The 110,100-nt window shown below is 37.1% G+C and overlaps 1 protein-coding gene, 1 non-coding gene and 1 pseudogene across 6 annotated transcripts; 2 read left to right on the top strand and 1 right to left on the bottom strand.

Moving 5' to 3' along the window:
- TRNAC-GCA lies at positions 15,247-15,318 on the bottom strand. Its single transcript has one exon. It is a non-coding gene; the product is annotated as a tRNA-Cys (tRNA).
- LOC106501724 lies at positions 21,284-54,740 on the top strand (annotated as a pseudogene). The gene is made up of 3 exons (XR_001918481.1): positions 21,284-21,412; positions 43,065-43,149; positions 53,371-54,740. The product of XR_001918481.1 is annotated as an immunoglobulin-binding protein 1 pseudogene (transcript).
- PTBP3 (polypyrimidine tract binding protein 3) lies at positions 21,304-109,642 on the top strand. 4 transcript variants are annotated; one of them, XM_018052599.1, is made up of 15 exons: positions 21,319-21,412; positions 24,291-24,324; positions 43,065-43,149; positions 63,743-63,912; positions 66,268-66,414; positions 74,576-74,740; positions 84,078-84,188; positions 85,651-85,825; positions 94,372-94,449; positions 96,590-96,735; positions 96,978-97,011; positions 99,844-99,936; positions 100,665-100,881; positions 104,276-104,353; positions 104,494-109,638. In XM_018052599.1, the coding sequence occupies exons 1-15, from the start codon at positions 21,405-21,407 to the stop codon at positions 104,624-104,626; spliced, it is 1,674 nt and encodes a 557-aa protein (XP_017908088.1). In that variant the 5' UTR covers positions 21,319-21,404; the 3' UTR covers positions 104,627-109,638. The 4 variants fall into 4 exon arrangements, with proteins under 4 accessions (XP_017908089.1, XP_017908088.1, XP_017908091.1 ...); XM_018052600.1 differs by lacking the exon at positions 24,291-24,324 and having other exon boundaries at positions 21,304-21,412; XM_018052601.1 differs by lacking the exons at positions 21,319-21,412; positions 24,291-24,324; positions 43,065-43,149 and adding an exon at positions 59,601-59,653 and having other exon boundaries at positions 104,494-109,642.

Raw genomic sequence — 110,100 nt, 5'->3', positions numbered from 1 at the left:
AGGACTGATTTCCTTTAGGATTGACTGGTTTGATCTCCTTGCAGTCCAAGAGTAGAACAGGGTAGAAAAAGGGTGAAGAGGTAGAACAGGATAATGTTGTTATGTGAAGACTAGCTGAAGAAACTAACCTGGAGATAGGATATGTACTCACCAACTCGATGCACATGAGTTTGGGTGAACTCCAGGAGTTGGTGATGGACAGGGAGGCCTGGGGTGCTGTGATTCATGGGGTCACAAAGAGTCGGACACGACTGAGTGACTGAACTGAACTGAACTCTCCCTTTTATCAGAAGCCTTAAATATCTCTATTTACTCATTTATATCACTTTCGAGTGCCATAGGCATTTGAATTTTCCATCTATGATATGGTCCTTAGAGACTCCAGAGAATTTACTTACTCAAGAAGTATTAGCAACTGTGGGTGCTAGTCAATGGAGATATAGGTGGATCAAACAAAGGCAAGGTCTCTCCCTATGTAAGAGGAATGAGGAGTAACCAATGCTTTCTTTAGGCTGACCAACTGTTTGCAAACCCATGGACTACAGCTCATCAGGCTCCTGTGTCCATAGGTTTTCCATGTGAGAATACTGGAGTGTGTTGCCATTTCCTTCTCCAGGCAATCTTCCCGACCCAGGGATCAAACCCCTGTCACCTGCAGTGGCAGGCAGATTCTTTAACACTGAGCCACCAGGGAAGCCTGTGTTGAAATATCAGGTGTTCTGAAAAGAGTGATGATAGAAACTGTTAGAAAAAATACTCTCCATTCACTCAAGAACATGAAGACAACCTACAGGGTGAGAGAAAATATTTGCAAATCATACATCTGATAAGGTATCCAGAATCTATAAAGAGCTCTTACAACTCCAGCAATGAAAAGATGAGCAACCTCCAATTTAAACATGAGCAAAGGACCTCAATAGACATTTCTCCAAAGAAGACATGTGAACAACCAGCAAGCACATGAAAGGAGACCCACCAGCATTAGTTATTAGGGAAACTCAAATCAAAACCACAGTGAGATTTCACTATACACCCACTAGGATATCTGTAATAGAAAAGATGGAGCAACTTTCCTGGCAGTTCTGTGGTTAACATTCCTCACTTTCACTGAAGGAGGCATGGGTTCCAACCCTGGTGAGGGCACTAAGATCCTGCATGCCACCTGGTGCAGCCAAAAAAAAAAAGTTGGAAAATACTGTGTTGGCCAAGATGTAAAGTAGTTGACACCCTCAAACATTGCTGGTGGGAATGTAAAATAGCACAGCCACTTTGGAAAATAGTTTTGCAGTTCCTCCAAAAGTTAAAGCATAGTTACCAGCTACTGGATGTCTACACACAGAAGGGCAATTCCATTTTTGGGTATATACCCAAGAGAAAGGAAACGTGTTGAGACTAACCACTAGATGGCACTGGTATTTTAAAATTCTCAATTATATAATACTGCAAAACGTTAATTTGTTAACAATGTTGTGATATATGTTATAATCTGATTTGGATTAAGGCAAAAATAACAAATTTCTTTATAGGTTCCTTATAAAGGGGAAATAAGAGGACGCATAAATTTTAAGTTCCTTAAAATGCTTTGTATCAGTAAAACAGGATGTGATGGTCTAATCTGTATTACTATTTTTTCAGTTATCACAGAATAAGCAACTGTGTCTTTGGTTGTTTGACTTCTAAAGTCCGTCAAGTTTAATTCTTCAGTGTTAGTGGTTTTCAAATACATAGGAGATTGAAAATGAACTTAAATTGAAATATCAAAGGATATGATGTTAAAAGGGGCATTCCAGGTGACACAGTGATAAACAAACCTCATGCCAATGCAGGAGATTCAAGAGACTCAGGTTGGACCCCTGGTTGGGGAAGATCCCCTGGAGTAGGAAATGGCAACCCACTCCAGTATTCTTGCCTGGAAAATGCCATGGACAGAGAAGCCTGGTGGGCTACAGTCCTTTGTGTCCCAAAGAATCAGACATGACTGAGCACACACACATGATGTTAAAAACAAGTTTAATCTTAAATTATCAAATAAGGACTCTTCTAATCCTGACCTTGTATAATAATATATATTTTTAAAGTGTGTAATGCACTCGTTTGTTGACCACAACCCACATAAATAAATTTTTCATCCAGACCTAGTAAACTTTTCTATTTAAATCCATTGTATACTACCCTGTTTTTTTTTTTAAGTTGATTGTAACCTACAACATTATTTCAATGACTCATTCATGGATCATAACCTACCATCTGGAAAACACTGCTTTAGTGTGCTGTAATTTGCCATTGTAATTTTTCAACTTGCCTTTTAAGATATTTTAGGTTCCTTCAGTCAAATGTAAAATTATTAATTAATGGTTAGAAGCCAACAATGGAGAAGGCAATGGCAACCCACTCTAGTACTCTTGCCTGGAAAATCCCATGGACGGAGGAGCCTGGTGGGCTGCAGTCCATGGGGTCCCTAGGAGTCGGACACCACTGAGCAACTTCACTTTCACTTTTCACTTTCATGCACTGGAGAAGGAAATGGCAACCCACTCCAGTGTTCTTGCCTGGAGAATCCTAGGGCCAGGGGAGCCTGGTGGGCTACCGTCTATGGGGTCGCACAGAGTCGGACATGACTGAAGAGACTTAGCAGCAGCAGCAGAAGCCAACAATCCCATGTGACTAACAGCAGGTGCTTTCAAGGGCATTTGAAGAATCAGGGATCACTTGAAACTTTCATTTCTTTCACCCACAAGATAGCACACCCTACTTTAGAAGGTGAAATGGAGAAATCCTTGGGGGGTTTTGAGTATATAACAGTTGTTTCTGACAATGGACCAAATCTTCCCAGTAGGACCCCTCGCTATACCTTTTGTTGCTCAATGACTTATTGCCACTCATTTAAGCAGCAACAATAGGATAGTAACCTCTTTGCTGTATAATAATGTCTATATTTTTCTCGTAGTATATTATTCCAACAATCTAACAAAAGTGAAACTTTCTCTGTAACATCACCCTTGAGAGATAATCATTGTTAATAGTTTGGCATGTATCCTTTGAAATTTTAATATAGATTTTGATTGCATTTAAAGCAAAAGGGTGGATCACAACAAACTGTGGAAAATTCTTAACGAAATGGGAATACCAGAACACCTTTCCTGCCTCCTGAGAAACCTGTATGCAAGTCAAGTAGCAACAGTTAGAACCAGACATAGAACAGAGTGGTTCAAAACTGGGAAAGGAGTACATCGAGGCTGTATATTGTCACCCTGCTTATTTAACTGATATGCAGAGTACATTGTGTTACATTCCGGGCTGGATGAAGCACAAGCTAGAAGACTGCCAGGAGAAGTATCAATAACTTCAGATATGGAGATGACACCACCCTTATGGCAGATATAGAAGAGGAACCAAAGAGCCTCTTGATGTGTAGGTGAAAAGAGGAGAGTGAAAAGACTGGCTTAAAAGTCAACATTTAAAAAACTAAGATCATGGCATCTGGTCCTATCACTTTGTGGAAGGTATATGGGGAAACAATGGAAGCAGTGACAGACTTTTCTTTCTTGGGCTCCAAAATCACTGCAGATGATGACTGCAGCCATGAAATTAAAAGATCCCTGCTCTTTGAAAGGAAGCTATGACAAACCTAGACAGCATATTAAAAAGCAGAGACATCACTTGGCCAACAAAGGTCCATATAGTCAAAGCTATGGTTTTTGCAGTAGTCATGTACGGATGTGAGAGTTGCACCATAAAGAAGGCTGAGCACTGAAAATTGATGTTTTCAAACTGTGGTGCTGGAGAAGACACTTAAGAGTCCGTTGGACTGCAAGGAAATCAACCCTGAATACTCATTGGAAGGACTGATGCTGAAGCTGAAGCTCCAGTACTTTGGCCACCTGATGCAAAGAGCTGCGTCATTGGAAAAGACCCTGGTGCTGGGAGATGGAGGGCAGGAGGAAAGGAGAGTGACAGAGGATGAGATGGTTGGATGGCATCACCAACTCAACGGATATGAGTTTGAGTAAGCTCTGGGAATTGGTAATGGACAGGGAAGCCTGGCGTGCTACAGTCCATGCGGTCGCAAAGAGTCGGACACAACTGAGTGACTGAACAATAAAAAGCAAAGGGGAGATTGTTAGTGTTACTCACTTAGTCGTGTCCAACTCTTTTTCGGCCCCATGGACTGTAGGCCACCAGGCTCCTCTGTCCATGGAATTCTCCAGGCAAGAATACTAGAGTGGGTAGCCATTCCCTTCTCCAGGGGATTTTCCCAACCCAGGGATCGAACTCAAGTCTCCAGCATTGCAGGTGAATTCTCTACCATCTGAGCCACCAAGGAATACCAAAAGGGAGATTATATATACTCTCGTTTTGGAACCTGTTTTTGTTTTACTTAGTGTATCAAAAATATCTCTTCAAATTTACACCTAAAAGTTCACCTTAAATTTTAAAAATTAGATGTGTTATCCACCCAGGTCCTTGAACTTTTTAATCAACAGAAATTTATAAGAGGCTGGAGGAGAAATTCAGGCAAGGCTTTCCCGGGACTTGTACTGCAGCACTAGGGAGAGAAAACAAGTTACAGGTGCCCTTGCTTGCTCTCCTTTAATGGAGTGAGGGTAGGGGCAGCTCCATGGGTCTGGCAGAAGGGGTCGCTTAGGTGGTCTGCCATCCTGTGATGGTGCTGTGTGCAGAGATCACGCTCAGTACCCTGCTTTTGCTCCAGGCACCTCAGAAGTGGCTGTTGGTTTGTGGCCTTTTTGTATCATTGTTCATCATCACCCTGACTGCCATGCATTCAGCTGTTTTTAGTCTCGTAGTTTCTTGTATTCTGTTGCTCCATGAGCTCCTTTTGTCCAGACGCAGGCACTCCAGTAAAGGGTCCCTGATCCCAGGTCCCAGACTATCTTAGGTTCATGGTTTTCTTTCAATGAATGTACTCCAAATTAACTTTACCACTTGTGATGGTATTTCAATAGTTTTTATTTTTTATAAACAGTATTACAATAAAAGCCATTTATTCAATGTCTTGTTTAGCAGTGGATATGTTTTCTAGTTCTGGCAAATGTGAGGTCTGCTGGAGAAGGTTTTCTGACTTTTAAGAGAGAGACCACCGAATATATCACCTTTCTTCTTCTAATTTAATTTCTGGACATGATGCTTGGAACAGCTGCACTGGTCTTGAAACCACGAGAGGAACTAGCCTTCCCCTTTCCATAGCTCCTTCAAAGGTGAACTTTCTCCTATAATATACCGGAAAGGGAGATAGGGGGCAGTTGTCTGAGAACCCACCTAGGTCTTCACCTAGCTTTCTGACACTCCCTCTGCTCAAAGACACAGTGTGGGTTTTCCTCACTTTGCAGCTAGCCAGCTCTTACAATTCTTGGAGACAGTTCCCTCAGTAGACAACTGCTTCCTTGCCTGAGTACAAGCAGTGGAGTGGGTGTGTGGATCAGGCCATAGTCCGTTTTTCACTCTGTTGGTTTGTTTACTACTCAATTCCCACACAGCTCTTTACCAATTTTTGTGTGTTGTGTGTGCTAAGTCACTTCAGTTGGGTCCAACTCTTTGCAGCTCCATGGACTGTAGCCCGCCAGGCTCCTCTGTCCATGGAATTCTCCAGGCAAGAATACTGGAGTGGGTAGACATTCTCTCCTCCAGGGGATCATCCCAACCCAGGGATCGAATCTTGGTCTCCTGCATTGCAGGCAGATTCTTTACCATCTGAGCCACCAGGGAAACCCATCTCCCTCTCTCTCTCTGTATGAAACTGCTGTGTCAGACTTATTTGCCTACCCATTACACATTCTCCACTTCTTATCAATGGTATATCTCTATTATTAAGAGGTGGCAGTATGCCCAGTATAAACATTGCATCTCTCAAGCCTCCCTTGACTAGGGGTGGCCATGTGACTAAATTAAGGGTAATGAGGTAAGCGGAAGATATTGAGAAGGACTTCTGGGAAAACTTCTTTAAAGGGCTTCCAGACATCTTGTGATATTAAGAATGAAGCTGTGTGTTTGCATAACAGAACATAAGGGAGACAGGATCTTTGATAAACATGGAATGCCATTACAGCCCTGAAACCATTACTTCTTTTACACAATAAATAAATTTTTATCTAGGGCACTATTATTTTTTGTTTTCTGTTTAATGTATCTAGACCTAACTCTTAAATGATACTTTGTCTCAAGGCAAAACAACTGAAGGGAGTTCCCTCTGGAACCAACAAGATCCCTAGCCTTGTTCCTTGGTTTCATATCTGCATTTTTCCCTGAGAGCATTAGTTTTGTTCAAATTTCCTTCTTTAAAATTGTCTTTAATATTTCCATCACTTTTCAGGAACTCCCAAGCCCTGCTCACAGGAGTTGGTCTCACGCTAAGATCCATCCTCACTTCCCTAGCTAAATACTTTCCCAAGAGTGAATTATTCATTTTATTTATTTTTGTTAATATTTATCTCTTTATTTGGCTGCACTAGGCCTTAGTTGCAGCACTACTGATCTTTGGTCTTTGTTGTGGCATGCAGATATAGTTCTCTGACCAGGGATCCAACCTGGTCCCCTGCACTAGGGGTGTGGCGTCTTAGCCACTGGACAACCAGGAAAGTCCCCTATTCATTGTATTTAGAATATGACTTTAGCAAGAGATCCATGATGGTTGTAGGTATTCCAAGTCCACTTCCCTTGGAGACAGCCTCACCTAATTCTTTCTGGTATCCAGTAAGCGACTACTATGTCAAACACACCCACCTCTCCCAAACTCAGGCATTCCTTCTGAGATACAGTAGTCTACTGTGAGTACATGTAATCTTTCCAAGCTGAGAAAAAGAAACATTTGATTCTTCTGTAATCAACATAGCTTCAACCCTGCTCACTATAAAGATAGCATTTTATCATTTTATACTGAGGAACAATGTCAGTTATTTTTTTATCTTCTAACTTTCAAACTGTGCCTACCATTGGGAAAGTACAGACATTTTAAGTTAGCTTAAGGATCAGGCCCATAATTGAGCCATCTATCTCTTGCTGGCCATTACTTTGCTACACAAAGACCAGACTTTGGAATTCCCCCATGTCTTTCTGCTATGCCAAATTAAATTCTCAGAGGTGCCATCCTCCCACTACACTCTACTAAATTAAATTTTTGATTAAGCTCTCCTACTCCCACTGCTGCAGGAGAAGAGAGGCTATATGAAGACATTATCCTCTAATACAACCAGTCCTCCACCTCCAAGAGCGGGGTGTGGAGGTGGGAAGACTTGCTTTTCCAGTTACATAAATAACATTCTCATAGCAAAGTCCTCCAGACTGTTCTTTCATTTTTCTGCTACTGACCTTTTGCTTGTTTGCCTGCTCAAGGCTGAATGTTTGCCTGATGCCCTGCAGGATCACATGAAGTAAACATCTTCTAGAACTACACTGGGGAGGGACAGCAATAGTTCTTTCCAGTTGTCTGGCATTGCAAGACTCATTCCACCAACCTCGTAAACTATGACCAGATTTTTGCACAAGACTATTTCAGCCAAGGGCAAATAAGGACAAAGAAAAAATATATATATTCTCTAACCAATCAATAGCCAGATATGGCTCCTTGTTAAACAGTTGTATCAAAAATTTTAGGGGAAAGTTTGACTTGACCAGAGTGAAGGCTTATTCTAGTGAAAAATAAAAGTATTTCCTATTAAAGATATGGTCTCAATTGCTAAGAAGGGACTATTTTGTCTCATATAAGAACACTTACAATATTATAGACATCTTTGTTTTTGTAATTTTCACTGTGCTGGGTCTTTACTGCAACGTGTGGGCTCTTCACTAAGGCTCATGGGCTTGCTCTAGTTGCAGCACGCAGGGGCTTCTTGTAAAACACAGCCTCTCCAGTTGTGGTGCATGGGCTGAGTTGCCCTGTGACATGTGGGATCTTAGTTCCTGATCAGCTGGTAAGGGATCAAAACTGCATCTCCTGCATTGGAAGGTGGATTCTTAAACATTGGACCACCAGGGAAGTCCAATAGGCATCTATAATATGTACTGACCTCATACATCTGTAGACAAATGGAATACCAAGGCAGTAAAGGCAAATCAACTCATTATAGTAAGCCAACTTCAGTTCAGATGGGAAGAATTACAGGCAACAGGTTAACTGGAAAAGACGGGTGAAAAAAAGGAGTTGTCCCTTTCCTTCTGCTACTCTACTCACAGATATTCCTCTATGTTCCGTCTTTGAAATGGCTAGGGTGAATCTCACATTCATTAACTGGTTAGGCATAGATAAGTTAAGGGAGAATCATGATAAGGACTGGTGAAAGACAGTATAGAAAGCTGCCACAGAAGAGTGGGAATATTGTCATGAAAGTCATTAGTTATCACATTAATTTGCAGGGAAAATGGAAGTCCAGGAAAATGAAAGGAAAATGAACCTGAACCAGAGAAAATTTCTAGTATAATAAACTAGGAAACTGACATAACCCTACCACAAACTATGAAGAATACCTTCCAATTTGTATCCAAATTAAGGAAGGAAGTGATACTTAACAAGCGTTTCTTCTAAGAAGCAACTCAGAGCCATTTTTAAGAAAATAACGGATAGACCTAAAGGTCCAGCAGCTACCTGAAATTTGAAGAAATAAGGACTAGCACTTCAACAGTAAGTGTACTGAGAACTTCCAGATGTACAAGCTGGATTTAGAAAAGGCAGAGGAACCAGAGATCAAATTGCCAACATCCACTGGATCATAGAAAAAGTAAGAAAATTCCAGAAAAACATCTACTTCTGCTTCATTGACTATGCCAAAGCCTTTGACTGTGTGGATCACAACAAACTGGAAAATTCTTAAAGAGGTGGGAATACCAGAACACTTTACCTACCTCCTGAGAAATCTATATGCAGGTCAAGAAGTCACAGCTAGAAATGGACATGGGACAACAGACTGGTTCCAAATAGAGAAAGGAGTACATCAAGCCTGTATATTGTCACCCTGCTTATTCAACTGATATGAAGAGTACATCATGTGAAATGCCAGGCCAGATGAAACACAAGCTGGAATCAACATTGCCAGAAGAAATATCAATAAACTCATATGCAAATAACCCCACCCTTATGCACAAAGAGAAGAGGAACTAAAGAGCCTCTTGATGTGGGTGAAAGAGGAGAGTGAAAAAGCTGGCTTAAAACTCAACATTCAAAAAACTAAGATCATGGCATCTGGTCCCATCATTTCATGGCAAATAGATGGGGAAACAATGGAAACAGTGACAGACTCTTTTTTTCTTGGGCTCCAAAATCACTGCAGATGGTGACTGAAGCTATGAAATTAAAAGATGCTCGCTCCTTGAGAAAAAAGCTATGACAAATTTAGACTCTATTGAAAAGCAGACACATTACTTTGCTGGCAAAGGTCCATACACTCAAAGCTATCATTTTTCCAGTTCTAAAAAATAAAGCTTATTTTAAAAATTTTAAATCTTATAATGCTACATAAATTAAAAAAAAAAAACTATTTTAAATGACTGAATGAATTTAGAAGAAACTAAGGGAAATGTCTAAGGCAATGATTCTTAATGGAATTTACACCCCAGAGAATATTTGTGAATGAATGTCTAGAAACATTCTGTTGTCACATGTATGTGAGGGATGGTACTGGTATCTAGTGAATGGAGTCCATGGATGCCACTAAGTGTTCTACAATACACAGTACATCCCATCTCCCTGAGAATTATCCCATCCAAAATGTGCTGAGCCTGAGAAACGCTACCCTAGTGGATGAGGTTTGGGACCTATATCCGTGCTGACAGAAATAGGCTGGATTTTGTGCATGTATAATATTTGATACATCCAAAATATGTATGATATATATGTAAATTATGAGATAATAATAAACATCTGTGAAACCATCACCCAGCTAAAGAACTAGAAATCGTGAGTCATGTGCTTCTCTGATTTCCACCTCTCTGCTTCCTCTCTAAAAGTCACCTCTGAGTTGCGTGTTTACTTCTTCTTTGTCATCTTTTATAAAATTGTGTGTATGTTTGTGTGTGTGTTCATAATACATTGGTCAGCTTTGCATGGTGGTGGTTCCTTTTTAACTTTATAGAAATAGTGTCTTAGTATATAGTTTTTTTCTGATTTTATTTTTCATTCAGTATTTTGGTTTGACTTATCCATATCATTACTTTTTGTGTTTTATTCATTTTCATGGTTGTATAGTATTCCATTGTGTGACTATGCCACAATTTATTTGCCCATCTCTCTTCATGGACATTTGGGTTATTTGCATGTTTATTATATAGACTAATAATAGTATAGAATAGCAGTGGTGCTATGAAGAGTCCTTCATATGTCTTCCCTGGCTCAGAGGATAAAGCGTCTGCCTGCAAAGCAGGAGACCCGGGTTCGATCCCTGGGTTGGGAAGATCCTCTGGAGAAGGAAATGGCAACCCACTCCAGTATTCTTGCCTGGAGAATCCCATGGACAGAGGAGCCTGGCGGGCTACAGTCCACAAGGTCGCAAAGAGTCGGACACGACTGAGCGACTTCACACTATGTACTTAGAGAAGTACTCAAGTATGGATGAAATTATAACATAAATTGAAATTATGTTAAGAATTCATCTTCTATTCTGAAATCATAAAGACAGTCTCCTAAATGTTATTCTAAAAGCTTAAAAACTTTGCCTTTCCTTTCTGAGTCACCTGGAACAACCTTGAGGTGGTTATCTATATTTGGAATGAGGTAGAATCCCAGGGATGGGGGAGCCTGGTGGGCTGCGTCTATGGGGTCACACAGAGTCGGACACAACTAAAGCGACGCAGCAGCAGCAGCAGCAGCAGCAGCCATCAACTTCTACTTTTTCCCCCTAATTGATCTAAATGTCTTCTGTGTCCTACATCAAGTTTTCATTTATATCCACATCTGTTCCATTAAATAATTTATCTATCTCTGTGGCAATGCTACATGTTCTTGACTATTTGACTTTATAAATTTTAATACTTGGAGAGGCAAGTCCTATTACGTTGTTATTCATCAAGATTGTCTTAAGTTATTCTAGAAATTACTTCATCAAACTCCTGGGAAAATCACTTGGGACTGCCTTGAATCCATAGATCATTTTGAAAAAGTACATCTTTACAATTTAGTGTCTTCTAGTCCATACATGGTATATCGCTTCTTTAGGCTGTCTTTTCTAATACAGTTTCTTTCCATAAGATATAACAAATACTTGGTTACATGTATTTCTAAGTATCTTTAATTTTACTTTCATACAAGATTTGATGGCATTCTGTGTGTCTGTATATGTAATAAAATGTACAAAATAAAAATTTTATACTTTTAACAGATTTTAGGTGTACAGGTCTGTGGCAATGGTATTACCATTTTTCAGTGATATTTTCTCACTGTTGTTGCTGGTATATAAAATGCAGTTGATTTTCATGCACTCAGATTATACCTAGATTTCCTACTAAACTCATTAATTTTAATAACTTTTACATACTTCTGGATTTTTCTATATAATCCTAACTGCAAATAATAGCAATTTGCTTTCTCCTTTCCAATATTCATAGCTTTCATTTCTGTTTCTTGTCTTACTGTACAGGAACTATGGTACAATACTGAATAGAAACTTAAGCAAAAGGACCAAAACATAAACAAAAGAAGATTAAGACCTTTTATTTTGTTAAAATTAAGAGTTTTTGTTCATCAGATGATAACACAAAGAAAATGAAAAGAGAAGCCACATTCTGGGAAGAAGGTATCTACTATGGCTATTTATTACCAAGGACACCTGAAAATCAATAAGTAAACAACAGTCAAATAGGAATTTAAAAAAGATAAAATACATCAACAGACATACTGAAGAAGATTCATGACTGGCCAGTAAAATATGAGATAATATTCAATTGTATTAATAATCAAAAAGTGAAAATTTAGGGCACATATGACATTTTTAAGCTCAATGGCAAAATTTTAAAATTGTATTAGTTACAATACCAATTGACCAATTGAGGGTATGAGCAATGGGAGCTCTCAAACACTTGATAATGGTGGTAGTGAAAACTGATAAAATCACTTTGGAAACACAGTAAAGATGAAGATTACCAAATTTCATCACTTCTGAATGTATAACCTAGATTGTCAAGCCTAGAGAAATCTCTGAGTGCCTCAGGAGACAGGTACACAAATATTCACAGAAAAATTATTTATAATAACACAACAAGAAGCTGAAACTAGAAACCACTCATATCAATCAAGAGAAGAATGGATACATTGCTGCATATTCTCATTGAGAAATACTGCACAGCACTGAAAATTAAGGAAACACATGGAATTAACCACAGAATCAGAATATTAAGTGAAAAAATCAAGTGGCAAAAAGATATTAAAACTATTACACTGTTCATATAAAGTTCCTATGGTTTAGGAATTTGCACACCTTTTAAAACTATAAAGCAAGCAAGAATGAGTAATCATAAAACTCAGGATTACCATTCTTTGCACTGGGATGGGAGAGATTAGAAATGGGGTTAGAAAAGTACATAAAAGAATCTTTGAGATTTTCCATGGTGGTCCAGCGGCTAAGACTCCACACTGCCAATGCAGGGGTCACAAGTTGGATCTATGATCAGGAAACTAAGACTTCCCATGCCATGTGGCAATGCCAGAAAAAAAAGAGACCTTCAAATTTTGCCTTTGTTATAAATTTCTCAAATTCTCCTTGGTGGTCATTTTATGATTATGCTTAATAATTTATGTAAGTGGAAATGCCAACCCACTCCAGTATTCTTGCCTGGAAAATTCCATGGACAGAGGAGTCTGGTGGGCTACAGTCTGTTTTGCTCATGGCAAAGAGTCAGCCATGACTGAGCAACTAGCACATATAAGTTTATTAAATTTCTATTTTGAAATAAATGTAGATATTCAGAAAAACTGTAAAATTTCTACAGAGCATTCCTGAATATGCTGTCCAGCTTCCCCTAATATTATTCTCTTGCATAACCACTGTACAATAATCAGAACTAATAAATAATCATACAACATTATTAGCTGAACTACAGACGCGGGTAGGCAGAATTTTAACAGTTTTCCCCACCTTCCATCCAACAATATTCCCATTCCCTGGTTATTTAAACACTAATTGTAAGTACTGCTGTGAAGGGATTTTCAGGGCTAATTAAAGTTCCACATTAGCTGACTTTAAGAAACAGGGATTACTGGACTCAAATAAGAGCCCTTAAAAGCAGAAGCTTTCTCTGGCTAATGGAAGAAGGCAGAAGAAGAAGTCCTACAGATCGAGGGTATTAGAAGGACTAGCCTCACCAATGTTGCTGCCTTAAAAAGGAACGAAGGTAACCAGAAGGAACTGAGGATGATCCCTGGCTGACAGCAAGGAAACAGGAGCCTAGGATCTACCGTCAGGAGGAACTGGATTCTTGCAATAACAGGAAAGAGTTTGGAAGCCGACTCTCCCCAAATGCTCCAGATAAAAGCCTAGACTGGACAATTCCTTAACTTTTGTATTGTGAGATTGAGGAGAGACCCAGTCAAGCCCATGAGGGTTTCTGACCTATAGAACTTCCAGATAAAAATTTGTATTGTTTTAAGCTTCTACACTTGTACATGATTTGTTACTGTGGAGAAGGAAATGGCAACCCACTCCAGTATTCTTGCCTGGAAAATCCCATGTACAGAGGAGCCTGGCAGGCTACAGTTCATGGGATTAGGAAGAGTCAGACTGGATTGAGAGACTGAGCAACAATTTGTTACACAGCAACAGAAAACAAATAGCCTTTGTATTGTATCTATTTATCTACTAATGTCCTTTTTCTGTTGTAAAACCTCACACTGCATTTAGTTGTCCTGTCTCATTAGTTGCCCCCAATCTGAAATATTTTGTCAGTCTTTGCTTGTCCTTCATGGTGTTGACAGTCTTAAAGAGTTTGTCAATTCTTCAAGAAAAAATACTTTTTTAAATTGTAATTTGAGTTTCTCTGATGTCTTCTTGTGGTTAGATTGAGTTATGCATTTTGGACTGGGATATGATAGCAGCAATGTAACCTTGCCAGTGCAGTCCATCAGTTTATCAGGAGTTCACGTCAACATGTCACATTACTGCTAATTTTGACTGCTTAGCTGAGATGGTGTCTGCTGGATTTCATTGTAAAGTTATTATTTTTCTCCATAATTAATAAATATCTTAGGGGAGATACTTTGAAATTATGCCACTATTTTAAGGTTTGCTCACTAATTTTAGCATTAATTGGTGGATCTTGTCTGCAGCAATTATTCTAATACTGGTTTTCTATTTCCTGTATTCCTTCTATGCTTATTAATTAGAATTATTCTGTAAGAGCTATCCTTTTCCCCTTATTTGCTTATTCAAGTATTTATTTATATAAATATTGACTCATTATTTTACTTTAAAGGCTATATAATACTATTGTTATTTATTTTGTTGCTCAAACTATTCCCCCTTTGGTCCCTGGGAGATCTTTCAGCTAGACTCCTATGCCCTTTTGACAAGTCCCTATCATTTTAAAAGTACTTTACTTTTTAGCAAACTCAAGTTGCTCTAAACTCATGTATTATTTTTATTTCTGCAGCCCTGGAATCAATGACTTCTCTGTGGAGTCCTGGTTCCTTTTACTGGGGACTGATATTTAGTAACTAAAATGTTGGTAAAGTTAATGGGGTATCATTGTTTGGCTTTCTTAGCAGACAAAACTTGGAAATACAAGTATACATAGCAACCATACATACCAACCAACGCCTATACACATATCTATATCTAATTCTGCTATACTGTACCTCTCTCTTTATAAATATATATATACATTGTCAATCAATTATACGTCAATAAAATACCTGTACATGTATATGTAAGATAATACCATGAGATGAAAAAAAGAAAAAATCTGACAGTTAATGAAAGAATGAGGAGAAAAATAAAATATAATTTTAAAACATAAAAATAGGAATCAAACCACTACTATAGAAATCTGAATTATGGTTGGAAAAAATAGGCTTGAAAAGTTGTACAGAAAGTTAAGGAAAAACAAAAACATGACACTAAAGAATAAATATTGAAATGATCAGAGATCCAATAAATAACTAGTTAGCAATGCTAAGGAAGAAAACAGACAAAGTGAAAATGAAAAGTTGCTCAGTAATTATCTGACTCTTTGCAACCCCATGGACTATACAGTCGATAGAATTCTCTAGGCCAAAATACTGGAGTGGGTAGCCTTCCCCTTCTCCAGTGGATCTTCCCAACCCAGGAATCGAACCAGGGTCTCCTGCATTGCAGGCAGATTCTTTACCAACTCAGCTATTAGGGAAACCTAATAAATATTGAAATGATCAGAGAGCCAATAAATAAATAGTTAGCAATGCTAAGGAAGAAACCAGACAAAGCTTAACATAAATTTAAAACAAAATTTCAAAATCAAGGTCTCTGCAAGGAACAACATATTTCATGTATTTATTTAATAAGATAGTCACTGGCTACTATGTGGGAGGCATTGTTCCAGTTGTTAAGAATACATCAGCAGACACACACACAAGTATCACTGCCTTAATGATTTTACATTTTTGTGGAGGGAGACAAACAATAAATATAACAAGTAGGTTACATATGTTAGAATTAGGAGAAAAATAAAGCAGGGAGGAGAATAAATAACAGGGGTGAGCATGATATCCAGTTTCAAATAAGAGTGGCCAAGAAAGGTATTACTGGGAAAATTACATGCGAGGAAGGCTAATGAAGGAGCAAACCATGCCGGGGAGAGCGTTCCAGGAAGAGGGAACAACAAGTATAAACAAGGACTCTGAGATGGGAACCTGCCTGGTCCCAACTAGGAACAACCAATCTGATGTTCAAGAAAGAGTTCTAGGCTAGAGAAATAAAGTTGGCACTCTTCAGGCTCATTTTTAAGATGATATTTAAAACCCTAAGACTGTATCAAGAGAGTGAGTATAGGAAAAGAAGGTCAAAGACTGGGTCTTGAAATATTTGAAAGCTGTTAAGTCAGAACCAGGAAAGAAGATGGGAGTGACCAGAGACGAAAAACATAACAAAAATGCAGTTTCCTGAGAGCCAAGCGAAGAAAGTGTACCAAGGAAGAAAGTGAAAGTGAAAGTCACTCAGTTGTGTCCCCCTCTTCACAACCCCATGGACTGTATAGTCCACTGAATTCTCCAGGCTGAAGTGGATCCCCTTCTCCAGGGGATCTTCCCAACCCAGGGATCGAACCCAGGTTTTCCACATTGCAGGCGGATTCTTTACCAACCGAGCCACCAGGGAAACCCATCAAGGAAGAGGAAACAGTCAACTACTGCTGATGGTTTCATTTAGATGGGGTCTGAGAACTGCCCATTAGATTGATTCTAGAAAAATCAAAGACTCAAAATAAAGACATAGCCTAAATAATCATCTAAATTTCAAAGATGAAGAAAAGCTCTTCTAAGGATCAGTCTTTTCCATCATAGTTATACGATGCTGAAGGTAAGTAGGACTATAGTTATAGAGTTCCTGACTGACTCAATAGTTCTTCATATACTGAAGTTTTACCTTAGGTAAGTGACAGAATATATAGAGACTCAGGAAACAACCCAAGGTTCCTTCTAAAAAAAAAATCTTGAAAATTTATTCTACTAACTGAAAGATGATTAAAAAGCACAACACTGTCAATTATTTCTAAATAAGTGTGATTATTATTATTTTAAATTTATTTGGCTGCACTGCATCTTCGCTGCAGCATACCAACCCTTAGCTGTCCTCACGTGGGATCTAGTCTCCTCACCAGGGACTGAATGCAGACCCCCCCGGTTGGGAACCCAGAGTCTCAGGGTAGAGAGTAGACTGTACCAGTTTTAAGGACAAAGGCTCAGTGCTTAAGGGCAATGATTCTTTAAAGAGGGTAGTGATTATCACTCAAATTGTTCTCTGGCCTTGTCTCAGATTTATGCCTAAATCTCAAAGGACTTTCTCAGAATAAAAATGGCAAGGTCTGTTTTATTAGAAACTCTGAGTGACACTGGGACCTCGGTGATATAGTATGACAAAAGGAAAATTATTCTTGAAAATCCACAGCAACTTCGACATGGGCTGGCAACTGCCACTACCGGTCAGGGACTGAAGACAGCACCTTCAGCGCAAATGCTCAAGTCCTCTGGACTGGTCTTACTAAGCTTCACATGGAAATGACTACATCAGGGCCAAGGATGGGCTCAGGAACATGGACATAACTCATGATGGCAGAGAGGTCAGTGAGTATGTGGGAAACACTTTCAAGTCTCTTCCTCACACTGTTGGGAAGGACTTTGAAGGAAGGCTCATTGTTCAACAGATTGGGCAGAGTGTCAGATTCAGTGTGTGTCAGCTACTATAACCTAGTCTGACTACCAAGTTAACAGCACCTGAAAAATATGAATTATACACCTATACAGTTTCCTTCAGCCTCTGAAGTTTGTTATTGGCATTAACTATTAAACAAATAACACGTACTTAAGGGAACACTTGGCAATTTTTTTTTGTTTTATTTTTGAAATAATTACAGATTCACAGTAAGTTCTAAAAGAAGTACCAAGAGGTCCCAGAAACTCTTCACCCAGTTTCTACCAGTAACGTCTTAATAATTGTAACAAAATAAATTGACATTGGTACAATTCATAAATCTCACTCAGATTTTACTAGTTTTACATGCACTGTGCATGTCTAAAGTTTGATGCAATTTTATCAGATTCTGTAGATTTGTACAGTCAACCTCACAATCAAGACTTGCACCATCACCACAAACATCCCCCCTGCTATACTCCCTTATAGTCACACCTGTCTCCTTCTCTTTATGTATCTTCCATCACCACCACCCTGCCATCCCCCTTCCTAACCCTTGGCAACCACTAATCTGTTGTCTATCTCTGTAACTTTGTCATTTTGAGACTGTTACATAAATGGAATCATACAGTTTGTAGCCTTTTAAGTTTAGCTTTATTTCACTCAGAATAATTTCATGTTTGTATTTTAGAGTATATATGCTAGCAATTATGATTCTGTATTTGTCAGGGGATAAAATGATATTAAAATGTCTCCCTCCTAGATTCATCAAATGGCTGGTCTTATCTCTGACTTAAATTGGGATCTTTTTATTTTTCTATCTTAGGTATTATTTTTCTATCTTAAGTAATCTTACCTATAAACATGAATAGGGTAACATGTATGTGCTAAGTTGCTTCAGTCATGTCAGACTCTGTGACCCCATGGACCAAAGCCTGCCAGGCTGCTTTGTCCATGGGATACTCCAGGCAAGAGTACTGGAGAGGACTGCCATGCCCTTCTCCAGGGCATCTTCCCCACCTAGGCATCGAATCCACGCCTCTTATATACGTCTCCTGCACTGAGAGGCCCTTTCTTTACCACTAGCATCATGAGCAGGGTAATAATGTTGGTTAAATGTTAACTACCACTGCATATTGCAATGTTTTAAGGCAAATGTTCAAAGGTTACATTTCGCCCAAACATCATAATGGAGGGGGTAGGGAGTGTCTCATTAGATGAAGGTGTTTCAGGGCAATTTCTTACAATAAAAATTAGAATAAAAACAAAAGAAGGTAAAGTGTTAGAAAATTTAAACTAAATTATTTTAACTGTCTTACTTTTCAAAAGTAAAGAGCAATTAGCAAATAAAGACTGTGTTATCATCAGGAATCCAGTATACAGAACATATAGCTCTTTATGTCAAGGCAGGTCACGTGGGTGATTATCTGATCGTTCCAGAAACTCAGAAACTTACGCTGATATTATAGGCCACAGCTTTCTAATGCCATATGTATTATAGGAATAGCTAGTATTCTAAAAGTGGTCATAGAAGAACTAAATTCTATTCTATATATTGTTTCTGAATCAGAGAAACTCACAAACCTATGGCGTTCAATCCATGAAAAATCTTTTAAACTTATGGCCAAGAGGCAGGGGAGGGGGCAGGGTTTCACCTTGTGTTCTATCCTGAGTTGTCTTCTTACTATCTAGGCTTCTGTTGCACAACTGGATGTGACTGGTTTAGGAAACGCCATACAGTTCTGTTCATTTCAGTCAGGTACACTTTACACTGGAGACCTTTCAGAGTTATTTTTGGTACTATGGACAGTGAGTGTGAGACAGACTTCACATTTATTTTTTAATACTGAAATCTGTCAGCTATCATAAGGCATTGGCTAAGAGAAATACAACTTTTAAAAGTATAAATTGGTTCAGCTTTTGGGAATCATTTTGTCAATATTCATGAAATCTGAGAATGCTTATGCCTGTTGTCCTCCAATTCTGCTTCTAGGAATCTATTCCTTGATATAATCACTAACAAGCAAAGATGCTCATACATATATGATGTTCTTTGCAGTACTGTTAATTATTTTGAATAATTAGAAACAATGTAAATTTCCACTATTTTGGAAAAGGTTAAATAAAATTATGGCACATGAAATAATAGGCAGTATTAAAAAGAATTAAGTAGATTTTTAAGTGAAAAAAGGAAAAACTGGTGAGGGTGTTGGAAGTATGCGTGCACAACTGTTAAGTGGCTATCATGGGCAGGGGGGTAGCTTGTGAAGAGAAATAATACCTTTTTATATTTAAAATTGTTTTGAATTTTCCAAAATGAGCATGTATGTATATTACTACTTGCATAGCTTAAAAAAAATTGAGGCAATTTTATCAACAGAATATATTCCCCAAACAACAGGAAGACCTCATCAGCTACTTATCTTGCTGGTATTTTTAATACCCATCTGGCAATGTAGGGTGCAATGTTTACAACTGCAACTTCATATTTAGATTTAACATAAGACTCAAAGTATATTTGACCTTTTGAAAACTGCAATTTAGGTTAGATAACAGTATTTTTAAAATGATCTTTCTTAATAAGATACCTGAGGTATTCAAAAATTGTGTTTTGTCAACAAACAAATAATAAACTAAGGGAGGAATGCAGCAACCATCAAGACTGGAACCTGATTTTCTTCGTCAGCCCTGCAGTGCTTGGCAAATAGTAAGCAACAAATATTGACTGAAAAGATGGGTGAATCAACAGTTTAAGTCTTTTCAGTAGCACCCACTTTTTAAAAAGCAGGATAGTAGCAAGGATAGATGATGGAGCTTGTAGTTACTGGCTTTTCGAATGAGGCTGAGAAGGAGCTGTCCCCTCTTTCTACCCGGGAAGTTAAGAATTTGGTGGAGGACAGTGTTCAGTGGCTCACGTCTTGGCGATCTGTGAATCGAAAAATCATTCAATTTCAGAACCAAACAGAATATGAGGGGAAAAAAACCGAGTTGCCACTACTTATATTCTTATAATTTTGCTCAGACGAAAAGGAAAGGGTTTCTGTGGGTGTCAAACTGTCGGCAAATCACTCGTCTAAATTTTCATCTGAAAAACGAGAATAAGCACTCTTTCATAGGTTTCTGTTTTTTTTTTTTAATAGGGAAAATGTGGAAACTTTTATAAAATGCTACCAATATAGTGGCCATTCCATACAGTGCAATGAATGTTTCCTGTAAATTCAATGCCAGACTGAGTGGAAGAGCACTCAGAGAATAAAGCTGTATATTCTCAAGTTCGGGGTAATCTCATTCACCTCTTTCATCTTCATCCCAACCTCACCTACCGAGCCGGTGCGGGTCACCGGGCGTGCGACCGGCGCTTCCCTGGGCTGCCAGGCCGGGGGAAGCCCACAGCCGGCGCCTGGCCTCGGTGCTCGGGGCCGAGCCGACAGTCTCGCCCACCCGGGGCAATTTCGCGGCGGTTCTGGGGCCCTCGCGGGACACTCCTACCTACTGTCCGGAGTCGGGTCCCCAACGTTTTTCCCGCTGGTACAGGGAGGTGTCCAAGCTAGGGAGCCCCGGGGCGGAGGAGCCGGAAGGCAGGCGAAGCCCGCGGGGGCGCGGGGCGGGGTGGGGGGTGGGGGTGGGGGGCGGGGTGGGGGGTGGGGGTGGGGGGCGGGGGTGGGGGGCGGCGAAGCGGGAAGCACAAGGCGCGCGCTCCCGCGAGCAAGGAGGCAGGCGGGGGCGGGGGGCGCGCGCCGGGGCGGGGCACCCGGAGGCGGGGTCTCTAGGGCGGCAGCAGGAAGAGGGCGCCCTGGAGCCGAGCCGGAGAGCGGCTGAGGGCGGGGCCCAGGGAGGGCGTCGACGCTGAGGGGCGGGGTGAGGCGAGGCGGGGACGCGCTCGGGGGGTGGGGAAGGCGGGGGCGCGGCGGTGGCGGGAGCGTCCCTTGTCTCCGCCCCTGTTTCCCACTCTCTCTCCACCTCCGACCGGCCGGAGCTCAGGAGAGGCGCCGTTTGCCGGTTCCCGGAGCCGCCCTGTTGCCGCCGCCTCCTTCCTCCGCTCGCGGTGAGCCCGTCAGTCCCCGCACTGTGCTCGCCTCCGTCTGGGCCATGGATGGGTAAGTGCTCGGCGGCGCGGCGGTCACCGGGCTGCGCTCGTCCTCTTTTCCGCAGCTCTCGGCCGGACGCGCCGGAGCTGGGAAGCCGGGCGCGGCGCCGGCGACCAGAGGAGCGGCCCCGGCAGAGCCCGACGGCGGGGCTTCCGGGTGCCTCCTTTGGGGAGCCACGCATAGCGGAGAGGCGGTCCGCCGCAGCCTCTCTTTCCCCCTCGGGGCGCCCCCCTACCCGGTCCTGCCGCCTCTGTACACCCTCGCCCCGGGAAGCGGCGGAAAGCCCGGGGCAGACCCGGGTTCCGAGGTCCGCCCTCCGCCCGAGAGTCGAGGGAGCCCGGCCCGGCCTCCCGACACTTCCTCTCAGAAAATGGTGCGCGGCGCTGGGGGAGGCGGAGGCGGCGCTCGGGGCGGGCGTCCTCCCGCTCGGGGAGTTGGTGTTTACCGGTGAGGTGGGGCGAGCGCTCGAGCTTCCCCTGGCGGGGAGACGAGTGGCCGCGGAGTGGCGGACGGCGAGGGCACGCGCCGGTAAACGTCTGGGCGGCGACCCGGTCCCGGAGCCGGGGCCCCACGCGGTCTCCGGGCTTGTGCTGGGAGCTTGTTACGATTACGGTACTCCGGGCGTCTGGACTCGGTGAACAGGGATGCGTCCCCTTACCAACCCCACCTCCGCCCCCAAGGAACTTCGTGAATTCCCTGCGCTGTATGCAGAAAAAAAAAGTGCGGTTTTCTAGGCGGTTTGAAACGCTCTAAAAGTGAATGAAATCTGTGGCCAAAGTAAAGATGTAGGATCATCGGTGTAAATATTTCTCTGGGGACTCCTTGGGTGGGACCAAACCAATATTTGAATGATTAAGAAAATGACTAGATTAGATCTTAGTGAATTAGTTGAAGATCCTAGTATATGTCTGTCGAGGTTAAAAAAAAAAAATCTCCTGCTCTCTTAGAGCCTGCAGATCCACTTACTTATTTTCATTATGCACTTGAGATTTTGGTTGGCCTGTTACTTGATTTTGATGGCAAAATTTCTGTAAACCTCTTGGTTGTAGAATATATGGAACTTGCTTGTACAGTAAAATCACGTATATGTTGCCATATAGTTGATTGTTGTGCTGTGTAAAGATCTTCCTGTGTACAAGGATCTTCGAACAATTTTTGCCTTCATTAGATTTCATGTATCCTAGTTTTATAAATCTATAAATATATTTGAATGCAGATTGCACAGTATTACAGACGTTAGACAAAGTGCAATTTTAGATTTCGCTTATTGTGATGTCCTTTAAAGTATTTTTAAGATTTAATTGAAGCTGTTTTTATTGTTTAACTGAAGCTTTTCTGAGAGCATTGTTAAAAACTCGTTTTACATCACCTTTTTTCAACTGCACTTTCTATGGGTGCAAAATGTTGCTATCTTCATTATTTCTGTGAGTATGCCAGTATTTCATTTGAGGAAGGCTGTGAAAGTGGTATTTTCATTATGTGTAGTGAATTGTCTTGACTAGTGGTTTAACGTGAGACGTGGAAGCAGGCTAGCTTTTGGTATTGGAAACTTTACAGTGTTATAAAGAGGACTCTTGGATTATGCATCTTCGCTGTTAAACTCTTGAGCAATTGTGAAGTGCACACTTACTCTTTTGGGTAGTGTTTAAGAAATTAACTTTTTCTTCCTCCTAAATGTGGTTTGAAAACTAAAAATGAGTTTATTGGTTTAAGTATATGAGGCAATAAGAAATACTGAGAGGTAAGTTCATTTGGGAGTTCAAGTAGGAGCATGCTCACAATCTAATTTTTTATCCACAGATGTCAGAGATATCACATTTAAATTTAAAACAAAACAAATTCGAGTTTCCAAAGTGTATAAGAAAAAATTTTAATCTATATCATTATTGTTTAGAACAAATTTGCATCATTAGACAAATATAAATTTGTTTACTTCTATTAAATAATGATACAGGTTATTAACAATATATAGAATTTTATTAGAGCTTTCTTTTAGAAGATATTGAGACAGACTTAATTGAAAACAGTTTCTTTTGGGTTAGAAGAGATGGATTTTTGTTTGGCAGAACTATATAGGGTTTTTTACATCTTGATGTTAAAGGATATGGTTTTTAACTCAGTGAATTTATACCTTCAGGAGGCTGATTAAATTTCTACATTTTTCCATAGCCTGAAAAAAGGTCCTTTTTCATTATTTTGGACAGTTAAGAAACCAGCAAACCTCCAGTCAACATAGCTTCCTAGTTCCGCCCCAGATGCCAGCTGCCCTTGTGTGTGTGTGTGTGTGTATGTTCATTTCTTTTTGAGGTAATTTGATCACAGATATGATGCGGTAGGACTTTTTCAAAAGCAAATCTTTGACAGTTTTGATGTCTGAAGTTTGACGTTTGTAATTATTTTAGTTCTAAGGCTGTGTTAGCTATATTTTGGTGAGCCATTTGGGTGGTGGATGCAAATTTTCAAGATATTTTCTATTTCTATAAAATCCACTCACTGGTTTTGTTTCAGGTAAAACTTTAAGTATGGTTACTCATGCCAGTGATTTAAAAGAATGAACTTTGGTGATTATAAGGCTTGGCTGGATTTGTTAAATAGAGGTAAATGGATAAACCCATTTTCATTTATTGAAACAATTGTTTTTCTAAATACTGAAAAAGAATTTGATTTATTATTTGTTTCTTACATTGGCTGTTAAAGCTTTGCTTTTACACTCTGTTGGCTAGACTGTCCCATCGCTTTTCTTTGTATTAACATTTCACAACTTGTCACATTCTTATTTTTATTATTTATTATAATGCTTTTTCTTTTTTCTTTATCTTATCTCTGTCTTTTAAAAACTTGTTTCTAACTTTGTTTTCCATTTTCTCTTTTTACTTTTTCCATACAGTGTTGTTACAGATCTTATAGCAGTCGGTTTAAAGGTAGGAATCTTTTAATATCCTTCCATAAGCATTTAAAAATCTTAGTTTTGGCATTTTTTTTCCAATGGTGAAATCATCTCACCTGTTCATAAAATTACCTGTTTTTCCGTATGGTAATAATCTTTTGTCTTTATTTAGCTCCACCATTAGTATACCTGTAGGTTTTATGTATGTATAAAGAGTGGTGACAATATTATCTTGTTTCTGTAAAATGTGAACAAAAAGTTTCACTTGAACTGTCAGTGTATTTGTTTGTTTTTGTCTTGTTTTAACAGTTACATGTAACCTTGGCTCTGATTTATTTTCCTGTCATGTCCTTCCATTTATCTTCTCTTGGATACATTTCTGAGTAATAAAATAAAAATAGCAGCTAAAGTTTCTTCAGTTCCTATTATATGCAAGCTGCTTTACATATATCTCACTAATCATTAAAATGTTCATTCAAATTAGGTATTAATATTCCAATTTTAGAGATGAAAAATAGGTTCAGAAAGTTTATGTTTAAGGCATGGTGCCTCAGAGTTCAAACCCATGTCTTTGTGGTTCCAAAACCAGACTTTTTTTTTTTATTTTTACCTCACTGCCAGTAATGAGGAGGGTACTTGTCTACAAGATGAACAGCAGGAAAGCTGCATAATTAATATTTTACAATAATGAGTCTTCTAAGTTACAAGTCATTTCAGTTTTATCAAAGTCGTTTCATTTATTGGATTCTGAAATAAAAATCAAGTTCGTTAATATGAGACTTTTAAAATATAGATGGAAGTTTAAGATTTCTTTTAGCAATTTGACATTTGATATACCTGAATTGAAAATCTAGTTCTAAAGGCCACTAACAGTTCAGATGACTGTAAAAAATAGAAATAGTTCCTGTGTGCATTGCATGTATTTTATGTAAAGCTGTTCTTCTGCTTTCTGTCCATCATCTCTTGCTAACAATTTCAATACTTCTGCATTTGTATTAGATCTGATGGTGGTGCTCATATTCTTAAAAGATCTGAAGATACAAGCATACATATGGTGAACAGCGTTTTAGATTAACAATAGGTTGCTCAAGATTAGCTTAATTGGGAACTACTGCTTATACTGTCTTTTGAAGTTGAATGGTGTTAGCTTGCTTTAACAAACTTTGAATATATTTTATGAGTTGAAAATAAATGGAGAAGCCACTTTTGGTGGGATATACATTTATTTATTTATTTTTTTGGTAGATCCTTAGGTCAATTTCTCATTTGAAAGTGAATACTCATAGACTAGAAACTGCAGGCTTATATTTTGAATCCCTTTTGGTGTTTCAGTAGGGGCCTATGAAGGAAGGGATATTTAAAGTGAGCATTGCTTTGGTCTTACCAGAAATGTAATTTGTGATTCTGGAGTTCATCTGGGAAAAATGAATACATGAGACATTTAAAAAATTTACCCCTTGGGAATTGAGGAGTTACGCTTGAAGGACTGTCATGCCTGTTTTGTTGTGGGGAAAATATATATCTTGATGATAAATAAAAGAAAAATTTAAATGTAGGGCGCAAGGGACTAGATTTGAATACACAATTTGGATTTCTGGCTACCTGTGTTGCAGCAAGCATTTTGGAAAGAAAGATCAAATCCTAGTCTGAAGAAAAGATGAGCTGATTAGTTGATTCACTAGGCAGTACTGGAAATGTCTGTAAAATTATTCATTATATGAAGAACATTCTCATAAGGTTGTTCTGCTTCTTTCTTGGATCCCATCCAAGAAAGTTTAGTTACCAAGTAATAGGCCAATAAGGCTCATATTTCCTCTAAATTTTATAAACCGAAATTAGTGAATTTAAAATAATTCCTTCAAGAATGTCTGTTACTTTTTTTTTAATTTGCTCTCTGAATATGACGATATAGGAAGAGTTTTAGCCAGTGAAAGAGTGGATTTCAGGTGATGCTCCATCAGTTGCTTTCCTTGATGCAGGAAAGTAATACGGATCTTATTTTAGGGACTTGAAAATACCCTTAAATGTGAAATCCATTATCTTAGAGAAAGAAAGCTAAATTGTTTTTAGAGATTAAATGACTCACTGGAATGTGTCATGAGGGCAGGAATTTTTGATATTTCCTTCACTACTGTGTTTCCAGTGTCTGGCACGTACTAAGCTCTCAGAAATGCTTGATGAATGAGTGGATGCCAGATTCTCACACAGCCAGTTAGGTGGCAAACTTATACTGGAACCCAAGCCTCCTAGTTTTGCTGGTGTTTTCTTCTAATGGGTATATACCATGGTGAGAGAGGATTAAGTTCATTTTTTAGATTGGGATTTTCTTGAAGATGGATAAACATTTTCAGGCAGCTTACATGTGCCATGTTTGAGATTTATTTATACTAGTTGTGTACCCTGGATGTCCTTTGCAAGATAGCAATTTTTGAAGTGAAGCGAAGTGAAGTCGCTCAGTCGTGTCTGACTCTTTGCAGCCCCAAGGACTGTAACATACCAGGTTCCTCCATCCATGGAATTTTCGAGGCAAGAATACTGGAGTAGGTTGCCATTTCCTTCTCCAGGAGATCTTTCCGAACCAGGGATTGAACCTGGGTCTTCCACATTGTAGGCAGACGCTACCATCTGAGCCACCAGGGAAGCTCAGTTTTTGAGCCTTGTCTAAATTAGGCAAGGAAATTAGCTTTTGGTACTTCTCAGAAAATGCTTGTTTTATTTCCATTCATTATTTAGTATTCTGAAATGCTTTTAAAAACATCAAGAAGGGATTGCTGTTCTTAATTTTCAATTCTTTTAAATAAAGAACGAACCAGGTGGTTATGAGTGATACTGAATGTGTTTCAAAAACTTTATTATACCAGAAAAAGCATCACAATTGTGGGTAGCTATGTGTGTACCTAAGTGTATTTTAAATTTCCAGTTCATACTTTAATTATTACTAGCCAGTTTATCTTAAGTATTTCTCTATTCCTAGATAATTTTTCAGGATATTATTATAGCTGTTAAATGATTTTCTAAAATAATGATCTTGCATATCAACCATATTAGGGATTTCTATTTTAATATAATTACACGAGTGTAGAAAAACAAGTTTAGGAAGGATTATAATCAGCTTCTAATAATTATCATTGCCTGTCACCATATAGGAAAGAACAATGCATCGTATTTAATTTTTTTTTAAACCTGACTCTGAATTAGAAATTAAGCTAAATTAATTTTGAAAATTGATTTTCTGTTTGCTCCACCAGAAGTTAGCAGACTACATACAGCCTGTGGACCAAATCCAGCTTGCCACCTGTTTTTGTAAATAGTTTTAGTGGACCACAGCCATGCTCATTAGTTTGCATATTGTCTGGATACTTTGATACAATGACAGAGGGGTTATATCAGCCACCATATGACAGCAAATTCTAAAAGATTTACTTTTTGACCCTTTGGAGAAAAAAATTCATCTGCTACTTGCTGTGCTTGAACTACAGAAAATACTGAAGGCCTTTGCCAGGAATTGTTTTTTTCTTTTAAACTGAGCTGTAATTTACATAGAGTTAAATGCATGGATCTTAAGGGTACCGTGCAGTAAATTTGACAAACTTATCCCCCTGTTTCCTGTCACCCTTTTCCAGACCCAGTCAACTGGGTCAACTCTTTTGATTTCTATCACCACAGATTAATTTTGCATGTTTTGAACTTCATATAAATGGAATAAAATATTCATGCTGCGTGTATACAGTATCAGTTTCCCTGATGGCCCAGTGGTAAACAGTCCACCAGCTTATGCAGGAGACTCAGGTTCGATCCCTGGGTCGGGAAGATCCCCTGAAGAAGGAAATGGCAACCCGCTCCAGTGTTCTTGCCTAGAAAATGTCATGGACGAAGGAGCCTGGAGGGCTATAGTCCAAGGGGTCGAAGAAGAGTTGGACATGACTTAGTGCTAAAATAACGATATACAGCATAAGCTCTTTGATGTCTGGCTTTTACTCGGCAAAATGGGTTTTTAGATTATTGATATCTATGTTGTATGTATCCGTATGTTTTTCTTCCTTCTTAATGAGAGTGTTGCATTGTGTGAATATGTCATGATATTTAAAAATCCATCCTCATGTTGACAGGCATTTAGATTCTTTTCAAATTGGAGCTATTATCAATAAAGCTACTATAAACATTTGTGTCTGTCTTTGCGTAAATGTTTGTTTCATTGTACACCATGCCTCAGAGTAAAATTGGGTGTGTGTGTATTTAACTTCGTTATTTTGCAAAATGTTGCACCACTTTACACTCTGACCAGTTTTGTATTGGAGTTCAGGTTGCTTCACATCCTTGCCAACACTTTACTGTTAGCCATGCTAGTAAGTATAACTAGAACGGCTAGTAGTATCTTATTATAGTTTTAATTTCCATTGACCTGATGACTGGTAGTAGTGTGTACCCTTCCATGTGCTTGTTAGCCATTCACTTAACTTCTTTTATGAATGTTAACTTTTTTGCCCATTCCTTTAAAGTGGATTTCTTATAGACCACATACAGTTAGGTCTCTTTTGTTTTTTTTAAACCCACTCTGAACAGTGTCTTTTCATTGGTATATGTAGACCATTACCTTTCACACTTCAAGAGATGCTTAAGTGGGTTGAATTAGTAAGTATCTTGTTAATAAACTGTTTTGTATTCACTGACTTGTTCTTTGTTTTTATTTTTCCCCTTCTCATTTTTTTTTGCCTTGTCTGGTTTTAGTTGCGCATTTTATGTGATTCCTTTATCTCCTGTTAATCTCTCATAGTTTAAACCATTCTTAGTGGTTGCAGTCTGCATTTGCAACTTTAAGTCCACCTCCAAATAATACTGTACTGCTGCATGTGTAGTGCAGGTTAGCTTAAACAGCGAAAGTGAAGTCGCTCAGTCGTGTCCGAATCTTCACGACCCCGTGGACTGCAGCCTACCAGGCTCCTCCATCCATGGGGTTTTCCAGGTAAGAGTACCAGAGTGGGTTGCGATTTCCTTCTCCAGGAGATCTTCCCCACCCAGGGATCGAACCCGGGTCTCCCACATTGTAGACAGATGCTTTACCGTCTGAACCACCAGGGAAGCTTAAACAGAGCATTCCCAATTTGTCCTTCCTGTCCCTTAGGACATTGTTATCTTTCCTTTTCTAAAACAATTAGTTATTTATTCGGATCTGCATTGCTGAGTGGGGATTTCTGTAGTTGTGGTGAGTGGGGGGCTGCTCTCCAGTTGTGCTGCATGGACCTCTTGTTGCTGCAGCTTCTCTTGTTGGAAAGCAGGTTCCAGGCGTACACGCTTCAGTAGTTGTGTCTCCCGGGCTCTAGAGCAGAGGCTCAGTAGTTGTGGAGTGTGCTCTTAGTGGTCCCATGGCCTATGGGATCTTCCCGGACCAAGGGTGGAACCCATGCCTCCTGCATTGGCAAGGGGATTCTTCACCACTGGGCCATCAAAGAAGCCCTCATCTTCCATTTTACTTAATTATATGCTGTAATCACCCGGTATCTTGTTACTATTTTTACTTTAAGTAAAATCTTTCAGATAAATTAAGAATAAGAAGTATAAAATACCTTCACTAATTCCTTCTTCAGTAGTCTTCCTTTCCTTATGTAGGTCTGAGTTCTGATCTGTTTAATTTTTTTTCTTCCCAAAGACCTTTTAATATTTTTTTGCAGAGCGGGTCTACTAACAGTACATTTCCTTGGTTTTTGTGTGAGGAAGTCTTTTTCGTCTTTACTCTTCGTATAGAAATTCTAGATGGGTGTTTTTTTCTTTTTTTCCCTCCATTAACACTGCAAATATTCCACTCTTCTTTCTTCCATGGTTCTGGTGAGAAAATAACCTCTGTAATTCTTACCCTTCTCTGTTACGTAAGATGTTTTCTTCTTCTCCCCCCTCCCCCCCCCCCCCGCCCCCCGCAATATTTTCTCTTTGTTTCTGGTTTTCTGCAGTTTGAATGATACACTGAAGTGCATATTTTTTGGCATTATCCTGTTGGTGTTCTCTGAGATCCTGGTTTTGTGGTTTGGTATCTATCATTGATTATAGAAAGCTCTTAGTCATTCATTACTTTCAGATTTTCTTTTTTTCTTCACTCTCCTTTTCTTTCTGCATCACCACCCATTCTTTTTTTCTCTTTGCATTTCAGTTGGGAGGTTTCTGTTGGAATTAACCTTCAAGCTCATAATTCTTTCCTCAGCCATGTCAGTCTGTTGATGAGAATTATATAGGATAGGTATTATTTCTTTCTTAAATGTATGATAGAATTAATCAGTGTAGCTATTTGTGGATGTATTTTCTTTGTGGGAAGGTTTTTAATTATGAATTCAGTTTTAAAAATAGATATTGAGCTATTAGGTGTTTTTCTTTCTTGTGGATGTCCCACAAAATTTGGTATACTCGGTTTTAATTTTTACTTAGTATAAAGTACTTTCTACTCTTCCTGTGATTCTCTTTTTACCTATGATTATAAGTGCATGATTTAACTTCTGAATATTTGGGGGTTTAATTTCTAAATACTTGGTTTCCAGCCCAAATCTTGGAATTTCTAGTTTTTTAAAAAAAATGCTGCTTTGAGTAGAGAACATGCTCTGTACCATTTCAGCCCTTGACATTTCCTGAGATTTGTTCTGATGTCAAGCGATGGTCTGTCTTTGTGAATGTTCTATGTAGACTTGAAAAAATGTGTACTTTACTTTTGTTGGGTGTAGTGCCTCTTTATAAATGTTGGTAGGATAAACTGGTTGAAGTTGCAAGTCTTCTGTAATCTTCCTGATTTTCTTTCTATTCTGTTCATTATCAAAAGAAGAGAGGGATATTAGAATTTCCATCCACAGATGTGGTTTTCTTAAATTTCTTTCTATAGTTCTGTCCTTTTTTGCTATATATATTTTCAAGCTCAGTTACTCTGGTGGTAAAGAACCCACCTGCCAATGCAGGAGATGTAAGAGGCCTGGGTTGGGAAGATCCCCTGGAGGGAGGGCATGGAAACCCACTCCAGTATTCTTGCCGGGATAATCCCATAGACAGAGAAGCCTGGCAGGCTACAGTCCATGGGGTCACACAGATTTGGACATGACTGAAGCAAAGATGCAGTCACGTTTAGGAATGTTATATTTTCTTGATGAATTAACGTTTTGATAAATCATTTTTGGTATACATCTTTACCTAGTAATAGTTCCTGTCCCCAAATCTCCTTTGTCTTATAGTAATAAAGTCATTCTAGTCGTTCCAGTTTCTTATGATTAATATTTGTGTGGTGTATGTCTTCTTCCTGTTCCCCCTTTTTTGTCCTTTTAGTTTGTCTGTATTTAAGATAGATTAAAGGGAGGATGAACCAGAGATAGTAAGGAGCAAGATGGTAGTCTTAAATCTCCTTGAAGGATTTGTTTCCAAAAGCCTGGCTTCTCTTGCTTTCTCTGCTGGAAATGAGCTGCCTTATGGAGAGGCCCGTTTACAGACTGGATCCTGCCAGCAGTCACTGGAGCAAATGCGGAAGCAGGGCCTCCATTTCCTCTGTTGAGCCTTGAGATGATTCCAGTCGGTGAGAGACCCTGAACCAAAGAATGGAACTAAGCCATGCCTAGATTCTTGGCTCTCAGAAATTGAGTTTTAAAAAAAAATTTTTTTTTTTTTTTTTTTGAGAACTTCCGTAGCGGTCCAGTCTTTTAAATTCTGTGCTCCCAATGCAGGGGGCAAGGGTTTGCTCCCTGGTCGCAGAACTAAGATCTCACATGCCACATACCAAAAACAGAAATTAAAAATTTAAAAACCTTTAGGTTACTAGATTTTGGGATAATTTGTTAGGCATACCTGTATAACAAAACTACCAGTAGTGAATAAATATTGAAAGATGAGTAATAAAATAGCTTATTAATGTCTAATGTTTCCCTGGTGGCTCCATGGTAAAGAATCTGCCTGTAGTGCAGGAGACGCAGGTTCAGTCCCTGGGTCGGGAAGACCCCCTGAAGGAGGGCATGGCAATCCACTCCAGTATTCTTGCCTGGAGAATCCCACGGACAGAGGAGCTGGCGGGCTACAGTCCATAGGTCGGAAAGAATTGGACATGACTGAAACAACTTAAAATGCACACAGGATTATAAAAAATGCAAATACTTTTTTGGTTGTAAATCACTGTGCATATGACTTTTTTATATTACCACATTCTCTCTCTCTGATAGCTTACTGTAGTTTGTACATATGATTTTTACTTTATAAAGACTTTCTTTTTTCTTTTTGTACTTATGTGATGAATTTCATTGATATCTTTTTAAACTTCAATACAAACTTACAGAAAGGTTGCAGAGTACTAAAAAAAACCTTACCTAATCATTATCCAGGCAATTCACATTTGCACCATTGTTTTATTTTTCATTTATAGTCTTTTCTTTCTCTTTGTATATCTATATGTTACTTTCTGCAGATATCTGTATATCTCTCTATTTTCCTTTTTTATCCTTCTGAATCATCATTTGGTTAGCATGATTTTCAGCCCAGCTCTCCACTATATTGTTATTAATTTTCCCTTCTTAATCGTATGTCAGGGAGATTCCTTGCTACTTCATTGATATATTATTTTACTTTATTCTTTAACCCCTAAATACTTTAGAGTATATTATCTAGAAACAAAGACATTTGACATTACTGTAGCATAATTATCAAAATCTGGAAATTAATCTGAAGTGTTGCTTCGGTCTTTGATTCATGATATTGATATTTTAAAAGAATATAGGCATGTTATTGTGGAGGATATCTCTTACTTTGAGTTTATCTGTTTCTTTTAACTAGATTTAAGTGAATACCACTTAGTTGTTCTTAGTGTATTTTTTCAGAAGGCAAAGGATGTTGATTTGTCCTGTTACTTGTAATGTGTTAACTTTGATCACTTTAGATTGTCTTTGCCAGATTTTTCACTGTAAATTTACTGTTTCTCTCTTTGCAACTTGTTAGTATTTTGGGGAGTGATACTTTGAGGCCACACTAACATTATTTTAATTCTCAAACTTTAACGTACTAGTTTTAACATTTATTTTGATGATTCTTGCCTGAAATTGTTATTATAATGATAGCTGTAAGGTGGTGATTTTCTAATTTTACTCTTGAAATTAAGATTTCACTCACTAGCTGCTTAAAATGAACTGAGAAACTCTCATTCTTTTGCTGTTTTTGTGGAATAAATGTTTTCTTAATAGTTTAGTTGACCTCACCTGCAAAGTCATCTGGACCTGGATCAGTGGTGGGGAGTAGGGATGTCTTTGTATATTATTTCACTACCTTTAATCCTTATGGTCAATTCAGATACTTTATTCCTCTCACACTAATTTTGGGATTTGGATTTGCTCTGTTGTATTGGTTTTTTTCAGTCAGATGATTAACTCACATATTTTAAAATCTGCTGTTTCCTCATAAATGTATTTTCAACTATAAATTTATCTTTAAGTGCTAAAGGTGGATCCCACAAGTTTTCAATTTATGTTTTTCATTTTCATTATATCCAAATGTCTTTACGTTTTCCTTATTATTTCAAAATTTTTATGTATTTATTTTTAAAGTGCAGTTGAGTTACAGTGTTGTGCTTGTGATGCACAGAAAAGTGATTCAGTTACATATATATATTTACATATGTGTACATGTATCCTCATTTGTATCCACTTTTTCAGATTGTTTTCCATTATAGTTTATTACAAGGTATTGAATAGAGTTCCCTGTGCTGTACAGTAGTTTATCTGTTTTATATATAGCAGTTTGTATCTGCTTATTCCAAACTCTTAATTTATCCCTCCCTCTTTTACCTTTGATAACCATAAGTTTGTTTCCTGTGTCTCTGAATCTGTTCCTGTTTTGTGCAGAAGTTCATTTATATCATATTTGAGATTCCACATGTGATATCGTATGATGCTTCTGTTTCTCTTTCGGACTCCCTTCATTGAATATGGTAATCTGTAGGTCCGTCTGTGTTGCTGCAAATGGCATTATTTCATCCTTTTTTTAATGGCTGAGTAATACTCGTGTGTGTGTGTGTGTGTGTGTGTGTGTGTGTGTGTGTGTGTGTGTGTATATCTTGCAACTCCTTTCTCCATTCATCTGTTGATGGACATTTAGATTGTGCCCACAGCTTGGCTACTGTAAATAGTACTGCTGGGAACATTGCAGCACATGTACATGTATCATTTTGAAAAAGTTTCCATTTTAACTCCAGGATTATTTCATAGCTTTAAAAGTTTAGTTGTCAAACATTAGCTATTCTTTTTTTATCATTTCTAATTTTATTATAGAAAACATAGTATGTTCAGTATATTCCTTTGAATTGTATTGAAACTTCTTTTATGAACTAAAATGGAAATTGGCAACTGTTGTCCAAGGACTAAACAGGGCTCGCTGCCATCTGTTTTTATACATCCTTTACTAAAATGGTCTTTATACTTCAAAGTGCTTGAAAGAAATCCAATGATTAATATTTTGTAACAGGTGAAAAATAGGTAAGATTCAAATCTCAGTGTCTATAAGTAAAATTATATTGAAACACAGCCATGCTCATTCATTTTCACATTGTCTATGATTGCTTTTGTGAATTGTGACAGAGACTGTATGGCCTACGAAGTCTAAAATATCTTACTATTTGGCCCTTTACATATAAAGTTTGCCAATCTGGCACAGGGTCGGTTTTTATAAATGTTTATTCTTAGCTGGCTGTCTGGCTCTGCATTCAGTAGATCTCTTAGCTCAAGTTATTGATTGTTTTATTTGTTTTTTTCTGGTCATATTTTATGTGTTTGGTCTATTGGTTTCTAAGAGAAATAATTTAGTTTCAATTCAGCTGTTGATTTGACTTTTTTTCCTTATATTTCATCAGGGCCTTCCTCTCACTAGTTTCATTCCAGCGATTCACACATCCCTTTAAGCTTCTGCAGCTTCTCCATGGTTGATTTTGGAGATGGCCGTTAACAGTTTATGCTAACTTCAGACTTCCGACTAATTTATTGCTTAATACGGGAAGTGCATAGGACAGTGATAGTCTTGAGCTTCAGATCCACCTGTTTTATTACCTAGTACAGGAAGTACAAAGCATTATAACTTAGATATGTTATTGTGAAATTTTAGAATTCCATGGGTGAAGAGATGATTCAGAAAACTTCCAGGCAGAGGAAAAAAACAAGTCAGTTTTAAAGAAATGAATGTCAGACTGGCATCTAATACTGTATGCTAGATGAAAATGGGACTCTGTTTACAATTTTCTTAAGAAAAATAATTTTAACCCAGAATTCTTTACTGTCAAATGATTAATTACGAGGATAGAATTTTTAGACATGCATGGACCCAGAAACTTTAACTTGGTGTTTACCGTCATTTAGGTAGTTATTTAAGGTTGCAGCAAAATAATGTGAACTAAGGACACGGAAGACAGAAGTTCAGGAAAAAGTTAAGTCAACCCAGATGAAAGTGAAAACAAGGCTTAAGTTAATGACTGTTCAGAAGTCCTAGAAAGCAGTCATTCAAGATTGAAGCCAGAGAAAAGAGGGTTTTAGGTGGGAGATCTTAGGAAGAAAAATGAGAACTGTATGGCATAAGTGGTATCATGAAAAGTTTGGGGAAAATTTGATGATATAATAAAGGATAATAATGTCAGAAAAATAAAGACAGTTTTAAAATGTCATGGGAAGCAAAATGAATGAATGAATGCATAAACAAATAAAGATGTCTAACTGTGAACCAAAGTAGAATATATCGTGGTGTTAAATTGATAGAGTGTAATAAATAATCCATTTAATCTTGATTCTAAGAACAGTCTTTTCAAGTGGTTCTAAGGTTGTGACGTTAGACATATAGAGTAAAAAGCGAAGTGTTCGAGGATTATGTTTCCTTGTACATTTACATAGTAATAAAATATGAATATTGTTTCTTAATATTCAATTTTGAGTCATCCTTTGGACAGGACAGAAATGGGCAAAGCCAAGAATGCTACTGTTGGAGGGCAGAATATAACAACTATACCAGTAAAAGTAAAAATGAAGCTGATGGAGAGGGAGGGAAGGTGGGGAACAGGTTACTAGCCCCAAAAGCTTTCTTTCAAAATGGAGAATCAAGAGATAATGTCACCTGTGTTCAATTCCTGGTCAAGGGATTAAGATTCCACATGCTGTGCAGCATGGCCAAAATAAAATTTTTTAAACATTCAAAGAAAAGAATGAATGTATGTATAACTGAATCACTTTGCTGTACACCTGAAACTAACAACATTGTAAGTCAACTACACTCCAATAAAATGAAAATATTTTTAAATAATAAAAAATAAAAGAATGAGATCTAACATTTCAAAAAATATACAAAAAGAGATAATGTCAAGTTGATAAGCAATAAAGATATAAGTTTTGTATTTAAAGTTCAGAGATACTTAAAACAATAATTAAAACTAATAGAATATATTTCAAACATTGAGAGAACAGAAAAGGGAGGAATTTTAGAGATAAATTCTTAAGGTTTCATATTGGAGGTCAGTCAGTTGATTTTTCAAGTTGATAGCTTGTAAGTACTAAGATAAACATGCTGTCCAGTGTTGTGGTGGCAACCATTAGAATAAGAACTGTTTATAAAGACTGGGTTTGGGTGCTGAGATCTGCTTTTATCATATAAACTCTTTTGTAATATTTGTTCTAGTACACGTATTTGATAAAAGTAAAAATTAAATTCATAAATAAAAGAAAAGAACAGAAGTATTTCAACAGATTCAACTGTGTACTTGTGGAGAACTCTTATTCACAGTGTTGCCCCTCTTCTTGTCTTTTCCATAAAGACAACAATTTTATTAGCTTTTTCTTTACCCTTCCAGTACCTTTCTAATGCCTATATAGGGCTTCCCTGGTGGCTCAGACAGTAAAGAATCTGCCTGCAACGCAGAAGACCTGGGTTCCATCCCTGTGTCGGGAAGATCCCCTGGAGAAAGGAATGGCTACCCCTCCGGTATTCTTGCCTGGAGAATCCCATGGACAGAGGAGCCTGGTGGGCCACAGTCCATGGGGTCGCAAAGAGTCGGCTAAGCGACCAGCACTGTACCAGAGACAGCTATCCATATTTTTTCTTCCTCTTCTAATACATTATCAATATCAGTAATCTCAGACATGCAGATGACACCACTCTTATGGCAGAAGGTGAAGAGGAAAGTGGAGAGGAACTGAAGAGCCTCTTGATGAAGGTGAAAGGGGAGAGTGAAAAAGGTGGCTTAAAACTTCAAAAAAACTAAGACATTCAAAAAACATTCAAAAAAACTAAGATCATGGCATTCAGTCACATCACTTGATGGCAAATAGCTGGGGAAACAATGGAAACAGTGACACACTTTATTTCATTATTTTTCTTTCTTTCCTAAACTTTGCTTATCTATTGTAGTTTTAATCTAATTATACAGAAGGAAAAACCTGTGGTGTTTACTATAAGCTAATACCTTAGAGCAAACCTAATACCTAATAAAAAAAGGTAGTTCTAGTATCATGGAAAATAATGAGTTTTTTTGATAGCTTCTTTATGATCATAGTACCTTGATAGACTAAAATAAATATCTTATTCTTGAATTTCACATGCATTTAAGTATGATCTGAAATGTAACCATGAGCTAATTAATGGTTTATTTTCAGAATCTTCCTTACCTGTTATTTTATTAGCTGATTCGCAGTTGTGTGGATTGCCTTTTGTCATATTAATAATCTCACTTTAATGCTAAACAGAACCACTTCCCATCAAATTGATAATAAAACACTGTATTTGTGGTCCTTAATTGCAGTATTCCTTTGCTTTGTTGGCCCTGTGTATTTAATTATTCTTCAGCAGGAGAGAGCTTCAATAATTGATACTTGAGGCAGTGAAGCTAATTGGTGTGTTGACTTAACCAGAAGGCTAACAAGTCCACAGAACGACTGTTGCACTTTTATAAATTTACTGTGTGTTTCTAAGGAGACTGTTGAGCAAATATTGTTTCTGCTCCACCCCCACCCCATGATGTCTTCATTATTTGATTTGTTAAAGCCTTTTTGTTTAATGATAATTTGTTTACCTGTGGTACAGTCTTTTTTTCTTTCACTTTTTAACTTTTTTTTAACAGTTTTCTTCTGTTGATCATCTACAGCCACTCATCCAAATAAGCTTTCCATCATTTATTTAGAGTCTTCATTCTGCTTATCTTCCATTCATCTCGTAAACTATAATTTCTTACCATAGCTGGCACAGAGTGCTGTGCTCAGTCGCTCAGTCGTTTCCGACTCTTTGCGGCTCCATAGACTGTAGCCCACCAGGCTCCTCTGACCATGGGGATTCTCCAGGCAAGAAGACTGGAGTAGATTGCCATGCCCTCCTCCAGAGGCAACTTCCCAACCCAGGGATCAAACCCAGGTCTCCCGCATTGCAGGGCAAATTCTTTACTGTCTGAGCCACCAGAGAAGCTCCAGCAGAGGGTCAGGTGGAGCAAAATATGCCACCCTAAAATAGGCCACTTTGGTGTGTTGATTATTTTGAATTAAAGTTACTTAAGAAACAGATGATGCAAGCACACTGACCCTGCTTTGTCTCCCTGAAAGCAGGAAATAAATCTTCCAAGTGAAAGTATCCTCCTTACATTAGTACAAGGAGGGTAGAAGTCATCTTTATCGCCAGAGATAGGAAATTCAAGGCAGAGAAGGCTGATTAAGCCCCAGGCCATTTGTTTTGTCAGATCTCCACAAATAATTGTTTTCTTTGTCTAAAAGACATAAAAACTGCGTGCTTTGGTCACTTCTTGAAGTCTCATATCTTCATGAGTTCCTGTATGTATGAAATTAAATTTTGTTTTTCTCCTGTTAATCTGTCTCGTGTCAGTTTAATTTTTAGACCAGTCAAAGAACCTAGAAGAGAAGAAGGCAAACGTTTTCCTCCCTTACAAGACACTCAGTTTTACCTAGGTCTGCAATGCTCTTCCTTGACTATAATGGAAAATTAGTTTTCAGACACTTAGGATATAAATATTAAGCATAATTTTCATAAATACTTTTTGTTTTTTGTGAAGTAGTCTGTTAAGTACAGGCAGTGATTCCCGCCCCCCAACCCCCACCCCAGGAGAAAGAATTGATGTCAAGGAAAGAATAGTTTAGTGAACTGATTGTGTTTTTGTCACTGTTTACAAGGTTACAAAGTAATATGACTCGGGATTTGAGCTTTATAATGTTTTAAAACCTTTATTTTCTATGATTTGAAAATGAATATTTGGGAGCAAAAAGGCTTAGCTAGTAAATTTTGATTATCAGAATATTTTTTATGACTGCATTTTCAAATGTAAGCTCTTTTTGCTATCTTTGTCTTTTATCACATCCTGAAATTATTAGGGTCAAAAGTTATCAGTTTTTTAAAGTGTCAAAATTATTTGAGATATGCATTGTTTATTCTGTAAAATTAATGATAACCCCATCCCTGCTATTTCCAAGTATAAAACTTTAGGATCAAGTATTTTAATTTTTCTTATTGTATAATAAGACATAAAAACAGGCATTCCAGCATTTCACTGGATCCTATAGGGTTTGCTTTACTTATGCATTATTTTAGGCTACTCTTTTAAAAAATTCTTCTTGTTACTATTGGAAGATCTAGTAGAATTATCAAACCTAAATGCTTTTATTTTGAAGACTGTAATGTTCACCATTTCCTTGTTATAGTTTATATTTTGTGTAGAAACATGAGATATAACAGTTAATGTTGCATTAATTTACTTAATATGCCATATAAATTTATCTTTTTAAAAAATATTTGACTAGTAGATCACAGTTTTGGACTAAATTTTTCTTTTACAGTTACAAATCTCAATGGTGATTTAGAGGTGAAGAATAAAGTTTTAAAAAATCCTTTAATGAATAGTTATATTTGCTCTATTGATTCATCATTTATCCATGAGAAGAATTAGGCCAACAGTCAAGTTAGGGAACAGGCTTCCCTGGTGGCTCAAATGGTATAGAATCTGCCTGCAATGCGGGAGACCCAGGTTTGATTCCTGGGTCAGAAAGATCCCCTGGAGAAGGAAATGGCAGCCCACTCCAGTGTTCTTGCCTGGATGTAGACAGAGGAGCCTGGTGCACTGCAGTCCATGGGGTCACAGACATGACTCAGACATGATTTAGCGACTAAACTACAAAACAGCAATTCTGTGTAGCGCAAACAACTCTGTGTTAAGCATACTTGTTTGCTCTGGAGGCTAATCTTAAAATTTATTCTCCAGCCATCCCTCTAACACTGTCTGGTGACTCAAAGACCCTCAGGTTTAAAAAAAAAAAAAAAAAAGACACTTTCTCAGGCATAACTTTACCAGGGGTTTAGAGATTACCTCCTAGAAGGAGAGGGCAAAAACCAGACCTCTCTTTAAACAAGGTTAGATTCTTTACTACACAGACTGTGAGCCAAACTGAGTAATATTAAAATTGTGGTGGTCATGTGCCAATTCCAGCAATATTTGAAGAACCCGTTAGAAGTAGCTCAGCTGGTAAAGAATCCACCTGCAATGCAGGAGACTGGTTTGACTCCTGGATTGGGAAAATCCACTGGAGAGGGGATAGGCTACACACAGCAGTATTCTTGGGCTTCCCTTGTGGCTCAGCTGGTAAGGAATCCGCCTGCAGTGCAGGAGACCTGGCTTCGATCCCTGGGTTGGGAAGATCCTCTGGAGAAGGGAATGGCTACCCATTCCAGTATTCTGGCCTGGAGAATTCAGGCCATGGGGTTGCAAAGATTCAGACACAACTGACCGACTTTCACTTTTACTGTAGAAGCAAAAATGCATCTTAGTAGTCACTTGTAGTGTATCAGTAACTTGAAGTTACTATATATTGTTAAGTAGAAGCTTGAGGTTTCTTGCAGTTTTACCTTCACTCAAAAAGAAAAGATTGTCTCTTTTGCTTCTGAATATTTATTCTATGGATAGAATATAAAATATAGAAAATAACTGTATTCTAAATGCAGCATAATTTTGGGGGTCAATAAGTTACATGTGATGCTAATATTGAGTAGTAGGGAAATGGTAGGCAATTATAGAATTTAAGAATTCATTAAATAATTATGATGGAGACTAACAGTGACAAAAGCTTATCAGTTAAAAATTTTACAGAGGAACATAGAGTCATATTATAACTTTGTACAGTGTGTATTAGGATAACACAACTATGAAAATGATCTAGCTAATTAACATCTATATATTTTCCTGATATAATTGGATAAGTATGCAAAAATGTTTAAATGAAGATGGTTATAGTGAAAAATTTGACCTGTTTTTTTCCTAAACAGATATCATCAATGTGCTGAAGGAAAGTTCTAATGCCACATTGTTTATTCTTCTTATGTCCTACTCTTGCCATCCCATGGACTGCAGCCCACCAGGCTCCTCTGTCCATGGGATTTTCCAGGCAAGATTACTGGAGTGGTTGGCCATTTCCTTTTCTGGGGAATCTTCCTGACCCAGGGATTGAACCTGGGTCTCCTGCACTTCAGGCAGGTTCTTTACCAACTGAGCTACCAGGGAAGCCCCTCTTATTCTCAAAGGTTAATTACAAATGGAACTTTATTAAATCTCTTTTGCAGTCCTTTCCATTTTGATTTTGTCAAAATCCAGTCTTTTATCAATTTATCTGACAGAGGGAATTTGCTTTTTGTTGGTATCAAAAATTTGGATTTCTTTTTAAAACTTTAGAAAGTTTCCTTTATTGAAAGAATATTTTTACCTTTAAGGGATTGCTATTCACTACTAATTACATTGTGTATGTATAACTAGATCTCCTCCATGGCTCAGCGGTAAAGAATCCGCCTGCCAAGCAGGAGACATGGGTTTGATTCCTGGGTCGGGAGGATCAGGAAATTCTCTTCTGCTGTTGGGGGCCAGGTTTCAATCTCTGGTCACAAGTGTGACGTGTGACCAAAAACATTGACCGAGAGCTGAACAAATGACCATTTGAAATAGGTTGATTTTAAATTTATACATGTTGCTTATTGTCATTCCTATATATAAATGTTTTAATCTTGGTAATAGACCTCATGATTACAATGAAAAGGCTAGTCCCACTCACTCACCTTTTAGCTTTGATAATTCAACTTTGAAATTGGTCAAGCTCTTACCTGAAAAAAAGTCTTAAATTACTTAAAAGAGTAGTTATTTAAGAAATAATACACAGTAAAGACCATTTAAGGAATTATGGATGAAAAATCACTTATTTAAAGGATTTGGCCAATATAGAAATAAATTATATCTTTTTGTTCAACTTTTAAGAATATATGTATATAATATATATATCATGAAAAAGTATATATATATTTATATATATGTATGAAAAAGTCAGGGAGTGCTGCACAAATTATTCACATGCAAATGCTTAAAAACATACTACAAAAACTTAACATGCTTAATATACCAATTGTGTTTAAAATACACTAAAGATACTTAAAAGTATACTGCAAAAATAATAATTAGGATACAACCCCTGAATATGGTTTTTGGTACTTCAGATGTAACATCTCAGAGGGTCTGGTCAAAAAAGGTTATGGGATTAGGCTCCCAACTATGTGATGGCAGTTCTGTTTTTTATTGTTAACAACCATGTTGATGTGCCATAATTTTCCTTTACTGTTCTCTTCCAACCTTTAGATATGATTCTTGAGGTGTTCTCCTTAAATGCCATGATATCAGATTTAAGTAATAGTATTAGCTTTTAAAATTTTTGGTAGTAAATTTATGGATCATTATCAGAGACTCATTTTTATTAACAGAATATTGCTCTTGCTTTTCAGCGGGGGTCTGATGAGCTTCTTTCTTCTGGCATCATTAACGGACCTTTTACCATGAACAATTCCACTCCTTCTGCAGGTGTATACGGTGAGTTTTCTTTTTTTCGAAATTTGAGAATTTTCTTCCCTGGATTTCAAACATTTTTTCCACAGTGTTCTTATTTTACTCATCTTATAACATCAAGTGCCACTATTTATAACAAAAGCTAAAATTTGTGGCAGTGAAGTTCATATAGACAAAGTTACTAGTTACAGCACCCTTAAATTTAAAGGATTAATTTGGATCTAATTTTTGACTGACATTCTTTGTTACATAATTGTGATAAATTATCAATAAGTTGGTGATCTAGAACTATTGAGTAAAAGAGCTAGATTTAAAAGGTTGCACTGAATGATGATGGCTTTAGAAGTATTAAAACTAAGTTAAAAATTTATAAGCTCACATGATTTTAAAACTAAATATTCTTGAAATTTGAGGACTGTAAAATGCATTGGAGGAGTGATGTACTGAAGAGATAGCGAGGGGGTGAGGAGGCTATTGCTGTATAGGAAATCCTGGTAAGGGAGGAAAATTTGTACTGTAGCAGTAGCAGTTGTGATGGAGAGAATTAGAGAACTTGGAGGTGAAATTGATGGTAATTGGTGATTAGTTGAATGTGTGAATAGGAATTCCACTGATGCTTTTCAGATTTTAGATTTGGATAATTGTGTAGCTGAACTGTAGTGCCTTCGTTTATTTTAGAAAATACAGAAAAAAATAGGGTTGGACAACATAGCATGTTCACATTTCATACAATGATTTGAGGTTCCTCTGGGAACATCCAGATGGAAGTGTCAGGTAGGTAGTGGGTTCTTCTGGTTTCAGCATCATAAGAGAAATTTGGAAATTGGTATCACAGTCACTTAACAATGGAAGCCATGAGAGTAGAGAGTCTCAGAAAAGGTGAGAATTTTTTTATCCAAATGTTTTTGGAGTTATAGGAAGTTAGAGAATGAGTGGACCTCACCTTCTAGACGCTGATGTTTGGAAGAGTGAACACCCTTTATGTGAGGACCCCTATAAGAGAAGTGACAGTTAAGACAAAAGATGAGAAGAAAATTCAGTGAAGAGATTAAAAGTGTATGAGAATTGGTCAGCCATGGAACATTACTCTAGAAGATTCATTGGTGGGGCAGCACTAGGGGGTTTGTTCTTGTGGAAGTGTGAGCTGTAGATAATAGGAGCAGAGGACTGAAAGCTCTCTCAGACTTGACTTGGCTTCAGAGTCATCCGAGTGTTAAAGCACAGTTGCAGAGTTCATCCTCAGAGTTGCTAGGCCAGTAGATCCAGGATGGTCCTGATAATTTTGCATTTCTACAAGTTCCCAGGAATGATGATGCTGACGTTTGAGGAGCCACACTTAAGGAGAATTACTGAATGAAGGAAATAACTAGAATTTGAAGTTCTGAATTCTGATTATTCTCTTGATCTGTTAGACTTTTAAGGAAAATTTGGCTCTTACTCCTAGAGCTGTGGTACATCTGGGAGGGGGTGGGGCATGTGTTTGCTTTTAACTTTAAAACTGAGGTCAGTTTGTTTGATCATATTTATAAACTACTGGAACAGATGACCAGAAAGACTGACATCTTGATTGATTGATTGGTTACTTAGGAAAAGAAAGATGTATGAGCTGTGAGTTTATCTGGCAGCAGTAGTCCGTTCTGTTTTGTCTTATGTTTTGAATTTCTTCTTGTATCCCATTTCATTCTAGGTTCAGTGTTTTTAGTTTGACAGTTATTTTCTCTTAGTACTTTGCAGGTACTGTTTTATTATTCTTTTAGCCTCTGTTATTGAGAAGCCTTTTGTCAGCCTGTTATTGTGTAGACAGAATTAATTCTCTGTAGTTGTTTTAACATTTTTCTCTTTAATTTTGTTCTGTGTCTCTAGCTATGTCTGGGTGTGGATCGCTGGTTCTCTGAGGGTTCACTAAAATAGCTTGGGAAGCTTTGAAGAAAATACAGATACCTTGACCTACTCCACACCAATTCTGAAATTGTTGGTTGGGGAAAGAGAGGCCTAGGTACTGTTTTTAAAGCTTCTTAGCTGATACATGTAAGGTACAACCAGGGTTGAAGACCATTGCTGCAGACTGATTTATCCTGCTTAGTAGTGACCCCAACTTTCCACAGAATTGCCTCCTTCTGGAACTCCAGTTAGACACGTTTTGGGCCACCTCATTTAGTCCTGCATTTGTTTAACGTCTTGCATTCATTGTCACCTCTTTCTCCTTAAAGTCCTGTATTTTGGATAATTTCCTTGAAATGGTTTTCTGATTCACCCCTTTTTCAGCTTTGTCTAATATGCTGTTTAATCCTTCTGTTGAGTATTTGATTTCAAGGCATATATTTTTCAGTGTCTGTTTGACCCGTTTTTTAAAGACCACCTAGTTGTTTTTTTTAATATCATGTTCTTTTCTTATGGTTTCTGTTGTTTTTTCCCCTAATTTTTTAATTATTTAAAGCAATTTTTATAGTCTCAGATTTTACAATTACGGAGTTCTTAAGGGGTGCTAATATTCCTGGGTTTTGTATCAGCTAATGTTTGCTTATGGTATATTATTTTTACTTGACTCATAATTTTTGGTTATGAGATAAACTTGAACTAAATTATTTTTGAGAATCTTTTGTGTTTGCTCTGCTAGATTTGCTAGGGTGGAAATGGCAACTCACTCCAGTATTCTTGCCTGGAAAATTCCATGGACAGAGGAGCCTGGCGGGTTATACTACATGGACTTGTACAGAGTCAGACACAACTGAGTTTGCACACATAGTATGGTTCTGCTAAGATATCCTAATGTATATGTTAATATATTGCTTTGGGGATTCATATCAGAAGAAAAGAGAAAATAAAAATCTGGATATTTACATTTCGCCATTCAGATCTCTGAACAGACATATACTTCCTTGTTCAATACCTGTGGTAGATTGAAAATTTCTAATTTTAGTTTGCCTTTTACTGAAAGGGGTCCTCCTAAGGGGCCGGCCTATTGGTACCTAGAAATTTTACTTCTATTTTTTAGGTCACCTATACATTAAAAATACTTTTGTAATACTTGATTCAATATTTGCAATTAAAAACTAAAGATTATGTTACTCTTAGTTCTGGACTTTGAATAAATGTTTCTGATTGATTTTGAACAAATTTTATTGGAAAATTTCTAGGGCTCATTTAAAGAGTTTAATCCCATTTTAAAATACTTAAGTAGTTCTTCAAAGACACAAATAATTTTAAAAATCACATTAATAATGGGTTGCTAAAAGAAAGCCATGTGTAGTACCGTGTTGAAAGATCTTTTTGTTTTCAGTACAGTCTTGAGCACAAAATTTTTGTAGTTTCAGTTTAATTAAGTCACTCAGTTGTGTACAACTTTTTGCGACCCTGTGGACTGCAGCACGCCAGGCCTCCCTGTCCATCACTAACTCCCAGAATATACTCAAACTCATGTCCATCAAGTCGGTGATGCCATCCAACCATCTCATCCTCTGTCATCCCATTCTCCTCCCATCTTCAATCTTCTTCAGTCTTTCCCAGCATCAGGGTCTTTTCAAATGAGTCAGTTCTTTGCATCAGGTGGCCAAAATATTGGAGTTCCAGCTTCAGCATCAGTCCTTCCAATGAATATTCAGGGCTGATTTCCTTTAGGATGGACTGATTGGATCTCCTTGCTGTCCAAGGGACTTTCAAGAGTCTTCTCCAACACCACAGTTCAGAAGCATCAATTCTTTGGCACTCAGCTTTCCTTACAGTCCAACTCTCACATCCATACATGACCACTGGAAGAACCATAGCCTTGACTAGACGGACCTTTGTTGGCAAAGTAATGTCTCTGCTTTTGAATATGCTATCTAGGTTGGTCATAGCTTTTCTTCCAAGGAGCAAGCGTCTTCTAATTTCATGGCTACAATCACCATCTGCAGTGATTTTGGAGCCCAAGAAATTAAAGTCTGTCATGGTTTCTGCTGTTTCCCCATCTACTTGCCATGAAGTGATGGAACCAGATGCCTTGGTCTTAGTTTTCTGAATGTTGAGTTTGAAACCAACTTTTTTACTCTCCTCATTCACTTTCATCAAGAGGCTCTTTAGTTCCTCTTGGCTTTCTGCCATAGGGGTGGTGTCATCTGCATATCTGAGGTTATTGATATTTTCTCCTGGCAGCCCAGCGTTTCTCATGACGTACTCCGCATGTAAGTTAAATAAGCAGGGTGACAATATACAGCCTTGATGTACTCCTTTTCCTATTAGGAACCAGTCTGTTCCATTCCATGTCTAACTGTTCCTTCCTGACCTGCATACAGATTTCTGAAGAGGCAGGTCAGGTGGTCTGGTATTCCTATCTCTTTAGGAAACACAGTTTGTTGTGGTCCTATCAGTGAAAGGCTTTGGGATAGTCAATAAAGCAGAAGTATATGTTTTTCTTGGAATGCTCTTGCTTTCTTGATGATCCAACGGATGTTGGCAATTTGATCTCTGGTTCCTCTGCCTTTTGTAAATGCAGCTTGAACATCTGGAAGTTCACGGTTCACGTACTCTTGAAGCCTGGCTTGGAGAATTTTGAGCATTACTTTGCTAGCGTGTGAGATGAGTGCAATTGTGCAATAGATTGAGCATTCTTTGGCATTGCCTTTCTTTGGGATTGAAATGAAAACTGACCTTTTCCAATCCTGTGGCCACTGCTGAGTTTTCCAAATTTGCTGGCCTATTGAATGCAGCACTTTCACAGCATCATCTTTTAGGATTTGAAATAGCCCAACTGGAATTCCATCTCCTCCACTAGCTTTGTTCGTAGTGATGCTTCCTAAGGCCCACTTGACTTCACATTCCAGGATGTTTGGCTCTGTAGACAAATGTTTTACACTTGTCTACATAAATGATATGCTTTGCCTTCTAAATGTAATCTTAGGAATGATGGCAGAGACTATTTGTTGTGTGCCCCAATACTTTCCATTTTCTTAAGCAACAGCACTAATTTTTAACAGGGCATGTTGTCACCCAGATTAAATGACTGCTTATAGCTAGCTGTGTTCATGTGATTGAGTGCTGTCTAACAAGATATAAGTGGAAGTGTTACATTTCTACATGGGTTTTCCTCCATTATCTTTCTGCCTATAGGAGTATTAGCTTCCATCTGTGAGAAAAATGCTCCAGAAATCTGCCTTTGAATTTATTGCTGAATATTAAGCTACACATGCCTGACCAGTAGGGGTGGTATTTCAGCTCTACAATAAAGACTATTCTAAACCCACCCTAAAAAGACTTAAAAACAAGCTATAAAACAAATACCTGATCTGAAAGTAACTTTTTTCCAGGAAGGAGTCTGGCACTTTAAAGGAATGAAACAAATGCTGGTGCTCACAATGTTGAGCATTCAACCAAAAATTGCCAGACATGGAATGAACCACAAAATTGTGACCCATAGCTAGAAGAAAAATCAGTCAACAGAAACAGGTTTAAAAAATGACAGATGATGAAATTAGCAGATACGGACTTTGGAACAGTTATTAAAGTATGTGAAAGGATTTAAAGGAAAATATCAACAAAGAGAAAATAAAAATCAAATGTAACTTCTGGAGATAAAAATATAGCATCTAAAAAGAAACAGGCATGGCTCCAACAGCACTAATATTCTGTAAAAGAAATAATCAGCGAATTTAAAGTCAACAGTAGAAACTAAACACAGACCAAAAAAAAAACTGGGGGAAAAAAAAAAAATCAGAGCCTTACTAACCTGTAGAACAAAGTAAAGTGGTTCTAAACATGTGTATATTTGAAGTTCCAGCAAAAAAGATGGGGGTTGGGAAACAAATATGTCTAAAGAAATAATGACTGAATATATTCCAAATTTGGTGGAAACCGTAAACCCACATATCCAAGAAGTTCAATGAACCACAGGCAGGATAAACACAGTGGAAACCACACCAAGGCTCATCATAATCAAATTGCTGAAAACCAGGAATGCAGAACAAATCTTAAAAGTAGCCAGAGGAAAAAAAAAGTCACATTTTTCAGAGAAACAAGATAAGAGTAATGAGAGTTCTTGCCCCCAAATGGTGCAAATCAGAAGACAATGGAGAAACATCTTCAAAGTACTGAAGATAAATAACAATCGGACCGAAATTCTATGTCCAGTTAAAATATTTTTCAAAAATAAAAGTTAAAGCTTTTTTGAGGCACACAAAAGCTGAGAACATTTGTTAGTAACAGACTTAAATTTTATGAAATGGAAAAGGAATTTCCTCAGACTTAAGGAAAATGATACCAGGTGAAAATTTGGGTCTACACAAAGTGGTAAATATGTGGATATGTGACTTTTCTTCCTTATGTTTTTGGTTAAGTTCAAAGATAATTGAGGGATTCTGGGGAGGTGGTAGAGTAAGAAGCACCAGCAGTCTTTCTACCTAAATGACAATTGGGCTGGCAGAATCTGCCTGTAACTAATTTGGAACTCTGAAGTCTTTTGAAGGCCTGCGAGTTCCAGGGGAAGACTTCGAAGGTAAATTGTGGTTAATTATGGTCGATTTTAGCTCTCAGCACAGTAGCAGCTACCATCCCTCACCCTCGGTCATATGGTAAGCAGCTGTGTGAGTTCCAGAGCAGCTAACAAATAGGACCCAGGGTGGGCAAAAAGGATCTTGTCCGTCAGCTTCAAGGATCTGTGCTCTGATAGCTCCATCTGATCACATAGATGCAAAGAGGCAGGCAGCCATTCTTCTTGCCTCTCTCCCTTTTGTCAGCACCTCTCACCCCCAGTACATGTGACTTTCAGAGGATATAAAGGGCTGGTGTTTTCCACAACTCCCTCCCCTTCATTTTCCTTCCTCTGCCCCCTTTTGGGAAGCAAATATTAAAGACTAGGACATTAAAAAAACAAGTGCATCTACAGAGAAAATTAGGAAGTAATAGTGCATGCCCAGGAAAAGACTCAGAAGACACTTGAGAAGGACTTAAATTTATACCTCAAGCTTATTCTTGGCATAGACAGTCCAAAAGAATCAGAAAAACAACACAGACAAGAAAACCCTGAGAAAAGGGAAGAATCTGATTTCCAGCATTACCACAATACCAAATTTGATGAAAAATATGAATATAAACATCTAAGAACCTTTATGAACTCCAGGTAAGATGAATTCGATGAGACCCACACTGAGACACATTTGAAACCAAACTTTTGGAAGTCAGATAAAGAGAGAATCCGAAAAGCATTAAGAGAGAATTGACTCATCACATGCAAGGGATCCTTAATAAGAATATGAGCATATTTCTCTTCAGGAACTTGAACAAGGCAGTGGGCCAATATATTCAAAGTTCTAAAAGAATGTAACTGTTAACCAAGTATCCTATGTTTGGTAAATTTGTCCTTCAAAAGTGAGAGAGAAATTAAGACATTCCCAGATGTAAAAACTGAAAAAGTTTATTACTTAACTAGATCTGCCCTGCAAGAAATAGTCAAAGGAGTCCCTTGGGGTGAAGTGAAAAGACACTAGACAGTAGCTCAAAGCCATTTGAGGAAATAAAGATCTCAGTGAATGCCATTGTAAAAGCCTATATCATTCAAACAGTGGTTTGTAATCCACTTTTTCTTTTCTGCAGATTTAAGGGCCTAATACATTTTTTAAAAAAATTATTAATCTAAAAGCTCTCAAGTGACTTGGTTTGTAACTCCACATTTTGTTTTCTACATGATTTAGGAGACTGATAACATTTAAATAGATTATTAGTTTGTTTTTCTGGGCACACATTGTTTAAAGATCTACTTTTTATGATAATAGTGGGAAGGGGTGGGGACAGATCTATAAAGGAGCAGAGTTTTTGTATGTTATTGAAGTTAAGCCAGACTAAATTCAAATTAGAGTGTTATAACTTTAAGATGTTAAAAGTAATCCCCATGGTAACCATAAAGAAAACAGCTATCTAATACGCTCAAAAAGAAATGAGAAAGAATACTTAGAGTAGACAGAATCTTAGAGCGAGAGAGTAGAATGGTGGTTGCTAGGGACTGGAAGTAGAGGGTTTAGGGAGCTGCATTTAATGGATATAGAATTTCAGTTTTATCAACACAAGGTGAAAAGTACTACGGAAATGAATGGTTGTGATAGTTGCACATTATGAATGTATTTAACATCACTGAATTCTGTGTTTAAGGATAGTGATTTTATGTGTATTATACCATAGTAAATTTTTGAAAAAAACTATAGAATGCTCTCTATGGAAAGCTTCATAAGATACAAGTGATTAAAACAAGATGCAAAAAGGAAAAAAGGTAATTGACTTTAAAGCAAGATAAAATTAATATAGTTGGGTTGTAGCAAATGTGAAAAGTACAATATATGACAGTAATACAAAGGATATGTATGATAAGAGAAACAAATGTATACTTTGAAAAGTTCTTACATAATACCTATGTATTATAGTATTTTAAGGTAGACTGGGGTAAGTTAAAGAAACTTACTGTTGATTAAACTCCAGAGCAATCACTTAAAAAAAACTAACCAAAAAAGTAAACATAATTGAAAGCCAGAGGTTATCTGCCATTTATGTGCATGTTTTATGTATGGCGTATTATGTTTTCTTGATAAATTGGTCCCTTTATCATTATGAAGTGTTTTTCTTTATCCCTGGTGATATTCCTTTTCCTGAAGTCTACTTTGATATTAGTACAGCCACTTTATCTTTCTTATGATTAGTATTTACATACTTATCTTTACCCATCTTTTTAGCTTTAACCTGAGATTTTTATATTTAAAATGAGTTTCTTATTCACACCATATAATTGAATTTTGCTTTTATCCAGGCTGTTGTAACTTCTGCCTTTCAATTGGAATCTTTATGCCATTTTCACTTCACATAATTATTGATATGGTTGGGTTTACATCTGTCATCTTGCTATTTGTTTTCTATTTATATTCATTCTGTTTCTGCTTTCTGTCCTGGCTTTCTTTAGATTATTTTTTATATTCCATTTTATTTATCATTTATTACTTTGCATTCCATATATTTATTTATATTTCTTGATACATATATATATTTTTCACCTAATTATAGAGCTTCAGGATACATAAAGAATACTAACAACTAAACAAAGAAATAGAAAAGTCCACAATTATAGCTGGAGATTTCAATACTCCTCTCTCAGTAATTGATAACCCAGTACATAAAAATTAGTAAGGATACAGAACAGGGGTTGGCAAATTCTCCTCTTGGCCAGTTCCATTCCAGTTGCTCATTTTTGTATTGCCCATGAACTGAGACTGATTTTTTACATTAAAAAATAAACTATATACCTCATATTATTCCATTAAAAAAATTTTTTTTATTATTATTTTTTGACCCTATGGCATAGCATGTGGGATCTTAGTTCCTCAACCAAGGATTGACCTGGAGCCCCCTACCTTGAAAGCATGGAATCTTAACCAGTGAACCACCAGGGAAGTCCCTGATTTTTACACTTTAAATGGTGAAAAACACAAAGAATATTTTGTTGTGATTGTGAAACTTACATGAAATTAAATTTCATTGTCTGTATATAAAGTTTTATTTGAACACAGGCATGCCTGCTTGTTTACATATTACCTCTGGCTGCTTTCATTTTATAACTGCAGAGATGAATAGCTGGGTCAGAGCCTGTATGGCCCACAAAGTCTAAAATATTTATGTGACCCTCTAAAAGAAGTCTGTAGGTCCTCTAATACTGAAGTTTTCAGTACTCTCAACAAGCTTGATCTAATTGACATAATGGAATAGTCTCCCCAGCACTATCAGGATACATACTCAAGTTCACATGAAGTGGTCTGCAAGGTAGACTATATGCTGGGTCCTTAAATAGGTCACAGTTAAATATGAGTGCATTAAAATTAGATCTTAGAGTTGTTTTAGAACTAGAAATTTTTAAAAATGATACTCAGATATTTGAGAAGAAAGCTCTAGTTGCTTAGAAAAAGAAATTAATACAGGTATACATATATCCCCTCCTTGAACCTCTCTCCCATCTCCCTCCCCATCCCACCCCTCCATGTTGACACAAGGCCCCTGTTTGAGTTTCCTGAGAAATACAGCAAATTCCCATTGGCTATCTATTTTACATATGGTAATGTAAGTTTCCATGTTACTCTCTCCATACATCTAACCCTCTCCTCCCCTATGTATATATGTATACATACATATATATGTCTATCTATGGCTGATTCATGTTGAGGTTTGACAGAAAACAACAAAATTCTGTAAAGCAATTATCCTTCAATTAAAAAATAAATTTGGGGTTCCTCCTTCCCTAAGATGGCAGCAGCCGAAGACGAGTTACTGCTCCCGCGGCTCCCCGAGCTGTTCGAAACCAGCAAGCAGCTTTTGGACGAAGTGGAAATCGCAGCTGAACCCACCGGCTCCCGAATAATCCAAGATAAGGTGTTCAAGGGACTGGATCTCCTGAAGAAGGCTGCTGAAATGTTGTCGCAGCTCGACTTGTTCAGCCAGAATGAAGATTTGGAGGAGATCGCGTCCACCGACCTGAAGTACCTGATGGTGCCAGCATTTCAAGGAGCATTCGCCATGAAACAAGTCAGTCCCAGCAAGCGTCTAGATCATTTGTGGTGGGCTCGAGAACACTTTTTAAACTACTTAACTCAGTGCCAGTACTATCACGTGGCAAAGTTTGAGCTGCCCCAGACCAAGACCAACTTAGCTGAAAATAACACTGCTGATTCCTCCATGGCCTATCCTAGCATCGTTGCTATGGCATCTCAGAGGCAGGCTAAAAAAGAGAGATACAAGCAGAAGAAGGAGGTGGAGCATAGGTTGTCTGCACTGAAATCTGCTGTGGAAAGTGGTCAAGCAGATGATGAGCATGTTCGTGAATATTACCTCCTTCACCTTCGAAGGTGGATTGGTATCAGCTTAGAAGAGATTGAGAGCATTGACCAGGAGATAAAGATCTTGAGAGAAAAAGACTCCACAAACGAGGCATCAACTTCTCAGTCATCTCATCAGGACAGGCCTCCAATGAAACCATTTGTTCTCACTCAGAACGTGGCCCAAGCCAAAGTATTTGGAGCTGGTTATCCAAGTCTGGCATCTATGACAGTGAATGACTGGTATGAACAGCATCGGAAATTTGGAGCATTACCAGATCAGGGGATAGCCACTACAATGTCAGAGTTCAAAAGAGCAGCTCAGCAACAAGAAGATCAGGAGCATGAGGAGGAAGAGGAAGACGAACAGGCAGTCCGCAGAGCTCGCGAGTGGGATGACTGGAAGGACACCCATCCTAGAGGCTGTGGCAACCGGCAGAACATGGGTTAGCCTCCCCCAATAAGGCAGGACAACAGGGGCTTACGTCTTCCCCACCAAAGACAGCAGTGCTGTCTCCCCGTCCCTGCTCTTCTGCTTCAGCTCTGCACAGTGAAGGCAGAGATGCTTAGTCTTGCTTAATATTCAATAAAATGTCAAGCAATGAAGTGTGTATTTGTACCCTAAATGATAAGCCAGAAATCTTTTGGAATTAATCATTCTCATCATGATATATTTTAATTTTCTTAAGTAGAAAGAAAAGAGGACTGAGAAATGGCTCTGTATAATCAATCAATGGTTGTATGAATTATCTTTAAAAAAAAAAAAAAGGTCCCTTCTATCACATGCGCCTGTGCAGAAAATAAATAAAACAATTAAAAAAAAAAAGAAAGTAATACATAATCCGTGGATCAAATAAGGAAACACAAGGGAAATTAGAAGTATTTTGAAGTGGATGAAAAGGAAAACATGGCTTACTAAAATTCATAGGATTCGGCTAGAGCTGTTCTTAGGAGAAAATTTACATCTTTAAATGTTTTATTAGAAAAGGAGAAAATGTCTAAAATGAATAAGCTTCTAAGTGTAGCATAAGAAGGACAAAGTAAACCCCAAGTAAACAGAGGAATGAAAATGTTAAATATGAAAAGAAAGTTAATGAAAGAAGAAAATGAGGATTAGTGAAAGCAGTAGCTGCTTTCTAATAGATCAATAAAATTAATAAACTTCTAAGTAGACAGAAAAAGAAGGTAAGTTACCAATATCAAGAAGGATCCTGTAGACATTAAAGAGGTACTTTTATGGACTGAATATGATAGTGGATTGCCATGTCCTCCTCCAGGGGATCTTCCCGACCCAGGAATTAAACCTGTGTCTCTTTGGTCTCCTGCATTGGCAGGTGTGTTCTTTACCACTGGTGCCACCTGGGAAGACCTGGATAAGTTATTTGAAACCCTAAAAGATAATGCTTTTAAAGTGCTGCATTCAACATGCCAGCAAATTGGGAAAACAGCAGTGGCCACAGGACTGGAAAAGGTCAGTTTTCATTTCAATTCCAGAGAAAGGCAATGCCAAAAAATTTTCAAACTATTGCACAATTGCACTCATCTCACCCGCTAGCAGAGTTATGCCCCAAATTCTCCAAGCCAGGCTTCAAGAGTACATGAACTGTGAACTTCCAGATGTTCAAGCTGCTTTTAGGAAAGGCAGAAGAGCCAGAGATCAAATTACCGACATTCACTGGATCATCAGAAAAGCAAGAATGAAGTTGCCCAGTTGTGTCTGATTTTTGTGATACCGTGGAATGTGGCTTACCAGGCACCTCCATCCATGGAATTTTCCAGGCAAGAGTACTGGAGTGGGTTGCCATTTCCTTCTCCAGGGCATCTTCCCAACCTAGGAGTCGAACCCAGGTCTCCCGCACTGCAGGCTCTTTAATGTCTGAGCCACCAGGAAAGCCCCCAAAGTTGTGCCTTGCCCCTCTTCCTCCTGTTTCACCATTAATAGGAAGAGACTAAGTTAGGGCCCACTCTGTTTCTTGAAGAGCAAGGAAACCACCCGCATCACCAAATGGTTCTAACAGAAAGGGAAAGTGAAGTGAAAGTCACTCAGTCGTGTCCGACTCTCTGCGACCCCATGGACTATATAGTCCATGGAATTCTCCAGGCCAAAATACTGCATTGGGTAGCCTTTCCCTTCTCCATGGGATCTTCCCAACCCAGGGATTGAAACCAGGTCTCCCACACGGAAGGTGGATTCTTTACCAGCTGAGCCACCAGGGAAACCTGTGTGGATAACAACGAACTATGGAAAATTCTTCAAAAGATGGGAATACCAGAACACCTTACCTGCCTCCTGAGAAATCTGTATGCAGGTCAAGTGCAATAGTTGGAACTGGATATGAAACAATGGACTGGTTTCAAACTGGGAAAGGAGTACATCAAGGCTGTATACTGTCACCCTGTTTAACTTATATACAAAGTGCATCATGTGAAATGCAAGGCTGGATGAAGCACAAGCTGGAATCAGGATTGCTAGGAGAAATATAGATAATCTCAGATATGTAGACGATGCCATCCTTATGGCAGAAAGCAGAGAGGAACAAAAGAGCCTCTTGATGAAAATGAAAGAGGAGAGTGAAAAATCTGACCTAAAACTCTTCAAAAACCTAAGATCATGGCATCTGGTCCCATCACTTCATGGGAAATAGATGGGGAAACAGTGGAAACAGTACCTGACTTTATTTTCTTGAGCTCCAAAATCACTGCAGATGGTGACTGTAGCCATGAAATTAAAAGACGCTTGCTCCTTGGAAGAAAAGCTATGACCAACCTAGATGACATATTAAAAAGAAGAGATATGGCTGTGCCAAAAAAAGTCCATCATGTTTGGATTTGAGAGTTGGCCTGTGAAGAAAGCTGAGCGCCAAAGAATTGATGCTTTTGAACTGTGGTGTTGGAGAAGACTCTTGAGAGTCCCTTGGACTACAAAAGAGGTCAAACCAGTCCATCCTAAAGGAAATCAGTCCTGAATATTCATTGGAAGGACTGATGCTGAAGCTGAAGCTCCAGTACTTTGGCCACCTGATGTGAAGAGCTGACTGATTAGAAAAGACCCTGATGCTGGGAAAGATTGAAGGCAGGAGGAGAAGGGGACAACAGAATGAGATGGCTGGATGGCATCACCAACTCAATGGACATGAGTTTTAGCAAGCTCCAGGAGTTGGTGATGGACAGGGAAGCCTGGCGTGCTGCAATCCATGAGGTCACAAAAGAGTCAGACACGATTGAGCAACTGAACTGAACTGATGGAATGAATGTTTGTATACCCCTAAAATTAATGTGTTTAAGCTCTTATCCCCAGAGTCTTTGGAGATGGGTCCTTTGGAGTGGAGTTCGCAAAGGTTTTAGTGTCTTTATAAGAAGAGATACCAGAGAGCTTGGTTTTTCCCTCCACCCTGCCATGTGAGGACCATGTGAAAAGGTGGCTGTCTATAAGGCAGGAAAAGAGTCCTCACTAGAAAGTGACAATGCTGACCCTTGATTTTGGACTTCTATTCTCCAAAACTGTGAGAAAGTAAATTTTTATTACTTAAATCACCCTGTCGTATTTTATCATGGTATCCTGACCAGGTTAAGATGGATCTCAGGTGAATATTATGAGCAGTTTTAAGCCAGGAAATTTAGATGAAGTGGGCAAATTGCTTGCAAAACATAAGTACAAAAAAAATAGAAAACCGGCTTCCCTGGGAGCTCAGACAGTAAAGAATCCGCCTGCAGTGTTGGAGACCTGGGTTTGATCCCTGGGCTGGAAAGATCCCCTGGAGAAAGGAATGGCTACCTATTCCAATATTCTTGCCTTGGGGAATTCCATGGACAAGGGATGGGCGGGCTTCCATCCATGATGTTGCAAAAGTCAAACACAACTTAGTGACTAACACACAAATAGCCCTATTCCTGTTTTAAAAATCAAATTGGTAATTTAAAAATTCAGGTGCAGTTTTCTTTTTTGTGGTCATATGAGTCGTTTGTCAAAGGTTGTCAAACTCTGCATTTAAAAGGTGGGTGGGTTCTACCATATCTAAAATCTGCCCTAATAAAGTTAAATTTTAAAAAAGATCCATATTTCTAGGATAGTTTTTCTGGTAGATCCCTTCACTTTTGAGATGGGAATATATGAATTTTTTAAAAACCTCTTCCACTGTTCTCTTTGGAACATGATTAATATATAGTAGCCATTCAGTTCAGTTCAGTTCAGTCGCTCAGTCATGTCCGACTGTGCGACGCCATGAACCGCAGCAGGCCAGACCTCCCTCTCCGTCACCAACTCCTGGAGTTCACCCAAACCCATGTCCATTGAGTCGGTGATGCCATCCAACCGTCTCATCCTCTGTCGTCCCCTTCTCCTCCTGCCCTCAATCTTTCCCAACATCAGGGTCTTTTCTAATGAGTCAGCTCTTCGCATCAGGTGGCCAAAGTATTGGAGTTTCAGCTTCAACATCAGTCCTTCCAATGAAGACCCAGGACTGATCTCCTTTAGGATGGACTGGTTGGATCTCCTTGTAGTCCAAGGGACTCTCAAGAGTCTTCTCCAACACCACAGTTCAAAAGCATCCGTTCTTTGGCGCTCAGCTTTCTTCACCATCCAACCCTCACATCCATACATGACTATTGGAAAAACCATAGCCTTGACTAGATGGACCTTCGTTGGGAAAGTAATGTCTTTGCTTTTTAATATGCTGTCTAGGTTGGTCATAACTTTCCTTCCAAGGAGTAAGCGTCTTTCATGGCTACAGTCACCATCTGCAGTGATTTTGGAGCCCAGAAAAATAAAGTCAGGCTCTGTTTCCACTGTTTCCCCGTCTATTTCCCATGAAGTGATAGTACCAGATGCCATGATCTTAGTTTTCTGAATGTTGAGCTTTAAGCCAACTTTTTTGCTCTCCTCTTTGACTTTCATTAAGAGGCTCTTTAGCCTTTAGCCTCTTAGTTTAGTTCTTCTTCACTTTCTACCATAAGATGGTGTCATCTGCATAGCTGAGGTTGTTGATATTTCTCCTGGCAGTCTTGATTCCAGCTTGTGCTTCCTCCAACCCAGTGTTTCTCATGATGTACTCTGCATATAAGTTAAATAAGCAGGGTGACAATATACAGCCTTGACATACTCCTTTACCTATTTGGAACCAGTCTGTTCCATGTCCAGTTCTAACTGTTGCTTCCTGACCTGCATACAGGTTTCTCAAGAGGCAGGTCAGGTGGTCTGGTATGCCCATCTCTTTCAAAATTGTCCACAGTTTATTGTGATCCACACAGTCAAAGGCTTTGGCATAGTCAATAAAGCAGAAATAGATGTTTTTCTGGAACTCTCTTGCTTTTTCGATGATCCAGTGGATGTTGGCAATTTGAACTCTGGTACCTCTGCCTTTTCTAAAACCAGCTTGAACATCTGGAAGTTCATGGTTCACGTATTGCTGAAGCCTGGCTTGGAGAATTGTAAGCATTACTTTACTAACGTGTGAGTTGAGTGCAATTGTGCAGTAGTTGGAGCATTCTTTTGCATTGCCTTTCTTAGGGATTGGAATGAAAACCGAACTTTTCCAGTCCTGTGGCCACTGCTGAGTTTTCCAAATTTGCTGGCATATTGAGTGCTGCACTTTCACAGCATTGTCTTTCAGGATTTGAAATAGCTCAACTGGAATTCCATCACCTCCACTAGCTTTGTTCGTAGTGATGCTTCCTAAGGCCCACTTGACTTCACATTCCAGGATGTCTGGCTCTAGGTGAGTGATCACACCATCGTGATTATCTGGGTTGTGATGATCTTTTTTGTACAGTTCTTCTGTGTATTCTTGCCACCTCTTCTTAATATCTTCTGCTTCTGTTAGGTTCCTACCATTTCTGTCCTTTATTGAGCCCATCCTTGCATGAAATGTTCCCTTCGTATCTCTGATTTTCTTGAAGAATTTTGTAGTCTTCAGGAAGCCATTCAGTAGCCATTCACGAAGTTTCTATCAAAAAGTACAAGATTTATTCAAGTTAAGTATTTTGAATGCTTATTTTCGTAATACAGTTTTCAGAAAGTCTTTTATCAATTGTATAGAGAATAATTCGTCGAAGCTGCATATTCAGTACAATAGAATTTCCTTGTTTCCTCCTTAATTAAATTATGATTCCATATATGCTTATATGCCTTTCCATTTTTAAATTGTTATATTTATCAAGTCTTTAATTATAACCTTTTTTTGGGTCATCTAGATGAGTAGTTCTTTAGGTTTTTAGATTTCACAGACTAATAAAATTTTGAATTAATTTTGAGCAATGTGTTAATTTTGCAAAGTTAGGACAGCAAGAGAAAAAAGCCACTGTTGGCCTACAATCTTCATTTTAGCACAAAAAAAAGTAGAAAGAACATACTTTCCAGGTAAAATAAGCCCTCTTAAGAAAATGAAGACATATGTTGTTGATCTCTTTGTAATGGGCATTACATCTAGCATTTAAGTATTAATGCTGCTGCTGCTAAGTCGCTTCAGTCGTGTCCAGCTCTGTGCGACCCCATAGACGGCAGCCCACCAGGCTCCTCTGTCCCTAGGGTTCTCCAGGCAAGAATACTGGAGTGGGTTGCCATTTCCTTCTCCAGTGCATGTATGCATACATGCATGCTAAGTCGCTTTAGGCATGTCCGACTCTGTGCGACCTTGTGGACAGCAGCCCCTAGGCTCCTCTGTCCACAGGATTCTCTAGACAAGAATAATCTGGAGTGGGTTGCCATTTCCTTCTCCAAAAGAAAAGGATGAGCAGTATCTTATTCAAGATGGTTTTCTTATACAAATCAAGTTCCCACATGTGTTTCATACCAGGGTCCTGCATATTGGAGGAATAAAAGAAAGACCTCACATCCAGATGAAAACAAATGATCTGGAATTGGTTGTTAATATGTTACCAAACAAAAACTAGTTACTTCATTAGAATGATTCTCTAACAAGAGAACCGAAGGCAGAGAAAATATGCTAACATTGCAAAGAATCCTGAATTTAAGTTATATATGAGGATGAGTGGCTTGAATGAGAAGGTTGCTTAATTTAGGATTAGATATTGTGAGATCTTTTTATCTGACATCTCTAGACATAGGCTGGATTATAAACTGTATATCTTGCTGTGATGTAATTTAATTTTCCAAATACTCATACTACAATTTCTAAATACTGTTGTTATACTCATTTTATAGGAAAAGAATCTGAGGCTCAGTTATATCAGAACACGATGTCTGTTTTTTTAGCCCATGCTTTTAACATAGAGATTTTTATAACACAGAAGAACTAAGAACTTGAATTGGTTATGGATCTGCATACTTCTTGATAAAAAGTTTGTCACGATTGGTTTTTATTTGATAGTGCAGTTCAGGTTCAAGTAGCTTGTGTGGGTATTCATTTTATTTCATACGTGGTTTTGCAGAGATTATAAACACCTCAGTTAAAGAAATACCCTTCTTAATGTTCATTTATTTGTTTTGGATTATTCTGGATAAACTTCTAAAAGCCTTTGCTCCTTAGGATGGTTTTCTAGTCTTTTAGCACCTTATGCTGGTTAAGAATGTACAAGGTTGTGGTATTTTTGTCTAGCCATCTAGGCTTACAGAGAGGGGCGGTACAAAAAGGCACTTCATACTTGTCCTGGAGGTGATAATGTAGCATTTAATTTAGTGACAATATTATCACTATAATACTATATACTGACAGTATAATCCTCATAAATCTGTATATACTCTGAAAATTTATTGTCATCATCAAGTTGCTTATTTTTTTTTCTAGGAACGGTAACACACTTTGAGATTTTTGTGATTAAAAAAATGACCTTTAAACTTAAGTTTGAATAATGCTCTTTTCACTTCCTAGCTGTATACAAAAATTATTTAATCTCTGATCTGTTAAATCTCTTAATCTCTTCATCTGTTAAAGTTAATAAGATATAATTTAATGTATTTTTATGTGTTAACTCCAGTGAGGCAGTGTAAATGAAAACAGCATGAAAACTAGAAATTAAGGATCTTTTTAGGTCGTTGGAAGCCTGTCAGGGTTTTTAGAACAGGATAATGACATGACACATACATTGAGGATGATAAAACGTTAGATCTTAGTGGAAGTGGAGGGAGTGACACTAAAGGAAGGCAGAGTAGAAGGGTCATAGGTCATAGGGATCATAGGTGAGGTGACATTGAGAGTCGAGATGAAAGTGGAATCAGTTATTTTGGAGGGAAAAATCAATGTTTCATGATGATTCATGAGGAAGGAGAAGGAATCTTTTGGCTCCCAGAAATTAAATACTTGATTTCCAATAAGTATTTGCTGATTATTTTCCACACATTGTCCTAGGCATTTGCTATATATAGGCACAGACCTGTAAGGACCTCTTGGAATTGATAGTATTGTTAGGATGTTGCCTGCGTTCATGAACATAGAGAAATTGGGAGCAAGTGCTAGTTTTGGTATTAAGTCCACCTATTTACCTGTAAGCAAGTGATGTTCTGTGCTATAAGAACAGATACAGAATATTGCCAAGACTTTCACGTGGTCCTCATGAAATTTGTTTATTTAGGGTCACAGACATATGACTGTTTTTTTAGTGTTTTAGAAGTTTTTTAGTATTTAGAAAAATGGTAATCTGAGGTGTTTGAAAAGATTATATTTTTCTTCTAATAGTGCTAAGTATGATGAAGTGAAGTGAAGTCGCTCAGTCATGTCCGACTCTTTGCGACCCCATGGACTGTAGCCCACCAGGCTCCTCCATCCATGGGATTCCCCACACAACAATACTGGAGTGGGTTGCCATTTCCTTCTCCAGGGGATCTTCCCGACCCAGGGATCGAACCCAGGTCTCCCACATTGCAGGCAGATGCTTTAACCTCTGAGCCAGTATTAAAAAAACAACACTATAATGAAACTTTGGCTTTTAGATAATTTATATTCAGTCTTACGTGGTGCTATTTCTGGGGAAGAAAAAAACCTTCCTGAATCTTATTTTTATGTACATAAATTTGACTACTTGTTACAGGCTTGTCAGTTCTAGTTACTGTCAGTGTTAAAACATAAGCTTTAAATAAAATTTGGCTGTAAACTGGCATACTGGATTACAACAGTGGTTCTCAAACTTTAGGTTGCTTCAGAATCATCTAGAGAGCTTTTAAAAACACAGGTTACTGGGATGTTTCTGATTCAGTAGGTCTGAAATGAGCCTTAAAATTTGCATTTCCAAAAGGTGATGATACTTATGTCAAGAGCTGCCTGTTATATCATAAAGAATAGGATTATCCTAAGGAAATCACAGTTTAGCTTCTGAAAGTACTTTAAAAAGTGAATTGGCAAAAATTGTATAATGCCTGAGAAATAAACTTATTTTCATAAAAATGCATCTCAAATTTAAATCTTTGTAGGGTGTGATAAACATGAAATTTTTATTACCATCTATCCTAAAAGTTTTTATTCTGTTTTATTAGTAATAGGACAAACTAGAAAAGCATCTTTTAAGATAAATTAAAGATGATATAACTATTGTTTTCTATTCACAACAAATAGTTGACCATTTAGAGGTTTTTGGTACCTCAACATATGTAATTCATTTATCAAGCACTTTTTCTTGAAGTTTAAAATCCAAGTTCAGTTTTAAAAAAATACACCTGCAGTGAAAATTTTTTAAAAAACCACTCATTGAAAAGCAGATGGTTTTGTTTTCAACTGTCTTCTACTCTTCTCCCATCAGTCCCGTAGTTCCTGAATTTCAAAACCTGAAACTCTTGGAAGATCAAATGTGATGATATGGTTAATGTCAACCCAAATTAGTTTCAGCAATTAAAAAACAAATCTTGTATTTTTTAGCTAATGGGAATGACAACAAGAAATTTAAAGGAGATAGACCTCCCTGTTCGCCTTCCCGTGTTCTCCATCTTCGCAAAATTCCAAGTGATGTCACCGAAGCAGAGGTCATATCATTAGGTCTACCATTTGGCAAAGTAACTAATCTTTTGATGTTGAAAGGAAAAAGCCAGGTATGTAAGTGTTAAAGATTGACCCACAATTATTATTTCTGGGTGTTAGTGGAAAAAAAAAACACACATTATTTTTAAGGGAATTCCCTGGTAGTCCAGCGGTTAGGACTCTGTGCTTTCACTGCCAAGGGTGCAGGCTCAATCCCTGCTGGGGGAACTAAGATCCTGCAAAGAGCAGCCAAAATAAAAGAAATGAAAGGTTTTTATTTTCTTGAACTTTTTTCCTAAATTTTGTTCTATTTACATAGCTTTTAAAAATAGAACTTTTTTAATGACAGGAAGCAATAAACAAAAATATTATATGGAAAACAGGATTCTCTCTTATTTATTATCTTGACCAAACATATTTTACATTCTTAATCACAAAATGGTTTATGAAAATATCCTGTGATTATCAGAAGAGATTATTTACCATCCAAGATTGGATAATGATGTCTGATTCAGACCCCTATCTTTAGTAAACTATTTATTTAAATTAACAGCCTTGTTTAAGGTAGTTGAGGTTATTAAGAACTGGAGAAGTTAAGTAGTATGTCTTAGTATTCGGTCCTTGTTGTGTTTATACATTTTTCTTATATCTTTTAGAGGTAATGTAGGCACTTGGATCTTAATTTTCTTTACAGATGCCACTATTGAGAATAGTATGGTTTGCACAGTTTGGAAAGAGCCAACATGACCATGTCTAATGGCTGTCTGATGTCTAACAGGCACGTGTTACGTACATTAGTATGTTTCATGTAGTATATCGTATATTTTATGTCAGATAACTCTGAGAGGCAGCAGGCAATGTCACAGTTTCCTTTGTTTCTGCTATTGGTGCTAGGTTTATATTTTTCTGTAGTGCTGATTGCTGTTAATTGCTTGTCTTTTGATCCTAAATCCTGTTCAGAAAATACCTTGTTAGTAATCTACTTCAGCAAGAGATTCTGATGTGAGTCACTATAGTAGTACTTGTAGGCATAATCATTCCATGGTGCTTGGAGGTGGAGTGCTGAGGATAGAGTAAGGGTTATTTTCACCAGCCTTTCTGTGGGTAGTGACTTGATTTTCTCTTCATTCCTACATTATGAAAGTTGATCCTTGGCTGGATACTTTGGGAAAACATAAATAAGTCTTTTACTGGACTCCATGTGGAAAATTTTATTTTTACATATGAAGTTTTAGGTTGTATATACGTATAGGAATGATTTCCTGACTAGAATCACAATATCCAAAGACATTGTTCAGCCTTTCCTTTGTGTGACATTGCAGGAGTCTCAACATTTAGTAGGGAGTTTACAGGAAGAGACTCTCCCCATATGGTGAATATTATTAGAATACAGTTTACAAATTCTATGTTGAAAAGATGACTTTAAAAAACCAGATAGTTGGGAAATACTGCCATAGCTATTTTTGTTACCTTGATCATTTTTATCTACTTCTCTTAGAAATATAAGAAAAACTGTATTACTTATACAATTGGATAGAAGCTTTAAAGTGTATCATGGGCATTTGTACCTTTTAGATACTGTAAATGACTTAAAATCTGTTTCTTTCCTTGAAGATAGTGATTTGGATCATGAATTCTTCCTGTACTTTAAATTGGAAGTGTTCTTAGAGGTAGTTAGGGCCCAGAACTGTTAGTATATGTTTTATGTTTTTAACCATTGAGACAGGGTGATAAAATCTGCCACCTTGAAGGTCTGTAACAAGTATCGATTCCTGTCACATAAGTTAATGGGAGTCATGACGGTGAGGAGAAGCCATAAACAGAATGAGACATGGATCCTAAGGAGCTTCTTCCATCTCAGTTCTTTTTCATCTTCAAATAGCTAATATCAGTACAGTGATTACCAATAGCCAAAAAAGGTCACTTGAATGACCCAAATCAAATCAATATTGACTTAATATAGGATGTTCTCCCATTTCCCTAATTGGTACAATTTGAGCCTTGGCACATGAATGTTCTAATTACATTCATAAAAAGGCAAAGAAGAACAGATCATTGGAGAAATTTTTAAGAAGAAACTGAACGCGTCTATTTATAGTAGTGATGTACATATTTATTTTTGCTTTTTTAGTTGTTTCTAAATTTTAGAAAAAACGGAAGTAAGAAGAAGACCAAAAACCACACAGTTATTTAGTCAACTGTCAATTTCCCAATCCCAAATCCTTTATTGAACCCAACTTTTGTCAAATATGTTTTCAGTAACTACCAGTGATACAGTTAGAAACAAAATTCTTTTCATCCCCTTGGGGGCAATATGACTTCTGTTAAGAATGCATGAGTTTTAGAACAAGCTAGAATGACAAAATAGTTCTTAGCTGCCTTTCAAAAACAGGAGCTTTCATTTTACTTTCTTGTGTTTATTGCAGGCTTTCTTAGAAATGGCTTCTGAGGAAGCTGCTGTTACTATGGTGAATTATTACACTCCTGTTACTCCTCACCTTCGAAGCCAGCCTGTTTTTATTCAGTATTCCAATCACAGAGAACTTAAGACTGACAATCTGCCTAATCAAGCTGTAAGTATTAATGTCATTTATAAAAATAGTTATAAGAATACATGATATAATAACTAATTTTCTGTTTTTAAGTGGAAAAAAAATCATGTGTTTTCCTTCATCATGAGATGCTCTATTGATAAAGATTGTATATATAAATTCTTATCCAAAGACTCCAATAAGAAAGCACTGCCATTTGAAACTGTGTTTGAGGATATGGCCTTGGAAGTGGCAGGCAATCAGTTTTCCCTTGAAACTGTTTCCATAAGGGGGGGAAAGTACATTGTTAATGTCTCTTAAAATTTCAGATCTAAAGTCAATCCTTTCTTTTTACAGAATATGTAGCAAAGGCATTGAGAAGTTGAGTGGTGCTCCTATTGTTACAATAAGAATTTATATAAATATGTTAATTAAATGATTTTTGACTCTCCAAGAAAAATGTGGAATATAGAATATGAACATTTCTTACCTCATTTTCCAGTTTTGATATAATTCATACTGAAACTTTTCTGTCTCTCCAGGTTGATTTTTTAAGTAGTTAAAATAGTAATTTGAAGTAGTTTAAGGGTAGGAAAAATTTATCCACGAAGCAAGTACATTTTAAAAAATAGGTTTTATATTATGCTGAGAGCATTGTTTGGCCCTGATAGTCTTGTGCTAGGCAAAAGAACTCCTTCAGCTCTTTGTTTCTGTGTTGAAAATCATTATAATGCAAGCTGCTTAAATTAAATTCTAGTTTTCCACATTTTTAAAAACAATCACATTTCCTGCGTCTAATCCTTAACTTATTCTGACATATTAATGACATATAATAAATTATCTAAATGAGTAAATTAAATGTTAGATATTTTTAAATGTATAAAATTTTTAAAGTAAAACATTGCCTTGTAAGTAGGATACATGCTCATGGTAAAACATTCAGACAATCCAGAAAAACAAAAAACAAAAGACAATCCAGCTACCTAGGTATAACTGATTAACATTTTGCAGGCATTTTACTGTGTACCCTTCTCTATTCAGGTTTTGTCTATGTATATAATTTTACACGAGTGGAATCCTAATGTTTTAAGAGCTACTATTTTTTCTCTACAGTAGGTCAGTGATGTTGTTTCATGAGAAGAAATACACAATTACTTCATACTTTTTATTTTACTTTTTATTACTTCATCATTTTTAAATGACTGCATAATACTTGCTTCAAAAGGACAGCCATAATTTATCCAGTTTCTTGTTAATAGACATTGAGATTGTTTGCAATGTTACGCTTTTACAAATAGTACTATAGTAGCATTCTTACATAGGAGAAGGCAACAGCACCCCACTCCAGTGCTCTTGCCTGGAAAATCCATGGACAGAGGAGCCTGGTAGGCTGCAGTCCATGGGGTTGCTAAGAGTCGGACACGACTGAGCGACTTCACTTTGACTTTTCACCTTCATGCATTGGAGAAGGAAATGGCAACCCACTCCAGTGTTCTTGCCTGGAGAATCCCAGGGACGGGGGAGCCTGGTGGGCTGCCGCCTATGGGGTCGCACAGAGTCGGACACGACTAAAACGACGCAGCAGCAGCATTCTTACATATCTTGGCACAGTTGCACCATTATCTTATAGTTTTTGTTTCTGGCAACAGAATTGCTGGTACTTAGCCTGTGTATGTTTTATGTTTTGATACACATTGCAATATCGCTTTCTGTAAAGATTATTTGCTGATTTAGGGTGCCACTGATAATATACGAGCAAGCGATTTTCCTGTCCATTTTTGTTAATATGATAGTTAACAAATTATATCTTATTGTTTTACTTACTTTTATGTAATAACTTGTGAAGTATTTATAGTGATTTCTGTTAATGCAGTTTTCCTCCCCATTTTTTCATTTGTTATAAAATATGTATATAATATGAAATTTACCATTTTAATCATTTTTAAGTGGCATTCCATGGCATTCCCTGGTGGCTCAGACAGTAAAGAATTTGCCTGAAATGAAGGAGATGTGATTCACTCTCTGGGTCGGGAAGATACTCTGGAGAAGCAAATGGCTACCCACTCCAGTAATCTTGCCAGGAGAATTCCATGGAGAGAGGAGCCTGGTGGGCTACAGTCTGTGGGGTTGCAAAGAGTCAGAAATTACTAAGCGAGTGAATAACACTTCGGTGGCATTAAATACACTCACATTGCCCAACCTGTCACCACCATCCATCTCTAGGACTTTTCCCTCTTCCCAGACTGAAACTCTGTACCCTTTAAATACTGATTGCTCATTTCCCCCTACCCCCACTGGCAGCTGCCATTCTGTTTTCTGTCTCTGAATTTTGTTTGCTAATTCAGTTTTAAAATTATTTTTATGTAAAAGTCAAGTCTCTTAAGTTGTGTTGTGATCTCTGACATGGGTACCATACTCATAAAAACCCAGTATAGCAAGATTAAAAAGTTTTTTTCTACCTATATTTTCTGATATGTTAGTGTTTTGGTTGTCTTTATTTTAGTGTTTAAATCTTTGTTGAGACTGTTTTGTGGATGGAGAGGGAGGCTAGGGTCTTTCGCTTACTCCCACTGACCAGTTTCTCTTTTGTTGTGGTTGAGGAACCCATTTATTATCCACTCATGTAAAACTTGTCCCTAGTCATGTTCTCCTTTTCTGTACACAGGCTTTGCTTACTTACAACATGGATAAACATACTTGTTAGACATGACTACACATTTTGCTTGCGTGACCTCCATCTACCCTCATGTGTGTGCTGCTCACGTGGTATGCGGTCTATGTCTAATCTGGATTACCTTTTGGATTCCGTTCTGTTCCGTTCCTATTTCAGTGTCCCTGTGGTTTAATCTACTGTAGGGCAAGGCTCAATTCTTCCCCTCTCTTTTTAGAAATTAAATGTATAATACGTTTTATTTCTCAGGCTATATTAGAATTATTTTGATAACTCCTGTCCCCACCAAAACACAGTTGAATTGGTTTGATTTTATAGATTAATATGGAGATAATAACATATCTATATTGCTAACTAATCCTTTTGAGGAGGAAGTTATATTTTATTTCCTATCTCTCAGTAGAATTTTCAGTTCTCCTTTGTATAAGTCATGCAGTTTTGTCATTAGTGTGATTCCTAATTATGTTTAAGTCTTGAAGAAGAAACAAACAAGTTAATAAAACTCTTAAAGACTGGATTATTCTAAAGGGAAACAGTGAGAAATCCCAGTTGCTTGGCAACCAAAGCCAGCCCAAATGACCTAGTTTATTCTTAGATAGCCTTGATTTCTTCCCAGTACCCTTGCCATTTTGTTACTTTTGTCCATTTTTTGATTGACTTTTGATAAAATAATGGTTTTCTTTTATTCAGAGTCCTACACAAAAGCTGAAGTCAAAATTGAAGGTACCTGTTTACATACGTATTCATGAAAGGTACCAGATGTTCTTTTATTCTTACAGCCCTCAGAAGCTGATAAATTACTGTTTCCTTCTCTTTTCTTCTCTGAAGAGCAAGATATCCCAAAACATACTTATGGACATACTTGGCAGAGGGTCAGGTGAATATCAACTATTTCCCTCCCTTGCTTTAAACTAAAATTAGAGCTAAAAGTTTTAGATGGTATTTTTGAGGTGCAGCATTTGAGAAATGGTTGTATTAGTAGCAGTCATTTTTATATAGACAGTTTTTCTTGATCTTATAGGTAGAAATTTATAAATTTGCAAAATGATGACCATGGAAAATGTTTTCCTTAAAATATTTCCCCTAGAATCATCAAACTGAACATTTAAAGATCTGTGAATTTTGTTGTATATTCATTTCTATCTCAACTTTAGAAATACCTTCTTTATATTTTCTAGGCATATTTAAATTTTACATGAAGTATATATGTTCCCAACCTCAATGAGTATTTGTTGGTTTTTCCGTCACAATACTGCTATTTCCTGTACTACTAATTAATGTAACCATTCCAGAGAGTTTGTGGCTGAAACATTGAAAAATTATCTCCCATAATAAAAATTCTGCTGCCTCGTAATGTTTAGCAGCAGATACACAGAAAATATGTCTTCTGTGTACCTGAACTCTCTCTTCATATTAAGACGTTTCTTTTTCCTCCCCCTCACTTTTCTTTTGTCCTCAGTGAAGCGTGTCCCTCTACTTTTCATTTTCTTCCTTAAATATTTTTACCTAATTGAAAATTGAAACTAGAGTTACTTATTAAGCCAATCATTCTCAGATTTTTATTGTCAAAAATTTTTTTTTTGCATGCCTGCAATGTGGAGACTTTTGTACTCAGTGCTCTGTGAAGTACTCACGTGGAGTATGTTGACAACTGTAGAGTGATTAAGACAGTGTATACCATATCTTCCCATATTTCTCCAGTGTGAGATCTTTTATGCCAAAGAAGGAGTGAAGGAGGAGGAACAGCAACAATAGCAACAATAACTGTAATATAGCAGTAGTGAGCATATATATAGAATTATTTAATAAAAAGAATTGATTGAATGATTGGTAGATAAGGAAGTAGAGTCAGTGAGGTTGGGAATTCCCTGGCGGTTCAGTGCTTAGGACTCCACACTTAGTACTAAGATCCCACAAGCCACACAGTGTGGCCAAAAAAAAAAAAAATGTCAGTGAGGTTACATTTACTTTCAGTTAATCAGGCTTAGTTTTGATAGGATGATTAAATCTTGAATAATGGTTCCTTTCCTGATGTGAGAGAAAAAGGAACCATTATTCCGCTGAGAGCCTCACCGTGTTGATGTTTGTTCCTTACCATTCTAAAGTTGTGAGTAACTGCTAGCTTGTTCAGTAGGTTTAATATGGTAACTGCTCGCTTGTTCTTTAGTCACTGAGTCATGTCCGACTCTGTTGTTATTCTGTGGACTGTAGCCTGCCACGCTCCTCCGTCCATGGGATTCCCCAGGCAAGAATATTGGAGTGTATTGCCATGCTCTCCTCCGGGGATCTTCCCTGCCCAGGGATTGAACCCAAATCTCCTGCACTGGTATGTGAATTCTTTACCACTGAGCCACCTAGGAACCCCTCAGCTGCTAGCTAAATGTGAATAAATTTAAATAAATTAAAAAAAAAATTCAGTTCCTCAGTTGCACTAGGTACATTTCAAGTGCTCACTAGCCACCAGTGACTAGTATCCAATATACTGTAGATGTCGAATATTTTCATTATCACAGGAAATTCTGTTGAACAATACTGTCTTCCATGTCTCTGCTTAACCTTTCGTGTGAGTGAGTGTGTGTGTGTGTGTGCGCGAGCACTTGATACAGATATAATAACTACTTCAGTGTTCTTGTTTGCTAATTCTAATCCCTGTGTTAATTGAGTCTTTTTTGAATGACCTCCAAACCTCATCATTGCCTATTTAAAGGCTTACTGTGGGACTGTGAGCCAATTTTCAAATTTAAAAGCAGTACAACCCTGTTTTCCAAATAAAAATTTCCTGGGGAGCCCAGTATAAAATAGATAAACTGCTACGTGTGAAGCAGAATTGGGGTGCTCAGTATCACACACTTGACTTTACAGGCGCATATGTATTTAATGATATAAAATATTTAAATTATTCATATATTGTTCTCAGAGATAATTTGGAAACTGAACATTTGGCAGTTTGAGTATTACTTGATACATAAAAGTCTTTATATGGCAGAAGATGTTAAACGGTTTAAAAAGAGTTGTATATAAGTACAAAAGTGGAAGTTGTTCAGTTATTAAGCATACAGAAAAGACTGCCACTTTTCAGAAAGACATTTATTTTAATGTTTTTTCATAACAAAATGTTAAAAAGCTACTCATCCCACTTTTGAAAGGTGGTATAATAAATAGTAAACTAAAATTAAAGTCATGAAAAAAATAAATGTTAATATAAAATAACAAAGAACTGTGACACAATACTATGATCTTTAAAATTGCAAGTGAATACAAGATATAGAAATGAAAGACTCTGCATTAAAGTGGTGGGATGGTTTTTCATTTTTTCGGCACAAACATTTTATTCATTATCACTATTGTTAGGAAATTTATAAGTACAGAACACAAGATTGATTAAACTTACATTTAATTTCACTAATTATTAGCTTAATTATTAACCATGCTTTTTTTCTCTTCAGTTCCCCCTTTTCACTTGAATAATTGTTTTAAATTTTGAGACAGTCCCAAAATTTTTAAAAAGAGTTGTAAATACAATACGAAGAAGTTCTGATTACTTGAGGCGTTTGGGAAAAAACTGTTAATCTGGCGTGTCTTCGTTGGCCAAAGTTTCAGTGTGCATTTCCTTCAAAGAAGGATATTCTTTTACAAACCAGAATGCACTGGTCAAAATCAGGAAGTTAACACTGATGTATTACTTCCCTCCAGCCCTTAGCCCCCATTTAAGTTTTGCCAGTTGTCCCAGTGATGTTTGTTCTAGCAGAATAAGCATTATTCAGAGTCGCATGTTCCATTTAGAAATCATATCTTCTAGTCTCCCTTTGTCTCAAACAGTAAGTTCTTTTTTTTTTTTTTTTTAACTTTCATAACCTTGATACTTTTGAAAATTATGGGCTACTCATCTACTAGGCTATCCCTCATTTTTGAGTTTGGCTGATGTTTCCTTGTGATAAGATTCAGTGTATGCAGCTTTGACAGGAACATCACAGAAGTAATGCTCTTTTTTTCTCATTGCATCATATCAGGTGGCACATAATTTCAATTTGCTGCATTGCTCTTTGATCACTTGATTTGACTGCTCTTTGCCTGGCTTCTCTAGTGTAAAGTTATGACTTACAAAGGAGGAAAGAAGAGTATTTGAGGGGAGGTACTTTAGCAGTGTAAATAGACTGTTCCTTATCAATTGTCAACTTTTATCAGCCTGTGGACTTGCAGGTTTCCTGTTTTATTTGATGGGTTTTTATTTGTTACAGTCACTATTTTGGTTCTCAAATAATGCCAGTGGGAGCCCCTTTCAAACTGTCTTCTGTGTCCTTTTGGCTTGCTTCTGTTGTTCTTTGAAAACTGTTTTGCATTCCGGTACAAAACAACAACAAGAAAACCCCACAAAACTGGAAATGTTGTACACTCATCTTGTGCTTTCCTGCTCCAGTTGTAGAACTAGACATTTTTTAGAGCACCGCGGTTCCTTTTAATAGAGCATCATATTTAGAAACTTTTCTGCCTTCCTTTTCTTGGATTCTCACACCTCATACCAGGCTGCCCCCCCATTGAATTCCTTCCTCCATTCAGGCCCCATGGACTGACCTCCCTACTTGAATTATCTTTACTACATTGGCTACCTATTCCCTGCGGCTGCTTTTGTTAGTTGCTAAGTAGTGTCCAACTCTTTTGTGACCCCATAGACTGTATCCCGTGGACTCCTCTGTCCATGGGATTTCCCAGGCAAGAATACTGGAGGAGTGGGTAGCTAGTCTCTTCTCCAGAGGATCTTCCCGACCTAGGGATCAAACCCGCATCTCCTGCATTTCAGGTGGATTCTTCAACAGTGAGCCACCAGGGAAGCCCCCAATTCTCTGTGGCCCTCTTCTTGACTCTCCCTGGGCTCTGGTAATCCTGGCTAGGCTGCTCTCCTCTGGATATCTTTCTTACCCTTCTTATGCTCCCCAGGTTCTGACAGCTGGCAGTGAGCCGCCCACTCACAGATGCCTTACTGTCCTTGTTTGGGATCAGGTTCCCCTTGCCAGGCACATGGATGCCTTCCTCTTTTTGCTCAGGCTCTGATGCTCCATGCCAGGATGCCCTCCCTGCCCCACTCTGAACCACTACAGCTCCTCCTTGTTTATGCCTATCATATGCCACCCAGAGGTTTTAGAACTCAGTTGTTCAGAGAGGAAAAAAGAAAAGGGATTTGAGTGATTTTTTTTAAGTCGTCTTTAATGTTACTTTCACATTGCTTTCTTCCCTTTTGTCATTAAAAAATGAGGATATGAAAGATATATACAAGTTTTCTTCTTTTTTGGTTGTATTTTTTTTCATTTATTCAAGTAAATTTAAGCGATTTTATTAAATATTGTGTCACTGTGATAAGAAAATAAGACTTTTGACTTTTGACTGATTATAGTATTAGGATATATGCATCCAGAGAAAGTTTACCAGATATGTATATTTTTATTTAACCATAGTACTTCATATTAATGTACATCAACTAAGGATTATATAATGTGTCTGTGTAACCACAAGTTCTCATTTTGGATTGTTATATAGAGAGCCCAAGCTGCACTGCAGGCTGTCAGTGCGGTCCAGTCAGGAAGTCTGGCCCTTCCTGGAGCGCCTACCAATGAAGGCACACTCCTCCCTGGGCAGAGCCCTGTGCTCCGAATAATTATTGAAAACCTCTTTTATCCTGTTACCCTGGAAGTTCTTCATCAGGTAAGGAGGAACATGCTTATGAAAGCAGGGTCAATTATGACCTCTGTAACTTTTAATGTTTTCTGTCTTTAGTTTTTCAGGTTGTTGATTCTGGTTAATGTATTTACTTAAATAATAAAAGTCTGCAGCATCCTGTTTCAGGCAAGGAATAGTGTCAGTTAGAGATAGTTTTTGAAAGCCTCCTTTTTCTAACCTAAATAACTTGATTTAAAAAGGAATGTAAGAATTCTGTGTTTTTATACCTAAGCATGAAAATGAACAAACCATAGACTCCTATTTAAAAAAAAAATTGGTATTAGTTATTCCTGAGAAAGTAACATCAATATAGAAAACAACAAATTTATTTCTATAGATTCCTCCATACATTTAAGCACTTTTATTTTAAAACTTTAAAAGGAAGATATGAGTAACTTCACATGTAATATGGAAGTATCAAGTTAAATACTGATTTTCAACATAACTTTCATAGACTATCCATTACTATGTCTAAACCGTCTTGATAAGAGGCAGTGTACCACATCATGGCCTACTGTGAAGAGATGGAATTTAAGAATTGCAAGATCTGTCATCTAGTTATTATATAATTTTGTAATGAATAAAACTAAATCTCTAATAATTGATAAGTATTGTAAAGAATAATTGAAGAACCAGTCAGAATTCAAGCTTCCTGATGTCAACTCTAGTGTCCATTTCATTATACTTAACAACCTATATATAAAAATTATTTTAAAGCACTGAAACATTATATGCTTATTTTCATATTTATATCTCAATATATATAATATTAAACAGTATAACCCTAGGCCAATTTAGAATCACTTTAACTGTTTTCTAAACCTTTGGGTTTGTACTACTGAATGAAGAGTCATGGGGGGTCGTATGTGTGCACGTATATCTAAGAATTGAAATGTATCCTCTCCTGTTCTCACATTTTACAAATAAGGGAACTGGGGACCTTAGAAGTTGTTCCTTTCCCCACAGTCATTGTACCAACTGGTAATAAGAGCTCAGATATATTTCCTAATATGATTCATGTTGGGCTTCCCTGATGGCTCAGACAGTAAAGAATCCACGTGCAATGCAGGAGACCTGGGTTTGATCCCTGGGTTGGGAAGATCACTGAAGGAGGACATGGCAACCCACTTCAATATTCTTGCCTGGAGAATCCCCATGGACAGAGGAGCCTGGTGGGCTACAGTCCATGGGGTTGCAAAGAATTGGACATGACTGAATGACTAAGCACAGCGCATGGTTCACATGCTATGCATGTAAATATCAAAATATACCATTTATTATGCCTACTCTGTTCCCTATAATAGTTTCCTGAGTACCGTGTTCTAAATACGTACGTTTGTGAAGCATGTCCTGTGGTATGTATGAATACCATAGCAGTGGTATTCATAGCCACTGTTGTTTCCTAAAAGGGTTCAGCAGTTACTTTGATTGGCTTCTTTGTCCTGATGGATTTTCGCTTCTTCTGTTCATCCCCCCAAGTAGCATCGAGCTCTCTGTGATCCATCAGCATTTTCTGTTTGCTTTTGCTCCTGTAGCGCTGTAGCTGCTGCTGCTAACTTCTGTTGCTTCTCAAAAGATGTTATTGCACCTGTGGCTCAACATTGCTATCAGTCAGCAGTGCACTTAGCCCAGGTTGTGTGGTCCTGTTTTGTTATTCCGTTTGTCACTTCGCTGAGACCAGTAACAAACCTTGTTTCTTTCCCTAAAGATCATGGGTCCTTCAAGTGAAGAGAAGTATTTCTGAGTCTTCAATGGTAACCATTGGGATAGGACTCTCAGCCCTTTAGTTATAGCAGTCTCTTGTTGAATCCTCCTTCACAGTACTGTTGCAAAAAGCAAAATTCCTTACCAGGGCCCTTAATGCCCCCGTATCAGACTTCTCACTGTCTCTGTAACCTCACTTCCTGACTGTTCTGCTAATAGCACCCCGGCTTTTCTGGCTCTTTGACCCTCTTCCTCTTACCCTTCATATTTCTGTCTTAGTCCATTTCTGTCTTCTATTTCTTGGGCCTAGCCACTTAGCTGAATCTACATCATTCCATTTTCAGCTCAAATTCACCTCAGAGTGTCTTTCTCTAATTACATTAACTAAGCCCTAACCCCCGGCACTCTATTCCATTAACCGATTTAAGTACAGTATAGCAAAGTAGGAAAGGGTACAGTTTCTGGAGCTGGTTTCAACCCTAGCTCCACCACTTACTACCTCTATAACCTGGGGCAAGAAACTTGCTGCTTCTATGTCTTTTTCTTATTTATATCACGGGGATGAAGATGGTATCTCTTTTATACATTTGTTATGAGGATTTCATGGGTTGATGCATTTGAAGCACTTAGAGCAGTGCCTGTTACATAGTAAGCGCTCAAGAAGTGTTCACTGTACTTAATAGATGCTAGTAAGAAGCTGTTGCTTTGTAAGAAACAGATCCTTGCTCTTGTGGCCTTCTGGGTAAGATGTAAGTAATAGCATGAAATGTGATAAATATTGTGATTGGGAAATACATGAAAGAGTAGAGTTGGTTGCACATGTTATAATTAGCAAATTTTTCTGTATTCTCTGCTGAAGAGTTGACATTAGCTAAACTGCTCTCTAACATCTATGGAAGCTAGTGTTTTTCCTTTAGCTCATGGTGGGAAATTAAGAGTGACTGAGATGGTAATAGTGCTATTTCAGATGAGAGAAGTTTCAGGTGACGGAAGTATTTACAATATGATGACATTTGAGCAGAAGCCTGAAGAATGTGAGGGTGTTAAATTATGTGTATATGTGGTAAAATAATGATCTAGTCAGACAGAACAGCAAGTGCAAAGTCCCTAAAATGGAAGTGTGCTTAATGTATTCCAATATCAGAAAAAAGACTGTCATTGGATATAAAAAAATACGAAAGCTACGACTGATAGGCTCAGAGAACGGGTTAAGACCTGATGATGCAGAGCCTTTATAATCTTTACACTGAGTAACATAGGGAGCCATGCAGGATTTTGAGTAGAAGAGTGAGAGGACAGGCTGAATGTCTTAACAGAACCACTCTTGTTGCTATGTTAAGAATGAACTATAGGCATAAGTGATGGAGAAAGAAACGGCAACCCACTCCAGTATTCTTGCCTGGAAAATTCCATGGACAGAGGAGCCTGGCGGGCTACAGTCCATGGGGTCGCAGAGTCAGACACGAGTAAGTGACTAACACACACACATAGGCATAAGTGAAAGCTCTGAGCATAGTCCAGATGAGAGATGGTGGTCACCCAGGTGGGGACATGGGCACTGGAAGTGGTGATTACATATGTATTTGGAATGATGTGCTGATGGGTTGAGTAGATGTGAGTTATGAAGAGAAAGAGAGTAACCATCAATGCTTTCCAGATTGTGGATGTAAACTTCTGGTAAAGCAGAGCCATCTTATACTAGATCGTAAAGACTGGGGGTGGGCGGGGGGAGATGTGGGGCAAGGGTGGGAGATAGGGGAGGAATCAAGAGTATATTTTCAACTTAAGTTGGAGATACCTGTTAGACATCCAATGGGAGATGTTGAAGAAACATTTGGGAAATAAGTCTGTATTGAGGGGAAGAATTCAGGACTGGAAAATTGGTGATTATTTGCATGACTGGCACTTAAGGCTGCGGGATTGAATGGCATCACTTAGTATTTGTAGGTAAAGAAGGCATTCATCAAGTGATCCATTATGTAAACTCAGCCCTGCAATTCTTCTTTGTCTACTAATGGAGTAAGGCAAAACAGTATTTTTTTGGAATCTGTTACTTTGAAGTACCATCGTGTGTGGTGTTAGTTATGTCCAACAGAGGTCCAATAGATGAATCTCTTCAGGATGAAAGACAGATAAGTCCTTTTTGAATCGAAGTATAAAGATAAATAGCTTGCAAAAATCAATTATTATTGTATCGAATAAAAGAATCAACACTAGTAATATAAAATTCTAATTTAAAAAGTTACTTATTTCTTCTTTTTGACTGCTGGGTTTTCGTTGCTCTGTGGGCTTTTTTCTGGTTGTGGTGAGCAGGGACTGCTGTCTAATTGCAGTGCGTGGGTTTCTCATTGCAGTGGCTTCTCTTGCTGTGGAGTGTGGGCTCTGGGGCGTGTGGGCTTCAGTAGTTGCAGCCCTTGGGCTCAGTAGCTGTGGTTCCCAGGCTCTAGGGCACAGCTTTAATAGTTACGGCAAACAGACTTGGTTATTCACAGTGTGTGGGGTCTTCCTGGATCAGGGATCGAACCTGTGTCTCCTGCATTGGCAGGCAGAGTCTTTACACCACTGAGCCACCGGGGAAGCCTCCAAATTCTAATTTTTAAGTCACCTTTTTTGTTGCCTACAAAAACTATTGTAAACAAATTGTGGCTAAGGTGCTTGCTATTTTAGAAATTTCTAGTATGAATAATGCTTTTTTCAAGTGAATACTAGTGAACAGTTTCAGTTTCTGGCAAGTTCTCATTATCACTCTTTATTAATCTTCCTCACCCTGAAGATTAATGTTACCAGAATCTGATCTCTTGTATTTTATTAGTCCCATTTTGAAGTCTAAAAAATGTAAAATGCACAAGACATATCAAGAGTTGAGTCTCTGTGTATTTGTATTTATGACAGCAAAGTATATATATTAGGGAAGTTGTCAAAGACCTTGTAATCAATAAAAATATTTGTTAAACTTTCCTAAACATTGATCTTTTGAGGCCAAATCTATTTAAAAATAAGTGTTTTGATAATTACAAAAAGTTGTTAAAAATCACACTTAAGGCATTGCTGAATTCCCTGATATTGGTGTTTGCTTACTTTAATATCAGATTGATCTTTGTAGCTCCTCAGTAAATACAATCCAGGGAGCTCTAGAGAGCATGGTTAGCCAGATGAGTACATTTATATTCTCTTAGCACATTCAGATGAAAATTATACAGCCAAACACATCTGCCAGGGAGGATATGCTTCAGGCTGTTGTTCAAATTAAATGAGAGAAAGGAATCTAAACATTAACAAAATCTGAAGATTAAGTGGAAATTAACTAGGTCCTATAGCATAATATAGTATAAAAATGGCAAAATTTAGAGCAAGCTATATGTTCTTGTTACTTTGTTAACAAGATAATTTACAAAAGAAATGTTTATCATTTTAAAATTTGCATATTGCCATTATTCTTCAGTCAGGTCTCAGAGTATAATTTTTTTTATCAATTAATAATAAACTTTTACTCTGTGCCTCGTATGTGCCAGGAAGTTGTCTACAGTGCTAACAAAATGACCAAGACAAGCAATGTACCTTCAAGGAACTTTCAGTCTAATTAAAGGAGACATATGTAGACAAATGTATAATACAATATAAGTAAAACAGCAAGATAAGTATTTGTATGAGGCCAAGAAGGGGATAAAAATATTTGGTAAAGAAAATGAACTCTATTGAGGTTTGGGCGAGGCTAAGAATTTTCTGATGGCATTATTGCTGAGCTGAGTTTTGAAAGAGAATAAATGAAAATTTCCTAGGCATTATGTAAAGAGATACAGGAACAGGGAAAAAGCCACATGTATAGGCATAGAAGTCTGAAACCACTTTGTGTATCTGGAGAACTACTATAGTTGTTGATGTAAATAGTGTAAATAGTTGTTGATGTTAATAGTATAAAATAAAATGTGTAAATAAATAGTGGGAAATAGTGTCAGGAAATGAGGTTGGAGAGGTACACCAGGGAGAGATTGTGTACGTTATACCAGAGAGCCTGGATTTTGCTGTGTGGATAATGAGGAGATAGTGAGGAATTTTAAGCAGGGAAAAATTTAATCTGGCTTGTACTTTAGAACACTACCTGTGTCTGCAGTATGAAGGAGGGAAGTTAGGCAGTTAAATATATCTCCTTTTATATATATACACATAAGTATATGTGTGTGTGTTAAAATATATATGGATAACAAAAAAGAACCAAAATATTTAAGAAAAAAAGCTACTAGAACTACAAAAACACTATTTATTGTTGGAGACTTTAGTAATATCCCTCCAATACAGACTTATGCATAACTGTAATCATAACACACACACATATGCATTTTAAATATATTTATCTATTTATCTGACTGTGTTGGCCCTTAGTTGCGGCGCGTGGAATATTCCATTGTGGTGCATGGGCTCAGTGATTGCGGCACGCAGACTCTCTAGTTGTGGCACATGGGCTCCACAGCATATGGGATCTTATTAGTTTCCCGACCAGGGGAATGTAGGGATCAAACCTTGCAGGGCAGCTTGTTAACTACTGGACCACGAGGGAAGTCCATGGTATTATTTTATAAACTTTATTCTCTAGGATATGAGTATGTATTGAGGAAGTACTTATTATAAGACCAAACCTTTCATTAAAAGAGCAAAACAAAAATTTCCTAGTGTTTTTCAAAATAGAGTTATATGAGGGATTAAGGTCTTAACATTTTGAACTCTGAAGTATGACCATAATGAAATTATATATTTTTTTAAAACATCTTAAATTTCAATAGAGAGCCTTCAGACTACATCTTTAAGAATGCAATTTTCTGGTGACCCTTTCCAAGACAAATTAGTTTCACGAGTCTTGTTGATCTCCTATAAGAATTGTTTGACTCTATACAGTGGTATAAAGAATCCGCCTGCCAGTATAGAAGACAGGTTTGATCCCAGGGTCAAGTAGGTCCCCTGGAGAAGGAAAGGGCAACCCACTCCAGGATTCTTGCCTGGGAAATCCCATGGACAGAGGAACCTGGCAGGCTAGAGTCCATGGACTCGTAAGAGTTGGACACAACTTAGTAACTAAACAACGACAAGGTTCCTCATAAAAGTGGAATCACTCATCATTTGCTGTTTTGAGACTGGCTTATTTCACATAACAGTGTCTTCAGGGTTCATCGGTATTGTGTGAGAATTTCCTTCCTTTTTAAAGCTGAATAATATTTCATTGTATGTATACACCACGTTTTATTCATTCATTCATCTGTGGATGGACACGAGTTGCCATTGAGCATCTTTTCTTGTGCTTGTTGCTATTTGATTGTCTTTGGAGAAGTGAAGTGTCTTTGGAAAAGTGAAGAGAAAGTCGCTCAGTTGTGTCCGACTCTTTGCAACCCCATGCACTGTCCATGGAATTCTCGAGGCCAAAATACTGGAGTGGGTAGCCTTTTCCTTCTCCAGGGGATCTTCCCAACTCTCCTGCATTGCAGAAGGATTCTTTACCAACTGAACTATCAGGGAAGCCCTTTCTTTGGATAAAGTTCTTTTCAAATCCTGTGCCTGTTTTTTAAATTGGGTTTTTGTTGTTGTTGACTTGTAGAAATTCTTTTCATATTTCTGTATATTTCCTCTTATCAGATAAATGATTTGCAAATATTGTCTTTCATTTTGTGGGTTGCCTTTTTTCAATCCTGTTGATAGTCTTTTGGTGAACATGAGTTTTAATTTTGATGTAGTTGAATTTTTCTATTTTTTCTTTTGTTGCCTGTCCTCTAGGATAGTTATTCTTGATCATTCTTTCTGATAATAAAAAAGCAGGATATTTGCCTATTAAGGAAACACATACATAGTATGTAATGACAGCAAATTCTTACCAGCATAGGGAATACTTAGGTTTAAGAAGCAAGACACGTTTCTGGCTTATTAAAATCCAGATGTGAAATGAGACATCAGAGGAGCGCATAATGCATTGTAGGAAGCCTGGCCGTGAACTGTGCTGGGGAAGTAGAACAAGTGTTGTAAGAGCATTGGTAACCAGGGGTCTGTCAGGAAACCTTCCCCTCATTCTGCTAATTCCTTCTCCAAAGACTCTTCAGAGAGGCCTTCCTTAAGCACCCTTGCACCTTCCCAACTTGCATCAAGCTCATCCCTTTCCCTTTTATTTTTAAAACAAAATACTTTTGTATGACCAGGTATTGTTATTTATTTGCTAATTTATTGTCTTGTCTTTCTTTGCTAGAGCAGAGACTCCTTCCTTCCTTCCTTCCTTCCTTCCTTATGATTTTCTAGGTGTTTTTTCCTGTTACTGGTTTCTTATTTAAATCAATAATTGAGAATATACATTGTATGATTTTTATTATTTTAAATTTAAGTGTGCTTTATGGCTCAGAATATGTCTGTCTTGGTGTTCATGCGTATTCTGCTATTATTGGATATATTATTCTATAAATGTCAATTAGATCCAACCCCTCTCCCCTTTGGTATCCATACGTTTGTTCACAGTCTCAATACAAGACTTACCCATAAGTCTGCATTGGAGGGATATTATTAAAGTCTCCAACAATAGTGTTGTTGTAGTTCTAACAGCTTTTTTTCTTAAGTATTTTGGTTCTTTTTTGTTACGCACATACATTTTAAAGATTGTTCTGTCTTCTTAGATAAATGACTCCCATTATCTTATATAGCATCCCTCATTATCCCTGATAATTTTTCTTCAGAGGTCAGCCTTGTAGGAAATGAATATAGCTCTGCCAGCTTTTCTTAAAAATTAGTGTTAGCATGGTGTATCTTTCTCTCTCTTTAGCTTAAGTCGTTATATTTAAAGTGGATTTCTTTCGAATAACCTAGAGTTGGGTCTTGCATGTGTGTTTTAAAAAGCCCACTCTAACAGTTCGGTATTTTAATTAGCGTATTTAGAACATTGGCATTTAAAGTGGCTTTTTTATATATCTGCCAGGATATATCTGGACATGTATCTGCCAACTTGATAACTGTTTCTTACTTAGAATATATATACCTCCTTACCCCCACAGACGCAGTTTCCCCTATTATCAAGATCTTGCATTAGTATGGTACTGTTGTTTAAAATTGATGAACCACTGCTGAGATTCTTGTTTCTACTTTGTTCACTCCTGACTTTTTTCAGAGCTTACAACAATTCTCTATGGCTATTTGATGAGTTAATAGAGCATTGGACATTTTGTTCTTCATTTTGTTGAATATTTTGTAGTTTTCCTTTCTATAAAAATTTCAGGAAGTAGATGCTGATTCTCAGGCTGAAATAGTTGATCTGTGTGACTCTTCCATTTCCAGATATATGCTTTGCAACACCATTATCTCATAGCACTAATTAATTCCTGTTGTAACCTTCTGTTTCAGTACTGTGCCAATTATGACAAGTTATAAAATAGGTTAAATATTTAGTTCCTATTGTATGTCAGACACTGTTTTAAGCCATGTATGGGTGTTAGAACATGAACATCTTAAGCTTGATTTAAGTAATTTTGATACCAGTAGTTTTAATAAAGGATATAATTTTCATTTAAAACTGAGATTTATGAATCAAGTTGTATTTATAAAGATAAGTTAGCTAAATTTTTCCCTTAAATTTAACCTAATGTGAACTTTTTTCCAGATATTTTCTAAATTTGGCACAGTCTTAAAGATTATCACCTTTACAAAGAATAATCAGTTTCAAGCCTTGCTTCAGTATGCTGACCCGTTGAATGCACATTATGCCAAAATGGTAATTATGATCTTTGTTTCATTTTTCACTTGTTACGAGTCACTTTAGTGATACCAAAGAAAGTCATCATGTCTTCTCCTATGCTGTAGTTTACTATGTTTTTTTTTAAAAAATTGTAATAAAATATACAAACTAATTTGTCCTTTTTAAATGTACTGTTTCTTTTGCTCTTTTTATAGTCTAAAAGCTACTCCTTTCTTCATATGAAATGGTTTCAAATCCCTTATCATTTCTTATATTTCTGGGACTCATTTCTGTTTGTCATATTTGAAGTCTACTAGAGTCGCACAAAGTACTCCTGATTTAATCTAACTAACAGAATAGAATTATCTTTGCCCTGGTGCCCTCATTTACTTCTATTAAGTGAGCCAAAGATTGATTGATTTTTATATTTTTGCAACCATATTCACTGTTGAATCTCATTGAGCTCTAAATTGATAGACATTAAATCTTAGGAAATATGCTGCTTTCAATTCATACTGGCTTCTTTTTAGCACACAAGTGCTTGACTTTTGACAAGATATAAAACTTCACATTCAGTTTAGTTGTGTTTGATCCATCTCCTATTGAGATCTATCCCTAACTCTAATTCTATCTTGTATCAGTATCTGAATCACTTCTAATTTTTTCACGAAGATAGAGACTGAGGCGGACAGCACCTTGTGTATCACATAGTGAGCTCTTGACTGGGAATGACATTGATATTTGCTGTAGCTCTGCCTGCATGCATTGTTCTGTACCTTTACGATGGCATACTCGTCAGTAACTGTTAGGATAAGTAAGCGTTTTTTAGTACATTTGTTTTTTGTTTCATTTTTTGTGTTTTAGTTTCTGGTATCTATTTTTTGTAAATTCAAGTGTTTGTGGAAGTCATTAGTAGCTATAAATATCCCTTTGGAAGATCTTTATCATTATGAAAGAAGAGATTGCTAATTTTTGGTCTTGTATCTGCTCTGACTTAAAACTTCCCTCAATCTTGTTACTCAAAGAAAATAAATTTACAACAAAAAAAAGTGGTTGATACTGTTCCACATATTGTGGTTCTGACAAGTACCATTTACAAAGACTTTATATCATCTTAACCTATATAAACTGCACTAATATGAATTAAGATGAAATGTTAAATTTAAATATATTTAAACATTTTAGAATAATCATAATTAGTACAGTGTACAATAATGTGTTATAGGTTTTCAAGCTTATACATTTCTCCTCTTCCACTTATCTTACCATAGATAAAATAAGAGATTATCACTTTACAGAAGAAAAAACTGAGAAATAGAGTTATCGTTTTCTCTCTTAGGCTCACACAGTTAGTGATAAAGGTAAAAGGAAAAACAGTTCTTTGGCTTTTAGTTTAGTCCTCTCTACTTTACGCCCGATTGCCACTTTTTGTCAAAGTAGAGGCTACTTGATTTATTGTTGTCTTGCAAAACATCAGTCCCTTTCTTACGTGCTTTAGGCTCTGGATGGCCAGAATATCTATAATGCATGCTGCACTCTGCGTATTGACTTCTCCAAGCTCACCAGCCTTAATGTGAAATATAATAATGACAAAAGCAGAGACTTCACTCGCTTAGACCTTCCCACTGGTGATGGCCAGCCATCCCTTGAACCCCCTATGGCTGCTGCTTTTGGTGAGTAGTTCTGTTTTGGGTCATAGAACAAGCTTTCTGAAGTTAAAAGTTTAATTTGTTAATCCATATATGTCAGCTGATTTCTTCTTGGATTCTCTCAGGATTTCTAGAGAAAAGGGAGACTCATGGAACAAAAATGTGTTCATTAACTGAATCTTAATATTAGTAGATTCTATTAGTTGTCAAAAACAAGTGGATACCTAAAATTGAATTTATTTTCTAACATTAATTGAAGAATATTGCTCATTCTTTATAAACCATACAACCATTTGTCTGGATTTAATAGTCTTATATATTACTGTTGGTTTAAACAAGTTGATTTATAGCCAGCAGAATATTGACATAAGTGCTCTTGAGAGAAATACTTCTCCTTTTTAAAGTAGTGATATTTTACAACAAGGGCCTGAATTGGTAGTATGTTCTTTCTTTATTCAAAGAAGAGGATTTTGTTTTTTAAACATCAGAACTTTTCGTCATTACCCTAAGTTTGTGTGAAATTGCATTTTTGCACTAATAAAAATACAATCTTCTGCGTTATTCATGCTAATGTTGCTTTGAAGAGCTTCTTTCTTTTGTTTAAGGTCAGGTCTCAGTAATCTAAACTTTTGAAGTAAACCTTTATGTAAAAGGAAAAGTAGTGAATAGCCTAGTTGAATATATCACTAGATTAATGTACTTTTTGGCTTTGCAGCACTCAAATGTGGTTTATTATTTAGATAAGGTATTAAATTTTATTACCCTTCGTGATTGATTTTTCTTTCCCAGATGACACCATAAAATACTAACTCAGACTTTAAGTGGTATTTAGTTTATCTTCATTTTACAGGTGAGAAAATCCTTAGCCAAATAGTTGTCCAAATTTTCTAGAAAACAGTAAATTTAAAATAAAAGCTTCTTATTATTTATAACTGGAAAAAGTCAAATGGATTGTTCAGTTTGTGTCCCTGAATTGTTAAAGTTTCTGTTTTAGTCTAACCAAGTTTTTGTGTTTTATACATTTGGCCTTCCATATCTACAGGTTTGGCATCTGTGGATTCAACAAACCACAGATCAAAAATACTTAGAGAAGAAAAAAGTTTCATAAAGTTCCAAAAAGCAAAACTTGAATTTGCCTTGTACCAGCAACTATTTACATAGCATTACATTGTCTTTACCGTGGCTCAGACAGTAAAGCGTCTGTCTACAGTGTGGGAGACCTGGGTTCCATCCCTGGGTCGGGAAGATCCTCTGGAGAAGGAAATGGCAATCCATTCCAGTACTCTTGCCTGGAAAATCTCATGGATAGAGGAGCCTGGTAGGCTACAGTCCATGGGGTCACAGAGTCGGACACGACTGAGCGACTTCACTTTCCTTTCCTTTACAACATATTAGGTATTATAAGCAATTTAGAGATGATTTCAAGTATACAGGAGGTGTGCAGAGATTATATGCACATACTGTGCCGTTTTATAAAGGGACTTGAGCATCCTTGGATTTTGATGGTATCTATAGGGTTGGGAGTTGGGAGTGTCCTGGAACCAATCCCTTGTAGATACTGAAGGGAGCTGTGTTTGTTATCAGCCTCTACTCATATGTACAACTTGGCAGAGCCAAAGGTCTTTGTAATTAGCATTTTAATAGCAGGTGATAGAAACGGGCTGTCATTCAAGTTTGCCAAAGCTTGGCTATCAAGTGCAGGACTGCATGTATTCCAGTAATTGAATGCATACTGTTGGTGTAATTAATGTTCTGCATTGTGGGAGGAGGACATTTTAAAAATAATGATTAAGAATTTTGGTTTCTGAATATAAAATATCAAAATGTTGCTATCCTTTCTTATTGTGTTAATAAGTCCTTTGTCTTATTGCAAATAGTATATACATTCTAAGATAAGTAATTTATCAAACAGAACAATACTTTTAGGTGTTGTATGAAAGTTTACTCTGCCTCTCACAAATATTTGACATGGTTCACTATTCCCTCCTTTTTTTCTCTTGGCTTTGAAAAAGCTACATTTCCACGTCTCTGTTCCTTAACTAGCTGTTCTTTCTTTAAAGATTACCCTTTCAGGTTCTTAAGAGCTAAGTTGTAAGCATTCTGGGGTCTTCCTGATCTGTTTTAGAGATAATATATAATATTATATAATATTATATTAATAGAAAAGCTTGTAAAAATATGTGAATATAGTTTTTAAAATTTTTTTTTTCATGAAATGTTTAACATTATTCTACTGATTTCATTTAGTTAGTTGGTTATGGCTGTGCTGGATCTTCGTTGCTGTGTGGGACTTCCTCTAGTTGCAGCGCGCCGGAGTCTGCTCTCTAGCTGCGGTGGATTCCCTTGTTGCAGAGCATGATCTCTGGCATATGGGCTTCAGTAGTTGTGACTCTTGGGCCCTAGAGCACAGTCTCAATAGTTGTGTCCCACGGGCTGTTGTTCCATGACATGTGGGACCTTCCTGTATCAAAGGTCCTCCTGCATTGGCAGCAGATTCTTTACCACCGAGCCACCAAGGAAGCCCCTGAGTACAGTTTTAAATATCCATACTACCCAGATTAAGAAATAAAATGTATACCCATACTGTAGAAGCGCAATTTGTACCCCTCTCATTAATTGTGTTCCCATTCTCCCTGCTCCAATATAACTGTAGTCTCAGATTTTTGAGGGTAGTCCAGCTTTTGCTTTTTTGCTTTTCTCCTGTGGTTTGGTTTTGGTTTTTTACTACTCATTATGCAGCCCTAAGTGCTAGAGATTTTTCTCCTATATTTAGAAGTTTATTTAAATGGAATCACACTGTTTTCCTTTTTGATTCATCTATGTTCACATATGTGGCTCTTGCTTATCCATTTTCAACACTGTCAAGTGTATAGATTTCCACTGTATGAATATATTATAGTTGGTTTATCTATGCTACTATTGATAGACATTTGGGTTATTTTAGTTTGAGGCTATTATGAACAGTGCTGCTTTGAAATCTTCCCAATTATCAGTGAGGTTAAACTTATGTTTGTTGGCCATTCTTCTTTATGAATTTTCTGTTAATTCTTTTGCCCATTTTTATGTTTAGTTTCTTGTCATTTCTTATTTGTAGGAATTCTTTAATATCCTAGACACTAGTCTTTTTGTTGGTTTTATGTGTTGCAAATAGTTTCTATCAGTTTTGGCTTTTTGGTTCATTCTCTTCATGGTATTTTTATATGGCCAGATTTACTTGCTAATATGCAATGCAGTGTTGTTGTTTCTTGAATTTATATTCAACTTTGATTAACTCTTCTTTCTCTAAATATTCTAATTTCTTTCTCTTTACTTTAGTAAGATGCATTGAACTTCTAAAATTTACTTAGAAATGGAAAAGTATCTAGAAGAGTGAAAGGAAATAAATGCGAGACTTAACATAAAGTACAGTAATCAAACCACTTTGACAGTGTTGAAAAGATAGATATATAAATCAGTAGAGAAGCATATAGAGTCTGAAATCCACCCACATGTATAGGATGAGTTGATTTTGAGCAAAATTGCCAGTGTAGAAATTCAATAAAGGAGAGTCTTCCAATAAGTAGTTTTTGGACAGGTGGATATCCATATTGCAAAAATAAATTTTGATTAGTATCTCACACCATACTGACAGATTGACTTGAAATGGAGCTTAGACCTGTCTGTAAACTTAAACCTAAAAAAACTCCTAGAATAAAACATAGGAAGGGGGACTTCCCTGGTGGTCTAGCGGCTAAGGCTCAGTGTGCTTCCACTGCAGGGGACACGAGTTTAATCCCTGGTCAGGGAATTGGAATCCCACATGCTATGCAGTGTGACATGACCGAAACAAAACCAGTAAATAAATAAATAAATCTTAAAAATCACTACGTGAAAATCTTTGCAACCTTGGGATATGCAAACGTTTCTTAGATAAACCACAAAAAGCACAAACCATAAAAGGAAATAATTTATGTATTGTAAGTACAGCAACATTTTAAAAGTTCCGTGGCTTGAAAGATACCATCAAGAAAACCGAAAGGCAAGCTTATAGACTTGAAGAAAACAAATTAGTTATATCAGGGTATACAGGGAATTCCCAGTTCAATACTAAGAAAGCAAATCATTAAAAATGGGCGAAAGATTTGAAAAAAATATTTTACAAAAGATGGTATATGAGTGGCAATAAACACATGAAAAGATGCTCAGCATCCCTAGTCATCAGCAAAATGGAAATTAAAATTACTGTAGTATATTACTTCATACCCTTGAGCAGCGTCTTGATTTGGTGGAGTGTTGTCTCACTGGTCCTAGAAGTGATCTTTTCACATATGCCATCTTCAGACTGTTTCTTTTCTTAGTTTTTGGGATTTTGACTAGACCTGTTAAATTCTCTTACTCTGTTCCGAGTATCTCGAACTTTCTGTCGTGTTTTTTCCTTTATCTCTCCGAGCTGCATCCTGAATAATTCCTTAGGGCCTTTCATTTTATTAATGGTCTCTTCACCTTTTGTCTAATCTGTTGTTAAACTTGTCTGATAATTTTAAATTTCAGCAACTGTGCTTTTTATTTCTAGAAATTTTATTCTTTTTTTAAGTATCATCTGCCTTGTAGATACTTTTCAGCATAGCTTTTATGTTTCCAAACATACCATTTAGAATCCTCATCTGATAATTCCAATGTGTGAAGTCTTTGCAGTTATTTTTCTGCAATTAGGTATTTATTTTTTCTTCTTTCTTCTTTTTGAGTTATTCACTTACTTGGGAAATAACTTGTGAGACTTCTTAGTCTCAAGATGGTATGTTCCTCGAGAAAGAATTTACTTGTTTGCAATATCAAAGGATCTGTGTCTGGAACCATTTCAATCTAAATCCATAATTTTGTTAATTTTCCCTTGAATTCCTAAGAAATATGAATTTAGGCTACAAATTTGCATGAGAGCTTACTTTTGGCTAGACCTTTTCAGGAACTTATTTTTTTGTCTCTGTTAGACACAAAGTCAGCTTTCCTTGTAGTCTTCTGAAAGCAGGAGGAGTAGGTAATGGGATGGGTTATTTTAGGCTTATTCTGTGGCATTAATGTCATGGAGGTCTCCTGTTGACTTCCTTCCTCTTGGGCTAACCTTGGGATTTGCATCTTGTCCATTAAGCGTGAGGATGATAAAACCAAAGCTGTTTGATAGAGTTAGGTTTTTAGCCGGGTTACTCTTAATCATCTTGTTAGCCATTAGGTTTATTTTTGTTTTTTTTTTAACATCTTTTTACTGTTCATTGGACATATCTGCCACAAGGTTGGTCTTTATTTTATTATTTAGTCTGCTACTATATCCACAATTTTAAAAAACAATAATTGGACCTTTTTTCCATAATATATATTGTTTGTAATGTTTCAAATATCTTTGTATTTTGTCTAGTGACTCATAATTTATATAACAATCCTCCAATTTAGACGTTAAGCTTGTTTCTTTAGGGTTTGCTACTATAAATAATAGCACTGAGAAACACTGAAACACTGATAAACTGATCTCATAGATAAAAATTTTATCTATTTGTATTACCTTATTTGCTATTGGTAATACATTTTCCAAATGTAAAATACCTGTGATATAGCTATTCAAATCTTAAACCTTTTCCTTTAAAGTTTGTGTAAACCAATGTCTACTAGGTTAATTTGCTAAAAATGTTTCTGTTCCTGCTTACTTGAGGAATGTAGACTTATGGAAACTTTACAAATGTTTCTTTTGTCAAATATTAACAAATGTTCTTGTACTTGGAAACAGTTATTTAAAATTTGGCCCTGGAACAGTTTGCCAGTTCTTTCATTTATTGCTGTTGAATGTTCAGTGAGAGTTAATATCAAAAATGTTCCTCATTTCTTTCAAACCTACTGCATATCTTCTGCCTCATACCACCACCCCCCATAACCACTTGTATTAGACTTGTTTTGTTTAAAAGTACCTCCCTTGCCTTTCTGACAAATCTGTGACTTACAGTAATTAACGTTTATTCCTCTCACATAACTGACACCTAAACAACTGTGAATCAACTTTTGCAAACTTCCCTCACATGTCTTTTTGATCGAGGGTCCAGGCCGAAGGTGTCACTCCATTTGAGACGTGGCATTCTCGTGGCAGAGGGTGAAAGAAATCAGAGAGCTGGTGTAAACCCATAATGCTTCTGAACGCTTCTGTATAGCAGTCTATGTCATGACTGTCTGTGTTCCTGTCATGTGATTGAATGCAGTCGTGTTCCATACAGATGTATGTTCTGCAGGAGACACTGCAAGTCACATAACTAGCCAGAGTTAGAGGGAAGGGTCAAGTGAATACTTGGCAACCATATTTCTTCTTTCGTTTAACTTTCCAGTGTAAATTTTCATAATAACTCATATCCATATTGAAGTGTCTCTGGTAAGTCTCCCTCTATGCCTTAAAATAGTTATTTGTTACGAAAATGAATCATTTTACGTATGAGCTTCAGCCTACTTAAATATAAGGTTAGCAAGGGCAGGGGTTCTTGTATGCGTTATTCAGTGCTTCCTTAGCGCCAGAGGGGTGCTTGCCTCCTCGTGTGCTTTCAGTGATATTTCTCTTATTGCATCACTCTGTCAGTCCTCATTTTTGTGTCTTCATTTATTGACAGTTCTCTCTGCTAGCTCTGTCCCTGAAGTCTCTTTATGATTATGTTTTCTTGAATTATTTTAATAAATCATAGCACATATTTAATAAATTCCGTTAAATAATTCTCTTTAATGAAGAGAATAAACGTACGTGATCTTTTAACTCCTCTGGAAAATTCAGCCTACATACTTGCTATAAATATGCATATCACCCTATCATTAAAAAAAAAACAAATCCCTCCCTTTGAATGGTACAATCTAGCTTCTCGCTATTGCTCTAGAACTATCGCTTCCAGTTTATGTTTCTCACTCTCCCTGACTTTTATTGAACCCCTCTCCCTGAAATCCCATCTCTGGATCCTGAGGGACTATGATTCTCTGTTTTGTTTTCTGAGGCTGTTCTGTCTCTTTTCCTTAGAATGCTCCTCTTCCACCTAAGTGTGCTGATACTCCCAGGCTCTCTTTTTCGCTTTCTTCACTTCTTATCTTGTGCCCTTTTTAGTGGAGTTCTTCTTCATATGCCTTTTATATTTATTTCTATATAGATGATTTACAAATCTGTATCTTGTAATAGTTAGAAATTCTGAGTTTACCCCCTCATTTCCACTTATGGCATTGCCATTTGAATGTCTTAGTATCACCTTGACCTTAATTTGTCCTAACTCAAATTGTTTTCTTAGTAATAATGATTCCACCATTTAGAGCTAACTCCTGTATTTGTTGATGGTGCAGTCACCAGGCTTCTAAATGGAGAAGGACTATCAGCCTTTGTTTGGCATCTGGTACACACTAAGCACTCAGTTCAGTTCAGTCGCTCAGTTGCATCTGACTCTTCATGACCCCATGAATCGCAGCACACCAGGCCTACCTGTCCATCACCAACTCCCGGAGTTCACTCAAACTCACGTCCATAGAGTCAGTGATGCCATCCAGCCATCTCATCCTCTGTCGTCCCCTTCTCCTTCCCCCAGTCCCTCCCAGCATCGGAGTCTTTACCAGTGAGTCAACTCTTTGCATGAGGTGGCCAGAGTACTAGAGTTTCAGCTTTAACATCATTCCTTCCAAAGAAATCCCAGGGCTGATCTCCTTCAGAATGGACTGGTTGGGTCTCCTTGCAGTCCAAGGGACTCTCAAAAGTCTTCTCCAACACCACAGTTCAAAAGCATCAATTCTTCGGCGCTCAGCCTTCTTCACAGTCCGACTCTCACATCCATACATGACCACTGGAAAAACCATAGCCTTGACTAGACAGACCTTTGTTGGCAAAGTAATGTCTCTGCTTTTGAATATGCTATCTAGGTTGGTCATAACTTTTCTTCCAAGGAGTAAGCATCTTTTAATTTCATGGCTGCAGTCACCATCTGCAGTGATTTTGGAGCACTGCTTTTCACTTAATGTCCAGCTCAAGTTTTACTTGCTGAGAAGCCTTCAAACAGTCCCAGAGATCCTTGGCAATCCCTTCTTCTTAGACCACTTGCAGTATATTTGTATTTAAACCTCTAGATCCTCAGCATGTGAATCTTCTGTAATTCATAATTTTAGTTTATAAATCCTCTCAAAGGCAAAGATTTTTATTTCATATTTCTTTTTATCAGCACAGTACCCCAGCAGTACAGTATAGTTTAGTGAATATTTGATGATGTTTACATAGAAACAGTGCTCTAAATAAGGTCAGGAATATCAACCTAAATAACAAAACCAGATAAACTAAAACTAAGTAGCAAACTAATAACTCAGAATGAAATATTAATAACATTCTAGCTGTAGTCTTGAACCTTGAACCCAGTTGAAAGGGATTAGCTTCTGGAAGTGGCAGAGGCTCTTATACAACACAACAAGGATCATCTGTTGGACAAATCTTTACTCCATGATAGAATCTCTCTGTCAACAATATACCCTCATATGGCCATTTTATTGTGTTGATAACCATCTTTTTAGAAGGTAGTGTATTTATTTCAGCTTCTCTTCCCCATTAGGTGCACCAGGAATCATTTCCTCACCATACGCAGGGGCTGCTGGATTTGCCCCCGCTATTGGATTTCCTCAAGCTACAGGTGACTTTTAAAGTTGAAGTTGAAATGATTTCTTAATGATGATTTATATATTCTAGAACTTATCAAAATGAAAGATATGCGCATGTTTGAAGGATTTACCAGAAAAGCAATACGTGTGTCAATCATGGAAGTGGCTCATGGACAACAGACGATTGTACAGCTTCCTTGTGTTTATAAATAATTCTCTCTGGTTTCATTCCCAACACTAAAATTCTGTTATCTGTTCTGCATCATTCATACTTGCCATTGGCACAGATAACTATAGGTTGACTATATTAAATAACCTTAGGTTTGTCTCTTTGGTTATGATATAAAATAGATGAGCTGCTTGCTGATAAGCAGCTCAATTACATGTTAAACAGACTTCTGTCTTACTTATCTTTGTGTCCTTACTGCCTTTAATGGCATTCAGTACTTATTATGCAGACAGCAAACATTTGAATTAATAAACATTGACTATTTTATCTGTAAGTACTTTTTTTAAAAAAATTAATGGGTTTGGAAGATTACTATAGAGGATATGCATGCTATTTTATTTCAGAAAAAAAAATACATGTATACACATTTTTTTCTTTAGCTAATGAAAATAATTAAGAGAGAGAACAATCAGTTAATACTTTGATAATGACTCTGACTCTTCCAAATAATAAACAAAATGAATTTGATAATAAGAAAAAATACTTTATGGTTTTGTGCTTAAAGAAAATACTTGAGGTTGGTGATTGGAAGAGTGATGCAGTGTTAAGTCTAGTCTACATATCATCTTTTTAGCTTCCAGCTGATCTGTGAATATAACTATTTTAAACTGCAGCATAGCTACTTTCTGACAATGATCTTAGTATCCTCCCTTTCTAAGTCTGGGAATTGTAACTCTTCTATTCAGGAGAGAGGATGAAGTTAACTAAAAAGAAAGAGTGATTTAAAAGGTTGAGATTTATTGAAGTTTTAGGATTTTTGGTGGTTTTAAGACATTTTAACATATGTTTAATTAGTGAGTGCTCTTATCTATCTCATGAAAATGAAGGCATTATACATTGTGTTTATGTATTTGAAGCTCCCAAGAGTTACACATTTGGAGGTAGTGATACATGGTTTCCTTTATTTTAGGTATTTTTTTGACACGCTGTATCTATAAAACACTGTAGTAGATGTTAAGAAAGAGAAAAAAAATACATAAAGAAGGCTCCTGAGTTGATAAGGCTTTCCAGGTGTAATAGGGGGATATATGCACATACATGATTTGTGATAAAGTGGCCAGACTCTATTATAAGGAATTTTGAACTTAAAGAATCAATGCATTAAAGAATTGGCTCATTTTACATCAGCTTGGCATTTTATCTTACGTAGTTTTTAAGCTGAGAATACAAATAGTTGGACCGTGTGAGGAAGTGTAGTGTGTTATGTATGGTATGTAGTGTCAATATTCCAGTATTACAGGGCTTTCAGTAGCTTCTGCAGTATCTAGGGGAATGGAGAGCTCTGAAAATTCTTGCTCCAAAAGAATATTGAATTCCATAAATTTGTTGTTGATGGTAATAATGTTTTACAAGGTTACAAAACGTTTTTTTCCCCATGCAGAATACATGTATACAATTTACCTGTCTTAGATGTACACCTCAGTGATTTTTAATAAATTTACAGAGATGTACAGCCATTATTACCACAGTCCAATTTTAGAACATGCATTACTACCTAGCTTGCATATATGTGACTTCTGCTGAAGGGCTTTTAGAATGTATATATGTAAACACACACACACACACACACATATGATTTAATGGTAGAAGTCAATATGAAAATTCATCTGCTTTAGGGAAATGTATTGGAATATATCTATTACAAGAACTAGAAGGAGTACTGGTAGTTATAGACCCTTTTAAAAAACCTCATGGCTTTAAGACTGGTGAATTTGGTTGGTCTGCAAAGTGTTATATAAATAACAGAGTATTAAGGATCATACTGTCAACAAATGAGGAACTCTACCCCCCGAGTCTGGATTGACCTTTGTTATCCTTATGGTAGCTTTGAAACATTCTCTTCTCTATTTTTGCTTTTGCTTTCATTTGTTTTCTTAAGTTGCATCAAGTGTTATAATTCTCCAGATAACTGGAATACAAAATGCTTCTGCTGTTTCATAAAGGTCTGTCGGTCCCAGCTGGACTAGGTCCCGGAGCGCTCGGTCCCCTTGCAATCACCTCCTCCGCTGTCACTGGAAGGATGGCCATTCCTGGGGCTGGTGGTATGCCAGGAAATTCCGTTCTGCTTGTCACCAATCTTAATCCTGATGTGAGTTGGAAAGTATCATATGTAAAAAGTCTTTCAGGAGGAAATATTGTAGCTTCTGACTTTGAGTCGAATTCAAACGGAAATGTTTAAGAATTTGTGTTAAAATTCATCACTAGTATATATAAAGAAGCATGTAAAAAAGCAACACTTTAAACATAGTCAACTCTCGTTTTTACAAGTAAACTTTTAAAAAATTTTTAGTTAATGAGACCCTTATATTTTGTGTTCTCCTTTTCAAACAGCTTATCACACCACATGGACTTTTTATACTATTTGGTAAGTAATTTCTTTTGCTTTGCTGGTTTTTTTTTTTTTTTTTTTAGCTATGATGTGAATTGATCCCATTGCATCATTCAGTAGTACTACTGCTGTGTGCCAATTAGTGTGTTTGAGGATAGAATAACAAGGAACATTTGTTAAGTGATTATAGATACAACAAAGTTTTATAAAAAGGGAAACAGAGATTGTAATAAGAACATACAGCTGGAAGACCTAACCTTGCTGAGGGAATCAAAGATGATGTACAGAGAAATGATAGTTAAGCTAACTTGTGAGAAATGAGGAAGTGTTACATCAGCCAGGCAGAAAGGGAGGGCAAATGTCCATTCACAGATACTAGCAGTGAGAGACAGAGCTCTTGGAACATGGAAATGAAGGAAACTTAGTGGAGAGTATAAGGGAGAGACTTGTTGAAGCTGGACAGACAAATAGGGTACAAGGCCATTAAGAGCTTTGTAGACTATATTAAGGAGCTTGGTTTTTAACCTAAGAACAATGGGAATCCATAATAAGATTCAGATTTTAAAAATAATCCCTAGATTTTTTTAATAGTGTGCCTCTCTCAGTTAAAAAAAAAATGTTTAACATGTACTCCTAATCTATACATGATTAATCATAAATTTCATCAATGTTTTACTGTACTCTTTATGTATAGTTTTATATTACAAACAGAAATACAAGAACCGTGAAGTAAGCAATGTTTAATATTTTAAAGATTTTTATTAATGAAAGTTTTTTAAATAAAAATATTGTTAACATTTAGTGAGAAATAAGATTTAATATGCTTCATTATTTTCAAAAACCTTTTTCACTTTGAATCAGTACTCCAAAATCTGATTCTAAATTCACTTTATTTTTTTACTTGATGGTTGTCGTAACTGAAAAAGATACCCCATAAGGATACACAGGGAAATTCCCTGGCAGGCCAGTGGTTAGGACTCAGTGCTTCACTGCTAGGTTCTGGGTCCAGTCTCTGGTTGGGTAACTGAGCTCCCGCAAGTCACGTGACATGGCCAAGAAAACATTTTAATTGAAAAATATAAAAATGTGGTATGAATGAAAGTGTTGCATTGTTGCTGTACTGATTAAGATACTAGTTTTTTAGTCTAATCCACTAAATTTTGATGTATTTTACTTGGAAAAAGTTCCATGTTTCCTTTTGTTTAATTAGTTGATTTTGAAATCTATTATATTAGAATAATGGGGCTAAAACTTACTAATAATCTTCATTTGGAAAAATTTTTAATAGAATGAGAAATTGTTTCAAATTTTCTGAGTGGATAATAGGTTTTTTTAACAGTGTCTTTCAAATATAATTTACAGCCATACAGTTCACTAACTTAGGTATACAACTAAGCGATTTTTAGTCAATGTACAGAGTTGTGCAGCCATCACCAGAGTTCAATTTGAGAACATCTCTGTCACCCCACAGAGATACTTCATACTCAGGTGCAGTTTCTATAAAAGTTTCAATTCATAATACATTTATGTGATTATCAGTAACAAAATCATGTGTTCATGCTAAATTTTCATATGTCTCTTTAGTAGCCAGAGCACCTTTCTTTCCAAAAATAGTTAATTTCTCACTAATTTAGAAAAAAGTCACCCTCAGCTTGAAATACAAATTGTATGTTATTTTTTAAAGGTTATTTATTTTGGCCAGGAGAGACAGGGAAGCCTGGTGTGCTGCAGCCCATGGAGTGCAAAGAGTTGGACACTACTGAGCAACTGAGCAACAATATTTCAGCCACTTGTCATTTCTGAAAAGGACAGCAAATTTGGGACACTTACATATATATGCATATTTTTTTTAGCTACTGTTTATCTCTCAGTTTAGTTGCTTGTAGGGGCTTGCCCATAAAGATAACCAGTTCTCCTTTGTGTGCCCTGAAGGTTGTCCTAGTCATTCTCTCATCCTGTTACACAGTATGGTAATGGTGCTACTGTTTAAGGATCTTATTTTTACGATATTGGTGATACCCTGTTCCATATGAACTGCAAAATATTTTAGCACACTAAATGGAAAAAAATGAGAAAATATCCTTCACATTGTAGAAAGTTTCCACCTATAATTTCTTCTATATGATGAAAATTAGTAAAATGTAGTTTTTCATATAGGTTTATATAAACAAATCAGGATTAAATAACAGTTTATTATCCTCTCGGGCTTCGCTGATAGTTCAGTCGATAAAGAATCCACCTACAATACGGAGACCCTGGTTTGATACCTGGTTTGGGAAGACCCCCTGGAGAGTAGATCGGCTACCCACTCCGGTATTCTGGCCTGGAGAATTCCATGGACTGTGTGGTCCATAGGGTTACGAAGAGTCGGGCACAACTAAGCGGCTTTCACTTTCATTATTGTCCCACACCCCAGTGAATCGTTTTGCCTGCTTTTGGGGATGTGGGACCCATTTTGGGGAACACAGTGTAGAAAAATTGGATGTAATGAGATCAGTTTGTGAGGTTGTTGTGATTGTCCAGTTGTGAAATAGTGATAATTACCTCGATGGTAGGGAGGATGGGAAAAGTGGACAAATGTGAGAGGTTTTTAGGCCATAGAATTAATGAGTACTGGTAGTTGATAGGATGTAAGAACTTAAGGAAAGGAGTAGGTCAAAAGATGACTCCCAGATGTCTGACCAGAGCAACCACATGCATGATGATACTGTTTATCAAGAGAGTTAGTGAGCACAGGAGGGGACAGAAAGGGGAGATGAATCGGTTTGGAATATATTAAATTTGAAGTATTTATGAGACATCCACGTGAAGGGATTAATTGAACACTACACAGTCAACACTAAAAAACTATTTTGTCTTTTTAATTAGGAGTATATGGTGATGTACATCGAGTGAAGATAATGTTTAATAAGAAAGAAAACGCACTGGTTCAGATGGCAGATGCAAATCAAGCTCAACTAGGTACTAGTGATTAGTAATAGTCATTATTATATGTGCATATTATATGCTCCTTTTGTATGTGAATTTTCCCATGAAGTAAACTTACAGCTTAATTAGAAAAAGTTCCTCTTTATGTCAGTGTCTGCAGTATTATTTGGATCTGCTTACATTTTAAGATTTAAAAATGTTAATAACTCTTTGAAGTGCATTTATCTGTTTGAACATATCATTGATGTTTAGAGCTTTGACTCTAGGATTTTTCCATTAGCTTTAAACTAATAAACATGACTTGTTTTCTTTCATTTGTTTGCTTGTTTTCCTTTTAAGTTTTCTAGAACTGTTGCTTAAAAGTTCATAATGATAGTATAAGAAAGTGTCATTTTGCTATTTCACCATTCATTATTATAGTGGCTGTTGAAATATTACTAGTCAGATATTTATTTTTAAAAGCTTTGCTTGAGATTAATTTATTCAGTAGCCATTTCCTGAGCTTATGTTATATTTCAGGCATTCTGAAATGTTTTAGCACTCTGCTAGGAAAATAGGTATTTTTTGTTGTATTGCTTTTCATTATGGTAAAATCAACTCATTTAATATATTTTCATATATAAGAGTTCTTAAATTTAAAACTGTTTAAGCCCTCAAACTGACAATATAATTTTAAATGACTAAATAAAAAGAAATGTGATAGTTTTACAGAGACTCTACCTTAATATCCAGAATTTCCTTATTTTCTTGTTATGCACCAGCAATGAACCATCTGAGCGGTCAGAGACTTTATGGGAAAGTGCTTCGTGCTACACTGTCCAAGCATCAAGCAGTTCAGCTTCCTCGAGAGGGACAAGAAGACCAAGGTCTGACTAAGGATTTTAGCAATAGTCCTTTGCATCGCTTTAAAAAACCTGGCTCTAAAAACTTCCAGAATATTTTTCCCCCATCAGCTACTCTGCATCTTTCCAACATCCCGTATGTATCTTAATTTGTTACTATTCATTTCAGTGATAAATAATCTAGAGTATATGGTTTGGGGAGATAACTGAAATTATTGTTAACGTAGTAGAAATTCACTAATTTATGTCAGATGATGTATTTGCCATCATGTCTTAAGAAGTTTATCTAAACTTACACTCCAAAAGTAAAGGTAGCAGTGTTTAAAATTTTTCTTTCCAAACAGGGAAGGGCAAAATTACATTTATGCAGAGATATTCCATTGGTACATACTTATTCATCCTTCTGTAGAAGAAAAGACCCTTCAGCAACCAGCATAGCAAAATCAAATAATTGATGTTTTTAAGAATTTGGTAAGCTTCCCAGGTGCTAAAGAATCTGCCTGCCAGTGCAGGCGGCACAGGAGACATAAGTTCAACCCCTGGGCTGGAAAGATCCCCTGGAGTAGGAAATGGCAACCTTCTGCAGTATTCTTGCCTGGAAAATGCCATGGGCAGAGAAGCCTGGTGGTCTACAGCCCATGGGGTTACAAAGAGTCAGAGGCAACTGAGCATGCACGCAAGAATTTGGTAAAACTGAATTCTCTGTTTTTTTCACCTACAAGCCACATATATATCTAAAAGCTAGAAATTATTTTCTTACAACCAGTCTGTTGTAACCAGTGTTGTAGCAGACTTGTTCTTTAGCCATCATCTAGCTTAGAGACTGACATGACAGACTACAGCCCATGGGCCAAATCCACCTGTAAGGCCCATGAGCTAAGACCAGCTTTTACATGTTCAGTGGTTGGGGAAAAACGAAAGAATAATGTTTCATGATTTGAGAAAATTACATAAAATTTCACCTTCCATGAGAAAAGTTTCAGGGAGCACAGCCACATTTATTGATTTATGTATTAGCTATGGCTGCTTTTGAGCCAGTACGACAAAGCTGAATTGTTAGAGACTGTGTGGTCATCAAAGCCTAAGAAATGTAAAACTGGAAATCCCAGTTTTAATTTGTGAAATCCTTGACCAAAAAAGATGACAGTTTTATATAACATGGAGGAGGATAGCTTTGGAAAGAAAGGGTAAAAGTTGGGGGGTATAGTTGTATGCGAGCATGTGCATGAAAAGTTAAAAGGGAATGGAAAAGGCTACAGTTCTGAGACATTTCTGAAAATGAGAATGGCCATTGAATAGGAACAGAAAATAATCATTTAAAATACCGTTGAATGCCCAGACTCCTCACTAGTCTCCAATTAGGCACATGGAGAAACTTTGCATCTGAATTGGGCAGTGGCTCAAGCCTTATGCCTTCCAGGCAACAGGAGGAGTCGCTTTAGGAAAAAAATCTCAATTATGTGCATCTAGAAATTTAGCACCTCATTACTACAGAATGAGCGAGTGAGGCAACATATTTAAAGACTAAAGCAGGCTCCCTCTTAAGGACATTTATCCAGGAGGTGGTCTCAGGTTGCAGCCTACACTGGACATGTAGGTAGGAGAAAGAAAGTATGTTAATGTATTTTTTAACCATCTACCAAGTATTGGGCACTGTGCTGGTGTCTTACATGCATTACCTCATTTAATCTCCATCATAATCTTCTTTTTAAAATTGTGGTTAAATACATAACCATTTTAACCATTTTGGAGTGTGTGTTTCAGTGTAGACTCACATTATATACTTTCATAGTGTGCAACCATCACTTGTATCCATCTGTAAATCCTTGTCATCATCTCAAATTGAAGCTCTGTACCCATTAGACAATATCTCTCTGTTTCTCTCTGCCCTGTCCTTGGTAACCACCATTCTGTGTTCTGTCTGTAGCAGTTTATCCATAATAACCTTTGGAGTAAAGGTTGTTAGTTTCATTTTAACACTGAAAGTGAGAGGCTCAGATTAAGTAACTTACTCAGGAGTGACATACCAGGTGAATGGCCCATAGGATGTGAATTCGGATCTCTCTGCTAGCAGAGCCAGTTGTTGTTCTGTAAGACCATCCTTGCTGGCAGTTGTGAAATGAGGAAGAGTCTGCTTTTAGTCGGCTGACTGTCATGTGGTAGACTACCGTATTAGCTGTCTACTGGTGTGTAAGCAGATCACTCCAAAACCTAACAGCTTAACACAATAGTAGATGTTCTTTATCTCAAACTGTTACTGTGAGTCAGGAATCCAGAAGTGGCTTAGGTTTTGGCCAAGTCTCTCACAAAATAGCATCTGAAGGCTGTAATGGGGCTAGAGTCCACTTCCAGAGTGGCTCCCTCATATGCTTAGTCAGTTCCTTGCCACAAGGACCTGTGCTAGGGCTACTTGGCTGTCTTCATGAAAAGGCAGCTGGTTTCTTCCTGAGCTAATCATTCCAGAAAGGGCAAGGTGGAAATCACAGTGTCTCTCAGCCTCAGAAGTCACGCGTCATTTCTATAATACCCTGAGGGTTACAGAGGACATCTTTCTTCTGTATGGGAGAGGAGTACCCAAAGGGTATTATAAATACTAGGAGGCAAGTGTAATGATTGGCACATATACACGTTTGTAATTATCCTGAAAGTAATTGAAAAGATACTGGATTAGTACTAAAAATATACTGGACTAATAGTGGACTATAGAAGACAAATCAGAGCTAGGGAAGGGGCTTGGAAGTACTGCTGCTAAGTCGCTTCAGTCGTGTCTGACTCTGCAACCCCATAGATGGCAGTCCACCAGGCTCCCCCATCCCTGAGATTCTCTAGGCAAGAATACTGGAGTGGGTTGCCATTTCCTTCTCCAGTGCATGAAATTGAAAAGTCAAAGTGAAGTCGCTCAGTCGTGTCTGACTCTTAGCAACACCATGGACTGCAGCCTACCAGGCTCCTCCGTCCATGGGATTTTCCAGGCAAGAGTACTGGAGTGCAGTGCCATTGCCTTCTCCATTGGAAGTACTAGTTAGGTACTAAAGCCGTATGGGTAATAATCCCATTGAAAGAGTAAATATAAAAAGATTATCTTGTTCTTTAGATACTTGCCCATGTCTTATGCAAAAGAATTGAAACAAAATTCCATTGTCTGAAGACATGCATGCATCAATCTTGAACATCTTTTTTTTTTTTTTGCGACTCTGTGGAAAACCCAACAGGCTCCTCTGTCCATTGGATTTTCCAGGCAAGAATACTAGAGTGGGTTGCTCTTTCCTCCTCCAGGGGATCTTCCCGACCCAGGGATCAAACCCAAGTCTCATCTTCTTCATTGCAGGCAGATTTTTCACCACTAAGCCGTTGCGGAAGCCCAACCTTGAAGGTCTTTAAAGGCACTTGCAAATGATATCTTCATTGCATGGCTTTATGGTCTTTGTAATGTGAAGTATTCTAGAGACCTAATGATGTCAGGAGTTAATCTTTGCTTCATTTGAAAATTAGGGATAAGATAGTTGACTCTCTCTGTGATGTTTTCACAGCCCCTCTGTTACAGTAGATGACCTGAAGAATCTTTTCACAGAAGCTGGATGTTCAGTGAAGGCTTTTAAATTCTTCCAGTAAGTCCATTCTTTTAAAAAATACAGTAACATGATTTGCAAATGTTTATGGTAATTTAATGAAATCTTCTAGGGTTGGGGAAGAGGTTTGTAGGCAAAATTAATTCTGTGTACTTTTTCTGTTTCTTCTGCCACTTTAGGAAAGATCGCAAAATGGCACTCATTCAGTTGGGATCTGTGGAAGAAGCAATCCAGGCCCTCATTGAGCTTCATAACCATGACCTTGGAGAAAATCATCACCTCAGAGTTTCCTTCTCAAAATCTACAATCTGACTTTTCTGTGAATTTTTCTCCTAAGACTGGACCATAATTTCAGTAAAACCTTCAGACATAGACTGAAGCAGCTCAAGACCAATTCTGCCTCTTTTTCAAAAATAACTCTTTCTGACTTTGATGTTAAAGTATATTAAAAAAATCAAGGGATGTTCTCTTTTCCCATTTCTCCCCTCTGCCAGTATGTCATCAGAGGCGTGTTTTTCCTTTGTACCATTGTTTCTAAAATGAAAATAATCTTCAGGAAAAAAATTTTTTCCAGTAATTTAATTCCTGTATTAAATTGGATTTCAAGAGGACAGACTTTCTTTTAATTTGGGTCCAGATCAGCCTTATACAACATTTCTAAACTCCTTTGTACTTTGAAAAATTTGAACATATAGACTTTTAAAATTACTTGACATAAGTAATTTAAATGACCTATAACCAAGTTTTTAACTTTACGACTCAGAAGTTTGAGTCCTGTAGGAAACTATGTTCTCTTATAAGTTATAACAGTTATTTGGCATATATTGATACTTACTATACATAAATGGGTTGTATTGGAAGCAAATTGATAAACTTGCATGTTTTCTTTCAATTTTTTTTTTCCACTGTAAGACACTCCTTTGCATAACTTTGTAAGACTATTTGGAGAATGAAGTGTCTCAACTGTCTCCAGGGAAATTACGTGGAATCCAACCAGAATCTATTAAGGTGTCAGAATAATTAATTTAATTTGGGAAAATCATGGTTTAAATTTCACAATGACAGTTTCCTAGTAATATGATCTTGGAAAATTTAAAAAGAAAAATAATACTACTTATAAACTACTTTTTTATAGTTGTTTTCAGAAAAAAAAGTTTACAGTCTTAAGGAAAATATTCAGGTCTATCATATGGTTTGACAGATTTTTTAAAAGTTATTTTTGGTAAAGTCTTCTTTTAGAAAAAAAATTAATCTCAAGGGTTTTTTGTACCACTGTAATCTCTAATACTTATTCAGAATTACTGTGTATTTACTTAATTTCCTATTATGTGCCTTATTATGTGCTTATAATATAATAGGTTAGAGTTTTATCTAAGTATCTTAAAAGCTATATTGTGGGCTTGGTGAGCATTTGTTTTTTCTTTCCTTGTTTTGGCAAGAATTTTAAAGTTTGTTTTTTTTTTTATTGCAATTTTAAGTGATTTTTCAAGAAGTAATAGTTTCTATTCAAATTTTTGGTGCTTTGGTGTAGAGGTGGGGTGGGGAAGGGTTAAATGGTTTTGGGAATAACTCAGTGCACACCTGTAGGCCTCTTCATATTGTGACCAGCAGTGGTCATTGCGGTTATAGCATACCAGTATGGGGCTATAAAATGCAGTCTCCGTTTCTGGATCTTGTCTAATCTTTATCCATTAGAATTTGTCTCAGGATTGCTTGGTTTTTGTCATATACTCAAGTGAGAACTTGCTTTTCTTTGTTAATGAAGCTCCAGTACTGAGTGAGTGCCCACATACATGGTGTATGCGGAGTGGGTTCTTTCTCATACTCTGTCCCTCTCTCTTTTTAGATGAATGTAAGCCTACGTTTTAATGTTGTTTCAGTGACTGTATAATGTACAATTGTTTTTTTTTAATTAGATACTTTGCATTGATTACTTATTCCTTCAGTGCTTGAGTAGATTTTTTAAAGCAGAATTTGTTAAAAGGGTCATTTTTGTCTATTGCTTTTTCACTTTTCTCAGATTCTCAGAGTGGCTCATCTCACCTTTTAGAAGAATATCTCAATCTCTTATTATATTCCAGCCATTAAATTAAACAGGAAAGTTTTAACAAAAACAGCTTTGCAAAAATATTGGAGAATGCAAAAGACATTCTGGATTGTTCAAAAGCAAAATTCCCTCAACTCTAAGCAACAATTAGTCAGTGGAAAACGAAGGATACTAAATTGAGATCTTTCGAACGGATCAGTTTTAGTATTGGCTGATAGGTATAATCATTTATCTAGTTTTTTTTTTTCACTTATGAAATATATTTTTACCGAAACACTGAGTAAGAGGGAAGGGAGGAAAAACCAGTTTCTTTAAATTACTCCAAGTCTGCTTTATTTTTTCCTTCTTCACAAGCACTATTGTAATTTTCATTTATATTTTAAATTGGATTTTTTTTTCTTTTTGAGTTAGGAATTACTGTGTAGTTTCAATTCATGATTCTCATAACATTCAGTGTAAGTGTAGCAGAAGTGTAGCAGAAGGGAGATCATAAATGGTGTTGAATGTAATTTTGAAGTAGGAAATGGCCTTTATATTTGAGAGAGAACATTTGAATCCTTTTCAGGGCTTTGTGTGTGTGCGTGTGTGTGTGCGTGTGTGTGTGCGTGTGTGTGTGTGTGTGTATGTAGTTGAGTGTATATACATACATGCACTCCTCTAATGTTGTACATTACATACATCTTAAATTATTGACCAAAAACATTAATCCAATTCAGATTTGGAAAAGTGAGATATTCTTATTTAAAACAGTGTGTTCGAAACCATCAATTTGTGTCTAAAATGAGCTGTAGCACATGGATGTTGTCCATATTGGGCTGTTTGCTCTTTGAATTATAGAGGTCTACAGTATTTGTGTTGACATAGTTTCTGTAAAAAGATTAAAAATATCAGGGCAGTGAAAAAACTAGATCTTTGTCCTTTTTGTTTTAGCATGCAGTTAGTTGATATCTGCTAAGCAGTGTTTTGTTGTTGTTGAGCTGTCGTAGTATCCTGTTTTAAAGTTTATTTACTTTATTTCCAAGAGAATTGTCTTATTTTTGGAGGTGTCTGACTTTGACACAAATTATATATATTCAGGACTTTTAAAAATAACAGTACAAAATGAATAACCAACAAAACCTATAGTATGAAACTCTGAAAAAAAAAAATAGCAGTACACATTAAATGGTAGCAATTTATGCCAAAAAGTTTTACTTTGAGATTTAAATAACTTGCATAGTAGTAAATTGTCTTTTGTGTGAGATACAAATAGGAAAATAAGCTAAATAGTTTGATAGCTTACTGGAGAGTATCAGAATTGCCCAGTAGTTCCTACAGAATGCCGTAAATTCTTTGTTCAAGGCTAAGTTGTGATGTTACTTGTAGTAATGTTTCTGATTTTGTTGTTGAAAGTTGCAAATCTCACAGTTTTTAGAGACACAGGTTTTGCCTGCCTGGTTCCTTATGGAAGCAGTGCTTCTTTGGCTCCACCTAGTATGGTCATCGTAGGTTCTGCTTCAGTTGATTAGAAGTAGTACTCAGGAATGTCTCTGTTCAGTTTTGTAAGAAATTTTGGAAACGTCCATGTTATTAAGCAGGCAGGATATGCACTGATTGTCTTATCATGTAATTCCCCTTCTGTTCCACTAAATATTTTTTGGATGAAAGATGACAAGCTCAACAGTATGTGTCCCCCTGCCCGCAGTGAGTCACTTAAAAACCCTATTTGCCAAATTGTCAGGCTATCTCTTAGAAAAACTAATGTGTACTGCTATTTTTAAAACCAAAAAGACAGCATGACTATGGGTAAAAGCATTCTAAACCTTTCCTTTGTCTTGATCTGTTGTTAACAAGAATAAAACTGCCAGACTTAAAATAATCTACTATTGTGCTAAAAAGAAATACCATTAGATTGCACAAAACTTTTCCCTTGAAGAAAATGTAATTCAGCTGTCTCTTAATTCAGCTGTGTTATTATCTAGAAGACTATTTGCAGTCTTTTTTCAGAGCAAATTTTAACAGCTAGTTGTGAATGGTTTAAAAAATAGAAAATTACTAAAATATCAGTTTAGGGGGTTTTATAGAGGGTGAAAAATGAAAGAAACAGGACCAAAGTTTATGTGCCTTCTTCAGTAGTCTTAATTGATCTCTCTTCCTATTTGAGGTTTAGGTTTAGGTTTCCTGGTTTTCAGGAAATGCATACTATATAATTTTAAAAGAATGTTATCCCACAGACCATTTTTTCAAGGAAACAATTGTACCTGTAAAATGAAGTCTCAGTTAACACTTTTTGCCTTCCTCACATAATATTCATAGCATGTGCAGGTCCAAGAACAGAGCTGCTCTAAGTCTTTGTGGTAGTCATCTTCATTTCTGTAACCTGAGGCATGTGTTCCAGAGAACAGGGGTATTTTTCTGGCCCAGTGACCTTGGTGATAATAGTCATGGTTGAAAGCTGCTTATGGCAAGCTTAAATCAGCACTGTAAACAGATTTTTGTTGTTGTTTTTAGGTTATTTTTAGTTCTTGAATCTGTAGTAGTTGTAATAATAAATATTTAAATAACTATTTTTGATGTCATTTAAAAAATCATACTCTGGCCTTTTTTCCCTTTACCATTGATACCCAGATCTTTAAAAAATTCATCCCACATCCAAAAAGTACTAATTATAAAGATTGCTAACCGAGCAGAGTTTTGCATCAAAATGTCACCTCATTGCTCTGACCAAAGACTGACTGTTCTGGTTTTGACTCCTTTCTGTTAAGCATTTTTTCCTAAGCTCCTTTCTGAAAGAAGACCCAGTGCAAAGCGGCCTTTACTTTCTATTTCCTATCGGTGAATAGACTACTTAGAGAAAATGGGAGTTTAAATGTGAACAGAATGGATTAGATGATAAGGGTTCGATGGGCATTTTCAGTACTGTATTTAAGAAAAAAAAATAGCACAGCTAGGAGCCTCTGACATTGTCTCGTGTTTTATGTGGTCTGATCATAAAATTCCCTTTTTCAGTTTATAAGAATGTTCATCTAACAGAAGTAAATGCTGTAAATATTTGTAACAACATTTTTTAAAACCAGGCCAAAAAAGGGGGGGAAAAAGCAGTTTTGGGGAACAAGTTGACATATAAAGTGGTTTTATATAAAACATCAATTGTCTTGTATATTTTGATAAGCTGCAGTACCAGCTTTCATTTGTAACACAGTTTGTGGCTTTGGAAGAAAAGGATTCTGTGATTGTCAAAGTGAATCATGTTATAAATGCGAAGAGACGATAAAATATTAAAAAACATATTTTCTAAGTGCGTAGTGCATGGTTAATTAAAGCTTCTGTACACTACAGTATATTCCATTTTCGTTCAGTTTGTATATTTGCTGACTATTGATATCTCTACTCTTTTCCTAACAAGTATAGCATTGTAGCATGCCTTTTAATAAATGTCATGACATCTGCACTCTCTTAAAATATTTCTGTGTTCTTGTCTGTACTTTGGGTTTTCCCTTGTCTTACCTGTAATTCTAATGATGTCATATTTTCTTTTCTTTCTCATAACCATCCATCTAAACTTGTTACAGCATACCAAGCACATGTGCACACAGCTTTAAAAACTAAACAACCCTAAGTTTGCTGATCATCTCTTTCTTGGTTCAGGAACAGTTCTCATTTTGAGAAACAAAGTGCTTTTCTAATCATCCTACAGGTAGCTTTGTAAATGGCACACCCCCTCACGTTGGTATATTTGCATGAACGCTGTCTTTTGCTC

This window comes from Capra hircus, chromosome 8 (assembly GCF_001704415.2).
Source record: "Capra hircus breed San Clemente chromosome 8, ASM170441v1, whole genome shotgun sequence".
NCBI classification, from domain to species: Eukaryota; Metazoa; Chordata; class Mammalia; order Artiodactyla; family Bovidae; genus Capra; species Capra hircus.
The sequence above is the reverse complement of the archived record's forward strand: the minus strand, read 5'-3'. Positions and strand labels throughout refer to the sequence as shown.

Bases quoted from the DNA above. Each gene is read 5' to 3' on its own strand.
- PTBP3 (XM_018052599.1), top strand. The intron at 24,325-43,064 runs GTAGGAATCTTT...CTTGCTTTTCAG, and splicing joins TTATAGCAGTCGGTTTAAAG to CGGGGGTCTGATGAGCTTCT. The intron at 96,736-96,977 runs GTGAGTTGGAAA...CTTTTCAAACAG, and splicing joins TCACCAATCTTAATCCTGAT to CTTATCACACCACATGGACT.